Source organism: Pristiophorus japonicus, chromosome 22, assembly GCF_044704955.1.
Source record: "Pristiophorus japonicus isolate sPriJap1 chromosome 22, sPriJap1.hap1, whole genome shotgun sequence".
In the NCBI taxonomy this organism is placed as follows: domain Eukaryota; kingdom Metazoa; phylum Chordata; class Chondrichthyes; family Pristiophoridae; genus Pristiophorus; species Pristiophorus japonicus.
Window position 1 is genome coordinate 61,478,160 of NC_091998.1, and position 144,179 is coordinate 61,622,338.

At 50.4% G+C, this 144,179-nt stretch overlaps 2 protein-coding genes across 8 annotated transcripts in view; both read left to right on the forward strand.

Annotated features, from left to right (window-relative positions):
- The first annotated feature begins 3,719 nt into the window (after positions 1–3,719).
- LOC139235084 (actin filament-associated protein 1-like 2) lies at positions 3,720–113,602 on the forward strand. 7 transcript variants are annotated; one of them, XM_070866230.1, is made up of 19 exons: positions 3,728–4,728; positions 10,166–10,365; positions 28,297–28,432; positions 42,120–42,269; positions 43,829–43,912; positions 45,167–45,258; positions 70,394–70,499; positions 72,609–72,817; positions 75,096–75,275; positions 76,987–77,082; positions 78,085–78,169; positions 85,398–85,609; positions 87,461–87,603; positions 90,844–90,949; positions 93,892–94,012; positions 100,666–100,803; positions 107,192–107,379; positions 110,520–110,630; positions 113,228–113,602. In XM_070866230.1, coding segments are annotated over exons 4-19 (1,899 nt in total). In that variant the 5' UTR covers positions 3,728–4,728; positions 10,166–10,365; positions 28,297–28,432; positions 42,120–42,268; the 3' UTR covers positions 113,255–113,602. The 7 variants fall into 7 exon arrangements, with proteins under 7 accessions (XP_070722333.1, XP_070722330.1, XP_070722326.1 ...); XM_070866225.1 differs by lacking the exon at positions 28,297–28,432 and having other exon boundaries at positions 3,725–4,728; XM_070866231.1 differs by lacking the exon at positions 10,166–10,365.
- A 9,664-nt stretch (positions 113,603–123,266) lies between these two features.
- The window catches only part of LOC139235086 (FHF complex subunit HOOK interacting protein 2A-like), a 48,183-nt gene continuing 27,270 nt past the window's right edge, over positions 123,267–144,179 (forward strand). The window contains exons 1-7 of the mRNA XM_070866233.1: positions 123,267–123,415; positions 125,265–125,343; positions 129,562–129,731; positions 130,995–131,099; positions 132,191–132,313; positions 138,518–138,739; positions 140,505–140,701. Of these exons, the coding sequence (XP_070722334.1) occupies positions 123,371–123,415; positions 125,265–125,343; positions 129,562–129,731; positions 130,995–131,099; positions 132,191–132,313; positions 138,518–138,739; positions 140,505–140,701 (941 nt within the window). The 5' untranslated portion in view covers positions 123,267–123,370. The remainder of the gene's footprint in view (positions 123,416–125,264; positions 125,344–129,561; positions 129,732–130,994; positions 131,100–132,190; positions 132,314–138,517; positions 138,740–140,504; positions 140,702–144,179) is intronic.

Below are 144,179 nucleotides of genomic sequence, written 5' to 3' on the forward strand. Positions count from 1 at the left end.
TAGTTTAGGATTGATACAGAGCTTTGGGAAGAGAGTGGGGCAGTGGGATTAGTTTGGGATTGATACAGAGCTTTGGGAAGAGTGGGGCAGTGGGATTACTTTGGGATTGATACATGGCTATGGGGAGAGAGCGGGGCAGTGGGATTAGTTTGGGATTGATACAGGGCTATGGGGAGAGAGTGGGGCAGTGGGATTAGTTTGGGATTGATACAGAGCTTTGGGAAGAGAGTGGGGCAGTGGGATTAGTTTGGGGATTGATACAATACTATGGGGAGAGCGCGGGGCAGTGGGATTAGTTTGGGATTGATACAGGGCTATGGAGAGAGAGTGGGGCTGTGGGAATAGTTTGGGATTGATACAGGACTATGGGGAGAGCATGGGGCAGTGGGATTAGTTTGGGATTGATACAGGGCTATGGGGAGAGAGTGGGGCAGTGGGAATAGTTTGGGATTGATTCAGGACTATGGGAAGACAGCAGGGCAGTGGGATTAGTTTGGGATTGATACAAAGCTTTGGGAAGAGAGCAGGGCAGTGGGATTAGTTTGGGATTGATACAGGGCTGTGGGATTAGTTTGGGGATTTATACAGGGCTATGGGAAGAGAGCGGGGCAATGGGATTAGTTTGGGATTGATACAGAGCTTTGGGAAGAGAGCGGGGCAATGGGATTCGTTTGGGATTGATACAGAGCTTTGGGAAGAGAGCGGGGGAGTGGGATTTGTTTGGGATTGATACAGGGCTATGGGGAGAGAGCGGGGCAGTGGGATTAGTTTGGGGATTGATACAGGGCTATGGGAAGAGAGTGAGGCAATGGGATTAGTTTGGGATTTATACAGGACTATGGGAAGAGAGCGGGGCAATGGGATTAGTTTGGGATTGATACAGAGCTTTGGGAAGAGAGCGGGGGAGTGGGATTTGTTTGGGATTGATACAGGGCTATGGGGAGAGAGCGGGGCAGTGGGATTAGTTTGGGATTGATACAGGGCTATGGGGAGAGAGCGGGGCAATGGGATTCGTTTGGGATTGATACAGAGCTTTGGGAAGAGAGCGGGGGAGTGGGATTTGTTTGGGATTGATACAGGGCTATGGGGAGAGAGCGGGGCAGTGGGATTAGTTTGGGATTGATACAGGGCTATGGGGAGGGAGCAGGGCAGTGGGATTAGTTGGCTGATTTTCTACCTCAACTCCACCTTCCTGCACTATCCCTATATCCCTTAATTCCATTTTGTTCCCCAAAATTTATCCTCATCTCTGCCTTACATGGTCAACCCCTTATTTTGAGACTGTGACCCCATGTTCTAGATTCTCCAACCAGGGGAACATCTTAACCCTGTCAAGCCCCTTAAGAATTTTATATGTTTCAATGAGATCACCTCTCATTCTTCTGAACTCGAGGGAATACAGGCCGTCTACTCAATCACTCCTCATAAGGCAATCCCCCCATCCCAGGAACCAGTCTAGTGAACATTCGTACTCTTCAGAATATAATACAGATGTCTTCTTTGCAGTTTCCATAATTAGATACAGCACTTAAAGGGGGAGTCTGGTGTCAGATGTCCTGCTAGGTTTAAACTTGTGTAAACAATCAGTGTACAGTGAGCAGGTATATTGCGGCAACCAATAGCACAATTCCCGATCTGTTCTGTCCTGCTCGAATAAGAATTGAGGATCAATAACTAGCCCATGTTCCTCGTTTCAGCCAGTTGATCACAATCATACCATCTGCTTGTTCCATAAACTGCTTATTCCCTCCCTTGCTTCGTTTTATCAAATGATTTTCTCCAGCTCTCTCGCTCTCCTTCCAGTCACATTCGCACATCGTTCCCTGGCTGACGGATTAGGTGCAGATGTGCTGGTCCCTGGGTAATAGGTTGGAATGGCCCAGGTAATCTTGATCTCCATGAGTGTGGTCATCTAGTGGAGCCCCGTAACTCGCTGCAATCAGCTCATCTGTGAAGCCCACTATGGTTGAACAGTCTGCTAGCACGGCCTCGCGGTCTGGGCTCACGCACGAAGCATGGCTAATTGATGAAGTCCTGTGGAACGCTAATGCTTGTGGGACTGTGGGAAGAGTACACATATCCTGGGGAAAAGGGAAGAGGGAAGAGAATCATGTATCCTAACTCTATGTGACACTGTCATCGTCATCATAGGCAGTCCCTCGGAATCGAGGAAGACTTGCTTCCACTCTTAGAATGAGTCCTTAGGTGGCTGAACAGTCCAATACGAGAGCCACAGTCCCTGTCACAGGTGGGACAGACAGTTGTTGAGGGTAAGGGAGGGTGGGACAGGTTTGCTTCATGTTCTTTCCGCTGCCTGCGCTTGATTTCGGTGATGAGACTCGAGGTGCTCAGTGCCCTCCCGGATGCACTTCCTCCACTTAGGGCGGACTTTGGCCCGGGACTCCCAGGTGTCGGTGGGGATGTTGCACTTTATCAGGGAGGCTTTGAGGGTGTTCTTGTAACGTTTCCTCTGCCCACCTTTGGCTCGTTTGCCGAGTAGAGCGCTTGCTTTTGGAGTCTCGTGTCTGACATGTGGACAATGTGGCCCGCCCAGTGGAGCTGCACTACACTAACCACTCACCAGTTTAGAAGGTGACGAGTGATTAATCGAGATATTTAAAGTGATAAAAAGATTCAATAGGGTAGATAGAGAGAGAAACTATGTCCTTTGATGGTAGAATCTCGGAAAAGGGGACCAATTGGAAAATTAGAGCCAGGCCGTTCAGGAGTGATGTCAGGAAGCATTTCTTCATACAAAGGGTGGGAATCTGGAACTCTCTCCCCAAAAAGCTGCTGAGGCCGGGGGTCAATTGGAGCTTTCAAGCCTGAGATTGATAAATTTTTGTTGGGTATGGATATCAAGGACTATGGAGCAAAGGTGGGTAAATAGAGTTAAGACACAGATCAGCAGTGATCTAATAGGCTCAAGGGGCTGAATGGCCTCCTTCTGCTCCTATGCTTTGTGTTTATTTTATCCAATGCTATTGAGATGGATTTACAAGCGCATTAGGTTGTCTGAAGGGCCGTTTGGTTGCACAGGCTCTGTGACCCGTGCAGCGATGTGATTGTATTCAACTCACTCTGGTGCCCCGTTATCTACATGTGCTGCAAGGGTGGAACAAGATGTTCGATCTCCCAGAAGATGACGCGTGTTTACCACAGTTACATACGCAGGGAGGGAGGGCAGTAATTCTGTCCTCACAAGATACTGTGCAAACAGATTCTCCAGAATCAGCCCCGCGGAATCCGTGTAGTCAGCTCAATTCATTATGTTTGTAGCACATCTGAGTGTGACAGAACGCCTCTCTATCCTGGGCAGGGCTCCTCGGTAAATCCTGATAGAGTTTGCTGATTCCCAATCCTAGATATGTCCCATTGAATGAACATTTACAGAATCACACTTGTCTGCTCCCTGAAGTCCCTCATCATAGGCAGTCCCTTGAAATCGACTTGCTTCCACTCTAAAAATGAGTCCTTAGGTGACTGAACAGCCCAATACGGGAATTACAGTCCCTGTCTCAGGTGGGACAGACAGTGGTTGAGGGAAGGGGTGGGTGGGGAGCCTGGTTTGCCGCACGCTCTTTCCGCTGCCTGCGCTTGCCGATGAGACTCGAGGTGCTCAGTGCCCTCTCGGATGCACTTCCTCCGGTTAGGGTGGTCTTTGGCCAGGGATTCCCAGGTATCGTTGGGGATGTTGCATTTTATGATTTAAAAAGATTAGACTTGCATTTACATAGTGCCTTTCACAACCACTGTACGTTCCAAAGCGCTTTACAGCCAATGAAGTACAGTCGCTGTTGTAATGTGGGAAACGCAGCGGCCAATTTGCGCACAGCAAGCTCCCACAAACAACAATGTGATAACAACCAGATAATCTGTGTTTGTTATGTTGATTGAGGGTTAAATATTGCCAGGACGCCAGGGATAACTCCCCTGCTTTTTTTCGAAATAGTGCCATGGGATTATTTACATCCACCTGAGAGAGCAGACCGGGCCTCGGTTTAACATCTCATCCAAAAGACAGCACCTCCGACAGTGCAGCACTCCACTGGGAGTGCCAGCCTAGATTTTTGTGCTCGAGTCCCTGGAGTGGGATTTGAACCCACAACCTTCTGACTCAGAGGCCAAAGTGCTGCTCACTGAGCCACAACTGAGATTTAGTAAAGGTTCTGCGTTTTATTTTCCCGCATTAAATCCAATTTTACATTACCGTTGCCAGTTGTTTGGGGAAAGTGAGTTGGTTCTGGTTTATCATGAAGAATATTTGATGTGGTTTACCCTGTTTATGATCATTAAACATTTCTGTAAATATGAATGGAGGAAGGAGAGAGACAGACCTCAGGTGCAAATAAATCTTCGATGATATGTAGAAGCAAGGTGTTGGGACTGATTATCTTCGCTCGTCCGTCACTATTTGGTTTCACTGTCCTTTTACAGTACAATCTCCCACCCCAACCCCTCTCCACAGATCTTCTCCCTAGTTTGTTCAAGCCTCCCAGGGCAGCAGATGGTGCTGTGTTTGGGAGTTGTAAAACTCCGGCTGCCCGTTTCCTGCTCTGGAATCAGCGTTGTTGATGTGATGTCCAGTTTGGGTTGTGCTGAGTACAGTAACAGTTTGCAGACACACTCCGCTGTAAGACAAAGGATCTAGCAACAGGCAGCGATGGGACGTGCAGAAGGCAGCCGCTGCTTTTAGATGCAACCATCCCACAATGAACAAGCAAAAAGGTAACGCGACTTCTCTACCGCTCGCTCATTCTTTCAACCGGCACAGAACGTTTAAATCTTGAATGGAAACTTTACCAAAAGTTTTTTTTGGAAACATTCCATCACATTCATAAAACGCTGGGCTGGTGAGCGTTTCAATAACATACGGCCCCAGCACCGACAGAAAGCAGCAGCACTTTCAGTGCTGTTTTAGCAGTGTGGAGCAAATAGGTACGATTTTGACACGCAAATGGGACAGGGATAAATACCTGAAAATACCCTCAGGCTGACGGGCATGCTTTGTTCGGGCGGTAATGGTCAAGGCAGTTGACAGGACAAGTATTATTTTCAGTGAAGGAAAAAATCTTGGAACATAATGTGTGTTTGCAGTGCAATGGGTATTGAGGTGTGGGGTGTTTGTGGTGTAATGTGTTACAGGCAATGTTCCCGTTAAGCTGCATGGCCGCGCTGCATTCTGGAGGTCCCGCGCAGACCGGTCTTTTAACTTGGAAAAAAACACGCTTCCGCGGAAATTTGAATGGACTGCGCAGCCCTTTAAAGGGACCGCGCACCCCCCCCCAAAAAATTACAGGGAGCATTGGTTACAGAGTGTTTAGATATGTTTGTAGAGTAACGTGTTATACGAAAATAAGAATTATGAGCTGAAGTAGGCCATTCGGCCCCTCGAGCCTGCTCCACCATTCAATAAGATCATGGCTGATCTTTGACCTCAACTCCACTTTCCCGCCCGATCTCCATATCCCGTGATTTCCTTAGTATCCAAAAATCTATCGATCTCTGTCTCAAATATACTCAATGACTGAGCCGCCACAGCCCTCTAGGGAAGAGAATTCCAAAGATTCACCACTCTCTGAGTGAAAAAATGTCTCTGCATCTCAGTCCTAAATGGCCGACCCCTTATCCTGAGACTATAATCCCTCATTCTGGCCAGGGGAAACATCCTCCCAACATCTACCCTGTCAACCCCTTTAACAACCCAATATGTTTGAATAAGATCACCCCTCCTCCAAACTCCAGAGATTATTGGCCCAATTTACCAAATCTCTCCTCATATGACAACCTTCTCATCTCAGGAATCGATCTAGTGCACCAGTTCGAATTGCTTGCTGTACCTGCATGTTAACTTTCAGTGATTGGTGCACAAGGACACCCAGGGTCCTCTGAACACCAACATTTCCCAATCTCTCACCTTTTAAAAAATATTCTGCTTTTCCATTCTTCCGACCAAAGTAGATAACTTCACGCTTCTGCAGATTATATACCCTCTGCCACAATCTTGCCGAATCACTTAACTGGTCTATATCGCTGTGCAGCCATTTTGCGTCCTCCTCACAGCTTACTGTCCCACCTGGGTGTCTCGAGGTTTGTGGGTGTGGGGAGGGGTGGGGGGGATTGGTGTGGGGGGTTTGGGTGTGAGGGGAGACGGGGTTTGTGTGGGGGGGAGGGGATGGGTGTGGGTGTATGTGGAGATGGGGGGTTGGGTATGTGGTGGGGGAGTGGTGTTGGGGGGGTGTGTGGGGGTGAGAGTTGGTGTGGGGGGGGATGTGGGGGGGAGTTGGGGTGTGTGGGGGGGGAGTTGGTGTTGGGGGGTGTGGGGGGGAGTTGGTGTCGGGGGTGTGGGGGGGAGTTGGGGTGTGTGGGAGGGGAAGTTGGTGTTGGGGGGTGTGGGGGGGGAGTTGGTGTTGGGGGGTGTGGGGGGGAGTTGGTGTCGGGGGTGTGGGGGGGAGTTGGGGTGTGTGGGAGGGGAAGTTGGTGTTGGGGGGTGTGGGGGGGGAGTTGGTGTTGGGGGGTGTGGGGGGGAGTTGGTGTTGGGGGGTGTGGGGGGGGAGTTGGTGTTGGGGGGTGTGGGGGGGGAGTTGGTGTTGGGGGTGTGTGGGGGGGGAGTTGGTGTTGGGGGGGTGTCGGGGGGGGGGAGTTGGTGTTGGGGGGTGTGGGGGGGGAGTTGGTGTTGGGGGTGTGTGGGGGAGGCAGTTGGTGTTGGGGGGTGTGGGGGGGGAGTTGGTGTTGGGGGTGTGTGGGGGGGGGAGTTGGTGTTGGGGGGGTGTCGGGGGGGGGGGAGTTGGTGTTGGGGGGGTGCGGGGGAGGCAGTTGGTGTTGGGGGGTATGAGGTGGTATTGAGGGGGTGTGGGGGGGAGTTGGTGTCAGGGGGTGTGAGGGGGAGTTGGGGGGGTTTGGGGGGGGGAGTTGGGGGGTGTGGGGGGGGGGAGTTGGTGTCGGGGGGTGTGAGGGGGAGTTGGGGGGGAGTTGGTGTTGGAGGGTGTGAGGTGGTGTTGAGGGGGAGTTGGTGTTGGGGGGTGTGAGGTGGTGTTGAGGGGGAGTTGGAGTCGGGGGGTGTGAGGGGGAGTTGGGGGTGTGTGGGGGGAGTTGGGGTGTGTGGGGGAATTGGTGTAAGATGTGGTTGTGGGGGTTGTGGGGTCGGTGGGGGTTAGATGGTGTGGGGGGGGGGTTTGGGTGTGTGTGGAAGGGGGGGTATGGACCAGGTGCTCGGCCAGTATCTGAGTCACGGTTCGCCTCTCTCCGATCTCCCTGTTTCAGCCGCACTGCCAGGTGGAAGCCTGGTTTTGAGTCGGCTGTGATTCCTATTTCATTTTCTTTTATTTCTAGCAAACAAATGCTGCCGCTTCCTTTGAATATATTCATTAAATATATTCAAAAAGGAGTTAGATGGAGTCCTTACTACGAGGGGGATCAAGGGGTATGGCGAGAAAGCAGGAATGGGGTACTGAAGTTGCATGTTCAGCCATGAACTCATTGAATGGCGGTGCAGGCTAGAAGGGCCGAATGGCCTACTCCTGCACCTATTTTCTATGTCTCTATGTCTATGTCTCCCCAGGTAAATGAATCTTTTCAATATCACCCGGAGCTCACTGACTGACTCCCACTTCCTCCAGTTCTCTGTGAGTTGGGGCTGATATTGGAGAAGGTTGCAGATTGATAACCTCTCCACGCGTCCCTGCTCCCTCTGTCACTGGTCACGGCCCCCGAAAGGAGACCACTTTAGGCCATCATTTCAAGAGACGGAGACAGGACAGTCTTCTGACATTGTCACCAGAACATTTCTCTTGTACAATTGTGATGGGAGCAGACCCGTTGCCAGCTGGCATTTTGATGGTTTCAACACCGACACCTGAGTAAGAAAGGCTTTCTGTGTAAAGCGTGCAACACAATCTCTTGTGAACAGGGTTCTGCAAAATGATCAAACCAAACTCCTGAAATCTTCCCTTTCTTTCCACCTACATTATTTATATTTAACAGGCTGTCCTTTGTGCCAGCCGTGGCTCAGTGGGCAGCACTTTCGCCTCTGAGTCAGAAAGTTGTGGGTTCACATCCTACTCCAGGTACTTGAATGCATTAAAAATTCTCGGCTGACACTCTAGTGCAGTACTGAGGGCGTGCTGTATAGTCAGAGATGCTGTCCTTTGGCTGGGATGTTGGAGGCCCTGTCTGCTCTCAGGTGGATGTAAAAGATCCCACGGCACTATTTTGAAGAAGAGCAGTGGAGTTATCCCGGGTGTCCTGGCCAATATTTATCCCTCAATCAACATAACAATAACAGATAATCTGGTCATTAACACATTGCTGTTTGTGGGAGCCTGCTGTGCGCAAATTGGCTGCTGTGTTTCCCAAAATTAAAACAGTGACTGTGCTCCAAAGGTACTTCATTGGCTATAAAGCGCTTTGAGACATCCAGTGGTTGTGAAAGGCGCTATATAAATGTAAGTCTTTTTGTCTATTTGACATTGTCATAGTCTCAACAACTGTGATCATTTTGCCGTCCGGATCCTTACAGACCCCCATGCAGCCCATTGCTACCTACATGCTTCCATCTCCTGTTGGATGGGGTTCATTGACAACTTTAATTCCCTTTTCCTGGGATTTTCACCATATATCCAGTACGCCGTGGGATGTGAAGAATTATTTTAACCTCTGGTTCTAGTTGAGGATGGTTGTTGAAAATCTCTGGTAACTATCCTGCCTGCATTATTCCTGCATGTCACTATTTTACATCCATTCTGATGTTCAAGTCTAGGAGTTTATTTGTAAAGAAGATTACATTCCACAATTCCTGAAGAATTAAATTAAGGCGGGTGAAATTTATGACATTGGATTGATGGGAACACTGAGTGTCAGGTCACTGAAGAGGAAGCTGTTGAACCCCGTGAGAGCTTTCTGATGAAAATGACACCAAGGTTATGGAGAGATGAGGAAAACTGGAAATCTGAAATAAAACATTATGGTTTCTGCAACAGTAATAAACGTCAGTCAAAGAGGAGGTTGAAAGTTTAGGGGCGATTCTCATCACAGATTTGTTCTGATGATGCGTCACACCTCTAGAGTCCCACCAGATGTGTTACTAAGGTCCCATGGGTGATCTGTGTCCCACCAGATGTGTTACTGAGATCCCATGGGTGATCTGTGTCCCACCAGATGTGTTACTGAGGTCCCATGGGTGATCTGTGTCGCACCAGATGTGTTACTGAGGTCCCATGGGTGATCTGTGTCCCACCAGATGTGTTACTGAGGTCCCATGGGTGATCTGTGTCCCACCAGATGTGTTACTGAGGTCCCATGGGTGATCTGTGTCCCACCAGATGTGTTACTGAGGTCCCATGGGTGATCTGTGTCCCACCAGATGTGTTACTGAGGTCCCATGGGTGATCTGTGTCCCACCAGATGTGTTACTGAGGTCCCATGGGTGATCTGTGTCCCACCAGATGTGTTACTGAGGTCCCATGGGTGATCTGTGTCCCACCAGATGTGTTACTGAGGTCCCATGGGTGATCTGTGTCCCACCAGATGTGTTACTGAGGTCCCATGGGTGATCTGTGTCCCACCAGATGTGTTACTGAGGTCCCATGGGTGATCTGTGTCCCACCAGATGTGTTACTGAGGTCCCATGGGTGATCTGTGTCCCACCAGATGTGTTACTGAGGTCCCATGGGTGATCTGTGTCCCACCAGATGTGTTACTGAGGTCCCATGGGTGATCTGTGTCCCACCAGATGTATTACTGAGGTCTCATGGGTGATCTGTGTCCCACCAGATGTTACTGAGGTCCCATGGGTGATCTGTGTCCCACCAGATGTTACTGAGGTCCCATGGGTGATCTGTGTCCCACCAGATGTGTTACTGAGGTCCCATGGGTGATCTGTGTCCCACCAGATGTCACTGAGGTCCCATGCTGGGAGAAAGAGTGAGGATTCTCTGTTTCCATGATGGATAGTTGGTCCTCCTCACCTACTGACTCATGCCCCCCCACCCCGCCTCTCTGACGTTACTGGGTGAATATTTCACAGGTAGTCCGACCTCTACATGCCCAGATAAATAACAGAGGCGTTGAGTCTGGGCTCGCATTGCAGGGGGTTGGGGGCGGTGGGGGGTGAATTTCCCCGTCCGGTTTGGAACAAGATACATGATACCATTTTTATTGCATGCAGATTATTGAATGCAGAGACAGCTGCACGAGGCAACAGGCAAGTGAAAAGCCCAGTGCAATAGTAACAGAATCAGTTCAGCTACCGATTGGCGTGGATTGGATTGCCTGAACAGGAATTGTCTCGAGGTATTCTTAGAATGAGTCAGGAGTCTCCCATGTGCTGTGGAGGAGTGAAGAGTTCATGTCCCGAGTTTGGAACAGGTCAGTGTTTGGCTGTGATGAATGACGAGCAAATGTCTGGTCTTCAGTGAAGCGGTGTGTGGGAGAAAGTGTCTCTGAATGCAAACTGCTTCCCCTCGAGCAGACATCGGTGTTGCTTGAATCGCTTCCAGAGGTTGCAGCAGCACATCTGGCGGAGTGTCAGCTTCTAGTTACAGGTTCAGCTCCAACTCGCTTCCTGCTGCTGGGATTTGGGTGGGGGGGGCGGGGGGCTCCTACATTCCTTGGCCGCATCAGACCATCAAAGGGAGTGGGGGGGGGGGAGGAGGTGTGGTGGGGGAGTGGCAGTTGTCACCTTACCTCGATCAGATATAACGGTAAGTACTGCAGGGAATAGAATATGGCCAGGGTGATCTCCTGGACTAGTGTCAATCGCCTGCATGGGTCGGAGAGGAATTTTCCCAGATTTTTTTCTCCCTAAATTGGCCTGGGTTTTTATCTGTTTTTTGCCTCTCCCAGGAGGTCACATGACTCCGGTTGGGGTGGAGTGTAGAATGTTTCAGTATAAGGGGCGTTGCAGTTGTGTGAGGCGGACTGGTTGGGCTTGGTGCTCTTTGCCATTCCGCCATTGTTCATGGGTTTATATCTAACCTTCAGGGCTGCTGACCGAGGGCCGTGTGGCTCTTTGTTGGCCGGCGTGGACACGATGGGCCGAAATGGCCTCCTCCTGCGCTGTAAATGTCTATGTTTTTATTCGCCTGACCCCCGCCAAAATTGCCAGCCAGCCATGGGGGTGTGCGTGAGGGTAACACACGGTCGCCCAGACTCCACGGCGTTAAGCTTCAGTTGGGAAGCGAAGATAGCAAAAAAAACAAGGAAGCTAAGGAGAACATTTTAAAGGAGTCAAAAGTAGCGTGTACAATACAGCATCTGCCCCTCTGACCCCCCCCCCCTACCAGCTGATTGTCACGTCTGAAAAGATCTGCATCTCAGAATGTACATAATTGTGCAGCAATCGGAAATGCTCTCCACTCTCCCATTCCCCAGAGAACAGCCGAGCCTGTTGTTTATTGACGGGATAAGCAGGGCCTTGACTGACTGGCTGATTGTAATCTCTGGAATGGGACCCAGAGCCGGACACTGGCAGCGTATTCCTCTTAACGCTGCACCGGAGTTCCTGCGCCCTTGTGTTGAGGAAGGCAGTGACACATCTGGTGGGACGCTCAGGTGGAGTTGCAGGTCTGCAGGTACTGACAGCTCTGAGTATGGCGAGCCTGGGCAACGAGCAGAGAGGCCCCGCAGAGGTCTGGCTGTTCCTGTACAGGGGCTACCCGGAGTGCCCGGAGTGCGTCGCACTTTTTATGTGCAGCTGCAGCTCTGGTTACTGATTTGGCAATGCACGGTTCGTGAGCACAGAATCTTTCCACCACGTAAGAAAAACAGAAAGACTTGCATTTACATAGACCCCACCGGACGTCTCAAAGTGCTTTACAGCCAATGAAATACATTTGGCGTATAGTCATTGTTGTAATGTGGGAAACATGGCAGCCAATTTGCGCACAGCAAGCTCCCACAAACAGCAATGTGATAATGACCAGATAATCTGTTCTTTCTTATATTGATTGAGGGATAAATATTGGCCAGTACACTGGGGATAACTCCCGTGCGCCTCTTCGAAATAGTGCCATGGGATCTTTTACATCCACCTGAGAGAGTAGACAGGGCCTCGGTTTAACATCTCATCCGAAAGACAGCACCTCTGACAGTGCAGCGCTCCCTCAGCACTGCACTGGGAGTGTCAGCCTAGATTTATGTGCTCAAGTCCCTGGAGTGGGACCTGAACCCACAACCTTCTGACTCAGAGGCAAGTGTGCTACCCACTGAGCCACAGCTGACATGTATTACAATATAACATAAGAACATAAGAAATAGGAGCAGGAGTAGGACATACGGCCCCTCGAGCCTGCTCCGCCATTTAATAAGATCGTGGCTGATCTGATCATGGACTCAGCTCCACTTCCCTGCCCACTCCCTATAACCCTTTATTTCCTTATCGCTCAAAAATCTGTCTATCTCTGCCTTAAATATATTCAATGACCCAGCCTCCATACTTCTCTGGGGCAGAGAATTTCTAGATTTACAACTCTCTGAGAGAAGAAATTTCTCCTCATCCCAGTTTTAAATGGGCGGCTTATTCTAAAACTAGTTTTAGTTTCCCCTATGAGTGGAAATATCCTCTCTGCATCCACCTTGTCAAGCCCCCTCATTTTCTTATATGTTTCGATAAGACCACCTCTCATTATTCTGAACTCCACTGAGTATAGGCCCAAACTGTCTTCATAAGTCAACCCCCTCATCTCCGGAATCAACCTAGTGAACCTTCGCTGAACAGCCTCCAATGCAAGTATATCCCTCCTTAAATACGGAGACCAAAACTGTACGCAGTACTCCAGCTGTACAGTTGTAGCAGGATTTCTCTGCTTTGATACTCTATCCCCCTTGCAATAATTCCATTTGCCTTCCTGATTACTTGTGTACCTGCATACTAACTTTTTGTGTTTCATGCACAAGGACCCCCAGGTCCCTCTGTACTGAAGCACTTTGCAATTTTTCTCTATTTAAATTATAATTTGCTTTTCTATTTTTTTCTGCCAAAGTGGATAACCTCACATTTTCCCACATTATATTTCATCTGCCAAATTTTTGCCCACAACTTAGCCTGTCTATATCCCTTTGCAGATTTTTTGTGTCCTCCTCACAATTTGCTTTCCCGCCCACCTTTGTATCATCAGCAAACTTGGCTACATTACACTCAGTCCCTTCATCCAAGTCATTAATACAGATTGTAAATAGTTGAGTCCCCATCACTGATCCCTGCGGCACCCCACTAGTTACTGTTTGCCAACCGGAAAATAACCCATTTATCCCAACTCTCTGTTTTCTGTTTGTTAGCTAATCCTCTATCCATGCTAATATATTACCCCCATATATAATATATTATCGTGAACTTTTATCTTGTGCAGTAACCTTTTATGTGACACTTTATCGAATGCCTTCTGGAACTCCAAATATACCGCATCCATTTGCTCCCCCTTATCCACCCTGCTCATTACATCCTCAAAGAACTCCATCAAATTTGTCAAACATGATTTCCCTTTCATAAAACCATGCTGACTCTGCTTGATTGAATTATACTTTTCCAAATGTCCTGCTACTGCTTCCTTAATAATGGACTCAAAACATTTTCCCAACCACAGATGTTAGGCTAACTGGTCTATAGTTTCCTGCTTTCTGTCTCCCTCCTTTCTTAAATAGAGGCGTTACATTTGCGGTTTTCCAATCTGCTGGGACCTCCCCAGAATCCAGGGAATTTTGGTAGATTACAACCAATGCATCCACTATCTCTGCAGCCACTTCTTTTAAGACCCTAGGATGTAAGCCGTCAGGTCCAGGGGACTTGTCTGCCTTTAGTCCTATTATTTTACTGAGTACTTTTTTAGTGATAGTGAATGTATTATGTTCCTCCCTCCCTCTAGCCCCTTGATTATCCATTATTGGGATGTTTTTAATGTCTCTTACCGTGAAGACTGATACAAAATATTTGTTCAATGTCTCTGCCATTTCACTGTTCCCCAGTATGAATTCCCCAGTTTCATCCACCAGGGGACCAATATTTACTTTAGCCACTCTTTTCCTTTTTATGTACCTGTAGAAAATCTTACTATCTGTCTTTATATTTTGTGCTAGTTTACATTCATAATCTATCTTCCTTCTCTTTATTATTTTTTTAGTCGTTCTTTGCTGGCTTTTAAAAGTTTCCCAATCCTCTGGCCTCCCATTAGACTTGGCCACATTGTATGCCCTTGTTTTCAATTTGATACCATCCCTTATTTCCTTAGCTAGCCACGGATGGTTATCCCTTCTCTTACAATCTTTCCTTCTCATTGGGATATATTTTTATTGCGAGTTATGAAATATCTCCTTAAATGTCTGCCACTGCTCATCAACCGTCCCATTCTTTAATCTTTTTTCCCAGTCCACGTTATCCAACTCTGCCCTCATACCTTTGTAGTCTCCTTTATTTAAGATTAAGATACTAGTTTGAGATCCAACTTTCTCACCCTCCAACTGAATTTGAAATTCAACCATGTTATAGTCACTCATTCCTAGAGGACCCTTTACGAGGAGATCGTTTATTAATCCTGTCTCATTATAGCAGTGTATTCTGTTACAGCGGTAACGGTGTGTCACTTTAAGGCCACACTTTCTAACTTCTGTTAAGTAACCATGGGGTGAGGCCAATCAGAGTTTAATTGCTCTTCAGGCAGTAGATCCGAATCCAGGAGAAAATGCCCGGAGTAGTCTTTAAGCTCAGTGGGTAGAGCACGAGACTCTGCTCAGGGTCGTGAGTTTGAGCTCCACGTTGGAGATTCTACAATTGAACTGACTGTTCAGGTCAATTTGAGCTGACAGATACTCTTGAGTCAGGAAAGGTCCTTCAATTGCTTTCTTGCTCATACTTTTTGTAAATGTGATGACAGCAATGTGGGAGAGCTGGACATAATGTTGGTATTATTTTGCTTCTCCATAATACCTGAATGCAAGTGTGGTTTCTCCTCCTGCCGCATAGCCTTGTGTCGAGCTGCTGGAATCAGAGTTCACTGCAGGTCTATGGTAAAGTGTGAAGCCTCTTCCTGCTATTCTGGGGCAAGTATCAATGCTGCACAGAACCAAAGGCCGCTGTGTGACTAGAGCATGTGCACAGTTTTACATTGCAAACTCATTTGACAAGCACTGAAGATTCATCCTGGTTCTTATGGCCAATTTAGTTAAAATATTTCAATTTAATAAATACATTTAGCTTTTTGCCAACATCTGGGGTGGTGGGCATCACCTTCTGGTTCCTGCTCCCTGATAACCTCACCAGGCCGCTCCTCCCTGCTGATCTCACCAGGCCCCGCCTCCCTGCTGATCTCACCAGGCCCCGCCTCCCTGCTGATCTCAACAGGCCCCGCCTCCCTGCTAACCTCACCTGGCCCCTCCTCCCTGTTGATCTCAACAGGCCCCGCCTCCCTGCTGATCCCACCTGGCCCCCTCTCCCTGCTGACCTCCCCTGGCCCCGCCTCCCTGCTGACCTCCCCTGGCCCCGCCTCCTTGCTGACTTCCCCTGTCCCCACCTCCCTGCTGACCTCCCCTGGCCCCGCCTCCTTGCTGACTTCCCCTGGCCCCGCCTCCCTGTTGATCTCCCCTGGCCCCGCCTCCATGTTTACAGCACAGTTTCAGTGGTAATGTTACTGGACTTGCAATCCCGAGGCTTGGACTAATAATCCAGAATTTCAATTCAGTAAAAATGACCATGAAGCTATCAGATTGTCATAAAAACCCCCCACCTGGTTAACTAATGTCTTTTAGTGATGTAATTATGCCTCCCTTACCCGGTCTGGCTGATATCTGACTCCAAACCCACAGTAATGTAGTTGACATGAAGGATTTAGATAAGAAAATAAAGAGTAGCTGTTACCTGTGGCAGCAGGGTCAATAACCAGAAGGCACAGATTTAAGGTGATTGCTAAAAGAACCAGAGGCGACATGAGGAAACACCGTCTTACACAAGTGATTAGGATTTGGAATGCTCTGCCTGATTGGGCGGTGGATACAGATTCAATAGTGGTCTTCAAAGGTGAATTGGATAAATACTGAAAGGAGAAAAAATTTACAGGGATATGGGGAAAGAGCGGGGGAGTGGGACTAACAGGATTGCTCTTTGATAAAGCCAGTGCGGACTCGATGGGCTGAATGGCCTCCTTCTGTGCTGTACTGTTCTATGATTCTATTCTATCCCCTCCTGTACCTGCTGGCCCCACCTCCCTGCTTACATCGGCTGGCCCCGCCTCCCTGCTTCATCAACTAGCCCCGCCTCCCTGCTTACGTCAACTGGCACCGCCTCCCGGCTTGCATCGGCTGGCCCCACCTCCCTGTTTACATCAGCTGACTCCACCTCCTTGCTTACGTCAGCTGGCTCGCCTCCCTCCTTACATCGGCTGGCCCCCCCCCCCTCCCTCCTTACATCGTGGGATCTGTATCCCAGTGAGAGTCAGTGTGTGTGGGACCCGTACCCCAGTGAGAGTCAGTGTGTGTGAGAAGCGTACCCCAGTGAGAGTCAGTGTGTGTGGAACTGTGCCCCAGTGAGAGTCAGTGTGTGTGGGACCCGTACCCCAGTGAGAGTCAGTGTGTGTGGGACCCGTACCCCAGTGAGAGTCAGTGTGTGTGGGACGCGTACCCCAGTGAGAGTCAGTGTGTGTGGGACCCGTACCCCAGTGAGAGTCAGTGTGTGTGGGACTCGTATCCCAGTGAGAGTCAGTGTGTGTGGGACCCGTACCCCAGTGAGAGTCAGTGTGTGTGGGACCCGTACCCCAGTGAGAGTCAGTGTGTGTGGGACCCGTACCCCAGTGAGAGTCAGTGTGTATGGGACCCGTACCCCAGTGAGAGTCAGTGGCTTATGGAGCAATAGGGGTATGGTGAAATTTCCAATGAAGCAGAAGTGGTATTGGAAAATATGTTTTTTCTGTTGGAGCTCAATTTTCATCACTGGCTATCCCAGGAACCCAAACTGTAGGAAATCTTTGCCAATCCGGCACAGTGCCCTTTCAATTTGACAAATGCATATTGATCGTAACTGGTTCTGTCACTCTCCATTTAAGGCCAAGTCTGACTGGAGCTTTGTGAAAGTTTGTTTATGTGACTAATTCCTCAACTGTGCTGTCATTGGAGACTTCCTGAGCCAAGAAGACTTTCAAAAAAAGTAAATGGTTGGAATGCCAAGTGAAGAATCCGCAGAGAAACAAAACCAAATGTCTTTTCCAAATGTGTATGGTCAAGAGTGAGGAAACCGCCCAAAGATAGTTTCTGGATCGTGCAGCTTTTATTCTCATTTGATCTTGTCCGCTGGGACCGTCTTCTCATCAATCACAGACACAGTTTGATAAGATTACTGTCACCATCAGAGCCTTTCTAACCAGCAATCCCCATCCCAATTATCCAGCTTCCTGAAATATATTTAATAAATTACAGGATACCATATGTAAACTCTTATTAAGAAGCTTGGATCATAAGCCAAGGAGCATGTGAATGGAATGGCCATCCAGGCTGGTGGGGTCGTGAACCCCAGAATCACCCGGGCAACAGCAAGAGGCGGCAATGGGGGACATGTAGGTGTGTCAGCTGTGGCTCAGTGAGCAGCACCAGCACCTGTGAGTCAGAAGGTTGTGGGTTCAAGTCCCACTCCAGGGACTTGAGTGGAAAAAAATCTAGCTTGACACACCACTGCAGTGCTGAGGGAGTGCTGCACTGCCCGAGTGTCAGCTGTGGCTTAGTGGGTAGCAAACTCGCCGCTGGGTCAGAAGGTTGTTGGTTTGAGTCCCACTTCAAGGGCTTGAGTGCAAAAACCCAGGCTGACACATCAGTGCAGTGCTGAGGGAGTGCTACACTGTCGGAGGTGCTGCCCTTTGAGTGAGGCTTTAAACCGAGGTCTGCTCTCAAGTGGACGTAAAAGATCCCATGGCACTATATTGAAGAAGAGCAGAGGAGTTATCCCTGGTGTCGTGGGCCAATATTTATCCTTCAATCAACATAAGGAAAAAAACAGATTATCTGCTCATTATCACATTGCTATTTGTGGGAGCTTGCTGTGCGCAAATTGGCTGCCGCGTTTCCTACATTACAACAGTGACCACACTCCAAAAGTACTTCATTGGCTGTAAAGCGCTTTGAAACATTCGGTGGTCATGAAAGGCGCTATATAAATGCAAGTCTTCTCTTTCCCTTTTTCGGTTGAGACGCAAAAGCGAGGCCCTCGGGGGGATGTAAAAGATCCCATGGGTCGGTTCGAAGAGCAGGGGAGTTCTCCCGGTGTCGCGCCCAATAGTTATCTCTCAGCCAACATCACTAAAACAGTGACGACACTTCAAATGTATTTCATTGGCTGCAAAGTGCTTTGGGTAGTGCTGAGGTTTTGAAAGTCGCTGCAGAATGCAAGACTTTTTACTGGAGAGTGGGGACTGAGCTTTAGTCAATCGGTTGAAGGTAGGTTCTGCCCGGATCGAGGATGGGAGGGAGTGAGTGAAGGAGGGAGGGAAGGAGAGAGGGAATGACGGACAGAAGGAGGGATGGACGACATCTGGTGTTTCATCATCATAGGCAGTCCCTCGGAATCGAGGAAGACTTGCTTCCACTCTTAACATGAGTCCTTAGGTGGCTGAACAGTCCAATACGAGAGCCACAGTCCCTGTCACAGGTGGGACAGACAGTGGTTGAGGGAAGGGGAGGGTGGGACTGGTTTGCCACACGCTCCTTCCGCTGCCTGCGCTTGGTTTCCACATGCTCTCGGCGACGAGACTCGAGGTGCTCAGTGCCTTCCCGGATGCACTTCCTCCACTTAGGGTGGTCTTTGATAATGATAATGATAAGGAAAGGGATAGACAAGATAGAGGCAGAGAGGTTGTTTCCACTGGTCGGGGAGACTAGAACTAGGGGGCACAGCCTCAAAATACGGGGGAGCCAATTTAAAACCGAGTTGAGAAGGAATTTCTTCTCCCAGAGGGTTGTGAATCTGTGGAATTCTCTGCCCAAGGAAGCAGTTGAGGTTAGCTCATTGAATGTATTCAAGTCACAGATAGATAGATTTTTAACCAATAAGGGAATTAAGGGTTACGGGGAGCGGGCGGGTAAGTGGAGCTGAGTCCACGGCCAGATCAGCCATGATCTTATTGAATGGCGGAGCAGGCTCGAGGGGCTAGATGGCCTACTCCTGTTCCTAATTCTTATGTTCTTATGTTCTTTGGCCAGGGACTCCCAGGTGTCAGTGGGGATGTTGCACTTTATCAGGGAGGCTTTGAGGGTGTCCTTGTAACGTTTCCACTGCCCACCTTTGGCTCGTTTGCTGTGAAGGAATTCCGCATAGAGAACTTGCTTTGGGAGTCTCGTGTCTAGCATACGGACAATGTGGCCCGGCCAGCGGAGCTGATCGAGTGTGGTCAGTGCTTCAATGCTTGGCCTGGTCGAGGACGTTAACGTTGGTGCGTCTGTCGATGCCGTTGATAGCACTCTCAAATGTAAATGGCGCGGCATTGGGAGTGATGGCAGAGTGAAGGATGCCGTCAGATCAGCAGTTTATCGTGCCCTTAGATTTTGGCAGCGGTTTCAGTGCTCGGGTACGTGAGAGAGAAAAACAGAAGCTGAACCAGGAAACCCACAATAGGTCAATCGATGGGTCAACAACCGATTGGTGTAGCCCCCCGCCTCCCCCCTGCCCCCGCCCTTCAGTGACACGTCCAGCCCCCTCCCAAATGCCGATGCCTCTCAGTTTTGACAATTACACTGAAATAGTCGCCAGATGTGGAGGACTCAAACTGGCTTTCCGGGTGCTGACTCCAGCAGCTCACTCCCTGAGGCAGCTTTTCCAAAATGCTGTGATACGGGGATGGGATCGGATCCAACTGCTAAACGTTTCCAGGAGCCATTCACTCACACTCGTTCACTGGGTCCAAAATGCCAGGCCTGTTGATTATGTTCAGGAAACTCGTTTTCTTGTCTTAAAATGAGGCCCCAATCCACATTGTGTCGCTTTTCACCAAACTGGCATCCGGTGAATAATTACTGTCGTTCAGCAGACCCCGAGTACCCGTCGCCTCCTGCCCCTCCCCTCTCTCTCCTGCCCCTTCCTGATCCTCCCCTCCCCCTCATGCCCCTCCCCCTCCTCCTGCCCAATCCGTCGCTCCCTACCCCTCCCCCTCCTGCCCCTCCCCTCACCCCCCCCCGCCCTTCCCCCTCCTGCCCCTCCCCTTCTTACTCCTCCTCTTCCCCTCCTGCCCCTTCTTCCTTCTCCTCCCTGCCCCCCTCCCTCCTCCTGCTCCTCACTCCCTCCTCCCCCCTCCTCTGTCCTCCTCTCTCCTTCTCCTCCTCCTCTCTCCTGCTCCTCCATCTGTAATGTATGCCCCTGTGAGCATGCTCACAGGTTTGTAGAGCTGTTGCATTGTGAGTGGCTTAGCCAGTCACATGATGTTCTCAAGGCTCAATAAAACCCCAGCCAGTTGGGTTTGGGGGATCCACGATGGGGCAGGTGGTTGTGAGCCTGGTGGATGAACTGGTAATGTGTAATGTGTAGTGTGATTGTTAAACCTTTGTTAATAAACCAACCAGTTCTTAATAGCAATGCGTTGCTCTAAATTCTTAAGCAAAGGTCATCATCACAGGCAGTCCCTCGAATCGAGGATGACTAGCTTCCACGTCAAAAAGTTCACAGGTGTTTCAATGAAGGACCTAATATTCCAGATCCCGAACTACATCCTGAAGGGTGGAAGATGCCTGTGCATGGATTTTTTTAAGGTGGGGTGACTGTTGCACACCAGCCACCACACGGGTTTGACAGAGCTAGGCCTTGGTCCAGTGGCAAGGGTTAAACAGGACGACTGGAGACCAGGTCTGCTTAAGCAAAGAACCCATGAAGCAAATACATGACACCATCCTCCTCCTCCCTCCTCCTGCTCCTCCTGCACCTCGGAGGGGAATGAGAGGGTGTTTCCTGCTTCCTGTTGCAGCCACTGAGGGTGCCTGGCTGCCTGTGGGAGTGCCATTTTTTTAATAGTTTACATTTGTCAGGGTCTGGGACTGTGGCCCTGTGTCCGAGTGGGTGCATGCCCTCCTACCTGTCCTGGTATCACTGGGCGCTCGGGAGCTGCTGGCATCCAGCGGGACCCTGATGGTGACGCCAGGACATGTCCTGCCAGACTGGTCGAGTTCAGCAAACGCGGGGAACGTTTCTGGCCTTTGCCAGTTGGGGAAGTCAAAGAAAATTCATTCATCAAAATAGTTCAATAAATGTAAAGAATTTAACTGCTGGACTCTATTCTTGGCAGCTTCCAAAGAGTTCCCGATGTGTGATAAATAGTGAAGACATGATAAGGAGGTATGAGATCTGGTCCATATCCAACTCATTGACTGATGGGACAATTCGGCAGAGGTGGGCCTGTTGATGTGACCCCTGTTTTTTTCATTTTAATCAAATAAAGGATTTGGAGGGAGACTGCTGCAGGAACTGTTCATTCCCAACATGTTTAATGTGTTGCCACACTTAACAACTCCATCTGTTCCTGGTGCAATACTCCAACATTCTGCCAATCTTGACACTAATGTTGGAAGTGGTTGTAACAGGCCCGTGCCAACTTGGACGGAGCCAGATGTGTGAAGAAGCACTGAGAATGATTCTACATTTCCACCGCCGCTACACACACAACCCTTCACGGACAAAATAATTATTCAATTAGCAGCATGGACCTGCCTCAGCATGGACTCCCACTCCCCCACCCCCACCAGCACAGACCCCACCCCCACCAGCACAGACCCCACCTCCACCAGCACAGACCCCACCACGCCCAGCACAGACCCCACCCCCCCCAGCACAGACCCTACCCCCACCAGCACAGACCCCACCACGCCCAGCAGAGACCCCACCCCCACCAGCACAGACCCCACCCCCACCAGCACAGACCCCACCCCCACCAGCACAGACCCCACCACCCCAGCACAGATGCCCGCGGCACAGACACCCCCCAGAACAAACCCCCACCCCCCCAGCAGACCCCACCACGCCCAGCACAGACCCCACTCCCCAGCACAGACCCCACCCCCCCAGCACAGACCCCACCCCCCCAGCACAGATCCCACCACGCCCAGCACAGACCCCACTCCCCAGCACAGACCCCACTCCCAGCACAGACCCCACCCCCCTAGCACAGACCCCACCCCCCCAGCACAGATTCCACCCCCCCAGCACAGACCCCACCCCCCAGCACAGACCCCACCCCCCCAGCACAGACCCCACCCCCCAGCACAGACCCCCACCCCCAACACAGACCCCACCACCCCCAGCAAAGACCCCCAGCACAGACCCCATCCCCACCAGCACAGACACGCCCCCCAGCACAGACCCCACCCCCCAGCACAGAAACCCACCCCCAGCACAGACCCCACCCCCCAGCACAGACCCCCACCCCCCCCAGCACAGACCTCACCACCCCCAGCAAAGACCCCCACCCCCCCAGCACAGACCCCACCCCCCCAGCACAGACCCCACCCCCACCAGCACAGACATGCCCCCCTCCCCCCCCCCAGACCCATCCTTTCCTGAGAAGAGGATGGAGCAGGGGATGGAGGAGAATGAAGGACCCAGACGTCGGCTCTGATTTGCTGGCCGAGGTCGGCTGATGCTCAGTGTCTGGGCTGTCGTGGGATGGTGTTCAGAGACCCCTTCGCCCAGCAACACGCCCAGCGCCTGGCGCTGCCCGTGTCGGTGACACTGAAACAACAAAGTGCGCCGCGCGAGCATTGGATTCCCGATGCAGAAATATTCCCACATGGAACGTGCGAGTGGAAGAGGTTGCAGTGCGGAGCTTGCCTTGGAATGCCAGAACGCCTGGTCCTGATGTGAGACATGTCGTGGCCTGTTGTCTCGGGCGGGGCGCGGAAGCAACGAATGTGGACAAGACAGCAGCAAGAGCATCATCGAAGGAGGCCATTCGACCCGGTGTGGCTGTGCTGGCTGACTGCTGCGATGAAAGGCATCCACTCTAATCTCTTTCTCTGTATCCTTTGATCTTTCTTCCAATATTTCTCCAATTCTCCCTTTGCTGTGGCCCCAGCAGCTGTCGCTAGCTGCTCCCTTGTGCTGTTTGTGCATTTAACAAGAACAGGAAATGCTCCGAGGGCAGGAAGCCCCTGAAGGAAGCTGTGGGGTGAAGTTTCAAGAGGGGACCTATTGCTGAGTGTGGGCCCCACCCAAAACCTGAAGCATTATCTCTCTCTCAGATGCTGATTACATCCAACGGTTTTTTGCATGGAATTCGGCCTGTGACGTTCCCGCTTTTATGTCACTTATCTCTTTGTTGATGTGTTTGGAAAGTGCAGAAGGTCAGTGGAAAAGGGGCAGGATTTGGAAACATAGAAACATAGAAAATAGGTGCAGGAGTAGGCCATTAGTCCCTTCGAGCCTGCACCACCATTCAATATGATCATGGCTGATCATTCACCTCAGTACCCCTTTCCTACTTTCTCTCCATACCCTTTGATCCCTTTAGCCGTAAGGGCCACATCTAACTCCCTCTTGAATTGGAGGGGCATTTTCACAGACATGTGATGCTGCGATGAGCAGATGGCGAGGTCGCCCGCCCAATGCCAGTGGAGGCCTTCTTAATATGCAGGCGGGCCCCTCCCCGTAACATCAGGAAAGCAGGAGAGATCTTGGGCCTCCCTTCCCTGTGTTCACACCCCTACCCTTTCCTCCGCATCAAGGAGCTTCCACGGAACAGCTTACTGGGCCGCAGGGTGGGGGGCAGTCTCTGAGCTGAGTGGGTGGGCCTGGTCTGGGACGGGTTCTGGGAAGGCAGGCTCTGGGCTGGGGGGCCGCGGGGCAGTGGGGGGGGCTCTGGGCTGGGGAGGGGGGGGTGCGCGTGGGGCGGTGCGGGGGCTCTGGGCCGTCGGGTGGGCCTGGTCTGGGACAGGCTGCAGGTGGGCATGGGACTCTAGGAAGGCAGGCTATGGGCTGGGCGGGCACAGGGCATGGGGGGGCTCTGGGCTGGGCGGGCGTGGGGTATGGGGGGGGGGCTCTGGGCTGGGCGGGCGCGGGGCGCTGGGGGGCTCTGGGCTGGGCGGGCGTGGGGCGGGTGTGATCTGCGACGGGTGGACAGGATTGCACCTTTACAAATTTGCTCCGTCTCCTGCCCGCAATGGTTGGGAAGTCAGCCGATGGGATTTAAATTAATTTAACTGACACCAAATCTCGCCGGCCACAAACTGCCCACTGTCATAATTGGGGCCGATGGTTGGGGCCTGTTATAATTGGGGCTGATGTTTGGGGCCTGTTATCAGTAAGCGAGAGACATATGAGCGTGAGCAGACTTTCAGGCTGAGCTGGGTAACCGTACAGGAACTGCACAACCAACGATGGCTATTGTGAAGGTTGTGGGTTCAGGCCCCACGCCAGAGACTTGAGCACATAAATCTCGGCTGACTCTCCCAGTGCAGTGCTGAGGGAGCGCCGCACTGTCGGAGGTGCCGTCTTTCAGATGAGATGTTAAACCGAGGCCCCGTCTGCTCTCTCAGGTGGACATAAAAGATCCCACGGCATTATTGTGAAGAAGAGCAGGGGAGTTATCCCCGGTGTCCTGGGGCCAATATTTATCCCTCAATCAACAAAACAAAAACAGATTATCTGGTCATTATCACATTGCTGTTTGTGGGAGCTTGCTGTGCGCAAGTTGGCTGCCGCGTTTCCCACATTGCAACAGTGACTACACTCCAAAAGTACCTCATTGGCTGTAAAGCGCTTTGAGACACCTGATGGTCGTGAAAGGTGCTATATAAATGCAGGTCTTTCCTTCTTTCATTGAGCTTGGTGTCGTGCGAGTATTTACAGGGAGTGTAAAAGCAACTTGTGGAGTTTTTCAAGCACTTGTCCTGCCTGTAAATTGACTGCTGGGAATCAGACTAAACCGTTGAGAACCACTAAATCAGTTTGATGCAGATGCTCTCAGGGCTGGAACATGTCCAGATCAATGTGACATTACAGTAGTCAGTCACTCTCAGGCTGCGCTTCCCACCCAGTACTGCTGGCACCAGCTGCGGGTGAGCAGGGAAACATTGCTAGCTTTATGGTCCCTTTCCTCATGTCCACAGGGGCCTGTGTTGGGTGTCCCATCTTACTGGGCTGGCAATGGCCAGACCTCCTCCCATGGCCCGGGGAGTGAGAGCTGCACCCGGAGCGATACTGAGTCGTACACACGGCGCGAGGGTCATGGGCAGACCTGGCCGCGGAGAAGTTACCACCTCCGACCGGAACAATCGCCAATTTTGACCCCGTAGAATGTTCCGGTGCAGACCCAGGTCATTCGACCTATCGGGTCGGTGCTGGCGTGGGTCGTGAACCACCCGTCTAATCCCACTCTCCTCACGGCTCTGCACCCTTTCACCCTGACCTCGTCCAAGCAACTACCTGATTTCCCAACATTGATGCATTCCACTGTTACTGATGTCCATCACTGACAGATTGACCGACACAATGGAAATTGGGAGATCCCAAACTCGGAGGTGCAGAGATTCAATCGAGGTATCCTAGAACTTACAGAATGAGAGAAATAAGATCCTTGCGTGAGCCCAACATTGTCGAGTGGCATTTAATTCACACAAGTTTAAGGTACGGCACATAGGAAGGAACAATGGCCGACACACAGACTCCAGAACTGGTGTTGAAATGGTTGTGGTTGAGGTTGAAGGACTCAAGAACATAAGAAATAGGAGCAGGAGTCGGCCATTCGGCCCCTCGAGCCTGCTCCGCCATTCAATAAGATCATGGCTAATCCTGGACTCAGCTCCACCTCCCTGCCCGCTCCCCATAACTCTTCACTCCCTTATTGCTCAAAAATCTGACTATCTTCACCTTAAACATATTCAATGACCCAGCCTTCACAGCTCTGTGGGGCAGAGAATTCCACAGATTTACAACCCTCTGAGAGAAGAAATTTCTCCTCATCTCAGTTTTAAATGGGTGGCCCCTTATTCTAAGACTATGTCCCCTAGTTTTAGTTTCCCCTATGAGAGGAAATATCCTCTCTGGAGACTTGATGGTCAATGTGTCCAACCAATGCAGAGCAGCATCAATAAATCCAGCACAACATTGGATTACAGAGCCAAAACAGTCGAGTACAAGTCAGAGGAAGCCGTGATCAAACTGTACAGAGCGCTGGTCAGACCACACCTTGAGTATCGGGCCCAGTTCTGGTCAGACCACACCTTGAGTATCAGGCCCAGTTCTGGTCAGACCGCACCTTGAGTATTGGGCCCAGTTCTGGTCAGACCACACCTTGAGTATCAGGCCCAGTTCTGGTCAGACCGCACCTTGAGTATCAGGCCCAGTTCTGGTCAGACCGCACCTTGAGTATCAGGCCCAGTTCTGGTCAGACCACACCTTGAGTATCAGGCCCAGTTCTGGTCAGACCGCACCTTGAGTATTGGGCCCAGTTCTGGTCAGACCACACCTTGAGTATCGGGCCCAGTTCTGGTCAGACCGCACCTTGAGTATCGGGCCCAGTTCTGGTCAGACCGCACCTTGAGTATCGGGCCCAGTTCTGGTCAGACCACACCTTGAGTATCGGGCCCAGTTCTGGTCAGACCGCACCTTGAGTATTGGGCCCAGTTCTGGTCAGACCACACCTTGAGTATCGGGCCCAGTTCTGGTCAGACCGCACCTTGAGTATCAGGCCCAGTTCTGGTCAGACCGCACCTTGAGTATTGGGCCCAGTTCTGGTCAGACCACACCTTGAGTATCGGGCCCAGTTCTGGTCAGACCACACCTTGAGTATCAGGCCCAGTTCTGGTCAGACCGCACCTTGAGTATTGGGCCCAGTTCTGGTCAGACCACACCTTGAGTATCAGGCCCAGTTCTGGTCAGACCGCACCTTGAGTATCAGGCCCAGTTCTGGTCAGACCGCACCTTGAGTATCAGGCCCAGTTCTGGTCAGACCGCACCTTGAGTATTGGGCCCAGTTCTGGTCAGACCACACCTTGAGTATCGGGCCCAGTTCTGGTCAGACCGCACCTTGAGTATCGGGCCCAGTTCTGGTCAGACCGCACCTTGAGTATCGGGCCCAGTTCTGGTCAGACCACACCTTGAGTATCGGGCCCAGTTCTGGTCAGACCACACCTTGAGTATCGGGCCCAGTTCTGGTCAGACCACACCTTGAGTATCGGGCCCAGTTCTGGTCAGACCACACCTTGAGTATCAGGCCCAGTTCTGGTCAGACCGCACCTTGAGTATTGGGCCCAGTTCTGGTCAGACCACACCTTGAGTATTGGGCCCAGTTCTGGTCAGACCACACCTTGAGTATTGGGCCCAGTTCTGGTCAGACCACACCTTGAGTATTGGGCCCAGTTCTGGTCAGACCGCACCTTGAGTATTGGGCCCAGTTCTGGTCACCAATAAATATTCAAGCACCATAGGCAATGAAGAGAGTCAGGGCTCAGAGTGATGAGGAGAGATGGAGACATTTGGGCATGGCAGCTGGGAAAGGCAGTGCCTGAGGGTGGCCGTATAGAGCGATATCCGATAGTAAGCGGTGTGGAAAAGATACATTCATAATATTTGTTTAAAATAAATAGTGTGAGCGGGACCAGGGGACACAGATTGAAACTAGTAAAAGGTAACTTTAGGACTGATAGCAGGAAATTGTTCTGCACACGGAGCGCGATTGACACGCAAAATGGCAGCAGTGGGGGAGGTGATAAAGAAAGAAAGACTTGGATTTATATAGCGCCTTTCATGACCACCGGACGTCTCAAAGCACTTTACAGCCAATGAAGCGCTTTTGGAGTGTAGTCACTGTTGTAATGTGGGAAACGCGGCAGCCAATTTGCACACAGCAAGCTCCCACAAACAGCAACGTGATAATGACCAGATAATCTGTTTTTTTTGTGATGTTGATTGAGGGATAAATATTAGCCAGGCCATCAGGGATAACGCCCCTGCTCTTCTTCGAAATAGTGCCGTGGGATATTTTACGTCCACCTGAGAGAGCAGGCGAGGCCTCGGTTTAACGCTTCATCCGAAAGACGACACCTCCGACAGTGCGGCACTCCCTCAGCACTGCACTGGGAGTGTCGGCTGAGATTTTTTTTTGTCCCAAGTCCCTGGAGTGGGACTTGAACCCACAACCTTCTGACTCAGAGACAATTGGATGCAGCACTGGGAGCAGTGTAGGGTTGTTCTGGATGGTTGAATTAAGATGGGCCGAATGGCCTTCCTCCTCTATGAGTATCTTATGCAGATTGTGAACTGGAATTCTAGAGCTTGTTTTCCTCAATGTTTTCTTGACTTCTTTATGTGATTGTCATTAATATCTGCCCCCTCGTCACCATCTCTCCTCCCAGTGAAACAACCTGACCTGATCTACCTTTATCAGAACCCTTCATGATCTTTCCGTCCTCTCAACCTTCTCGTCTCCAGTGGAAAAGCCCTGACTGAAGATTCTCTCCTCGTGACCCCGTGACCCCTGGTGACATCCCAGTGAGTAGATGCTGCACCTTTTCCACTGCGTGGGGATCCTTCCAGTTATCGGCTGCACCGGAATACTTCAACTGTGGCCTAACTGAGGTCTTTGTATAAGTTCAACATCGGGTCCCCGCGTTTGCGTTTGATGCTCTCGACACAAAACCCTGAACTCCTATACGTACGAATGTTTTCAGGACTCTGCACCATATCACCATAGGCAGTTCCCCGGAATCGAGGAAGACTTGCTTCGACTCTTAAACTGAGTCCTTCGGTGGCTGAACAGTCCAATACGAGAGCCACAGTCCCTGTCACAGGTGGGACAGATAGTCGTTGAGGGAAGGGGTGGGTGGGACAGGTTTGCCGCGCGCTCTTTCCGCTGTCTGCGCTTGATTTCCGCACGCTCTCGGCGACGAGACTCGAGGTGCTCAGCGCCTTCCCGGATGCACTTCCTCCACTTAGGGCGGTCTTTGGCCAGGGGCTCCCAGGTGTCGGTGGGGATGTTGCACTTGATCAGGGAGGCTTTGAGGGTGTCTCTGTAACGTTTCCGCTGCCCACCTTTGGCTCGTTTGCCGTGAAGAAATATCTCGCAATGCCGCTGCTTCCCGGAGTGCCGTTCTGTGTTTCTGGAAGGGTGTTTTGGTCATGTATTGAGTGGGTGTTTGGAGAACGTACGATCCATTAAAAGTTGGTCCAGGGTGACACAGCAGTGATCGCACTGGACTCAAAGCTCAGCCTGATTCACCCCTCACCCAATATCCTGCTGTACCAACAGGAGTCACTCGGCAGCGAGCCCACTTCAAAACCCTGAACCACGTTATTTTTACTGACGTCTTCTCCCCTCCCCCCACCTTCCCCTTCAACCAAATGGTGCTGAGGCCAAGCTGACTGGGTCTGTCTTGATTTGGGATCGGAGACGAGCAGAGCTTCTTTTGTGGTTGGCCAATTTCCTGCTCAGTGCCACCGACTCCGGGGTCCCCTGGTGGTGTAGCCCCTTGTTATGTATCGTATTAAATGGAGAAGCAGGCTCGAGGGGCCGTCTGGCCTACTCCTGCTCCTATTTCTTATGTTCTGATGTTCTTATGTATTTGCTTCATGGGTTTGTTGCTTAAGAATTCACAGCAACACATTGCTGTTTCGAACTAGTTGGTTTATTAGCAAAGGTTTAACAATCACACTACACATTACCAGTTCATCCACCAGACTCACAACCACCTGCCTCAGCGTGGATCCCCCGAACCCAACTGGCTGGGGTTTTATTGAGTCTTGTGAACATCACGTGACTGGCTAAGCCACTCCGAACTCAACAGCTCTACAAACCTGTGCGCATACACACAGGTGCTTACGAAAGGATATACTTGCTTTGGAGGCAGTTTAGAGAATGTTCACTCAGTTGATTCCGGAGATGAGGGGGTTGACTTATGAGGAAAGGTTGAGTAGGTTGGGCCTCTACTCATTGGAATTCAGAAGAATGAGATGTGATCTTATCGAAACGTGTAAGATTATGAGGGGCTTGACAAGGTGGATGCAGAGAGGATGTTTCCACTGATGGGGGAGACTAGAACTAGAGGGCATGACCTTAGAATAAGGGGCCGCCCATTTAAAACTGAGATGAGGAGGAATTTCTTCTCTCAGAGGGTTGTAAATCTGTGGAATTCACTGCCTCAGAGAGCTGTGGAAGCTGGGACATTGAATAAATTTAAGACAGAAATAGACAGTCACTTAAACAATAAGGGGTTATGGGGAGCAGGCGGGGAAGTGGAGCTGAGTCCATGATCAGATCAGCCATGATCTTATTGAATGGCGGAGCAGGCTCGAGGGGCCGTATGGCCTAAACCTGTTCCCATTTCTTATGTTATGTTCTTTTACATTACACCCCTCAACCTCCCCCCCCCTCCCCGCCCCCCGCCCCCCACCGATGGGAGACCCTGGCGGTAAGGCCCCTCCACACACACACACCCCACCCCCAGGGCACTATCTCTGAGGTGGGTACCTTCCATGGTGAGATACCTTCCCACCCCTAAACTCCCCGGGGGAACTGCCAAACACTGCCTCTCTTTAACGAGCATTGATTGTCGCAGGGTCAATAACATGTTTAAAGTGGATTATGAAAAAGAGGCTCTGTGCAAACCATAACCTAAGCTGTTATTGACTGTAAAGGACCTCTTGGCTTTAAATCTATATTTAGTTTCAAGTTGACAGTGCGATCATTGAGTCGCTGCAACAGCTGGGCTGGAAGTTGCTTATTTACCATTTATGTCTTCTAAAGAAGGATTTCACATCAAATATGAAAAGAAGTCACAGCCTTCATTGTTTATTCCAAAGCCCTGCTCTTTGGCTCTGTGTGTTGTTTTAATATTTGTCTTATAACATCCAGCAGTATTATCAATTTGTAGTAAACACAGTTCCAATGTACTGTGCAACATGTCGACAAACTGGCTCTCCAAAAACTCAACTGCACAAGGCTTGGATAGCGGAGACACAGAGCAGGAAGGCCCAGAGTTCAGTCACAGTCTCTGTCAGTTGGTGTAATATTTGCTTCGTGGGTTCTTTGCTTAAGAATTCATAGCAACACATTGCTATTAAGAACTAGTTGGTTTATTAGCACAATCACACTACACATTACCAGTTCATCCACCAGGCTCACAACCACCTGCCCCATCGTGGATCCCCCGAACCCAACTGGCTGGGTCTTGTGTACATCACGCGACTGGTCACAGGTTTGTAGAGCTGATGCATTGCGAGTGTCTCAGCCAGTCATGCATTACAGTGATGTTTGGTGAGGGTGAGCAGCACCTGTGCGAGCATCTCCAATAAGAAGCTGCAATTGGCCCAGTAGGTCAGAGAGCTCCCCATCCCTGGCATCGAGTGGGCAACAAGGAGGTCGATGCAGTGAGGCGCCCTCAGTGGATGAACTCTCTTGCCAACGTTCGATGTCCGAGCTCGCCCATCAATACTGGGAGCTTGAGTGTAAAGTGTGGGTGACCAGCGCCTCTGCGAACATGTCCAATAAGAAGCCAAGGTCTTCAGAAGACGTGGGCAGAAACCTGACCGAAAGAAGGGAAAAGAGAAACAGAAACAGGATATTGAGTTCCAAGAGGCTGTAAGGAAAGGATGGAGTTTTTATTCATCTCTAGTTGCCCTGAGACCATTAAGACTTAATGACATAGTGTGGGGCTGGAGTCAAGTGTGTACCCAGACCCAGTAAGGGTGGTGTAATGTATGCACCGGTGAGCATATTCACAGGTTTGTGGAGCTGTTGCATTGTGAGTGGCTTAGCCAGTCACGTGATGTTCATAAGACTCAATAAAACCCCAGCCACTTGGGTCTAGGTCATCCACGATGAAGTCTGCAGTTGTGAGCCTGGTGGATGAACTGGTAATGTGTCGTGTGATTGCTAATCCTTTGTTAATAAACCAACTAGTTCTTAATAGCAATGTGTTGCTATGAATCTTTAAGCCAAGAACCCGTGAAGCAAATACATAACAAAAGGCAGGTTTGATTCCCTGAGGGACATTAGTGAACTAGTTGGGTTTTTACAGACAATTCAACAATTTTATAATCATTTGTTCTGGTGCCAGCCAAGAAATTTCTGATTTATTGAATTCAATTCCACAACTTGTATTTATATAGCACCTATCATGGCCACCGGACGTCCTAAAGTCCCCTTACAGCCAATGAAGTACAGTCACTGTTGTAACGTGGGAAATGCAGCAGCCAATTTGCACGCAAGCAAACTCCCACAAACAGCAATGTGATAATGACCAGATAATCTGTTTTTGTTATGTCGGTTGAGGGAAAAATATTGGCCAGGACACAGGGATAACTCCCTTGCTCATCTTCCAAATTGCACCATGGGATCTTTTTCATCCACTGGAGAGGGCAGATGGGACTTCGGTTTAACGTCTCATCTGAAAGTCGGCACCCCTGACTGTGCAGCACTCACTCAGCACTGCACTGGAGTGACAGCCTAGATTTATGTGCTCAGTTTCCTGGAGTGGAACTTGAACCCACAACCTTCTGACTCAGAGGCGAGCGTGCTGCCCACTGAGCCACAGGCTGACACTACCAGGGTGGGATTTGAACTCCGAGACTCTGGGTTATTAGTCAAAGACAGTGACTAGCAGGCAACTCTAAATATGCTGAGTGGGAGCAGGCAGCTTATTTACAACTCGGGACGGAAGTGAGCGAGTTACCCTTGGGGCGCTCTGTGTCCACGCCTGAGCTACTGAGAAACCACGTGGTGGGTGTACAGTATGGGACGGAATGGCCAAAACTGGATCCGAATAAGGAACTGGTAAAGCTGCACCAATGGTCCATGGGCAAACGTAGCCGGACGTGGTCCGGAGGCGCACAGACCAGAGGTGCCAGTCACGATCCCTGGTCACTGCCAAGGTAGCTGTTACCACATTCACACGCGGCAGCACTGGGCTCCAGGGAGGAACGGTCAGCCTGGATCCTTAGACCTGTGCACAGTCCAGTGCCCCCTGCTGGAAGGGGCAGGGTCTGACGGGCTGTGGCCGCTCCATGGTCCAGGAAGGGCGCGGAGGCCTGCTATCATCTGGCAAAAAGAAATGTTGTCTCGGTTAGGCTCGGGGGCCGAAATTCATCCGTGCCCCAATCGAGGGCGGTACCGAGGAGAGGCAGAACTTCCTGCCCCCAACAGCGAAATTGGGGTTACCCCCCCCACCCCCCGAGAGAAAGCGGAGCGCTATCTCGCTTGCTGCACTTCCTCTCGGGGCCGGTACTGTGGCGCTAACTGCGGGGAGTTACCAGCGCTCTGTGGAGCGTGGCGGAGCGCTGGCGGGAGCACAGGGCCCCGCTCCTTCCGTTAAAGGGGAAGGGCATGCATCGAGCTCGGCAACGGGACGAGGGGCCACCGCTTCGCCACCGGGCAGCAGCCCCGGCACAGAAGCGGAGCGCCGGGGCTGCAACAGGGCGGCGCGGAGCCCGCGAATTCCGCGAGGCAAGGCCGCGCGTCCGGGGTAAGTCGGACGCGGGGGGGAAAGAAAATGGCGGCGCGCAACTCTCCTTTAGTTTCGGCCCCGGGAGCGGAGGGCAGCCCGGTTCCCGAACCGCGAGGACATCGTCCGCGGCGCCCCCACGGGACGCAGCCCGTCGTCATCGCCGGCGCGGCAGCCGGGGGCGTTACCGGCGGGAGCGGGACACTGCCGCATTGCGCCTCCGGTAACTCCCGCGGAATCTCGCTGGAGGCGGCGGGGGCCCAGCTCCCCGGGCGAGGAATCGTTTGGCGCTAACGGGAGACACAAACGATGTGAATTTCCCCCCTCCCCCAGTGCCTCAGGGACAGAATGAGGCAACAATAATGTTTACAGATGCTCTGTGACAGCAATCCCGAAATGTGCAAACGATTATGGATGGTCTGCTGGAGAGGCCTACTTGCTGTTATACCCGACTCTCTCCCAACATGGTTTGTTGTAAGCGTGGAAGACGTGAAACACTGCACTGGTGGAGTTAGAAGAACACAGGCTGAAATGAGGACCATAAATTAGCTGGAACATTCTTTGTTTACAAGCCAGTTAAGTATGGAGGAATGCTCGGAGGTTGGGTTTGTTTAAATATGTATATAACACGGACAAGGTAGGTAGGGAGAGAAAACAACAAGTGTGCTATTATCTGAGTGGGCTTCTCAAATATTTCAAAGAAAAAATGTGAAGTATTCCTTCTGCTGCTCATTAAAATGGATTAAGAGTGTTTGAGAGAACAGTATAACACACAATAAATTCAACAAAACCCCAATAACAAAGACTGAAGTAAGTCACTAATATAGCACTCACCCTCTCAAACTGGAGAGAGATCTTTGCTTGGATTTTATTCCTCTCTTGCCCATGTTGCTCCCCTGAGAAGCGGTAATGTGTGAAGCTCGCTATGTAAAAAAAGACTTTCATTTATATAGTGACTTTCACAATCTCGGGATGTCCCGCTTTATAGCCAGTACTTGCATCAAGTCCCGTTCACCCATCACCTCTGTGCTCGCTGACCTACATTGGCTCCCGGTCCGGCAACACCTCGCTTTAAAAAGTTCATATTTTTGTTTTCAAATCCCTCCGCCGCCTCGCCCCTCCCTATCTCTGGAGCATCCTTCGGCCCCACAACCTCCGAGATGTCTGCGCTCCTCCAATTCTGGCCTCTTGAGCATCCCCGATTATAATCGCTCCACCATCGGTGGCCGTGCCTTCAGCTGCCTGGGCCCCAAGTTCTGGAACTCCCTCCCTAAACCTCTCCACCTCTCCACCTCTCTACCTCTCTTCCCCCCTTTAAGACGCTCCTTAAAACCTAGCTCTTGACTGAGCTTTTGGTCACCTGCCCTAATATCTCCTTATGTGGCTCGGTGTCAAATTTTATCTGACAACGCTCCTGTGAAGCACTTTGGGACGTTTTAGTATGTTAACGGCACTACATAAATCCAAGTTGTTATTGAAGTGTAGCGACTGTTGTACCGTAGGGAATGTACTAAGTGCGTTACTGTACTGTCGTGCGCCGATCATGTTAGAGGTGCTGTTTGTACAGGTACGTGACACAGAATCGGTTACTGTGCTCTTTTACTCACCGTCTGTTGTCCTACTTGTTGTTATTTTCTAGCTCTACTTGTTGACCTGATCCTAAACTGTCACCTGAGATGAAATAACTCTCCTCTGCATTACTGAAGCGCCTGTTTTCCTCCATAACTAACACCCAGTAACAAAGTTGTGCAACGCATGGCTCAAAACTTGCAACTTTTGACAATTGCATGTCATTGGGTATTCGCTAATTACAGAGAAAAATGCTCTCCTGACTTTGATTTGAGGATTTGTTGTCATGTAAGGCTGCCCACCATACTTTGCCTCACTCTGGAGTTACAATAAATGGGACTAAGGTCACAACAGCTCAAGTACAATACTAGACCTTGTGGAGTACTTCATAAGAGTATTAACGACATAACATTTGTCAGTTGGGAATGTATCCCGAAGACGAGTTTTTGGCTAATTTGGCCCTGGGTGGTTCTTTTCGATCAACTGGGTGTTTGACGTGTGGAACCCAACAGCTTGTGGCAGAGTCCCCAGACATACTGTGGGACAAAATCCACCACCCGTATAATGAGTGCAGGTTGGCAAGAGTAATCCTGTTGGGGTTTAACCCGCTAAACCTGCCGTTGCTTGTTCAGTTAGGACCTGACCCATGAGGGGATTGGCTTGCAAGGTTCTCTGCAATCAAGTAGGAGGAATCCTTGCCCCTCCCTCCAGGGCCAATCATGGTGCCTGTGATATATTCTTACCACACCACTGCACACAAGATGGCTCTGAACAGAAAGTGTCATCATGTGACTTTGTTTCTTTGTTATTGGAGCAGTAGTCCACTAGGGGGAGCACTTTTACAGTTGCCTGCAGCTCCAGCATCAGAGTTTACATTCTGTAACATAGTCATACAATCATAGAATGGTTACAGCACAGAAGGAGGCCATTTGGCCCATCGAGCCCGTGCCGGCTCTCTGCAAGAGGACTTTCAGTTAGTCCCACTGCCCCCGTCATTTCCCCGTAGCCCTGCAAATATTTTCCCTTCAGCAGTAGCGGGACATTTGGAAAAGCAAAAATCGGTCAGGCAGAGTCAGCATGGATTTATGAAGGGGAAGCCATGTTTGATAAATTTGCTGGAGTTCTTTGAGGGTGCAAAGAAGAAGATGGGTAAAGGGGACCCAGTGGATGTGGTGTATTTGGACTTCCAGAAGGCATTTGAAAAGGTGTCACATAAAAGGTTACTGCACAACATAAAAGTTCATGGGGTTGGGGGTAATATATTAGCATGGATAGAGAATTGACTAACTAATAGAAAACAGAGAGTCGGAATAAATGGGTCATTCTCGGGTTGGCAATCAGTAACTATTGGGGTGCCACAGGGATCAGTGCTAGGACCTCAACTATTTACAATCTATATTAATGACTTGGAAGAAGTGTGTTGACGATACAAAGATGGCAAGAAAAGCAATGTGTGAGGAGGACACAAAAAATCTGCAAAAGGACATAGACAAGCTAAGTGAGTGGGCAAAAATCTGGCAGATGGAGTATAATGTTGGAAAGTGTGAGGTCTTGCACTTTGGCAGACAGAATCAAAGAGCAAGTTATTATTTAAATGGAGAAAGGTTGCAAAGTGCCACAGTACAGCAGGACCTGCGGATATTTGTGCATGAAACACAAAAGGTTAGTATGCAGGTACAGCAAGTGATCAGGAAGGCCAATGGAATCTTGGCCTTTATTGCAAAGGGGATGGAGTATAAAAACAGGGAAGTCTTGCTACAGCTATACAGGGTATTGGTGAGGCCACACCTGGAATACTGCGTGCAGTTTTGGTTTCCATATTTACGAAAGGATATACTTGCTTTGGAGGCAGTTCAGAGAAGGTTCACTAGGTTGATTCCGGAGTTGAGAGGGTTCACTTATGAGGAAAGGTTGAGTAGGTTGGGCCTCTACTCATTGGAATTCAGAAGAATGAGAGGTGATCTTTTCGAAACGTATAAGATTATGAGGGGGCTTGACAAGGTGGAAGCAGAGAGGATGTTTCCACTGATGGGGGAGACTAGAACTAGAGGGCATGATCTTAGAATAAGGGGCCGCCCATCTAAAACTGAGATGAGGAGAAATTTCTTTTCTCAGAGGGTTGTGGATCTGTGGAATTCACTGTCTCAGAGAGCTGTGGAAGCTGGGACATTGAATAAATTTAAGGTGGAGATAGACAGTTTCTTAACCGATAAGGGAAAAAGGGTTTTGGGGAGCATTTGGGGAAGTGGAGCTGAGTCCATGATCAGATCAGCCATGATCTTATCAAATGGCGGAGCAGGCTCGAGGGGCCGTATGGCCGAATCCTGCTCCTGTTTCTTATGTTCTGATGTTCTTATCCAATTCGCATTTGAAAGCCACGATTGAATCTGCCTCCACCATCCCCTCAGGCAGTGCATTCCAGATCCTAACCACTGTCAACCCGATTCCAATGTCCCAGCACCAGGATATCATCTTAGAGTCAGCTTGTGACCAAACGAGAACTCCGAGGTTGGTGATCAGACCACTGACCACGGGTAGGATTAAGTCCTTGGTTACATGGACAGCAGTTAGCGGGAATGACTCCAGATAATACGCTGAGTAACACTACTCATTGTAACACAAAAGCAAAACACTGCGGATGCTGGAATCTGGAATAAAAACAGAAAATGCTGGAAATCTCAGCAGGTCGGGCAGCATCTGTTAAGGAGGAAGCAGAGTTAACGTTTCGGGTCGATGACCCTTTGTCACTACTCATTGTTACTTGTGTAAGTGCATCGCTATTGTCCTTCTGAGCACTGCAGGAATACGCCCTTCACATTATGGCTCCACCACTTGGAGATGCACAAATTCATAAGATCATAAGAAATGGGAGCAGGAGTAGGCTATACGGCCCCTCGAGCCTGCTCCGCCATTTAATACAATCATGGCTGATCCGAGCATGGACTCAGGTCCACTTCCCCGCCCGCTCCCCTTCAACTGAACTACTGCTAGTCCCTGTAACCCAAACAAGGTAAGCCTTGAGCGTTTGACATGTGAGAGCGTTTGCATTCCTGCCCCCCAGGTAACTCCTAGCGTGAGTTGCAGTCTGAGGCTTGATGGCCCGCGAGCAGATATTGGACAGACCACGTCGTGTCCCAAGCTTACTTAACATCAGCTGCTTAATCCAGATCATTGTAAGGGGCTTTGTGAAGGAGGCTTTCCCACCATGACGCTGACACTGGTCAACCTGGACAAGGTTCTCTTCCCCCCTCTCCCTGCTTTCCCTATAAATACAGCAGCTACTTTGGCCCCTGGATCTTGCCGGGTCCCAAGGCAGTCTTTTTGAAGCACTACTGGGAGCTACAAACCAGGGAGCCCAAACTACGTCACACAGCGACCAACTAATCTGGAATTTTAAAAAATTGATCATAAATAAAACCTGGCAGACCAAAAGACCGTCTTCGACTTGGTTATGTCCAGTTAAATGGCCTGAAGCTGCTCAGTAATTTGGCCCGTGTCTTACTCCACGTACCCTCAGTGACCCCGGTCACCTGCAGTTGGCCGATTTGCCCCCTGTCGCTCCCTCCCGCCCTCGGTGGTGAATGACCAGCTCCCTCTGACTGGAGCTCGACCCATTACAGTGCTGTTACAACCCATGACATGTCATTTGTGTGGGAGGGCAAAGGATGAATTGGGTTCGGAATCACCTGGTTGGCTTTCTCCTGCTGCAGAAGCCTTTGGCCCAGGCCAGGAGCTGACCTGCGACCCCGTGTAAGGGTGGTGAGGTGGTCCATTTCTCCTCGAGCTGCAGTAGGCGATTGATCACTTCACACACCTCAATTATTTTCGCTTGTTCTCTCTCTTTCATTCTCCCTGCTTTTTCCTCTCACTATTCCTTTTTCTTTCTTTCCTTTGTCTCTTGCTGTTCTTTGTTTGTCTTGTCTTTGATTAACATTCTTGCCGTTTTTTGTCGGGTATCCATCAGAAGCGGTGCAATAATGAAAGGTCGGGGGTGGGGGGGCGCGAATTGGAGAGCTCTTCCACAGAACTGGCACAAGCACGATGGGCCAAATGTCCTCCTTCTGTGCTGTAAGATTCATTAATGCTTGTTGAAATGTAGCTGTCAACTGATGATATAATGCAGCCGTGGCTCAGTGGGCAGCACTCTTGCCTCTGAGTCAGAAGGTCATGAGTTCAAGTCCCACTCCAGGAACTTGAGCACATGAGTCAAGGCTGTCACTCCCAGTGCAGTGCTGAGGGAGCGCCGCACTGTCAGAGGTGCCATCTTTTGGATGAGACGTTAAACCGAGGCCCCGTCTGCCCTCTCAGGTGGATGTAAAAGATCCCATGGCACTATTTTGAAGAAGAGCAGGGGAGTTAGTTATCCCCGGTGTCCTGGGCCAATATTTATCCCTCAATCAACATAACAGAAACTGATCTGGGTCGTTATCACATTGTTGTTTGTGGGAGCTTGCTGTGCGCAAATTGGCTGCTGCGTTTCCCACATTACAACAGTGGCTACACTCCAAAAGTACTTCAGTAGCTGTAAAGCGCTTTGGGACGTCCGGTGGTCGTGAAAGGCGCTATACAAATGCAAATCTTTCTTTCTGTTTATTTCATGTTTGCTTTGCTGAAGATATTGAAGAAGAGATATAGTTGGGTGATGTTTCTAATCCAAATTAGTCCAAAGTTTAGAAACATAGAAAATAGATGCAGGAGTAGGCCGTTCGGCCCTTCGAACCACCACCATTCAATATGATCATGGCTGATCATGCAACTTCAGTACCCCATTCCTGCTTTCTCTCCATCCCCCTTGATCCCTTTAGCCGTAAGGACCACATCTAACTCCCTTTTGAATATATCCAACGAACTGGCCTCAACAACTTTTCTGTGGTAGAGAATTCCACAGGTTCACAATTCTCTGAGTGAAGAAGTTTCTCCTCATCTCGGTCCTAAATGGCTTACCCCTTATCCTTAGACAGTGACCCCTGGTTCTGGACTTCCCCAACATCGGGAACATTCTCCCTGCATCTAACCTGTCCAATCCCGTCAGAATTTTATACGTTTCTATGAGATCCCCTCTCATTCTTCTAAATTCCAGTGAATATAAGCCGAGTCGATGGAGCAGTTAAAACTCTGCAGGATGCATCAAACCACGAAGTCGGATTATTCTGTGGCACAGTTACCACCACAGCTCGCAGAACCCCCCCCCCCCCCACCCCCCTCCTTCACAAGGAGATGCAGAAATGATTGTGAGTTAACAATGAAATGCTTTGTGATAGGCACTGAGATACTCTGGTGTTTATAAACTGCTTCATTCAGCCGCGGTGCAAGCTCTGAACCAGACAACATTAACGTTCTTTCATGGAGCAGGGAGCGTAAGGACCATTCATTCTGGGAACACAACCACTTGTTCAGTCAACTGCATGAATGAGACAAGATTTGTACTGTGGTGTGCCACAATATAAGTATCTTTTACAGCCGATCAGAGAGACAGTGCCCTTGTTTGTATTTCACGTCCAATGGAAATCAACCTAAACAACAACAACAACAACAACAACACTGACATTTTTTCCAGTTTTTTTTCCCTTTTATTTTCCTCCCAAGATGCTCCCGATCTGCAAGTGCCACATGCTTCCCGTGGCATGCCTGCTCCCAGGTCTCCAGAGATGCCAGTCTGATCAGCGTGCCAGAGCACAGGACGGCTGGGCACCGACTGTTGGAACCTTCCTTCCTTCTCTTCAGCTCTCTCCCCCACACCCCCCCCCCCGCCCTCCCCCCCCACCCGTAACAACAACAACTCACATTTATACAGCACCCTTAATGTTGTAAAACATCCCACGGCAATTCACAGGAGCCATTATCCAATCGAATGTCATACCGAGCCACGTCATGAGACATTAGGACAGGTGACCAAAAGCTTGTCCAAACACTTAAAGGAGGAGAGAGAGAGGTGTGGGGAGGTGTGATGTAGGCACCTGTGAATATGCTCACAGGTCTGTAGAGCTGTTGTTGATAGGGGTTGCTCCTCAAACTCTGGCTGCACTTCAGTCCCACGCTCCTGATCTTTGGGCACCCTGTGCGGAGGGGAGCAGGCAGGTCGGAAGGCCTCCTCGTAGGACTGCTCCTGGGCCTGGCCAAGGGGACCATCAGCCGGTCCAGGCAACGGGCGGTCGAGGGGGTCGTTCAGCCCGATTGCCTGCCTCTCTTCCGCGGTTACATCCGAGCCAGGGTGTCCCTGGAGATGGAGCACGCGGTGTTCACCGGTACGCTCGCGGCCTTCCGCGAGAGGTGGGCGCCGGAGGGTCTGGAGTGCATCATCACCCCCGGCAAACAAATTTTTAAAATTTGATTTTAATGTCGAAAGTTTAATTTGTTTAAGCTGTCGGCTTTAGTGCCCCCCCACCTTTAATCAGGGGGCACTTAATTACTGATACAACTCAAAATAGTTGTAGAGCTGTTGAATTGGGAGTGGCTTAGCCGGTCACGTGATGTTCACAAGACTCAATAAAACCCCAGCCAGTTGGGTTCGGGGGATCCACGATGGGACAGGTGGTTGTGAGCCTGGTGGATGAACTGGTAATGTGTAGTGTGATTGTTAAACCTTTGCTAATAAACCAACTAGTTCGTGATAGCAATGTGCTGCTGTGAATTCTTACGAACCCATGAAGCAAATACATTGCAGGAGGAAATTCCAGAGTTTCGGGTTTAGGCCACTGTCGGCACGACCGCCAATGGTGGGATAATTAAAATTGGGTTTGCGCAAGAGGCCAGATTTGGAGGAAGCGCAGAGGTCTTGGAGGGTTGTAGGGCTGGAGGAGGACCAAGGTTAACTGTGATGCTCCCACTGTTGACACTCATTGTCGTTGGTCACCCATGAAGAACGGCACTTGCGTAAGGGACGGGGGACAGGAACCAAGTCCCGTGGGGCTGCAAAGAATCGATGTCTTCAGGAACGGAGGAGATGAGAATGGGCCATTCAGCCCATCAGATCTGAGTCCCTCTCGTGCCTGGATTGTCCCATCACGATCTAACTGCACTTTGAATAATCCAAATTGTTTGAATGTATGTCTTATGTCTCTGGAGCCATTGAAGGAGATTGGACGAGTGGGCTGGGGTAATCCCTGCTTCCCGCCGGGTGATGACCACACTGGGATGAACTGCTTAATGTCTCTCTCTGTCTTTCTCCTCAGATCTGGATCGGTTATTCTCTGAGCTGCAGTCGTTTCTCGTGGTGTTGGATGCCGAGAGTTTGAGTTGCGCTGCAGAGTCGAAGAAGGAGTCTGTTGCGGAATTGCTCCAGGAGCTGAACGGAAGCCCGTGCACAGAACATTCCGGGTTCAGTACGTACCGCTCACCCCGTGTTCCCCCCCCTCGTCATAACATTCCTTACCACTGATCCCAGCCTCTCCCAGGATCAGAAGTCTCTTTCTCAAAGCGCCTGTGTCTATCTTCCTCCCACTCACAGAGGACGGAGATCGTCATATCTTCTTTACAAACACAAACAAGCTGGCTCCATTACACAGGAACTTGTCGGGTGACCTTGTCACCTGATGCTTTTATTGTATTTACAGCAGCAGTTGCATTACCACAGTAGTCCAGTAGGTGAAGCAGTAGGTGGAGCTATATCACAGAGATCACAGGCTGTCCAATCGCCTTGTTGCTCAGCCTCAGGGAAGAACAAAGAGCATATTAACCATCTCTCACCTGACTTCCATCCACCTCCCATTATGACTCTCTTCTAAGAAACCTCGTTGAAAGCAAACTTTATAACTGCAAACATATTTCAATGCAACCCACAGCTCGATCCATTCAATGAAAAAATAATCCGTGACGCACGCACACTGAAACCCTGATCTCGCTATGTTGCTGTAGGAAGCTGGGGGCAGCCAGTTGTAATGTATTTGCTTCATGGGTTCTTTGCTTAAGAATTCAAAGCAACACACTGCTATTAAGAACTAGTTGGTTTATTAGCAAAGGTTTAACAATCACACTACACATTACCGGTTCATCCACCAGGCTCACAACCACCTGCCCCATCGTGGATTCCCCGAACCCAACTGGCTGGGGTTTTATTGAGTCTTGTGAACATCATGTGACTGGCTAAGCCACTCCCACTCAACAGCACTACAACTATTTTAAGTAAAATTATAAATCGTGCCGAACCGACAAATTCACAAATTAAACTTTGGCCGCTAAACAAATCAAATTAAAATTTGGTTGCCGGGGGTGATGATGCACTCCAGTCCCTCCGGCGCCCACCTCTCGCGGAAGGCCTCGAGCGTACCGGTGGACACCGTGTGCTCCATCTCCAGGGACACCCTGGCTCGGATGTAACCGCGGAAGAGAGGCAGGCAGTCGGGATGAACGACCCCCTCGACCGCCCGCTGCCTGGACCAGTTGATGGCCCCCTTGGCCAGGCCCAGGAGCAGTCCCACGAGGAGGCCCTCCGACCTGCCCGCTCCCCTCCGCACAGGGTGCCCAAAGCTCAGGAGTGTGGGACTGAAGTGCAGCCAGAATTTGAGGAGCAGCCCCTTCAAATAATGGAGAAGGGGCTGCAACCTCGCACACTCCACATAAACATGGAACACGGACTCTTCCAGACGGCCTGGGAGTCCGTGAACCGACTTAAAAACCGACCCTCCAACAGCTCTACAAACCTGTGAACATACTCACCGGTGTATACATTACAGCCAGTGATTACAATTACACAGAGGGGAAAGGGCGAGAGGACGTTTACCGATCGAACCAGTGGCAGTGACTCGAACGTCGCTGTAGTAATTCCCCAATTGAGGAAGCGGGAACTTTGTGGGGGGGGGGGGGGTGAAAGTTTAAAAGAACAACATTTGTATATGGCAAACCAATTATGGTCGGTGATTAATGAGATTCTCCTGTGCTTCAGTGCCAGCTGAGGATGCAGATTACATGTTTATGAGTTGCGTTACCCTGACAGAGAATCGCTCGGAGACACAGCACCTCGTGAATGGTAGGTGGCATCCCCTTTTCATTGCTGATTTCCTGGTGACCGTGAGATTGAGTCACAGTGTGACAAACCTACTGAAAGCCAATACGTGTCGGCAGAACTGAGCGGCTTCCTGATATCTCGCTATCAGCCGTGGCTCAGTGGGCAGCACTCTCGTCAGAAGGTTGTGGGTTCAAGTCTCACTCCAGGAACTTGAGCACAAAAATCCAGGCTGACACTCCAGTGCAGTACTGAGGGAAGCGCTGCACTGTCGGAGGTGCTGTCTTCCGGATGAGACGTAAAATCGAGGCCCCGTTTGCCCTCTCGAGTGGATGTAAAAGATCCCACGGCACTATTTGAAGAGCAGGGGAGTCCCACCCCGCTTACCCCTGCCCCCTCCCCCCCCCCCATTCCTGGCCAATATTTATTCCTCAATTCCTCAACCTACAGCTAAACTGATTGACTGGTCATTATCACATTGCTGTTTGTGCGAGCTTGCTGTGCGCATATTGGCTGCTGTGTTTCCTACATTGGCTGTAAAGTGCTCTATAAAGAGGTTGTGACGGGCGCTATAGATGTGCCAGTTTTTTGGAGCTGATAGTCGGAGGATGGTGCCAGCGAGAGCGAGTTGTTTCTCGGCACTTGTTGGCCTATGGGTAACAAGCCTTGCCTGCAGAGCTCAGGAGCTCCTGTATAGTCAGTGCCCCCCTGCAGATGATCAGGGCTGGGAATGGGTGGCTGACTCTGCAAGTTCTCCCTGGACAGTGGCCCGGGGTCTGGTCAGCTTCTCACTCGGGGGTGGGAACAGGGACAACTGACTGATGTGTGGGGAATACGCACGTACTCTTGGCCTGATAAGAAACAGGAGCAGGAGTCGGCCATACGGCCCCTCGAGCCTGCTCCGCCATTCAATAAGATCATGGCTGACCTTCGACCTCAACTCCACTTTCCCGTCTGATCCCCATATCCCCTCGAGTCCAACCTTTAAGTGGACACGAGTTTTAATTTTCGCATCGAGCCAAATGTGCTTTTGGCTTTTTATTAAATGTAAAGTATCGTTTGAATATTAACGAGCCAGAGGGAGAGCCAGTGCTGTCAGTTGGTAGTCAGGGAGAAGGTACGTGCTCAATGACAGAGCGGTCAGTGCTGGACATTCCCAACATCACCGAGTTATAGCAGTTAGGAATTGCACGCGGTGTTAATATACCGTCGACGTATTTCAGTGTGGATCATGACAAACTTCCTGAATAGTCCAATAATTCTGCTATTGTCCCACAGCAAATGAGCTGCGGAATGTTCTGGAGATCATCGAGGACCCGGAAGACATTTCATCCTGCCCCCCACTATCAGATGATTTTCAAATGAAACTGGTAAGGCCCAAGTTTATTTTATGATTAACATTACGGCTGGTAATCACAAGTAGATCCCCATCTCTGAATGGGCATGTGGCTTTGGAGAAGGTGCAGAGGATGGTGATTGGGCTCATTCCCAGTTTAAAGCATCTTCATTGGCAAGATAGGCTAAAAGAGCGGGGACTCTACACTTTAGAGAAATGTCGACGGAGGGGGTTCTGATTGGGGTTTAGAAGATAATGAAGGGAATAGATGGTGTTCCAGCTGACAGTTTATTTCAATTAAACTGGTTAGGCAGGATCAGGGGGCACAAGTTTAAGTTGTATAAGGCGAGCTCCGGCTTAGACGTCAGGAGGTGGTTCTTTTCCCAGAGAATAGTGGATCTCTGGAACAAGCTACCGTTTCATGTGGTCGATGCAGACTCACTGAATTCCTTCAAGCAAAAGCTGGATTTGTCTCTGGCTGCGGTGGAGATCACCTCTGACAGAAGGGTAGGCACTGCAGGGAATTTAAGGTACCAGAGTGATCTCCTCGACTAGTTTCCATCGCCTTGGTGGGTCGGAGAGGAATTTCCCAGATTTTTTTTTCCTGGGTTGTTTATCTGTTTTTTTGTCTCTTCCTGGAGATCACATGGTTTGGGGTGGGGCGGAGTGTATATGTTGTGATCCACAAGGTATCGCAATTTGTGGGACAGGCTCGATGCAATTATGTTCATGACTGATCCAATCATGGACTCAGGTCCACTTCCCCGCCCGCTCCCCATAACCCCTTATCGTTTAAGAAATTGTCTATTTCTGTCTTAAATTTATTCAATGTCCCAGCTTCCACAGCTCTCTGAGACAGCGAATTCCACAGATCCACAACCCACTGAGAGAAGAGATTTCTCCTCATCTCTGTTTTAAATGGGCGGCCCCTTGTTCTAAGACCATGCCCTCTAATCCTAGTCTCCCCCATCAGTGGAAACAACCTCTCTGCATCCACCTTGTTAAGCCCCCTCATAATCTTATACGTTTCGAATTCCAATCTTCTGAATTCCAATGAGTAGAGGCCCAACCTACTCAACCTTTCCTCATAAGTCAACCCCCTCATCTCCGGAATCAACCTAGTGAACCTTCTCTGAACTTCCTCCAAAGCAAGTATATCCTTTTGTAAATATGGAAACCAAAACTGCACGCAGTATTCCAGGTGTGGCCTTACCAATACCTTATATAGCTGTAGCAAGACTTCCCTGCTTTTATACTTTGCAATAAAGGCCAAGATTCCATTGGCCTTCCTGATCACTTGCTGTACCTGCAAACTATCCTTTTGCATTTCATGCACAAGTACCCCCAGGTCCCGCTGTTCTGCAACACTTTGCAATCTTTCTCCAGTTAAATAATAACTTGCTCTTTGATTTTTTTCTGCTGAAGTGCATGACCTCACACTTTCCAACATTATACTCCATCTGCCAAATTTTTGCCCGCTCACTTAGCCTGTCTATGTCCTTTTGCAGATTTTTTGTGTCCTCCTCACACATTGCTTTTCCTCCCATCTTTGTTTCGTCAGCAAACTTGTCTACGTTACACTCAGTCCCTTCTTCCAAGTCGTTAATATAGATTGTAAATAGTTGGGGTCCCAGCACTGATCCCTGCGGCACTCCACTAGTTACTGGTTGCCAACCAGAGAATGAACCATTTATTCCGACTCTCTGTTTTCTGTTAGTTAGTCAATCCTCTATCCATGCTAATATATTACCCCCAACCCCGTGAACTTTTATCTTGTGCAGTAACCTTTTATGTGGCACCTTGTCAAATGCCTTCTGGAATTCCAATGTAGGGCTGGAGTAGATTACAGAGATAGGGAGGGGCGAGGCCATGGAGGGATTGGAAAACAAGGATGAGAATTTTAATCGAGACGTTGCCTAACTGGGAATCAGTGTAGGTCAGTGAGCGCAGGGGTGATGGGTGATTGGGACTTGGTGCAAATTAGGACACGGGCAGCGAGATTTGAATGTCCTCAAGTTTACGGAGGGCAGAATGTGGGAGGCCGGCCAGGTGTGTGTTGGAATGTTTAAGTCTAGAGGTAAGAGATAGATAGATTTCTAGAAACAAAAGGCATCAAGGGGTATGGGGAAAAAGCAGGAATATGTTTTTGAGATAGAGGATCAGCCATGATCATATTGAATGGCGGTGCAGGCTCGAAGGGCCGAATAGCCTACTCCTGCACCTATTTTCCCATTTTCTATGTTTCTATGGATGAAGTTGGTTAGAATGTGAAACTCGCTGCCACAGGGAGTGGTTGATCGAGTAATATTGATGCATTTAAGGGGAAGCTGGATAAACACATGAGGATATACAGATGGTGAGAAAGTATCGTGACTGGTTGATGAATTGACACAAGGCCCAAGGTGGCTGGTTAAATGATCGTTCCTGTACCGAGCGTGCAGCTCGACACACACTGAGGCTCAGACCCTCTCCCAGGCACCATCACCACTGCAGGAGGAAAACCTTCCCAAAATCAACCGAGAGGGAAGGAAAAAAACAATTATAATTAGCACTAATGGTTTGTTTGCAGCTTGTGTATCGCCTCAAAGATGTGACTCTCTCTGCTAAAAATCACCCTGTTTATTTTAGTAAAGCATCACAAACTTTAACAATCTTGTAACCACAGAAAAAATGCTGTCAATGAAACGACAAATGACAAAAAGTGATCCAGAAATCTGTCACCACAGAATGCTAAAATAAAGAAAATGCAGCTATCCCCCTTGTCCAAACCCACAGCCAGCATCACACCTCCCTTCATCTCCCCTCCCTCTTTCCCCGTCCCCTCCCCTCCCTCTTTCTCCCTCCCTCCCTCTTTCTCCCCTCCCTTCCCACATCGTGCTGTGTGTAAGGAGTGCTTGTTTCTGGAACAGTTTGATTATTTTCCCGGCCTGGCTTGATGTTGGACAGCTGCTGCAGCCTGGCAGGGTTCCAGCCTATATTCCGTGACCGTCCGCACTCCCACAGACCCTTTAATGAGTGGCAGTAATGAGACTACATCAGAGAAACGCCTGTGAAGATTAGGGCCCATTCTCCCAATTAGCCGAGTGGCCCTTGCAATTCCGCTCGAACCCACTCCGCAGCTCATGGTGCTGTTCTCCAACATGGCGTGTAAATTAGCGCACAAACCTTCTGTGCCAAAATATAGCAAATTTAGAGGCTGGAACTGCTTCCATATCAGCAGAGCTTTGGTGGCAGAACAGGAATTGAGTGAAGCCCATCCCGAAGCTGATGAAATGAGTCAGTGCCACATCAGTGTGAGCACCAGACTTGGCTCCAACACTCCCTGCTGGGCAGCCTATCCACATTGACGATTAAACTGGTGCGCGGCCGAGGAATCTCTTGAGATGACCGATGGGATGAGGCCTCCTGCACCGTTTTCCCGTTCCGTCCAGCCCCTGCTCCTTACCCTGCTCTCGTGGGCAAGTATCCCAATCGCTCAAAGACTCCTTGCCCCACTGCCCCCCCTCCCCCAGGGCACAGCTAGCAAGGGGGCAAACCTCCATCGGGACCTCTGCCAAGGAGACCGAACGATGCTCCCACTCCACTCGGAGCAGGTAAACCTCCACAAAACCTCAGCCCAGCATTCGTAAGCCAATCCTTGACAGCACCCACCAAACCCGCGACCTCTACCACCTAGAAGGACAAGGGCAGCAGGCGCAGGGGAACATCACGTTCCCCTGCAAGTCATGCACCATCCTAACTCGGAAATATATCGGCCATTCCTTCATCGTCGCTGGGTCAAAATCCTGGAACTCGCTCCCTAACAGCATTGTGGGAACACCTTCACCACACGGACTGCAGCGGTTCAAGAAGGCAGATTTCATGGGCAATTAGGGATGGGCAATAAATGGTTGGCCTTGCATTGATGCCCACATCCTGTCAGCAAGTAAAAAAAAGTTCTCCCCTGTACTTCAGTTTGATTTCTACTGAATTATGAATCTGGCATTGATCTAAAGCAAAACAAAGCACACTATGTCGGTATGAGGGGTGAGATAGCTAAGGTAGATTGGGAAACTACATTAAAAGCTATGATGGTAGATAAGCAACAGCTAGCATTTAAAGAATTAATACATAATTTAACAACTATACATTCCTTTAAGGCACAAAAACCCCACGGGGAAAGTGGTCCAACCGTGGCTAACAAGAGAAGTTAAAGACAGTATTAGATCAAAGGAAGAGGCTTATATTGTTGCCAAAAATAGCAGCGAGCCTGAGGATTGGGAGGATTTTAGAATTCAGCAAAGGAGGACCAATAAAGTGGTAAAGAAAGGAAAAATAGAATATGAGCGTAAATTAGAGAGAGACATAAAACCAAACTTTAAAAGCTTCTATAGGCATGTAAAAAGGAAAAGATTAGCGAAAGTAAATGTGGGTCGCTTACAGGCTGAGACAGGAGAAATTATAATGGGGAATAAGGAAATGGCAGAGAAACTAAACCAATACTTTAGGGGCGAAATTGCCCTGCGCCCCGTTTGAAAGTGGGAACAGGGCATTTAGAAAATAAAAATAGGATTGGGCAGAGTCAACACTGAAATCATGTTTGACAAATCTGTTAAGAGTTTTTTGAGGTTGTAACTAGCAGAATAGATAAGGGGGAACTAGTGGATGTGGTGTATTTGGATTTTCAGAATGCATTCAATAAGGTGCCACACAATAGGTTATTAAACAAAATTAGGGTTCATGGGATTGGGGGTAATATACTAGCATGGATTGAGGATTGGTTAACGGACAGCAAACAGAGAGTAGGAATGAACGGGTCATTCTCGGGTTGGCAGGCTGTAACTCGTGGGGTACCGCAAGGATCGGTGCTGGGGCCCCAGCTATTCACAATCTATATCAATGATTTGGATGAGGGGACCGAGTGTAATGTATCCAAGTTTGCTGATGATACAAAGCTAGGTGGGAATGTATGTTGTGAGGAGGCTTCAAGGGGATGGTAGACAGGCTAAGTGAGTGGGCAAGAATATGGCAAATGGAATATAATGTGGAGAAATGTGAAATTATCCACTTTGGTAGGAAAAATAGAAAAACAGAGTATTTTTTAAATGATGAGAGATTGGGAAATGTTGGTGTTCAGAGGGACATGGGGGTCCTTGTACACCAATCACTGAAAGTTAACCTGCAGGTACAGCAAGCAATTAGGAAAGCAAATGGTATGTTGGCCTTTATTACAAGAGGATTTGAGTATAAGAGTAAAGACGTCTTACTGCAATTATATCTGGCCCTGGTGAGACCACACCTGGAGTATTGTGTACAGTTCTGGTCTCCTTACCTAAGGAAGGATATACTTGCCATAGAGGGAGTGAAACGAAGGTTCACCAGACTGATTCCTGGGATGGGGGGATTGTCCTATGAGGAGAGATTGGGTAGACTAGGCCGATATTCTCTAGAGTTTAGAAGAATGAGAGGTGATCTCATTGAAACATACAAAATTCTTACAGGGCTTGACAGGGTAGATGCAGGGAGGATGTTTCCCCCGGGCTGGGGAGTCTAGAATCAGGGGTCACAGTCTCAGAATAAGGGGTCGGCCATTTAGGACTGAGATGAGGAGAAACTTCTTCACTCAGAGGGTGGTGAATCTTTGTAATTCTCTGCCCCTGAGGGCTGTGGAGGTTCAGTCGTTGAGATCGATAGATTTTTGGATATTAAGGGAATCGAGGGATATAGGGATAGTGCAGGAAAGTGGAGTTGAGGTAGATGATCAGCCGTGATCTCACTGAATGGCAGAGGGGCTGAATGGCCGACTCCTCCTAATTCTTATGTTTTTATGTTCTTTATATAAGCCTTTTTCTGTTCCATATTAATCTCTATGGGGGTTAAATTCCATTGCGCCCCTTTTAGGGGAGTGTGGGGTAACATCCGGGAGGCGGGACATTTTGCGGCAGGCATGGAAGTGGAAAGACTTGCATTTCTATAGCGCCTTTCACGACCACCGGACGTCCCAAAGTGCTTTACAGCCAATGAAGTACTTTTGGAGTGTGGTCACTGTTGTAATGTGGGAAACGCAGCAGCCAATATGCGCACAGCAAGCTCCCACAAACAGCAATGTGACAATGAGCAGATAGTCTGTTTTTGTTACATTGGTTGAGGGATAAATATTGGCCCCAGGACACCGGGGATAACTCACCTGCTCTTCTTCGCAATAGTGCCATGAGATCTTTTATGTCCACCTGAGTGAGCAAACGGGGCCTCGGTTTAACGCCTCATCCAAAAGACGGCACCTCCGACAGTGTAGCACTCCCTCAGCACTGGGAGCGTCAGCCTAGATTTTTGTGCTCGAGTCCCTGGAGTGGGACTGGAACCCGCAACCTTCTGACTCCGAGCCGAGCGTGCTGCCCACTGAGCCGCAGCTGACACTGCTGAAAATAACGTGCCGCACTTCCTTACTGGGCCGGACGGGGCCGGACGGGGTCGGGAGCAGGGCGCATTGCTGAGCACTGGGCTGCGTGGCACTGCCACGTAGTAGGGGCTCTTCCTTTCATTAAAGGGACGGGCCCAAGCTGTAAACGCCACAGGGCTGAAACAGGTCTTCCTGGACCCAACAGCGCGGCACTCAAGCACAGTGTCAGGCTGACCGGTCGTGGCATGACCGATAGTGCAGGCAAGATCAGCCATCGCTGTATATGCTCACCGCTCTCTGACCAATAGCATCCCGGCAGGGTGATTCGGAACATCTGCGCGCTCCGGACATTGCCTGCAACATCTGGAGTCGGGAGTGAGCACAGGGGTCCCAGGATTCTCCTCGATCGATCGGGATACTTGAAAGGAGCGTGCTGATGTCACGCTCCAGCTGGGACTGTGGAATGTATTTGCTTCGTGGGTTCTTTGGTTAAGAATTACTATTAAGAACTAGTTGGTTTATTAGCAAAGGTTTAACAATCACACTACACATTACCAGTTCATCCACCATCATCATAGGCAGTGCCTCGAATCGAGGATGACTTGCTTCCACGTCAAAAAGCTTACAGGGGTTCCAATGAAGGACCTAACATTCCAGATCCCGAACTACATCCTCAAGGGTGGAAGATGCCTGTGCGTGAAATTTTTTAACGTGGGGTGACCGTTGCACACCAGCCACCACACGGGCTTGACCGAGCGAGGTCTTAGTCCAGTGGCAAGGGTTAACCAAGACGATGAGACCAGCTCCGCTGCACGGACCTAGTGCGCACACACATATCGCAGTGTGGGCTGGCCCGTGCTGCCCCTGGGCCCTCACCTCTTCTGGGCCCCGAACTCGTGCCTCTCCTGGGCCCCGAACTCTCACCTCTCCTGGGCCCAGAACTCGCGCCTCTCCTGGGCCCCGAACTCTCGCCTCTCCTGGGCCCCGATCACGTCCCTCTACAATCTCTCGCCGCTGCAGTTCATCCACCCGGCTCACAACTGCACACCTCATCCCCCGAACCCAACTGGCCAGAGTTTTATTGAGTCTTGTGCACATCACATGACTGGCTAAGCCACTCCCAACTCAACAGCTCTACAAACCTCTGAGCATGCTCTCCAGTACACACATTACAGGACCGAGCGCTCACTTCACTATCTGCTTTACTCCCAGACGTATATCGAATTGTCAAATGTCATTGCCAGCTCTTGCACATTAAGGCAAATTTAATCTTCAAAAGGACTGAGCCTCTTGGGAGAGAAGGAAACGTCCTGTTTATAGGCGCAGGCTCATTCTCCCACGCGCTCTAATTGATGCTGTCCTGATACCGTCAGTGGCAGGAAATCAGTAATAATTCATGTCTGGCAAATTGTAGCAAGACAAGGAACACCCACATGCACAGGGGAAATATCAAAGGCCGTTTGTGCTATCAGAAGCTGATCATACAGGAACTGGTGTTGACAGAGTCAGTCAGCAGCATTCCACAGCCCGGCTGCTTTGTGGTCAGGAGCAGATTGCGACGATTATTGGAGTGGAGCCTCAGAGTGAGGCCTCACATGGTGGAATGTCCAGGCCTCCTGCCTGGTGGGAACGCGGCGATACCGAGCTGAAACTTGGTGTGCTGCAACTTCCCAGACCATCGCCGCTGTCGCAGTGGCCACGGACATTTGGCTGGGGTTGGTGCTCCGCGTGGCCTACATCCCCCGGCCCTGTGGGATTGGAAACAGGGACCCTGGACCCATTACCCTCTCTGACATTAGCTGGGCGCTAACCCTGGCTCCTTCCCCCGCCAGCATGGCTAAACAGAGAGAAAAACAAAATGAAGTCCGTCTTTCTGCCTTGCTTTGCTCTCTCTCTCTCTCTCTGTGGTTCAGTGGGCAGCGCCCTCGCTTCCGGGTCAGAAGCTCGTGGGTTCAAGTCCTACTCCAGAGGCTTGAGCGCAAAATTAAGGCTGACACTCCCAGTGCAGTTCTGAGGGAGCGCTGCACTGTTGGAGGGGCAGTACTGAGGGAGCACCGCACTGTCAGAGGGGCAGTACTGAGGGAATGCTGCACTGTCGGAAGGGCAGTACTGAGGGAGCACCGCACTGTCGGAGGGGCAGTACTGAGGGAGCGCTGCACTGTCGGAGGGGCAGTACTGAGGGAGCGCTGCACTGTCGGAGGGGCAGTACTGAGGGAGTGCCGCACTGTCGGAGGGGCAGTACTGAGGGAACGCCGCACTGTCGGAAGGGCAGTACTGAGGGAGCACCGCACTGTCGGAGGGGCAGTACTGAGGGAACGCCGCACTGTCGGAGGGGCAGTACTGAGGGAACGCCGCACTGTCGGAAGGGCAGTACTGAGGGAGCACCGCACTGTCGGAGGGGCAGTACTGAGGGAACGCCGCACTGTCGGAAGGGCAGTACTGAGGGAGCACCGCACTGTCGGAGGGGCAGTACTGAGGGAACGCCGCACTGTCGGAGGGGCAGTACTGAGGGAGCACCGCACTGTCAGAGGGGCAGTACTGAGGGAGTGCCGCACTGTCGGAGGGCCAGTACTGAGGGAGCGCTGCACTGTCGGAGGGGCAGTACTGAGAGGGTGCTGCACTGTCGGAGGGGCAGTACTGAGGGAGCACCGCACTGTCGGAGGGGCAGTAGAAACATAGAAATTTACAGCGCAGAAGGAGGCCCATCGTGTCCGCGCCGGCCAACAAAGAGCCGCATGGCCCTTGGTCAGCAGCCCTAAAGGTTACACATAAACCCATGAACAAAGACGGAAAGGCAAAGAGCACCCAGCCCAAACAGTCCGCCTCACACAACTGCGACACCCCTTATACTGAAACATTCTACACTCCACCCCAACTGGAGCCATGTGATCTCCTGGGAGAGGCAAAAACCAGATAAAAACCCAGGCCAATTTAGAGAGAAAAAATCTGGAAAAATTCCTCTCCGACCCATCCAGGCGATCGAAACTAGTCCAGGAGATCACCCTGGCCGTGTTCGATTCCCTGCAGTACTTACCATTATATCTGCGCCGTCCAATAGAAGGTCATCCAGTCTAATCCCAATTACCAGCTCTCGGTCTGTCATCCTGCAGGTTACTGCACTTTAAGTGCCCATCCAACCATCTCTCAAAAGTGGTGAGGGTTTCTGCATCCACCACTCTTCCAGGCAGCAAGTTCCAGATCTCCACAACCGTCTGCGTAAAGAAGCCTCCCCCTCAAATCCCCTCTAAACCTTCCACCAACAACCTTAAAACTATGCCCCCTCGTAATAGACTCCTCCACCAATGGAAATAGATCATTACTATCCACTATATCCAGGCCCCTCAATATTTTGTACACCTCAATGAGGTCTCCTCTCAATCTCCTCTGTTCCAATGAGAACAAACCTATCCAATCTGTCCTCATAACCAAGATTATCCATTCCAGGCAGCATCTGCTCTGCACCCTCTCTAGTGAAATCACGTCCTTCCTATAATACGGCGACAAGAACTGCACGCAATACTCCAGCTGTGGCCTAACCAAAGCATTTATACAATTTAAGCATAACCTCCCTGCTCTTATATTCTATGCCTCAGCCAATAAAGGCAAGCATTCCGTATGCCTTCTTAACCACCTTCTCCACCTGGCCTGCTACTTTCAGGGATCTATGAACAAGCACTCCAAGGTCCCTTTGTTCATCTACACTATTAAGTGGCCTACCGCTTAATGTGTATACCCTTTCCTTATTAGCCCTCCCTTAGTGCATCACCTCGCACTTTTCTGAATTAAATTCCACTTGCCACTGCTCTGCCCACCTGACCAGTAGATTGATATCCTCCTGCAGCCCATGACTTTCCTCTTCATTATCAACCACACGGCCAATTTTAGTGTCATCTGCAAACTTCTTAATCATACTCCCTATATTCAAATCTAAATCGTTGATATATACCACAAAAATCAAGGGACCCAGTACTGAGCCCTGCGGAACCCCACTGGAAACATCCTTCCAGTCACAAACATCCATCAATCATTACCCTTTGCTTCCTACCTCCAAGCCAATTTTGGATCCAACTTGCCACTTTGCCCTGTATCCCATGGGCTTTAACCTTCGTGACCAGTCTACCATGTGAGACCTTATCAAAAGCCTTGCTAAAGTCCATATACACTACATCGTACACACTACCCTCATCGACCCTCTTAGTTACCTCCTCAAAAAATTCAATCAGGTTAGTCAAACACAATCTTCCTTTAACAAATCCGTGCTGACTGTCCCTAATTAATCCTTGCCTTTCCAAATGTAGATTTATCCTGTCTCAGGATTTTTTCCAATAATTTTCCCACCACTGAGGTTAGGCTGACTGGCCTGTAATTACTCAGCCTATCCCTTTCTCCCTTCTTAAACAAGAGTACTACAAACAAACCAAAGGTGTGCAGCGGAAACACTACAAGTACACCCTCAAAGCCTCCCTGATAAAGTTCAACATCCCCACTTGCACCTGGGAGTCCCAGGCCCAAGACCGCCCCTAAATGGAGGAAGTGCATCTGAGAGGGCGCTGAGCACCTCGAGTCTCAACGTCGAGAGCATGCAGAAATCAAACGCAGACAGCAGAAAGACCGTGCGACAAACCAGTCCCACCCACCCCTTCCCTCAACGACTATCTGTCCCACCTGTGACAGAGTCTGTGGCTCTCGTATTGGACTGTTCAGCCACCAAAGAAGTCACTTCAGGAGTGGAAGCAAGTCTTCCTCGATTCCAAGGGACTACTTATGATGATGACTACATTAGCAGTCCTCCAATCCTCTGGCACCATGCCCAGATCCAATGATGATCAAGGCCTCTGCTATTTCCTCTTTTACTTCGCTCAACAGCCTGGGATGCATTTCATACAGGCCTGGGGACTTATCTACTTTCAAGCTGCTCAACCCCTTAATACTTCCTCTCTCACTATATTTATTTCATCCAGAATATCACACTCCTCCTCGATAGCAGTATCTGCATTGCCTCTTTCCTTTGTGAAAACAGATGCAAAGTATTCGTTAAGAACCCTAACAACATCTTCTGCCTCCACATAAAGATTACCCTCTAATAGGCCCTACCCTTTCTTTAGTTACCCTCTTATTCTTAATATATTTATAGAACATCTTAGAGTTTTCCTTAATTTTACTGGCCAAGAATTTCTTGTGCTCTCTCTTAGCATTCCTAATATCCTTTTTAATTTTGCCTCTTAACTTTCTGTATTCCTCTAAAGATTCGATAGTATTTAGCCGTTGGTACATGACATAAGTGTCCTTTTTTTCTTAATCCTCCTCTGTACTGAGGGAGTGCTGCACTGTTGGAGGGACAGTACTGAGGGAGTGCTGCACTACCGGAGGGACAGTACTGAGGGAGTGCTGCACTGTTGGAGGGACAGTACTGAGGGAGTGCTGCACTGTTGGAGGGGCAGTACTGAGGGAGTGCTGCACTGTTGGAGGGGCAGTACTGAGGGAGCGCTGCACTGTTGGAGGGTCAGTACTGAGGGAGCGCTGCACTGCTGGAGGGACAGTACAGAGGGAGCGCTGCACTGTCGGAGGGTCAGTACTGAGGGAGCGCTGCACTGTTGGAGGGTCAGTACTGAGGGAGCGATGCACTGTTGGAGGGACAGTACTGAGGGAGCGCTGCACTGTCGGAGGGTCAGTACTGAGGGAGCGCTGCACTATCGGAGGATCAGTACTGAGGGAGCGCTGCACTATCGGAGGATCAGTACTGAGGGAGCGATGCACTGTTGGAGGGACAGTACTGAGGGAGCGCTGCACTGTCGGAGGGTCAGTACTGAGGGAGCGATGCACTGTTGGAGGGACAGTACTGAGGGAGCGCTGCACTGTCGGAGGGTCAGTACTGAGGGAGCGCTGCACTGTTGGAGGGACAGTACTGAGGGAGCGCTGCACTGTCGGAGGGTCAGTACTGAGGGAGCGCTGCACTATCGGAGGATCAGTACTGAGGGAGCGATGCACTATCGGAGGATCAGTACTGAGGGAGCGATGCACTGTTGGAGGGACAGTACTGAGGGAGCGCTGCACTATCGGAGGATCAGTACTGAGGGAGCGATGCACTATCGGAGGATCAGTACTGAGGGAGCGCTGCACTGTCGGAGGATCAGTACTGAGGGAGCGATGCACTATCGGAGGATCAGTACTGAGGGAGCGCTGCACTATCGGAGGATCAGTACTGAGGGAGCGATGCACTGTTGGAGGGTCAGTACTGAGGGAGCGATGCACTGTTGGAGGGTCAGTACTGAGGGAGCGCTGCACTATCGGAGGGTCAGTACTGAGGGAGCGATGCACTGTTGGAGGGTCAGTACTGAGGGAGCGCTGCACTATCGGAGGGTCAGTACTGAGGGAGCGATGCACTGTTGGAGGGTCAGTACTGAGGGAGCGCTGCACTATCGGAGGATCAGTACTGAGGGAGCGATGCACTGTCGGAGGATCAGTACTGAGGGAGCGATGCACTGTTGGAGGGACAGTACTGAGGGAGCGCTGCACTATCGGAGGATCAGTACTGAGGGAGCGCTGCACTGTTGGAGGGACAGTACTGAGGGAGCGCTGCACTGTCGGAGGGTCAGTACTGAGGGAGCGCTGCACTATCGGAGGATCAGTACTGAGGGAGCGATGCACTATCGGAGGGTCAGTACTGAGGGAGCGATGCACTATCGGAGGGTCAGTACTGAGGGAGCGATGCACTGTTGGAGATGCCGTCCTTCAAATGAGGCGTTAAACATCTGCCCTCTCGGGTCAGTGTAAAAAAGCTGATGGCACGATTGGAAGGAGAGCAAGGGCGTACTCCTGGGCCAATATTCATACCTCAATCAGCATCACTGAAACATATAATCTGGTCATTTAGCCATTTATGTTTGTGGGAGCTTGCTGTGCGCAAATTGGGTGCTGCATCTCCTACACTACAAGAGTGAGTACAATATAAAAAGTACTTCATTGGCTGTGAGGTGCTTTGGGACTTTTTCTCTTTCTCCTCTAACCGAGCCAGTTCCTTCCTGCTGACTGCTTCATTGTCTTCTGTGCCCATAGCTGACAGTGAGAAGGATAAATCTTTTTTTCATTCAGTCCCAGGGGCAGCATCAAGCACTCTGTTTTCCCTACTAGTGATTCTCTCCACGTAACTCACTCTCTATAATTATTCCCTTTGATGTTTGGTATTTCCCCTGTAATGGTTTGATATCTGCAGCGCGGCCAGCTATTGCATTGTCCGAGCAACAGCGTGCTTGATGCAGCAAGCAATTCAGAAAGCAAATGGTATGTTGGCCTTTATTATAAGAGGATTTGAGTATCAGAGTAAAGATGTCTTCCTGCAATTGTATCATCTCATCAGAGGCAGTCCCTCGAACGAGGGTGACTTGCTTCCACAAGTTCACAGGTGTTTCGATGAAGGACCCGATGTTCCAGACCTGAACTCCAATTGAAGGAGTGGAAGATGCCTGTGCGTGGATTTTTTTACCGTGTGGTGACCGTTGCACACCAGCCACCACACGGACTTGACAGAGATAGGCCTTGGTCCAGTGGCAAGGGTTGAACCAGGAGATCTGCTGTACTGCACAGACCGAGTGCGCATACATATCGCAGTGTGGGCTGGTCCGTGCTGCCCCTGGGTCCTCACCTCTTCTGCAATTATACAGGGCCCTGGTGAGACCACACCTGGAGTATTGTGTACAGTTCTGGTCTCCTTACTTAAGGAAGTGTTAGATCTCTTAATTTCCAATGAAATACGAACTCCGATGGTAGTTTTAACTTTTTAATCTTGGCAGAGTGCAACAAGCTGCTGGCTGATTGCCAGTTCCTTTGTCTTACTGGGACCACATGGTCAAAATGGCTGTATTTATACCAGGTTCAATTTACAGAAAAGAACTCGCCTTCTTTGACCTTATTGGCTCAATTACTAGTCTTTTAACCTTTTAATTGGCTCGCTACCCAAGGTCCTAAAATGTCAAGTTGATTGAAGAGTTAATGCAACATGCTACCACTCACGCAGCATCTCTGACTTGTTGTCTGTGAATTTTCACAGTCTGTCTAACCTATCAATCCCCCCTTTGATTCTTTCACAAACTGAATCATAAAACATCAGGTATCACTGGTTAAACATTCTACAAAATAATTTCATACATGTTAATAGAGTTTCCTTCTGAAATTTGTTGATGTGTTTCGCCACATGTCCGGACTAGTCGCTTCCACACAAATGTACACCAACCCGAGTTCCATCGTGGCCACAATGTAAGTCTGGTTTTAGTAGGTTAATTAACCTTATTCCAATTTAATCCAAATCAATATCTAAGTTCAACCAGTAAACAACCTTCCCTTAAGCATAACATACTCCTGTGCCACGTACAGACGGTCTGCTGGGACCTGCAAGGTGTCTCACCTGCGGGACAGCAGCTACAGCCGCCTGGTCGCAACAACATTTAATCAACATAAACAAACAATATAAAAGTAAAACAATTACAACAAATAGAATTAAACCTTCCACCAATGAAGTTCCTATTGAACCTAGCCATTCAGTGGCTCCACTAAGTGAATGATGGGGGTTGCTTAAGTTTTTCTACCTCCTTTTGGATATGCTCCTCTAAGTGGGTAATTTCTTCGGAGCTATCTGGGATATATGTGCAACACTCAGTTCCGAGTAGGGCGCAAGTACCTCCCTTTTCAGCCAGGACGTAATCAAGGGCCAGTCTATTCTGTCGGGCTACTGTGCGGATTGCTACCATTCCTGCATTGATCATTGGCTACTCATTCCACAACGGATGCCATGTTAATGGATTCCCTTGCCAGTTTGGCGGTCCCATACCCGGGGATCAGAATGGCAAAGAACCTCTCTGTTTCTGTGATAGCTCTCTTAGGACGGTGTAAATGTTCCGACAGTGACTTTATATGATACATATAAGGCACAATGTAGGCTAAATAGCAGGATCCCGTCCAATTCTGGGGCAGCCAAGGGTAGGCCTTGTGGCCACACACCCAATAGGTGCCATTATAGGCAATGAATGTTAGCTGTTTCTTTATCAGCAACACTCCGGGGCCTGTCCAGGCTTTTCCATCTGTTTTATTCAGAATCCCCGTTACGTTAAAAACTCCCACATCGGCCCAGTTTGGACGGTTCCGTGGCTTGATTATATTATAATTCCGGGAGCAGTTACTATACCCCATATTTTGGCCTCCTTTGATGTTTCTAATCAGACAGACCGATTCCCCCGGTCTTCCTATTCCCGTTGTATTAGTGATAACAAAAAATGGGGGCCGTGGAATTATTGTAGCACGGTTGGTATCCCCCTTCAAAGGTAGTCAGATTGTAACCTGCTGACTTCCATTTACGTGCCCAGTTTTCCGTATTCTGAAACACATTGCCTGTTTTGTTTTGATTAATTATCCACTCAGCCATTTCCGAGATATTCAAGGGAACTGGCCTCAAGGGAATCCCTCCCTTTGAGTGAATAGGAATATGCGCACACACCCAACAACTAGAAATGTTACCTTGTTTGGCATAAATGTATGTCATATATAAAAAGGTATTTACATGCAATTCCCTTGCTACCCTACTATTTCCCTTTGGTGCAGAAGGTCGGCTAGTAAGAAGTAGGCCTATGCCTAGAATACTTACAATCAATAATACAGTAAATTTATACATTTTCGCAAAAAGTAATTGTCCTTATTAGATTTCAGCTTTAGTTACGGGTGCTCGTTTAACGTGTGAAGCGTGGATCCAGGCTTTCTTTCCTTGGACTTTAACAGCTGCCTGGGTGGTCAATAACACTTGATAAGGTCCCTCCCACTTGGCACCCAAAGGTTCTTTATGCAACTTTTTCACATACACCCAGACTCCCGGGATGATGTCGTGTCCTCCTTCGGGTGGATTACCCCAAGCTGCCGATACCTGTCGGGAAACAGAACTAATAGCATTGGTTAAGTTCTGACAGTATGATAACAAAGTGTCACTCATTAAGTGAACATCAGCTTTCTGTAAATCAATAGTTCCTGGCAGCGACATGGGTCTTCCTGTTATAATTTCAAATGGGCTTCGACCTGTAGTTCTGTTCGGGGTTGCCCTAATGCTACATAGCACTATTGGTAGTGCCAGGGGCCATGGTGTTCTTTCTTGGTGATATTTGGCAAGCTGTTGTTTCAGAGTTCAATTCATTCACTCTACTTGTCCTGATGATTGTGGATGATAAGGACAGTGTAAATCCCACGTAATGTTCAGTAACCTACAGACTTCTTGGCAGACAGCACCTGTGAAGTGTGTTCCCTGATCTGAGTCAATGCTACTCGGGACTCCCCATCGGGGAATGTAATCCTTACACAAGACCTTTGCAGTGTGATTGGCTGTGGATCTTTTAGTTGGGACAGCTTCTACCCATCTAGAGAATCTGTCGACCATGACAAGAATGTTAGTGTATCCTTGGCATGAAGGAAGAGATATATAATCAACCTGCAGATGCTGGAATGGTCCGACAGGGGCAGGGGGCCTCAGTTGGGGCATTACTGTGATGGGTCCAGAATTATTGTTCTGGCAGACCACACAGCGGTCTGTTACCAGCTGGGCATGTTTTTTAAATCCCCGACCCCACCAGCTTTTCTGGAACCGTGCCGTCATCTGTTGTGAGGCCAAGTGTCCCCACAAGTGGATCTGTTGGGCTAAAAAAGGCATAAGTGCTTGTGGCGCGACTGGCTTGTCGGTAACTCTTTGTCTCCAGACACCATCTTCGCATAGCTTAATTCCTGCCTCAATCCATGTCTATTTTTCCTCTCGGGAGCACTCGCCTTGCATTGTTTGAAGGTCTCGTGTCAGAGTCTTGAGTGCTTTCAATCTGCACATCTGTGTTGGTTCTTCTGGAGGAACGCCCTGTGAGGCGGCATCTTTAGCTGCCTGGTCGGCTAGGGCATTTCCCTGTGCTTCTGTGGTATTTTCCTTGGTATGGGCCTTACACTTCAGGATGGACACTTCCTGAGGTAATTGTATGGCCTCCAGTAAGTCTCGGACTTCTTTTCCATTTCGGATAGGTGTACCAGCAGCAGTGAGGAATCCTCTTTTCCGCCATAACATACCAAAGTCGTGAGCGACTCCAAAAGCATAACGCGAATCTGTGTAGACATTAGCTGTCTGTCCTTCTGCTATTCGACATGCTTCTGACAGGGCCCGTAACTCGGCCTGTTGTGCTGACGTTCCTGAGGGTAAACATCCTTTTGCCACTACCTCATATAAGGTTGTAACTGCCCATCCTGCTTTTCTGGTACCATTGTCAACAAAGGAGGAACCATCTGTAAACAGGATGAGGTCTGGGTTGTGCAGAGGCTCCTCTGCTGCTAAGGCTGCTTCTTCTGTTTCTTTTAAAATCTCCACGCAGTCATGCTCTTCACATTCTCCCCCCTCTTGCTCCCTCAATTCTGACATCGGGAGCATAGTTGCGGGATTAACCGGGCTGGCCCGGACGATATGGAGATTAGGAGCTTCCAAAACTGCTGTCCAGTGGGTCCATCTTGCTGCTGTCACCTGAGACATTCTATTCATAGACACCAAAGTGTGTACGGTGTGGGGACACTTGACAATCAGCTTTTGGTCGAGGACTAGACCCGCAGTGGTCATTACCGCTCGACATGTAGCTTCCATGGCCCTTAGGCAACTTCCCCATCCGAGGGCTACCGCATCCAGTTTTGCCGAATAATAGCCAATAGGTCTTTGCCGATCCCCATGTTCTTGTGTCAGTATAGCTGTCATATATCCTTCTTTCTCATGAACAAACAGGGTAAATGGCTTACCACTGTCGGGGATTCCCAGAGCCGGTGCCGAACACAAAGCCTTTTTCAAACTCATGAAGGCCTCTTGCTGTTCTTTAGTGAGGGTGATGGCTTCTTTAGAGGCACGTTTCCCCTTTAAAATATCATTCAATGGCTGAGCAAGCTGTGTGAAGGAGTCAATCCAATTTCTGTTAAAGTTACACAATCCCAAAAAAGACCTTAGTTCCTGAATAGTGGTGGGTTTTTTAGCAGCCCGAATGGCTGCAGTTCTATCCTGGGTAAGTTCTCTCTTTCCTTGTGAAACCTTTTGTCCCAGGTATACAACCTCTTCTTGGGATATTTGTGCTTTGTCGATGCTGGCTTTATGTCCTTTCAGCCGAAGGTGGTCCAGCAAAGCTCGTAAATCTTGTTCATGCTGTTCTTCCGTGTTTGAAGCTAGCAGGATATCGTCTACATATTGGATGACTGTGGATGACAGGGGAGGTAATTCTCGCAAATGGCTTTGTAAAGCCATGTGGAATACCGTAGGGCTGTTTTGGAAACCCTGCGGTAACCGAGTCCAAGTATACCGTTGTCCTTGGACAGTGAAAGCAAACCACTGTCGAACCTCCGGTGCCAGAGGCACCGACCAAAATCCGTTGGCCATATTTATAACCGAGAAATATTTATGTTCCGGTTTGAGGGCATTAAAAATGGTGGAGGGATCTGCGACCAAAGGAGATTTTTGATCAATACACTGGTTAGCTTTCCTATAATCGACAGTCAAACGCCAAGTCTCATTAGATTCCTGTACCGGCCACACGGGGCTATTGGAGGAGCTATGCGTTTTTATAAGCACCCCTTGTTTCTCCAATTGCTGAATAACCGGTAAGATTCCCGCGATGGCAGTTGGACTGATGGGATACTGTTTAGTGCATGGAGGCTTGGTCCCGGTAAATGACGCAGGCTCCATCTGGAGTAGGCCACAATCGTTCTTATCTTTAGCCCATATCGGGTGTTCCTTCAATTCTTCTTTCTTCAAAGTTCTAATTGACCATGTCACCCGACCATCCTCGAAATGCAACAATGAATCTACTTGGATTAGAACGTCCATTCCCAAAAGGGGTTGATCTACTGGGCCTATCCAGACCGGCGTGGTTAGTTCATGTGGACCCAGCCCTATAAATACCGGTGTTGTCCTTTTAATTTCCATTTTATGGCCCCCAACTCCATAGGCTGCACGTGCCCTACCATCCAACGGCAAAATGTATAGCGGTAAGCATGTTAATTCCGCCCCTGTGTCTAAAAGACAGGGCACATCCTTATCGCCCACCCTCACAGTTATATATAGCCCATCTCCCCTCTGTTGTATTAGTGAAAGGAGGGGGGCCAGGGTGGGCTCTAATCGTTTTTTGCTATCCCAAGTAACTCCTGTTGTTGTATTGTCAGTCGCTTAAATGCTTCTATGAGGTCGTTATCTTGTGACAAGCCTGGCTTGTTGGCTGAATTGTATCCCTGGCTGCGTCCTCTTCCCCAGCCACGACCTTTCTGTTTTGCCCTGCACGTCTTGGCCCAGTGACCTTCTTTCCCACAATAATGAAATTTTCCGGGTAATTTTCCGAATAACTGTTTATTGGAATCCTGGGATTTCCATTCCACAGCCTGTACAGCTCGGACTTTAGCTCCCATATCCCGATCTAATTGGTTACATCGATCCACCAATGCTGCAAAGGTAGTTCCTCTACCTTCCCAGTCCGGTAACACTACCTTAAGCATGTTGGACAGTTCTGGCTTTAGACCTGCCACGAAAGCTGCTTTCAGGGGTCCAAACACTTGTTCATCCATTTCCTCATCCGTATTATTCATACCCGAATGTTCTAGCCATGTGCCTCTAAACCGCTCGTCATACTCCAGGACCTCCTCTCTTCCTTTCTGTTGGCAGGCTGCAATTTTTCCCCAGTCTGTCTTAGCTGGACTGAAGGCTTGCAGCCAGTGTTTAATCGCCTCCCATCCTGCGTCTAATTCTTGCTCATTCTGCCCCAAAGCTTCATCTACCTTGTCGTGCAATTTTCTTCCCTGTGTTTTTGGCACCATTATGGTCAAAATTTGCACTCCGTCCCAGGGATGAAGTTGATATATATTTCTTAAGCGGTCCAATTGGTCCCACGTTTTTACTCCCCCTTTCTTTGGATTGGGCAATTCCTTGGACCATTTATTAATTTTCTCTGGGCCTGCCGGATCATGAACTAAGTATTCTGCATACACCCTTCTCTTTGTTTTTTTGGTTCCGCCCTCATCCGCAGTCTCTTCTGATTTGACTACAACTCGTCTTTTTTTAAACGGGGCAAAGCGCACCCCTAATTCTTCATCATCCTCCGACCCTGTATTGTCGGAGGATTCAGAAACCGTATCTATTCCTCGGTCGTGTCTTCGGGTTTGCGCTTTTAATTTATCCAAACATGGGTACCCTGGGAATTGATCAATACATTTCCCTTTTCCTATTACTGTCTCTTGATCTAATGATTTTTTCCATTCTTTAATTTCACCTTTAAGATCTTTAACTTCCGCTTCCAGCTTTTCAAGTTCAAGCTTTTTCTGTCGCAGCTGCGCACAAACTGCTTGCAATTGGTCCTTTGTACTGGTCAGTTCTCGATCATGTTGGGAACGCATTATAATTTAATTCCGATTTCGGATCTGGCCCATAACCGCTAGGGACCATCTAGTTCGCTCTTTATTTTTCATACGGGTCGTTTTTCCCCAGACCCTTTTAATCTCGTCCAAGGACCATTGTCCTTTGGAGGTTCCGTACTTTTGTTCGATCTTAATACAGGTTTTAGATAAGTTGAATTGTTGCTCGATGTATTCTTTCAACTGTTCGAGAATTAAATCTAGCGAAACTTCAGGTGGTGCCTGCCCACCTTTAACAGTTATAGGCAATTCTTTGCTCTTATCTCCTGCTGCCATAATACTGAGTTCTTTACTGGGGTCTCGAGTCTTAGGCTTTCTAGCCGATCAATAGGTCGGTGATTAATTAGCTAACACACCGCCAAAGTTTAGACGTCTATGGGACCTCGAGCCGACTACCAACCGGAGGGTTCGCAAACCGGAGGCTTTCGGAATCGCGTAGAAGGAGAGGCAAATTTATACTTTTGACCGAGGACTTTTTAAAAAGAGGTGTCCTTACCTCAATATGTAGGTCCGATGTCCAAAATTCAGTTTCTTTCCTCAGCGATCCTGTTCGTGACGCCAAAATTGTTAGATCTCTTAATTTCCAATGAAATACAAACGCCGATGGTAGTTTTAACTTTTTAATCTTGGCAGAGAGCAACAAGCTGCTGGCGCTGGCTGATTGCCAGTTCCTTTGTCTTACTGGGACCACATGGTCAAAATGGCTGTATTTATACTGGGTTTAATTTACAGAAAAGAACTCGCCTTCTTTGACCTTATTGGCTCAATTACTAGTCTTTTAACCTTTTAATTGGCTCGCTACCCAAGGTCCTAAAATGTCAAGTTGATTGATGAGTTAATGCAACATGCTACCACTCACGTAGCATCTCTGACTTGTTGTCTGTGAATTTTCACAGTCTGTCTAAATGCAGCCTGTTTGAATTCTCTATCAGAAGGATATACGTGCCATAGAGGGAGTGCAACAAAGGTTCACCAGACTGATTCCTGGGATGGGGGGATTGACCTATGAGGAGAGATTGAGTAGACTAGGCCTATATTCTCTAGAGTTTAGAAGAATGAGAGGTGATCTCATTGAAACATACAAAATTCTTACAGGGTTTGACAGGGTACATGCAGGGAGGATGTTTCCTCTGGCTGAGGAATCTAGAACCAGGGGTCACATATTTAGAATAAGTGGTCGGCCATTTAGGACTGAGATGAGGAGAAACTTCTTCACTCAGAGGGTGGAAATTTTTGGAATTCTCTACCCCAAAGGGCTGTGGAGGCTCAGTCTTTGAATATATTCAAGACTGGGATCGATAGATTTTTGGATATTAAGGGAATTGAGGGATATGGGGATAGTGCAGGGAAGTGGAGTTGAGGTAGAAGATCAACCATGATCTCATTGAATGGCTGAGGTTGATTTCGTAGCTTTGTTCCAAACAGAACAACCTCACTGTCCCTGGGTGACGGATTCACTTCCTCCTCTCTCCATCATTGCGGCAACACTGGCCTTTCCTAGCAAGTTGGAAATCAAATTTATATTGCAGGGTTCGAACAATTGTTAAAAGCGAGAAGGTTTGGCCAGGGGGCGGTGGGAAGGTTTTCGGGGAGGGGTGTCACAAGTGCGGTAGTTTTGACGAGTAAGTTAGCAGCAAACGTTATGGAATATGTTTAAAGATAAATTTGAGGAGGGGGAATGGATTGGGGTGAGGAGGCAGGGAGATGGGAGTGTGCTAAATGGGGCCAATGCCCTTCCTGTTAATAATTTGGATGTTTTTATGGGACTAGCAAACTCACGTTACGTCTGAGGGCAATTTTGGGTTGTCTCACAATCCATGGGGAACTTGGTGGCAGATTAGGACTAAAACAAGTCTGCTGACCTTTAGTCTCGTGTTGTCCAGGATCCAGAGGGCAGTTCCCCCTTCCCTTTCTATCTCAGTCTCAGCCGAGCGAGGGAGGAAGATTGGGAAACATTAATCAGGGATTAAATTAGCTGGCACTTGTAATGTATGCACCTGTGAGTATGCCCACAGGTTTGTAGAGCTGTTGAATTTGAAGGGGCTGCTCCTCAAAATTCTGGTTGCGCTTCAGTCCCACACTCCTGATCTTTGGGCATCCTGTGCGGAGGGGAGCGGGCAGGTCGGAAGGCCTCCTTGTAGGACTGCTCCTGGGCAGGGCCAAGGGTGCCATCAGCCGGTCCAGGCAGCGGACGGTCGAGGGGTCGTTCGGCTCGACTGCCTGCCTCTCTTCCGCGGTTACATCCGGGCCAGGGTGTCCCTGGAGATGGAGCACGCGGTGTCCACCGGTACACTCGCGGCCTTCCGCGAGACGTGGGCACCGGAGGGACTGGAGTGCATCATCACCCCGGCAACCAAATTTTAATTAGAACCGTTAATGTCTAAAGGTTCTAATTTGTTTAATTTGCCGGTTTTAGTGCCCCCCACTTTTAGCCAGGGGGCACTTGTATAATTTGTGTTTCTGGTGCCCTCAGAAAAAAACAAGGGGGCACTTGATTTAATGATTATGTTTTACAGATTACAACAAAATAGTTGTAGAGCTGTTACATTGTGAGTGGGTTAGCCAGTCACGTGATGTTCACAAGACTGAATAACACCCCAGTCAGTTGGGTCTAGGTCCTCCACGATGAGGTATGCAGTTGTGAGCCTAGTGGATGAATTGGTAATGTATAGTGTGATTGTTAAACCTTTGTTAATAAACCAACTAGTTCTTAATAGCAATGTGTTGCTATGAATTCTCAAGCAAAGAACCCATGAAGCAAATACATTACAGTGCTCTACTTTGAAAATTGGGGAAATGTGTGAGACACTGTGAGTGATGCAGTCGGATTTATCACTGGTGAAAGTCATGTTGCAGAATGCGCTGCGACTTAAAATGAGTTTATTCCAGGATCACACACCAGTGGAGGGAGGGGGCCTGAGATGGGAGGCCACTGACCCCAACACATGGTGACGGATTTTCCGCTCCTTTGCGCTCGGTGTTTCACCCCGGAGCTCTGGGCGGTCAGTCTCCAGCGCCCCGCGGCGATCCTCGAGTCCGGTTTAGCGGGGGCGCAGAGCAGCACCGCCCGGAATAGCTGTGCCCGGTGTGCGCCCCCCCCCCCCCCGGTTGCGACACTGGCACGAGTTTTGACTCCTGCCCGACCCATACGCCCCGCAGCGCGCCCCGCAGTGACCGCCCGGGAAATCAGGGCGGGCCAACCATCCCGACAGCGGGGAGGTGAGTAATGTAGTCTGATGGTAAGTGTGATCATCTTTTTTCTTTTAATTATGTTTGCAATTTATGTTGGGCAATGTATTGGGAATGTTTTTGTGGAGTTTTTTTTCAGGTTTTTTTCTTCTCCCCCAGGCATCTCTGGGAGCGCTCCCAGCTCGGCTCTTTAGCTCGGGAGTTTTCCATCCTAACGCCTCGAGAGAGAGAGGGGTACAACACCTCCCTTAGCGCTGCGTCCCCTGACTCAGGGCCCAGCTGCCCAGTGTTACTGACTGAGGCGCAAACTGTTCCCAGCGCTGTAAGGGGATAAAAAAACGGTCACTAGAGTGGAGACAGACCGACGGTCATGAATGGAGATACTTAAGGTAGTGAATTGATCTGACACGTAACATGGTCCAGATTAAGAGGGCTTATCAATATTAGGAGATTCTGAGGAATCAGGAGTTCTTTTGTCTTACGGTATGGATTGTAATATTGACTGATTCAGTAAAACTCGTTTATGTATGTAAAGCACGCTCATACACTCGCTTACATTGGGTTAAGAAGAGGGAAGCAGCGAAGCCTGATGGGTGATGAACCATCCGTTGGATTAACCTTACAACACTCATTCAGGACAGAACAAGGGCTCAAATGTTTAGGAACATAGTGACTGTTAGTTTTGGCGAGAGTTCTTGGGAGAGGGATAAGGAGGTACCACCCTGGAAAACAACGTTAATCAACACGTCATGAGGAACTGAGGCAAAGGTACGCCATTGAATAACACAATGCGGGAGGGTGACGTGTGATGGGAGATGGACAGGTGGGGGAAAACCACTTAGATCGGGGAAGTGTTCATCAGAACCTTCCCGAGCATGTTCGAATAAAAACCGGTTAACCGAGGTTTCGTCTGATTGATTCCGTGGTCGCTAAACGAGCGGGCGGGTGTCGATTCCTTATATCAGGAAGTCTAGCTTGAGGAAGAGAAGTCTTTTTACCCCAACAGGCGCAAACTTTACCACCCCGAAATCATCAAAGCCAGAAACCCAGCCTAAGGGGTCTTTGTCCCTCGCAGCACTGACAGCCGATGCAGCAAGGCTTACCCCTGCTCCGAGCTCACCCACACTTCAAAGGTGGTCCTTTAACTCCGTCTTTCTCCTCACAGGCACAGGTGGCCACTTCCCCCGCCCCTGCCCACCTTGACGAGCTTCACCCGGACGACTCCTACGAGGAGGCAGAACCGCTCAGCCCCATTGCTCAGTGCTCCACAGGTACGTGTGGCAAAGGAGGGTCACTTCGTCAGATGTGAAGGGGGAGTCAGTACCCAGTAATTCAGGGTCAATCGCAGAGTACCACTCATGAATTGCCCAACTGGTTTGACAGGGTTTCCGGGAATGTGTCAGTATCTACACGGGGTCCCGGGACTGTGACAGTATTTACAGGGGATCCCCGGGAGTGTGTCAGTATTTACAGGGGATCCCCGGGAGTGTGTCAGTATTTACAGCGGGTCCCCGGGAGTGTGTCAGTATTTACAGGGGGTCCCCGGGAGTGTGTCAGTATTTACAGCGGGTCCCCGGGAGTGTGTCAGTATTTGCAAGCGGCCCCCAGGAGTATATCAGTATTTACAAGCGGTCCCCGGGAGTGTACCTGTATTTACAGGGGGTTCCTGGGAGTGTGTCAATATTTACAGGGGGTCCCCAAGAATGTGTCAGTATCTACAGGGGGTCTCCAGAAGTGTGTCAGTATTTACAGGGGTCCCCGAGAGTGTGTCAGTATTTACAGGATGTCCCCGGGAGTGTGTCAGTATTTACAGTGGCTCCCCGGGAATGTGTCAGTATTTACAGTGGCTCCCCGGGAGTGTGTCGGTATTTACAGCGGGTCCCCGGGAGTGTGTCAGTATTTACAGGGATTCCCCGGGAGTGTGTCAGTATTTACAGGGGGTCCCCGGGAGTGTGTCAGTATTTACAGCGGGTCCCCGGGATTGTGTCAGTATTTACAAGCGGCCCCCAGGAGTATATCAGTATTTACAAGCGGTCCCCGGGAGTGTGTCAGTATTTACAGGATGTCCCCGGGAGTGTGTCAGTATTTACAGTGGCTCCCCGGGAGTGTGTCAGTATTTACAGTGGCTCCCCGGGAGTGTGTCGGTATTTACAGGGGGTCCCCGGGATTGTGTCAGTATTTACAGAGGGGGGGTCCCCGGAACTGTGTCGGTATTTATAGGGGGTCCCCGGGAGCATTTCGGTACTTACAGGGGATCCCCAGGAGTGTATCAGTATCTACAGGGGGTCCCCGGGAATGTTTCAGTATCTACAGGGGGTTCCCGGGAGTGTGTCAGTATTTACAGCGGGGGGGGCCCTGGGAGTATGTCAGTATTTACAGGGGGTCCCCGGAAGTGTGTCAGTATTTACAAGCGGTCTCCGGGAGTGTGTCGGTATTTACAGGGAGTACCCGGGAGTGTGTCAGTATTTACAGGGGGTCCCCGGGAGTGTGTCAGTATTTACAGGGGGTCCCCGGGAGTGTGTCAGTATCTACAGGGGATTCCCTGGGAGTGTGTCATTATTTACAGGGGGTTCCCAAGAGTGTGTCAATATTTACAGGGGATCCCGGGACTGTGTCAGTATTTACAGGGGGTCCCGGGGAGTGTGTCAGTATCTACAGGGGGTCCCTGGGAGTGCGTCAGTATTTACAGGGGGGGGCCCCGGGAGTGTGTCAGTATTTACAGGGGGTCCTTGGGAGTGTGTCAGTATTTACAATGGGGGGGCCCGGGAGTGTGTCAGTATTTACAGGGGGTCCCTGGGAGTGTGTTGGTATTTACACGGGTCCGCGAGAGTGTGTCAGTATTTACAAACGGTCTCCGGGAGTGTTGGTATTTACAGGGGGTCCCCGGGAGTGTGTCAGTATTTATAGGGGGTCCCCGGGAGTGTGTCGTTATTTACAGTGGGTCCCCGGGAGTGTGTCGGTATTTACAGTGGGTCCCCGGGAGTGTGTCGTTATTTACAGGGGGTCCCCGGGAGTGTGTCGGTATTTATAGGGGGTCCCCGGGAGTGTGTCGTTATTTACAGGGGGTCCCCGGGAGTGTGTCAGTATTTACAGGGGGTCCCCGGGAGTGTGTCGGTATTTATAGGGGGTCCCTGGGAGTGTGTTGGTATTTACAGGGGGTCCCCGGGAGTGGTGGTAATGGCTCAAACTTCACAGGGTGGGGCCAATACTGAGTCCCTGGGTGGTCAGTCAGTGTTTACAGGGGCTCAGTATTGTCCCCACCCTGTGAAGTTTGAGCTGTGATGTTTTACCTGGATGTTACAACGTGCCCACAGCGGAGCTTAAATCCCGGTTGCTCTGTGTTGTGATGCTGAAGGCATGTGAATGGAATATGATTGCAGATTGTGTGGATTCAGACAGCAGTCACTATGAATCTTACGGAGAAGAGGAGGTGTCTGGGAATAACCGTACGGGCTCCATTCGGTGGGCCCCCACAGAGTCTCCCACACGGCCACACAGCGATTCCCGAATCTGCGGCTTTCTGTGGCGGAAGAAGTGGTTGGGACAATGGACTAAGCAACTCTTTCTCATAAAAGACCAAGTTCTGATGGTAAGTTCCTGCACACCCATCCTGCTCATTCCTTCAAATCCAGGGTCCTAGCCAGCAACTTCCGACACTCAATCCCATCCTTTCCTGAACCTCCAATACCATTCAACCCTGCTCTCCCTCTCCCCTGACTCTCCCGACTCCAGCCTTCCTCTCGCCAACTCTCACCGCTCCCCGACTCCCACCCCCTCCCCGGCTCTCTCCCTTCCCTCGATCTGACTCTTCCCCTGCCCGACTCTCCCCCCCTCTGCCAACTCTTCCCCTCCCCCGACCCTCTCCTCCGACTCTTTACCTCCCCCACCCCCAGCTCTTCCCCTCCCCTGGCTCTCCCCCTTCCCCCGACTCTCCCCCTTCTCCCGACTCTCCCCCTCCCCCGACTCTCCCCCCTCCCCCGACTCTCCCCCCTCCCCCGACCACCTCCCCCAGCTCTTCCCCTCCCCTGGCTCTCCCCCCTCCCCCGACTCTCCCCCTCCCCCGACTCTCCCCCCTCCCCCGACTCTTCCCCTCCCCCGACCACCTCCCCCAGCTCATCCCCTCCCCCGACTCTGCCCCCTCCCCTGACTTTCCCCCGACTCTCCCCCCTCCCCTGACTTTCCCCCGACTCTCCCCCCTCCCCCGACTCTCCCCCCTCCCCCGACTCTCCCCCGACTCTCCCCCCTCCCCCGACTCTCCCCCCTCCCCCGACTCTCCCCCCTCTCCTGACTTTCCCCCGACTCTCCCCCCTCCCCTGACTTTCCCCTGACTCTCCCCCCTCCCCCGACTCTCCCCCCTCCCCTGACTTTCCCCTTGCCGACTCTCCCCCGACTCTCCCCCCTCCCCCGACTCTCCCCCCTCCCCCGACTCTCCCCCCTCGACTCTCCCCCCTCCCCCAACTCTCCCCCCTCCCCTGACTTTCCCCCGACTCTCCCCCTCCCCCGACTCTCCCCCCTCCCCTGACTTTCCCCCGACTCTCCCCTGACTCTCGCCCCTCCCCCGACTCTCCCCCCTCCCCTGACTTTCCCCTTCCCGACTCTCCCCCGACTCTCCCCCCTCCCCCGACTCTCTCCCCTCGACTCCCCCCCCCCCCTCCCCCGACTCTCTTCGTACACTGAGTTTGTGCCGACAGCTCGCTCAGACACTTTGAAATGTTCATTGCAAGAATTTCCTGATTCTGGCTTTTAGTCTTCAGACATATCACCCACAATTGTCCAAAAGATTCCCTGAATTCCTGTCAGAGTTCCTCAGAAGGAAGCACGAGCACGTAGAGGCCTCCCGTGAAATTGTGACAGAGGACAATGAGTGTCTGACTAAGGAACTTGTGGAGCCAGTAGCCCGAGATTCCAGCCACACAGAATGCAGTGATGAGGACTCCAATAGTTCTCCTCACAGACCTGCAGTGCTGGCCGTTATTCATGATGGGCTCTCTTCCCTGGGATGGGTCACTGGTGGATGGGATGATTCAACAACAACAACTTGCATTTATATAGCGCCTTTAACGCAGTAAAACGTCCTGAGGAGCTTCACAGGAGTGTTATAAGACAAAACAAATAAATTTGATAATTGATAGATTGATTTCCTGGGATGAGAAGGGCTGTCCCATGAGGAGCAATTGAGTAGATTGTGCCTATATCCTGTGGAGTTTAGAAGAATGAGAGCTGATCTAATTGAAACGTATAACATTCTTACAGGGCTTGACAGGGTAGATGCAGGGAGGATGTTTCCCCCGGGCTGGGGAGTCTAGAACCAGGGGTCACAGTCCCAGAATAATGGTCGGCCATTTAGGACTGAGATGAGGAGAAACTTTTTCACTCAGAGGGTGGTGAATCTTTGGAATTTTCTGCCCCAGAGGGCTGTGGAGGCTCAGTCTTTGTGTATATTCAAGGCAGAGATCGCTAGATTTTTGGATTCTAGGGATTCAAGGGATATGGGGATAGGTGGGAAAGTGGAGTTAAGGTCGAAGATCAGCCATGAACTCATTGAATGGCGGAGCAGGCTCGAAGGGCCGAATGGCCGACTCCTGCTCCCATTTCTTACGTTCTTGCGTAGCTCTGGGATAGAAATCAAAGAAAGGAACAAGTGAAAATGGGGGCAAAGATTACAGACCACTGGTTCCCATCATAGCGTCAGGCAGTTATACACAGGCAGGTGTGAGAGAGCTATGCAGTGTACCCGTGAGCTTAACTTGATCCTCCCCGGGGTGGGAGAGGCAAGGGTTCAGAGGTGTGCAGATACGGACATTGTGTGGGACTGTCCCGTGTCGCCCCTTCAGTGCTTAACCCAGTCTGATTCTCCTCTGCTGCAGTGCTATAAATGCATGAAGGACCAGTATCCCCTGATGGAGCTCAGTCTGCCTGGATCGCGAGTTGTCTACAAGTTCAAACGCAGTAAGAAGATACAGCACGAGCTTAAGATTACGACAGCGAATAATGAGACTGTGGTGTTGGGACTTCAGAGCCGTGAGCAGACGGAGGATTGGCGGAAGGTTTGGAGGTGTTAGCACCAGAAATTCAACTCGGTTAGGCCTCTGACTAACCTGTATAGTAACCCTGGTTATAAATGCCTAACCTATACAGCAACCCTTGTTATGAATGACTAACTAGTACAGTACCCTTGTTATGATTGACTAACCAGTACAGTAACCATGGTTATGGGTGACTAACTAGTACAGTAACCCTTGTTATGAATGACTAACTAGTACAGTAACCGTGGTTATGGGTGACTAACTTGTACAGTAACCATGGTTATGGCTGACTAACTAGTACAGTAACCTTTGTTATGGGGGACTAACTAGTACAGTAACCGTGGTTATGAATGACTAACTAGTACAGTAACCGTGGTTATGGGTGACAAATTGAGTAAAATTAAAGTCAATGGGAATCGGGGGGGGAAATCTTGTGGTTGTTGGAAGACAATCATCTCAGCCCCAGGATATTGCTGCAGGAGTTCCTCAGGGCAGTGTCCTAGGCCCAACCATCTTCAGCTGCTTCATCAATGACTTCCATCATAAGGTCAGAAGTGGGGATGTTCGCTGATGACTGCCCAGTGTTCAGTTCCATTCGCAACTCCTCAGATAATGGAGCAGTCCATGCCCGCATGCAGCAAGACCTGGACAACATTCAGGCTTGTGGCAAGTAACATTCGCACCACACAAGTGCCAGGCAATGACTATCCACAACAAGAGACAGTCTAACTACCTCCCCTTGACATTTAGCGGAATTACCATCGCCGAATCCCCTACCATCAACATCCTGAGGGTCACCATTGATCAGAAACTTAACTGGACCAGCCACATAAATACTGTGGCAACAAGAGCAGGTCAGAGGCTGGGTATTCTGGGGCGAGTGACTCACCTCCTGACTCCCCAAAGCTTTTCCACCATCTACAAGGCACAAGTCAGGAGTGTGATGGAACACTCTCCACTTTCCTGGATGAATGCAGCTCCAACCAAACTCAAAAAGCTCAACACCATCCAGGACACTTGATCGGCTCCCCATCCACCACCTTCAACATTCACTCCCTCCACCACCGGCACACCGTGGCTGCAGTGTGCACCATCTACAAGATGCACTGCAGCAACTCGCCAAGGCTTCTTCGGCAGCACCTCCTAAACCCGCGACCTCTACCACCTAGAAGGACAAGGGCAGCAAGCGCATGGGAACACCACCACCTCCACGTTCCCCTCCCAGTCACACACCATCCCGACTTGGAAATATATCGGCCGTTCCTTCATCGTCGCTGGGTCACAATCCTGGAACTCCCTCCCTAACAGCACTGTGGGAGCACCTTCACCACATGGACTGCAGCGGTTCAAGAAGGCGGCTCACCATCACCTTCTCAAGGGGCAGTTAGGGATGGGCAGTAAATGCCGGCCTTGCCAGCGACGCCCACATCCCAGGAGCAAATAAAAAAAGGGTGTTGGACAAGGCTGTGAGGCCAAGGATAGATCCTTGGAGGACACCAGAGGTAACGATGCGAGGCTCCCAATGCAGCGCGTCCCGTGGGAGTGGCTTCTGGACTAAGGTACCAGGGGGCTACTGCTGCTTGTGGGGGCCGAGTCAGTCGGTGGGGAGGGTGGGGGAAACAAGGACGCGATGCACGTGACAACGAATTGGTCTGAAATGAAACGGGGGTTCGCCTCTGTGAGTGGTGCAGCGGTTTTACCGTCTTTCCCGTTTTGACCGCACTGCGTTTAGGTTGTGGAGGAGGTGAGCAGCCGCACGAATTACAGATCTACACCGTGGAATTCACCGAGGGTGCCGGCGACCGCCAGCAAATGCGCCTCAAACAAGGTGAGCCGATCAGTGCACTGCTCACTGCTCCGCCAGGGTGTGAGGAGGTATCTTGTGGACATTCCGAAAATGCCCTCGCCACATATAAAAAGTACTTGGATGCGCACTTGAAGTGCCGTAACCTACAGGGCTACGGACCAAGGGCTGGAAAGTGGGATTAGGCTGGACGGCTCTTTGTCGGCCGGCACGGACACGACGGGCCGAAATGGCCTTCTTCCGCGCTGTAAGTTTCTCTGATTCTATAAACGCCGGCATGGGCTTGTTGAGCCGAATGGTCCGTTTCTGCGCTGCGAGCTGCTGGTCCGTCAGCCTCTGAAAGGAGGAGATATGGGTCATCGCTTTGAGCAGGGACCCTGCGTCACAACTGGGAAGGGAAAGTAGGAGAAATCCCACTACAGGACTAACCAAAACCGAGCGGTCAGGAGGATAAGGGTCAAAGGTTACAGTTCAGGTTGGTTCAATACCGTGAGTTTAAATCCCTCCACGGCAGCTGTGGATTTAAAAAATCAGTTCATTAAATCATCATCATCGGCAGTCCCTCGAAGCGAGGATGACTTGCTTCCACATGAGTTCACAGATGTTTCAATGAAGGACTCCACGTTCCAGGTCCTGAACTCCAGTTGAAAGGGTGGAAGATGCCTGTGCGTGGATTTTTTTAACGTGGGGTGACCGTTGCACATCAGCCACCACACGGGGCTTGACAGAGCTAGATCTTGGTCCAGTGGCAAGGGTTGAACCAGGACGGCTGGAGACCTGCTCTGCTGCACGGACCTAGTGCGCACACATGTCGCACAGTGTGGGCTGGGCCCGTGCTGCCCCTGGGCCCTCGGCTCTTCTGGGCCCCGTACCCTCATTCGCCGCACCTTCGCCCGCAATGTTCCAGGGGGCGCTCCAGCTCTATTTATAGCCCCGACCTGCGATGGTGTTCTCACACAGGTCGGGCCACCCCACATCGTGGGCTGTGTATAAAGGTTTCCAATAACGTGCTGTGCTTTCATGCAGTCAGTGTTGAGGGCCAGTCGAGGCCCAGAGTCGGAGCGATCCACGGGTGAAATGGTCGTCGACAGCACAGCCACCCGAGACACAGGTGAGGCCCCACACTGCAGATCACTCACTGCAATTTCTAACCTCTCAAGATTTGTTATTGTCTGCCTAACCAATCTCTTCAATAGCATTCAGGAACCAAACATGGCACTTGAGAACATAAGAACATAAGAAATAGGAGCAGTAGGCCATACGGCCCCTCGAGACTGCTCCGCCATTCAATACGATCATGGCTGATCCGATCATGGACTCAGGTCCTCTTCCTTGCCCGCTCCCCATAACCCCTTATTCACTTATTGTTTAAGAAACTGTCTATCTCTGTCTTAAATTTATTCAATGTCCCGGCTTCCACAGCTCTCTGAGGCAGCGAATTCCACAGATTTACAACCCTCTGAGAGAAGAAATTCCTCCTCATCTCAGTTTTAAATGGGCGGCCCCTTATTCTAAGATTATGCCCCCTAGTTCTAGTCTCCCCCATCAGTGAAAACATCCTCTCTGCAGCCACCTTGTCAAGCCCCCTCATAATCTTACTCTAAGCTGAGCTCAGTTGCGACACTCTGCCCTCTAAATTGACAAATTAAGTGAATGGGCAAAACCGTGGCTGTATTGTATCTGCTTCGAGCAGAATTTCGAGACACAGGACTTTCAGTAGACTCAGTGCAGCAGCTCCTCGGCCTCCTCCCTGATACAGGCAACGAGGAGCTGGGTCAGCAGTGCTTTAGGGAGTTTGGCATCTTCATTGTAAGTGTTACGTATGCAATAAAGGTCCCATCCTTGTCGCCAAATGTGATGTATGCAATAAAGGTTCAAACTGAGTACTGTTTAACGAAGCAAGGTACAGCCTTGGCTCTGCTTTATTTAGGCCCAAAATGCCTGACTCTCAAAATGGCTGGCCTTTTATACCTGAGCAGCACCAAGTGCGTGCTGCTCAGTGGCCTCCAACAATGACGCCATCTGGTGGCTACAAACAGAATATACATACATGACAGTAAGCAAGGGAAAAGCTTTCGCGACTGGCTCGCAGCTTCCTTTCCCCAGATGTGCTGCACAACTGCAGAGTGTTGTTAAAGCCTTGGTGTACTGGGCCACACTGACAAACTCCAGTACGGATGGCCATAGGACATCCTCCATCTTCACTGCAGTTGTGATCAAACACATCACTCTTTCACATCGTGTGACTCATTGTTCATCTCTGGCTGCTGATTGGGTGGTGCCAGGGTCCCTGAATCAATGGGGTGCAGCACACTGTTGGATGAGGAATTGCACTATCGCTGTTCCTCCCTCTGGCTCAAGGTTCCCTTGCTGGGCCATGACATGTATTACCTGGGCAATTAACACCTCCTCCTGATTGCTGATCTTGTCCAGAAGTACTGGTTTTATTGCAGTCTCAATCTGAGCCTTCTTCCTCTGCAAGTGCGATGAGACCGATATGATGAGGTGCTTTACATAGAAACATAGAAAACAGGTGCAGGAGTAGGCCCTTCGAGCCTGCACTGCCATTCAACAAGATCATGGCTGATCATGCAACTTCAGTACCCCATTCCTGCTTTCTCTCCATGCCCCTTGATCCCTTTAGCTGTAAGGGCCACATCTAACTCCCTTTTGAATATATCCAACGAACTGGCCTCAACAACTTTCTATGGTGGAGAATTCCACAGGTTCACAATTCTCTGAGTGAAGAAGTTTCTCCTCATCTCGGTCCTAAATGGCTTACCCCTTATCCTTAGACTGTGACCCCTGGTTCTGGACTTCCCCAACATCAGGAACATTCTTCCTGCATCTAACCTGTCCAATCCCGTCAGAATTTTAAATGTTTCTATGAGATCCTCTCTCATTCTTCTAAATTCCAGTGAATATAAGCCTAGTCAATCCAGTCTTTCTTCATATGTCAGTCCTGCCATCCCAGGAATCAGTCTGGTGAACCTTCGCTGCACTCCCTCAATAGCAAGAATGTCCTTCCTCAGATTAGGAGACCAAAACTGAAGACAATATTCAAGGTGTGACCTTACTAAGGCCCTGTACAACTGCAGTAAGACCTCCCTACTCCTATACTCAAATCCTCTCGCTATGAAGGCCAACATGCCATTTGCCTTCTTCACCGCCTGCTGTACCTGCATGCCAACTTTCAATGACTGATGTACCATGACACCCAGGTCTCGTTGCACCTCCCCTTTTCCTAATCTGTCACCAGTGAGTGTTCCTACTCTCATTTGTTGGTCAGCGTTCTTGTAATGTATTTGCTTCATGGGTTCTTCGCTTAAGAATTCATAGCAACTCATTGCTATTAAGAACTAATACAGAAGAAAAATGCTGCGGTTCTGGAATCTGAAATGAAAACAGAAAATGCTGGAAATCTCAGCGGGTCAGGCAGCATCTGTGGAGAGAAAAACAGAGTTAACATTTCAGGTCGATGACCCTTCGTCAGAAGCTGAAACATTAACTGTTTCTCTCCACAGATGCTGCCTGTCCCGCTGAGATTCCCAGCATTTTCTACTTTTAAGAACTAGTTGGTTTATTAACAAAAGGTTCAACAATCACACTACACATTACCAGTTCATCCACTAGGCTCACAACTGCATACCTCATCGTGGATGACCTGGACCCAACTGGCTGGGGTTTTATGGAGTTTTGTGAACACCACGTGACTGGCTGAGCCACTCACAATGCAACAGCTCTACAAACCTGTGAGCATACTTACAGGGGCATACATTACAGTTCTCAAACGGAGATCGGAGAAATTCGACTACTTTGTCTGCATAGACAGCAAAGGATCTCAGTCTGGTTCTTCACAGCAATATCATCAGTAGACGCCAGTGAAACTCAAATCTTCTGGTGGAGCTTGTTAATAAGCAGGGTGTCCATTTGTGTTGCTACCTGAGACACTTTACCTCTGCCACAACATCCATCCCATGCTGAAATGCACAGTTTGTGCCACTTTGCTGTCATGTTGTCATGGTTTTCATTGTGAGGCCAGGTTGCATAACCCCTCAGGTGTGACGTGGCCCTGGGTCATGTGCCCATACAAGTCCTGCCAGCTCTTTGTGGCAGTTTAAGGTGGGTGGTCGGGGATTAAGACCCAGACCTGAGATACTGACCATACGGACAAAGCAACATTCGCAACCCTCGGCAGCCATATTGGATTGAGCAGCTGTTTGTTCCTCATAAAGAACCCACCACACCCACAGACACTCAAAATACTTGTGACAAAAGATGTAGAAATGGGAGTGTAGGAAGATAGAAGCAGCAATAGGCCATTCGGCCCCTCGAGCCTGCTCCACCATTCAATAAGATCATGGCTGATCTGATCATGGACTCAGCTCCAGTTCCCTGCCTGCTCCCCATAATCCTTCACTCTCTTATCGTTCAAAAATCTGTCTATCTCCACCTTAAATACATTCAATGACCCAGCCTCCACAGCTCTCTGGGGCAGAGAATTCCACAGATTTACGACCCTCTGAGAGAAGAAATTCCTCCTCATCTCAGTTCTAAATGGGCAACCCCTTATTCTGAAACTATGCCCCCTAGTTCTAGTCTCCCCCACGAGGGGAAACATCCTCTCTGCGTCTACCCTGTCAAGCCCGCTCAGAATTTTATATGTTTCAATAAGATCACCTCTCATTCTTCTAAACTCCGAGTATAGGCCCAACCTACTCAACCTTTCTTCATAAGTCAACCCTCTCATCTCAGGAATCAACCTAATGAACCTTCTCTGATCAGCCTCCAATGCAAGTATATCCTTCCTTAAATACGGAGGCCAAAACTGTACGTAGTACTCTCGGTGAGGCCTCACCAATACCCTGTACAGTTGTAGCAGGACTTCTCTGCTTTTATACTCTATCCCCCACAATAAAGGCCAACATTCCATTTCCCTTCCTGAATACTTGCTGTACCTGCATACTAACTTTTTGTGTTTCATGCACCAAGACCCCCAGGTCCCTCTGTACCACAGCATTTTGTAAACTCTCTCCATTTAAATAATAATTTGCTTTTTTATTTTTCCTGTCAAAGTGGATAATCTCACACTTTCCAACATTATACTCCATCTGCCAAATTTTTGCCCACTCACTTAGCCTGTCTATATCCCTTTACAGATTCCTTGTTTCCTCCTCACAATTTGCTTTCCCACCCATCTTTGTATCAGCAAACTTGGCTACATTACACTCGGTCCCTTCATCCAAGTTATTAATATAGATTGTAAATAGTTGAGGCCCCAGCACCGATCCCTGTGGCACCCCACTAGTTACCTTTTGCCAACCAGAAAATAACCCATTTATCCCAACTCTTTGTTTTCTGTTCGTTAGCCAGTCTGCTATCCGTGCTGTGAGCTTTTATCTTGTGCAGTAACCTTTTATGTGGTACCTTATTGAATGCCTTCTGGAAATTCAAATACACCACATCCACTGGTTCCCCTTTATCCACCCTGCTCGTTACATCCTCAAAGAACTCCAGTAAATTTGTCAAACATGATTTCCCTTTCATAAAACCACGCGGACTCTGCTTGATTGAATTATGCTTTTCCAAATGTACTGCTGCTGCCTCCTTAATAATGGCCTCCAGCATTTTCCCAACGACAGATGTTGGGTTAACCAGTCTATAGTTTCCTGCTTTTTGTCTGCCTCCTTTTTTAAATAAGGGCATTACATTTGCAGTTTTCCAATCTGCTGGGACCTCTCCAGAATCCAGGGAATTTTGGTAGATTACAACCAATGCATCCACTATCTCTGCAGCCACTTCTTTTAAGATCCTGGGATGCAAGCCATCAGGTCCAGGGGACTTGTCCGCCTTTAGTCCCATTATTTTACCGAGTACTTTTTCTTTAGTGATAGTGATTGTTTTAAATTCCTCCCTCCCTATAGCCCCTTCATTATCTATTATTGGGATGTTTTTAGTGTCTTCTGCCGTGAAACTGACATTTCTAGCAGAATTTCCCCCAAATGGGGATCTTCATGTGTCAGGGATTGAAGCTGCTAATGATGTCGTCAGGAAGTTGTTGTGACATCAGAGCGGTTTGTTGTGACATCAGAGCGGTTTGTTGTGACATCAGAGCGGTTCATTATGACATCAGAGCGGCAAAAAAGCTCTCTTGCAGGAAGATAAGAACAGTTGGAACAGAAAGAGGCCATTCAGCCCCTCGGGTCTGCTCCGCCATTCAATTAGATCATGGCTGATCAGTACCTCAACTCTAGTTACCCACCTTTTGCTCCATATGCTTTCATAACCTTACCTAATAAAAATCTACTTGTGAGTACATTGTCCAATAATCCTGTGTACAGTGTCCAATCAACGAATCATGTTGTACCATTATATAGCACCTATTCAGATAGAAGTCTGTACATCTCCACTCAGCAGCAACAACAACAACTTATATTAATATAGCGTCTTTAAAGTAATAAAATGTCCCAAGGCACTTTATAACACAAAGTTTGACATCGAGCTAGATAGCGAGACATTAGGACAGGTGACTAAAAGCTTGATCAACGAGGTAGGTTTTAAGGAGCATCTTAAAGGAGGAATGAGAGGCGGAGAGGTTTAGGGAGGGAGTTCCAGAGCTTAGGGCCCAGGTAGCTGAAGGCACGGCCACCAATAGTGGAGCAATTAAAATCAGGGATACTCTAGGAGCCAGAATTAGAGGAGCGCAGACATCTCCGGAAGGGGAGAGTGGGGCTGGAGGAGATTACAGAGATAGGAAGGGGCAAGGCCATGGAGGGATTTGAAAACAAGAATAAGAATTTTTAAATCGAGGCGTTGCTTAACCGGGAGCCAATGTAGGTCAGCGAGCACAGGGGAGAACAGGATTTGGTGCAAGTTAGGACAGCTGAGTTTTGGATGAACTCAAATTTACGTTGGAGGTTAGCCATGAGTGCGTTGGAATAGTCAAAGGCATGAATAAAGATTTCAGCAACAGATGAGCTGAGGCAGGGGCAGAGTTGGGCAATGTTACGGAGGTGGAAATAGGCGGTCTTAGTTATGGCGTGGATATGTGGCCAAAAGCTAAGTTCTAGGCCAAATATGACACCATGTTGCGAAAAGTCTGGTTCAGCCTCAGACAGATGCTACAGAGAGGGATGGAGTCAATGGCTCGAAACGGGAACAGAGTTTGTGGCGGGGACCGAAGACAATGGCTTCTGTCTTCCCGGTATGTAGTTGGAGGAAATTTCTGCTCATCCAGTGCTGTACGTCTGACAAACAGCCTGACAATTTAGCCCCAGTGGAGGGGTCGAGAGAAGTGGTGGTGAGGTAGAGCTGGGTGTTATCAGCGTACATTTGGAAGCTGTGTTTTTAGATGATGGCTCCAGGAGGCAGCATGTAGATGAGAAATAGCGGGCCAGGGATAGATCCTTGAGGTAACGATGCGGGGGCGGGAAGAGAAGCCATTGCAGGTGATTCTCGGGCTACGATTAGATCGATAGGAATGGAACCAGGCGAGTGCAGTCCCACCCATACCCAGCTGGAGAGGCGTTGATAGAGTGGATGCAGAGAGAATGTTTCCGCTTGTGGGGAAGAGCCTAACTAGGGACCATCAATATAAGATCGTCACCAAGAAATCCAATAGGGGAATTCAGAAGAAACTTCTTTACCCAGAGAGTGGTGAGAATGTGGACTCGCTACGACAGGGAGTGGCTGAAACAAATAGAATAGCTGCATTTAAGGGGAGGATAGACAAGCATTGGAGGGGGAAGGGAATAGAGGGTTATGCTGATAGATTTCGATGAGGAAAGACGGGAGAAGGCTCGAGTGGAGCATAAACGCCTGCACGGACTGGTTGGGCCGAATGGCCTGTTTCTGTGCTGAAAACCCGTGTAGGGAGACTGAGAACGGACTGACCTGGAATTCACGTACAAGGTAAGGGCGGGTTTGTAATTGGTCCCTCGATTAGTTCCTCGACCAATGACATTGCTGCATGGGCTGCCGCATTTCCTTTCTGTAATCTTCACTTCCGATTTCATGTAACTCTAATATTTTCCAAAGTTTGAACAGAGGGGCCCGGATTTCTGAGGTAGTTCAGCACTGATGACAGGTTGCCATGGATATATAGCCTGACGAAGGATCATCAACCCGAAACGTTAACTCAGCTTTCTCTCTCCACAGATGCTGCCTGACCCACTGAGATCTGCAGCATTTTTCTGTTTTTATTCCAGATTCCAGCATCCGCAGTATTTTGTTTTTGTGTACCATGGATATATGTTGGGAGGGGTGGGGAGGGGAGGGGGGGTGGGGGCAGTAATTAGGAATGTGACTGCTAGCTGACGTTGCTCTGTCTGATCTGCCAGGTTATCTCAAGGTGCTCCTGAACAGTCACTGGCAGACCCTATGGTGCCATGTGGAGGACCGAGTGCTGATGATGTACCAAGGTATCAGTGGGGCTGGGAGCTTGCATTACTCTGTCAATCTACAAGGATGCGAGGTTAGAAGCCAGGCAGACGCAGGCCACAAGTATAAGCTGACTGTCTCGCACCAGCGCAAGGATTTGGCAGTGCTGCAGGTAAGATGTTCCTGGGTTTAAATGTCCGGGTTGTGAGATGCGAATATGTAGATGCCTTACATAGAAACATAGAAAGTAGGTGCAGGAGTAGGCCATTCGGCCCTTCGAGCCTGCACCACCATTCAATACGATCATGGCTGATCATGCAACTTCAGTACCCCATTCCTGCTTTCTCTCCATACCCCTTGATCCCTTTAGCCGTAAGGGCCACATCTAACTCCCTTTTGAATATATCTAACGAACTGGCCTCAACAACTCTCTGCGGTAGAGAATTCCACAGGTTCACAATTCTCTGAGTGAAGAAGTCTCTCCTCATCTCGGCCCTAAATGGCTTACCCCTTATCCTTAGACTGTGACCCCTGGTTCTGGAGGGATTCCTCCCCTCCTCATCTCTCCTGAAGGTGCTGATGTTTCTGGGCCTCAGTTCCAGTGGTGCAGGCAACAGCCTGATCCTCGGAACTGCAAGGCCATGAATGCCCTCATCTGATCTTCAGTCCAGGTACTAAATGAGTACTTTGCATCAGTCTTCACCAAGGAAGAAGATGCTGCCATAGACATAGTGAAGAAGGAGGTAGAGGAGATACTGGATGGGATAAGAATTGATAAAGACGAGGGTACTAGAAAGGCTGGCTGTACCTAAAGTAGATAAGTCACCAAGAGCGGATGGGATGCATCCTAGGACGCTGAGGGAAGAAATCGCGGAGGTACTGGCCATAATCTTCCAATCCTCCTTAGAAACAGGGGCGGTGCCAATATTACACTTATTGTTCAAAAATGGGTGTAAAAATAAACCCAGCAACTATCGGCCAGTCAGTTTAACCTCGGTAGCTGGGAAGCTTTAAGAAACAATAATCAGGGACAAAATGAACAGTCACTTTCACAAGCGTGGATTAATTAAGGAAAGCCAGCACGGATTTGTTAAAGGCAAATCGTGTTTAACCAACTTGATCAAGTTTTTTTGATGAGGTAACAGAGAGGGTTGATGAGGGCAATGCGGTTGACGTGGTGTACATGGTTTTCCAAAAGGCGTTCGGCAAAGTGCCACACAATAGGCTTTCAGCAAAGTTGAAGTCCATGGAATAAAAGGGACAGTGGCAGCTTGGATACAAAATTGGAAAAGTGACAGGAAACAGGGAGTAGTGGTGAACGGTTGTTTTTCGGACTGGAGGAAGGTATATGGTGGTGTTCCCCGGGGGTCGGTTCTGGGACCACTGGGTTTCTCGATATATATTAATGACTTGGATGTGGGTGTACAGAGCACAGTTTCAAAATTTGCAGGTGACACAAAACTTGGAAGTACAGTGAACAGTCAGGAGGGTAGTGATAAACTTCAGGAAGACATAGACAGGCCGGTGGGCGGACATGTGGCAGATGAAATTTAGCGCAAAAAAGTGCAAAGTGATATATTTTGATAGAAAGAATGAGGAGAGGCAAAATAAACTAAAGGGTACAATCCTAAAGTGGGTGCATGAACAGAGAGACCTGGGGGTATATGGGCACAAATCGCTGAAGGTGGCAGGGCAGGTTGAGAAAGCGGTTAAAGAGCTTATGGGATCCTGGGCTTCATGAATAGAGGCATAGAGTACAAAAATGATGAACCTGTATAAAACACTGGTTCAGCCTCAAATGGAGTATTGTGTCCAATTCTGGGCCCCGCACTTTGGGAAGGGTGTGAAGGCCTTCAAGAGGGTGCAGAGAAGATTTACGAGAATGATTCCAAGGATGAGAGACTTCAGTTACGTAGATAGACCGGAGAAGCTGGAGTTGTTCTCCGTACAGCAGAGAAGGTTGAGAGGGGCCGGGGTGAGTGTGTTGGACTGGATGGTGAAGCTCACACAGTGTTTCCAACAGACCAGCTCGCCTGAGGACAGGGATCGGTGGCTCGGCCTCCTGCTGGCAGGATGTGCAACAGACACAGAATCAGCTCATCTGTACGAAGACACTGTCCTGCAGACTGGAACACAGACCGCTCCAAGGGATGGAAGCCAAGTCAGGTAAGACCAGCCTCGCCAATCCCCGCACTGGCCGCTGCTCATTCCCAGCGCTGACGGTTTCATTATGAATGATAGTGTGACTCTGTGAATGAAACATGGAATTTGGCCAACAATTCTTCTCTCTTTAGTGGACGCATCATAACACGGAGTCAGTTTCCACATGTACACTGACGATACCCAGCTCTACCTCACCAACACTTCTCTCGATCCCTCCATGGCCTCTAAATTGTCAGACTGCTTGTCCGACATTCAGTTCTGGACGAGCAGAAATGTTCTCCAATTGAATATCGGGAAGGCCGAAGCCATTGTTTTCGGACCCCGCCTCAGCCACTGACTCCATCCCTCTCCCCAACTTCTCTCTGAGGCTGAACCAGACTGTTTGCAACCAAAATGAGCTTTCAACCACATATCCGCAACATAACTAAGACCGCCTATTTCCACCTCCGTAACATCACCCATCTCCTCCCTTGCCTTAGCTCATCCACTGCTGAAGCCCTCATCCATGCCTTTGTTACCTCTAGACTTGACTATTCCAACGCACTCCTGGCCGGCCTCCCACATTCTACCCTACATAAACTAGAGGTGATCGAAAACTCGGCTGCCCGTGTCCTAACTCGCCCCAAGTCTCGCTCACCCATCACCCCCTGTGCTCGCTGACCTACATTGGCTTCCGGTTAAGCAACCCCTCAAATTCACAATTCTCATCCTTATTTTCAAATCGCTCCCTATTTCTGTAATCTCCTCCAATCCCACAACCCCCTGAGATGTCTGCGCTTCTCTAATTTTGCCCTCCTGAGCATCCCTGATTATAATCGCTCCACCATTAGTGGCCGTGCCTTCTGTTGCCTACGCCCCAAGCTCTGGAACTCCCTGCCTAAACCTCTCCGCCTCTCTACCGCTTTCCTTCTTCAAGACACTACTTAAAACCTCCCTCTGTGACCAAGCTGTGCTCATTTCTACTTATGCGGCTCGGTGTCAAATTTATATCACATAATACTCCTGTGAAGCACCTTGGGACGTTTCTCTATGTTAAAGGCGCTTTACAAATATAAGTTGTTGTTGTTGGATAGAGACGAAAATCCTCTGTCTTTCTGACTCCCTCGGTCACCATGAATAATGTGCATTAGAACAGCAGTGAAAAATCAGTAAATGGTTAACTAAAATTACATTAATTATGGTTAGGTTAGACAAAGCATTAAAATATTAACTGCAGGTCTGAAAATTCAGGTTTATTATTCAGACGTCTATATTTTTTCATTTCTGGGTGTAGTATTTTTAATCAGTGTCTGCTGTGGCTCAGTGGGCAGCACACTCACCTCTGAGTCAGAAAGTTGTGGGTTCAAGTCCCACCCAAGGGACTTGAGCACATAAATCTAGGTTGACACTTCAGTGCAATGCTGAGGGAGTGCCGCACTGTCGAAGGTGCCATCTTTCGGATGAGACGTCAAACCAAGGCCCTGTCTGCTCTCTCAGGTGGACCTAAAAGATTCTATGGCACTATTTCGAAGAAGAGCAATGGGAGTTATCCCCGGTGTCCTGGCCAATATTTATTCCCCAACTAACACCAATAAACAGATTATCTGGCCTGATACTTGCGGCTGAACATTTCCCTGCCGCGAGAGACCGCCCTGGGATTCTCATCCTCTGATTTGCCCTCAGCCCCGGAGAGGGTCTGTGCAGTCTCCAATGCGATAGAGAGCGGGTACATAGAAGCAGACATTTACAGCGCAGAAGGAGGCCATTTCGGCCCATCGTGTCCACGCCGGCCGACAAAGAGCCGCACGGCCCTCGGTCAGCAGCCCTGAAGGTAACATATAAACCTATGAACAATGACGGAGAGGCAAAGAGCAGTCCGCCTCACACAACTGTGACACCCCTTACACTGAAACATTCTGCACTCCACCCCAACCAGAGCCATGTACATTGGTTTTAAATTTACAAAAAGAGAAGACTCAGGCAATTGTTAGCTAAATTCCATGTTTCATTCACAGAGTAATGTTATCATTCATAATTAAAGTAAACGCAAAGATAGGCGGCATTGTAAGCATAAAATTACAGAGATATTACTAGATTATGTGAATGGGCAAAATTGTGGCAATTAGATCTCAATGTAGGGAAGTGGGAGGTCATCCGCTTTGGACCTAAAAATTATAGATCAGAATACTTTCTCAATGGTGAAAAGCTGGAAACAGGGAATGTCCAAAGAGACTCGGGGTCCATGTACATAGATAATGTCCTGGACAGGTGCAGAAAATAATCAAAAAGGCTAATGGAATGCTGGCCTTTATGTCTAGAGGACTAGAATTACAAGGGGGTAGAAGTTATGCTGCAGCTGTACAAAGCCCTGGTTGGACCTCACCTGGAGCACTGTGTTCACTTCCTTAGGAAGAATATTGGAGGGAGTGCAGCGTAGGTTTACCAGAATGAAACCCGGACTCCAAGGGTTAAATTACAAGGAGAGATTACACAAACTCGGGTTGTATTCTCTGGAATTTGAAGGCCAGTGGGTGATTTAATCAAAGTTTTTAAGATATTAAGGGAAACTGACATGGTAGACAGAGAAACTATTTCCGCTGGTTGGGGCGTGTAGGACTAAGGGGCAAAGCCTAAAAATTAGGGCCAGACCTTTCAGGAGTGAAGTGGGGGAACACTTCGACATGCAATGGCTGGTAGAAGTTTGGAACTCTTCTGCAAACGGCAATTGATGTTCATTATGAATCTGAGATCGATAGATTTCCGTTAACCAGGGGTATTAAGGGATATGGGGCAAAGGCGGGTAATGTGGAGTTAGGTCACAGATCAGCCAAGATCCCATTGAATGGCGGAACAGGCTCGAGGGGCTGAATGGCCTCCTCCCGATCCTCGGTTCCAAAGCAGAAGGAAGACCCGTATCTGAATGTTGGATATTTGCACCTTCCAATTCTGCAACAAACCGTTCCTGGGATCAGAAGGTGGATGGGTGATTTATTTCTACCTGCTCGCCAGTGCTATCCTGTTACTGGTCACAAGGAACCAGCTGAGAGTCACTGAGGGAGGGTGGGGGGGGGGGGGGTTAATACACGCTTGGGGTTAGAGGTGACCCCGCCCCCCCCGCCCTCCGCGGTGCTCCTGAACCGCCATCTTGCTGATGGGTGATTGAGCGAAAGGGAAGCAGTTTGGGACGGTGAGGAGGTGCTGTGCTAACGAACGGGCTGACATCTGCCTGTTTCCCTCGCGATGATATTTTTTGATTGTTTCCAGTGGTTTGCTGCTGCGAAGAATCACCACGCCCAACACGTACATGGATGATCCTTTTGGCCACGTGTCCAGTCAGACGCCCCCAGAGGATCGAGGCTCGCGGCACACGGTACGTCAGAAAATGATGACATTCGAGCTTTATAGAACCATAAGAAGATAAGAAATAGGAGCAGGAGTCAGCCATACGGCCCCTCGAGCCTGCTCCGCCATTCAATAAGATCATGGCTGATCTGATCATGGACTCAGCTCCACTTCCCCGCCCGCTCCCCATAACACCCTTATCGTTTAAGAAACTGTCTATTTCTGTCTTAAATTTATTCAATGTCCCAGCTTCCACAGCTCTCTGAGGCAGTGAATTCCACAGATTTACAACCCTCTGAGAGAAGAAATTTCTTCTCATCTCAGTTTTAAATGGCAGCCCCTTATTCTAAGGTCATGCCCTCTAGTTCTAGTCTCCCCCATCAGTGGAAACATCCTCTCTGCATCACCTTGTCAAGCCCCCTCATAATCTTATACGTTTCGATAAGACCGCCTCTCATTCTTCTGAATTCCAATGAGTAGAGGTCCAACCTACTCAACCCTTCCTCATAAGTCGTGCATTTTTTGGGATGGCGGGGAAGTTCTTCCTGTCTTGGTGCTCTTGGTTCCCACCCTGTGGAAGAGCACAGATGGTGGCCTGCTTGGAATTCTGGGCCGGCATTGGGTTAGTGGGAACTCTGCGACCCAAGTCCATGTCCAGGTGCCCCTCTCTCTGCTGTTGACCGTGCTATGGAGAAACAGGGGGGTGCAGTGCTTCTGTTACCGGATTAACAATACAGAGAACGCGAGTTCAGATCCCACCAGGGCAGTTTGAGAATTAGAATTTTTAGAAATGTGGAAATAAAAAGATGGTCTCAGTAAAAGTGGGCACAGAGCTGTCGGATTGTCGTAAAAACCCAAATGGTTCACTAATGTCCTTTAGGGAAGGAAACCTGCCGCCCTTACCCGGTCTGGCATTGACGTGACTGCAGTCTAACACTGGTGCATTGACCTTTAACAGTCCTCTGAAGCCACTCCGTTGTATCAACTTAAAAAACTCCAGTGCAGTGCTGAGGGAGCGCCACACTGTCGGAGGTGCCGTCTTTCGGATGAGACGTTAAACTGAGGCCTCGTCTGCTCTGTCAGGTGGACGCCAAAATTCCCACGGCACTATTTTGAGGAAGAGCAGGGGAGTTATCCCCGGTGTCCTGGGGCCAATATTTATCCCCCAATCAACATAACCAAAAACAGATTACCAGGTCATTGTCACATTGCTGTTTGTGGGAGCTTGCTGTGCGCAAGTAGGCCGGCGCGTTTCCCACAATGCAACAGTGACTACCCTCCAAAAAGTGCTTCATTGACGTCCGGGGGTCGCGAAAGGCGCTATATAAATGCAAGCCTTTCTTTCTTTATGGGCAATAAATGCCGGCCTTGCCAGCGACGCCCTCATCCCAAGAATGAATTTAAAAGAAACACCAGTTTTTTTTTTTACATTTTAGCCCTCCTCCTGCGGTGGGGAGGCTCAGAACTTGCTGTCCGGTGGGGAAATCACAGGCAGAGGCCCACTGCCTACACTATGGGGGGCAGCATACTGGAGCTCCCAAGTTTGACCCCACTGCAATGCCCACTCAGTAAGTCTGAGACCCGTGAAACTCACAATTGGACCAGGTATGTGATCCAATCCTGTATAGACACAACGACACAAGTCAGCACAGGTGGACAAACAGTTGCAACATCTAGTCTCAACTACTTTAGTTGTGCACTTTAAACAAATGCCCCCTGCAAGGGGGGGTCACACTCCAAAATACATTTTTTCCCAGTGCCCCCTTTTTTTGTTTTTTTTTGAGGGCACCAACACACAAATTATACAAGTGCCCCCTGGCTAAAAGGGGGAGAGGCACTTTAACCAGCAAATTAAACTTTAAATTTAAATGATCAAATTAAAATTTGGTTGCCGGGCGTGATGATGCACTCCAGTCCCTCCGGCGCCCACCTCTCGCGGAAGGCCGCGAGCGTACCGGTGGACACCGCGTGCTCCATCTCCAGGGACACTCTGGCGCGGATGTAAGCACGGAAGAGAGGCAGGCAGTCGGGCTGAACGACCCCCTCGACCGCCCGCTGCCTGGACCGGCTGATGGCCCCCTTGGCCATGCCCAGGAGCAGTCCTACGAGGAGGCCCTCTGACCTGCCCGCTCCCCTCCGCACAGGGTGCCGAAAGATCAGGAGCGTGGGACTGAAGTGCCAACAGAATTTGAGGAGCAGCCCCTTCAAATAATGGAAGAGGGGCTGCAACCTCACACATACAGTAAAAACATGGAACACGGACTCTTCTAGACCGCAGAAATTGCAGGCGGCCTGGGAGCCCGTGAACCGACTTAAAAACTTATTGCATGGGACTGCTCCGTGCACCACCCTCCAGGCCAAGTCCCCAACCATCTAGTCTCACCCTCCCATTTGAAAGTGTCCTTCTTTCTACTTGGAATCTCTTCCTCACACCTGCCGAAGGTCATAGTGATGAGCTACTAACTGTGTGGTTCCAAGTGGTGGTGATGGAAATGCCCCTTTGCAAGGGAAGTAATGTTTGAACCTTTGTTAGTTGAATCGAAATCTGGTCTGAAGCATAGATTCTTGCTGCATCTTCTTCCAAAGCATGTGCAATGCCTCACCTCTTTCAAAGAGCCAGCACAGGCATGATGGGCCGAATGGCTGCCTTCTGTGCTGTAAATTTCTATACTATTTCGATTGGAGTTTTACAGTGCTGAGGGGGCCATTCTGCGATTAAATAGAAACAGCCAGCCAGAGACAATGGGTGGGTGGAGTTGCATTGAAGAAAGAAAGACGACTTGCATTTATATAGCACCTTTCATGACCACTGGAGGTCTCAAACCGCTTTACGGCCAATGAGGTACTTTTGGAGGGTGGTCACTGCTTTTACGTCCGCTTGAGAGGGCAGACGGGGCCTCGGTTGAACGTCTCCTCCGTTACAGCGCAAGAGATCAGAAACGTGTGGCATTCTCTCCGTTTTGTTTCCAGCAGAGGGTCGATTTGCTGAGCCACGACGTGGTAAACAGAGAGTGCACAACATTCCCAGAGACTGACCCCCAAGGCAATGCAAACAACAACAACACAGCCAGATACAACACCTTGCCAGCTGGTAAGTGTTGGCCGGGGAATCCGTGTGCAAGAGCTGCTTTCTTCTTCGGTTCTTCCTTCACCCGTCCCAGTGACACTGTCCCATGTCCTGCTCAGGTCAATCTTAAACTGCCCATTAGGAGGGCCATTAAATTCCATTTGCCACGTTCACACGGGAAGTGATACAGGAAATAGCTCTCATGCGCTGCTAGCTCCTGTTTAAGAACATAAGAAATAGGAGTAGGCCGTTCGGCCCCTTGAGCCTGCTCCACCATTCAATAAGATCATGGCTGATCTTCACCTCAACTCCACTTTCCCGCCCGATCTCCATATACCTTGATTCCCCTGGACTCCAAAACTCTATCTATCTCAGCCTTGAATATATTCAGAGACTCAGCATCCACTGCCCTCTGGGGCAGAGAATTCCAAAGGTTCACAACCCACTGTGTGAAAAAATTGCTCCTCATCTCGGTCTTAAATGGCCGATCCCTTATCCTGAGACTGTGCCCCCTAGTTCTAGATGCTCCAGCCAGGGGAAACAACCTCTCAGCATCTACCCTGTCAATCCCCTTCAGAATGTTGCATGTTTCAATGAGATCACCTCTCATTCTTCTAAACTCTCGAGAGTGTAGGCCCATTCTACACGATCTCTCATCATAGGACAACTCTCTCTTCCCAAGAATCAATCTTGCAAATCTCCGAAGCAGTTTGACTTCATTTCTGTCCCTGCTCCAAACACAGTTTGTTGGAGGCTGAAGGTTCACAATTCTATCGGCAATCGGGATCAAATCAGGACCATGGGTTTAGTTATAGGAGAGCACCAGCCAACAGTGCCAGATCCGTGGGTGTATGGTCGGTGTCGCCGGTCGCTGGACATTGACGAGGACCACTGATGATGGGATGGAGAATCTAGCAGTGCCATTGCTTAAATGCAGAAGGGCCTTTAGTCTACCTTGGGACGTGGCTGAGATTGGATGCTGGGCACCGTTGAATTGCAAGCACCAAGCCACAAGCAGCGTGACATACTGGTGTATCCAGCTGGTGTTTGAACATGGCGGCTTCAGAGTCACTGCGCCCATGGGGTGGACAGGGGAGGGAATGCTAGGGGAGGTTTCATCCCCGGACAAGGGAGAGCTCCTAGGTCCCACTTAGGGTTGCCAACCCTCCAGGAATGAAAGATTATTCTCCAGGACACTGTTGCGAGCAAAACTGGGAGAAAAAAGTTCTATGCACACGTATGTTTACTAGTTATAAGAATATGGGACCTGGGACAAAAGTTTGTTTGACAGACAGGAATCATCCAATTGGGGAATGAAAAGTCTATTCACTTTTTATTGGCATAGGAAACATAGAAAATAGGTGCCGGAGTAGGTCATTCGGCCCTTCGAGCCTGCACCACCATTCAATATGATCATGGCTGATCATGCACTTCAGTACCCCATTCCTGCTTTCTCTCCATACCCCTTGATCCCTTTAGCCGTAAGGGCCACATCTAACTCCCTTTTGAATATATCTAACGAACTGGCTTCAGCAACTTTTTATGGTAGAGAATTGCAGAGGTTCACATTTCTCTGAGTGAAGAAGTTTCTCACATCTTGGTCCTAGATGTCTTACCCCTTATCCCTAGACTGTGACCCCTGGCTCTGGACCTCCCCAATATTGGGAACATTCTTTCTGTACCTAACTTGTCCAATCCCGTCAGAATTTTCTAAATTCCAGTGAATATAAGCCTAGTCGATCCAGTCTTTCTTCATCACTGACGACTACGTGTGTGAGAAGTGTATCTGCCTCCAGCTACTGACGGACTGCATTGCAAAATTGGAGCTGAGGGTGGATTCACTCTGGAGCATCCATGATGCTGAGAATGACATGAGTAGCACGTGTAGCGAGTTGGTCTTACCGCAGGAGAAGGGTCCACAGCCAGCTAGGGAATGGAAGACCAGCAGGAAGAGTAGTGCAAGGAAGGTAGTGCAGGGGTCCCCTGTGGTCATCCCCCTGCAAAACAGATACACACACTGCTTTGAGTGCTGTTGAGGGGGATGACTCATCAGGGGAGGGCAGCAGCAGCCAAGTTCATGGCACCGTGGCTGGCTCTGTTGCACAGGAGGGCAGGAAAAAGAGTGGGAGAGCGATAGTGATAGGGGATTCAATCATAAGGGGAATAGATAGGCGTTTCTGCGGCCGCAACCGAGACTCCAGAATGGTATGTTGCCTCCCTGGTGCAAGGGTCAAGGATGTTTCCGAGCGGGTGCAGGACATTCTAAAAAGGGAAGGAGAACAGCCAGTTGTCGTGGTGCACATTGGTACCAACGACATAGGTAAAAAAAGGGATGAGGTCCTATGAGACGAATTTAAGGAGCTAGGAGCTAAATTAAAAAGTCGGACCTCAAAAGTAGTAATCTCGGGATTGCTACCAGTGCCACGTACTAGTCAGAGTAGAAATCACAGGATAGCTCAGATGAATACGTGGCTTGAGCAGTGGTGCAGCAGGGAGGGATTCAAATTCCTGGGGCATTGGAACAGGTTCTGGGGGAGGTGGGACCAGTACAAAACAGACGGTCTGCACCTGGGGGAGTGTTTGCTAGTGCTGTTGGGGAGGAGTTAAACTAATATGGCAGGGGGGGGATGGGAGCCAATGCAGGGAGACAGAGGGAAACAAAAAGGGGACAAAAACAAAAGACAGAAAGGAGATGAGTAAAAGTGGAGGGCAGAGAAACCTAAGGCAAGAAACAAAAAGGGCCAGTGAATATAAAGGGGCTGCAGGAGGGGTCAAAACTAAAAATCATGGTTTAAAAACTAGGATGAAAACACTCTACCTAAATGCACGCAGCATTCGAAATAAAGTAAATGAGTTGACGGCACAAATCATTACAAATGGGTATGATTTGGTGGCCATTACAGAAACATGGTTGCAGGGTGGCCAAGACTGGGAATTAAACATACAGGGGTATCTGACGATTCAGAAAGATAGACAAGAAGGGAAAGGAGGTGGGGTAGCTCTGTTAATAAAGGATGATATCAGGGCAGTTGTGAGGGATGATATTGGCTCCAATGAACAAAATGTTGAATCATTGTGGGTGGAGATTAGAGATAGTAAGGGGAAAAAGTCACTGGTGGGCGTAGTTTATAGGCCCCCAAATAATAACTTCACGGTGGGGCGGGCAATAATCAAGGAAATAATGGAGGCATGTGAAAAAGGAACGGCAGTAGTCATGGGGGATTTTAACCTACATATCGATTGGTCAAATCAAATCGCACGGGGGTAGCCTGAAGGTGGAATTCATAGAATGCATACAGGATTGTTTCTTAGAACAGTATGTTACAGAACCTACAAGGGAGCAAGCTAAGTTAGATCTGGTCCTGTGTAATGAAACAGGAAAAATAAACGATCTCCAAGTAAAAGATCCTCTCGGAATGAGTGATCACAGTATGGTTAAATTTGTAATACAGATTGAGGGTGAGGAAGTTGTGTAAGAAACGAGCGTAGTATGCTTAAACAAAGGGGACTACAGTGGGATGAGGGCAGAGTTGGCTAAAGTAGACTGGAAATAAAGACTAAACGGTGGCACAATTGAGGAACAGTGGAGAACATTTAAGGAGCTCTTTCATAGTGCGCAACAAAAATATATTTCAGTGAAAAAGAAGGGCGGCAAGAGAAGGGATAACCAGCCGTGGATAACCAAGGAAATAAAGGAGAGTATCAAATCAAAGACCAATGCGTATAAGGTGGCCAAGGTTAGTGGGAAACTAGAGGATTGGGAAAATTTTAAGCAACAGCAAAGTATGACTAAGAAAGCAATAAAGAAAGGGAAGATAGATTACGAAGGTAAACTTGCGCAAAACATAAAAACAGATAGTAAAAGCTTTTACAGATATATAAAACAGAAAAGAGTGACTAAAGTAAATGTTGGTCCCTTAGAAGATGAGAAGGGGGATTTAATAATGGGAAATATGGAAATGGCTGAGACCTTAAACAATTATTTTGCTTCGGTCTTCACAGTGGAAGACACAAAGACCATGCCAAAAATTGCAGGCCACAGGAATGTGGGAAGGGAGGACCTTGAGACAATCACTATCACTAGGGGGGTAGTGCTGGACAGGCTAATGGGACTCAAGGTAGACAAGTCCACTGGTCCTGATGAAATGCATCCCAGAGTATTAAAAGAGATGGCGGAAGTTATAGCAGATGCATTCGTTATAATCTACCAAAATTCTCTGGACTCTGGGGAGGTACCAGTGGATTGGAAAGCAGCTAATGTAACACCTCTGTTTAAAAAAGGGGGCAGACAAAAGGCAGGTAACTATAGGCCAGTTAGTTTAACATCTGTAGTGGGGAAAATGCTTGAAACTATCATTAAGGAAGAAACAGCGGGACATCTAGATAGGAATAGTGAAATCAAGCAGACGCAGCATGGATTCATGAAGGGGAAATCATGTTTAACTAACTTACTGGAATTCTTTGAGGATATAACGAGCATGGTGGATAGAGGTGTACCGATGGATGTGGTGTATTTAGATTTCCAAAAGGCATTCGATAAGGTGCCACACAAAAGGTTACTGCAGAAGATAAAGGTACGCGGAGTCAGAGGAAATGTATTAGCATGGATAGAGAATTGGCTGGCTAACAGAAAGCAGAGAGTCGGGATAAATGGATCCTTTTCGGGTTGGAAATCGGTGGTTAGTGGTGTGCCACAGGGATCAGTGCTGGGACCACAACTGTTTACAATATACATAGATGACCTAGAAGAGGGGACAGAATGTAGTGCAACAAAATTTGCAGATGACACTAAGATTAGTGGGAAAGCGGGTTGTGTAGAGGACTCAGAGAGGCTGCAAGGAGATTTGGATAGGTTAAGCAAATGGGCTAGGGTTTGGCAGATGGAATACAATGTCGGAAAGTGTGAGGTCATCCACCTTGGGAAAAAAAATTGTAAAAGGGAATATTATTTGAATGGGGAGAAATTACAACATGCTGAGGTGCAGAGGGACCTGGGGGTCCTTGTGCATGAAACTCTTTTTGAGTTTACCTGAAAAAAACATAAACATTAAACCGTGCCACCCGCCCTGGATGACACAGCAGACATTTTCAAGGCCCCTTTTTTTTTCCTTTTTTGTGTTTTTTTTTGTTTTTCTTTTTTTTGTGTTTTTTTTTCCTTGTGCTTGAATCCCAAAAGGTTAGTTTGCAGGTATAGCAGGTAATCAGGAAGGTGAATGGAATGTTGGCCTTCATTGCGAGAGGGATGGAGTACAAAAGCAGGGAGGTCCTGCTGCAACTGTATAGGGTATTGGTAAGGCCGCACCTGGAGTACTGCGTGCAGTTTTGGTCACCTTACTTAAGGAAGGATATACTAGCTTTGGAAGGGGTACAGAGACGATTCACTAGGCTGATTCCGGAAATGAGGGGGTTACCTTATGATGATAGATTGAGTAGACTGGGTCTTTACTCGTTGGAGTTCAGAAGGATGAGGGGTGATCTTATAGAAACATTTAAAATAATGAAAGGGATGGACAAGATAGAGGCAGAGAGGTTGTTTCCACTGGTCGGGGAGACTAGAACTAGAGGGCACAGCCTCAAAATACGGAGGAGCCAATTTAAAACCGAGTTGAGAAGGAATTTCTTCTCCCAGAGGGTTGTGAATCTGTGGAATTCTCTGCCCAAGGAAGCAGTTGAGGATGGCTCATTGAATGTGTTCAAGTCACAGATAGATAGATTTTTAACCAATAAGGGAATTAAAGGTTACGGGGAGAGGGCGGGTAAGTGGAGCTGAGTCCATGGCCAGATCAGCCATGATCTTATTGAATGGCGGAGCAGGCTCGAGGGGCTAGATGGCCTACTCCTGTTCCTAATTCTTATGTTCTTATATGTCAGTCCTGCCATCCCGGGAATCAGTCTGGTGAACCTTCGCTGCACTCCCTCAATAGCAAGAATGTCCTTCCTCAGATTAGGAGACCAAAACTTTACACAATATTGAAAGTGGCCTCACCAAGGCTCTGTACAATTGTAGTAAGACTTCCCTGCTCCTGTACTCAATTCCTCTCGCTATGAAGGCCAACATGCCATTTGCTTTCTTAACCGCCTGCTGTACCTGCATGCCAACCTTCAATGACTGATGTACCATGACACCCAGGTCTCGTTGCACCTCCCCTTTTCCTAATCTGTCACCATTCAGATAATATTCTGCCTTCCTGTTTTTGTCACCAAAGTGGATAACCTCACGTTTATCTACATTATACTGCATCTGCCATGCATTTGCCCACTCACCTAACCTGTCCAAGTCACCCTGCAGCCTCTTAGCATCCTCCTCACAGCTCACACTGCCACCCAGCATAGTGTCATCTGCAAAGGCGGTGCATCATAGGGATGGACAGGTCAGGCGACCAATAGCAAGAGTGTAGGGGCAGGGCAGCTGAGGGCAGGTGGTCATGTGATCAAACCTCCAGGAATATGTCCAAGCAGAATATGGCGACCCCAATCTCACTACATGTCTGTGTTGCTGTAGACAATGCAGACGTTTCAAACTCTGTTGACCAAACCAGGCGAAGGCAGAAACTGAACACACTTGTAGTTTGCAAGTGATATAATCAGCCTGAAAGGGATGATTGAGGGATGAATTATTGAGGAAACACTGCAACCCCATGAAGCACTTTTGATTTATGCATTGTTTTCCCAAACAGCGTTCCCTGAAACCAGATTTTTAAAATCTTGGAGTGACTTTGAAATCAAAACGCATGGAGCGGAAAAGGAACCTGTTAGGAACCAATCGACACAGACGGACAAAAAGGATTTCAAAGAAGCAATGGATTCCTTGTCTGGTACGCAGAGGGTGAAATACCCCATTACTGTGCTGTCTTGCTCTGATTGTCAGAGGAGGGGCAGTACTGAGGGATCGGCATTGTCAGAGGGGCAGTACTGAGGGAGTGTCCCACTGTCGGAGGGGCAGTACTGAGGGATCTGCACTGTTGGAGGGGCAGAACTGAGGGTGCTGCACTGTCGGAGGGGCAGTACTGAGGGAATGTCCCACTGTCGGAGGGGCAGTACTGAGGGAGCTGCACTGTTGGAGAGGCAGTACTGAGGGATCTGTACTGTCGGAGGGGCAGAACTGAGGGTGCTGCACTGTCGGAGGGGCAGTACTGAGAGAGTGTCGCACTGTCGGAGGGGCAGTACTGAGGGTGCTGCACTGTCGGAGGGGCAGTACTGAGGGAATGTCCCACTGTCGGAGGGGCAGTACTGAGGGAGCTGCACTGTTGGAGAGGCAGTACTGAGGGATCTGTACTGTCGGAGGGGCAGAACTGAGGGTGCTGCACTGTCGGAGGGGCAGTACTGAGAGAGTGTCGCACTGTCGGAGGGGCAGTACTGAGGGAGCTGCACTGTCGGAGGGGCAGTACTGAGGGAGTGTTGCACTGTCGGAGGGGCAATACTGAGGGAGCTGCGCTGTCGGAGCGGCAGTACTGAGGGAGTGTCCCACTGTCGGAGGGGCAGTACTGAGGGAGCTGCACTGTTGGAGGGGCAGTACTGAGGGATCTGCACTGTTGGAGGGGCACAACTGAGGGTGCTGCACTGTCGGAGGGGCAGTACTGAGGGAGTGTCGCACTGTCGGAGGGGCAGTACTGAGGGAGCTGCACTGTCGGAGGGACAGTACTGAGGGAGTGTTGCATTGTCGGAGGGGCAGAACTGAGGGAGGGCTGCACTGTTGGAGGGACAGTACTGAGGGAGTGCTGCACTGTTGGAGGGACAGTACTGAGGGAGCGCTGCACTGTTGGAGGGTCAGTACTGAGGGAGCTGCACAGTTGGAGGGGCAGTACGTACATTTATTGATCTTGTACTCAAAGTGAGCGCAGGTTAGAGATAGTGGTACAACACCAATGGCACGACACTGAAAAGTGTAGAGGAACAAAGCGACCTAAAGGTAGCAGGCCAGGTAGATAAGGTGGTTAAGGAGGCATATGGAATATTTGCCTTTATTAGTCGAGGCATAGAATACAAGAGCAAGGAGGTGATGCTTGAACTGTGTAAAACACTGGTTAGGCCGCAGCTGGAATATTGCGTGCAGTTCTGGTCACCACATTACAGGATTGCACTGGAATGGGTGCAGTGGAGATTTACAAGAATGCTGCTGGACTGGAGAATTTTGGCTATGAGGAAAGATTGGAGATGCTGGGTCTGTTTTCTTTGAAACAGAGGAGGCTGAGGGGAGACCTGATTGAGGTGTATAAAGTTATGAGGGGCCTGGATAGATGGATAGTAAGGACCTGTTTCCCTAAGCAGAGGGGTCAACAACCAAGGGGCATAGATTTAAAGTAATTGAGGGGAAGTTTAGAGGGAATTTGAGGGGAAGTTTCTTCACCCAGAGGGTAGTGGGGGTCTGGAACTCACTGCCTGAAAGGGTGGTAGAGGCAGAAACCCTCACCACATTTAAAAAGTACTTGGATGTGCAGTTGAAGTGCCGTAACCTGCAGGGCTATGGACCGAGAGCTGGAAAGTGGGATTAGGCCGGATAGATCTTTGTCGGCCGGCACGGACACGATGGGCCGAATGGCCTCCTTCCGTGCTGTAAATTTCGATGATTCTGTGCCAATTTTCTGATCTGTGCTCTCCTCAGTGCAGCCCCTCACTGGAAGTGTTGTATCCCAACAACCGTAAGAACTGCTTGCATTTATATAGCACCTTTAACATAGTAAGCAGGTGCTTTACAGAGTATTCGCAGATAAAATTGGATACCGAGCCACGTAAGGAGATATCGGGAAGGTTGGCCAAAGAGGTAGGTTTTAACAAGTGTCTTAAAGGAGGAAAGAGAGGCAGTGAGGCATAGAGGTTTAGGGAGGGAGTTCCAGAGCTTGGGGCCCAGGCAGCTGAAGGCACGGCCACCGATGGTGGGGCGATTATAATTAGGGATACGCGAGAGGTCAGGATTAGAGGAGCGCAGACATCTCGGGGGGTTGTGGGGCTGGAGGCGATTACAGAGATAGGGAGGGGCGAGGCCATGGAGGGATTTGAAAACAAGGATGAGAATTTTTAAATCGAGATGTTGCTTAACCGGGAGCCAATGTAGGTCAGCGAGCACAGGGGGTGATGGGTGAGCGGGAGTTGGTGCGAGTTAGGACACAGGCAGCAGAGTTTTGGATGAGCTCAAGTTTAAGAACATAAGAACGTAAGCAATAGAAGCAGGGGTCAGCCCTTTGGCCCCTTGAGCCTGCTCTGCCATTCAATAAGATCATGGCTGATCTGATCATGGACTCAGCTCCACTTCCCTGCCCGCTCCCCATAACCCTTTTCTCCCTTATCGCTCAAAAATCTGTCTATCTCTGCCTTAAATATATTCAATGACCCAGCCTCCACAGCTCTCTGGGGCAGAGAATTCCACAGATTTAAAACCCTCAGAGAAGAAGTTTCTCTTCCCTTTCGGGAGGGTAGAATGTGGGAGGCCAGGAGTACGTTGGAATAGTCAAGTCTGGAGGTAACAAAGGCATGGATGAGGGCTTCAGCAGCAGATGAGCTGAGGCAGGGGTGGAGTTGAGCAATGTTGCAGAGGTGGAAGTAGGCGGTCTTAGTGAGGGTGCGGATATGTGGTCGGAAGCTCACCTTGGGGTCAAATATGACACCAAGGTTGCGAACAGTCTGGTTCAACCTCGGACAGTTGCTCGAGAGAGAGCGAGATGGAGTCAGTGGCGAGGGAACGGAGTTTGTGGCGGGGACCGAAGACTCCAATCTTCCCAATATTTAGTTGGAGGAAATTTCTGCTCATCCAGAACTGGATGTCGGACCAGGAGTGTGGCAATTGAGGGACCTTGGAAGGGCTGAGAGAGGTGGTAGTGAGGTAGAACTGGGTGACGTCAGCGTACATGTGGAACTTGGGCGGCTGGATTTTTGGTTGTCTGTAGCCTCAGTTAGCACTCAGTTAAAGCGTAATAGCTTAGCGACCGGGGGCTGCTGACAAACACCCGATCATGACGTCCGCCCTGGTGCAACGCCCACGCTTGTGTCCAGCTCGCGAAATTAGGTGCAGCCGCCGATAACAACGTCTGGAAAAACAGTCGTTAACTGGCGGCTACTTAAAGGGACGAGGAAGCGCTTCTCTCTGAGGTCACAGTCAGTGCAACGTTTATACACAGCACGGTGCGTGAGCCTCCCAGTTTGCAGCGGCAGACAGGCGTAACAGTAGAGCTTGAAAACAAATGATTGTGAAAACTGGGTGCGTTACTGTGCTGCACCTTTAAGACTCGGCTTTTCCCAGGATCTGAATCGGAGTTCGGCGCATGCGCAATGGCTCCGCAAAATTCAATGACGGAACTTTCGCGGCACCTCCCCCCGCCCAATTCAAGTGTGTAACGGCTGATTTAGCGCCTGCCAGCGCCCCGCTCAATTCCGACAAATTTCTGGGCGGGAGCCGCAAGCTTTTTCAAAGCGCTAAAGTTACCGCTCCGACTGGGTTACCGCTCTGACTGGGTTACCGCCCCGACTTACCGCCCCGACTGGGTTACCGCCCCGACTGGGTTACCGCCCCGACTGGGTTACCGCTCCGACTGGGTTACCGCTCTGACTGGGTTACCGCCCCGACTTACCGCCCCGACTGGGTTACCGATCCGACTGGGTTACCGCCCCGACTGGGTTACCGCCCCGACTTACCGCCCCGACTTACCGCCCCGACTGGGTTACCGCCCCGACTGGGTTACCGCCCCGACTTACCGCCCCGACTTACCGCCCCGACTGGGTTACCGCCCCGACTGGGTTACCGATCCGACTGGGTTACCGCCCCGACTGGGTTACCGCTCCGACTGGGTTACCGCTCTGACTGGGTTACCGCCCCGACTTACCGCCCCGACTGGGTTACCGATCCGACTGGGTTACCGCCCCGACTGGGTTACCGCCCCGACTGGGTTACCGCCCCGACTTACCGCTCCGACTGGGTTACCGCTCCGACTTACCGCCCCGACTGGGTTACCGCCCCGACTGGGTTACCGCCCCGACTTACCGCTCCGACTGGGTTACCGATCCGACTGGGTTACCGCCCCGACTGGGTTACCGCCCCGACTGGGTTACCGCTCCGACTTACCGCCCCGACTGGGTTACCGCCCCGACTGGGTTACCGCTCCGACTTACCGCTCTGACTGGGTTACCGCCCCGACTTACCGCCCCGACTGGGTTACCGCCCCGACTGGGTTACCGCCCCGACTGGGTTACCGCCCCGACTTACCGATCCGACTGGGTTACCGCCCCGACTGGGTTACCGCCCCGACTTACCGCTCCGACTTACCGCCCCAACTGGGTTATCGCCCCGACTGGGTTACCGCCCCGACTTACCGCTCCGACTTACCGCCCCGACTGGGTTACCGCCCCGACTTACCGCCCCGACTGGGTTACCGCCCCGACTTACCGCTCCGACTTACCGCCCCGACTGGGTTACCGCTCTGACTGGGTTACCGCCCCGACTGGGTTACCGCCCCGACTTACCGCCGCGACTGGGTTACCGCTCTGACTGGGTTACCGCCCCGACTGGGTTACCTCCCCGACTTACCGCCCCGACTGGGTTACCGCCCCGACTGGGTTACCGCCCCGACTTACCGCTCCGACTGGGTTACCGCTCCGACTGGGTTACCGCCCCGACTGGGTTACCGCTCCGACTTACCGCCCCGACTGGGTTACCGCCCCGACTTACCGCCCCAACTGGGTTACCGCTCCGACTGGGTTACCCCGACTGGGTTACCGCTCCGACTGGGTTACCGCTCCGACTGGGTTACCCCGACTGGGTTACCGCTCCGACTGGGTTACCGCTCCGACTGGGTTACCTCCCCGACTGGGTTACCGCTCCGACTGGGTTACCCCGACTGGGTTACCGCTCCGACTGGGTTACCGCTCCGACTGGGTTACCGCCCCGACTGGGTTACCCCGACTGGGTTACCGCCCCGACTGGGTTACCGCCCCGACTGGGTTACCCCGACTGGGTTACCGCCCCGACTGGGTTACCGCTCCGACTGGGTTACCGCCCCGACTGGGTTACCCCGACTGGGTTACCGCCCCGACTTACCGCCCCGACTGGGTTACCCCGACTGGGTTACCGCCCCGACTGGGTTACCGCCCCGACTGGGTTACCGCCCCGACTGGGTTACCCCGACTGGGTTACCGCCCCGACTGGGTTACCGCTCCGACTGGGTTACCGCCCCGACTGGGTTACCGCCCCGACTTACCGCCCCGACTGGGTTACCCCGACTGGGTTACCGCCCCGACTGGGTTACCGCCCCGACTGGGTTACCGCTCCGACTGAGGCGTGAATGAATTTCCACCCCTCGGTGTTTTTGGAAGGTGTCACCGAGAGGAGGCATGTAGAGGAGAAATAGGTTTCCCCTCAGTGTGGCCCCGTGCTGGGAAATGTTGTACCGCAGTCTCTGACCTGCGCTCCCATTCAGCTCTCTGACACCTTGCTCTCGCGGCTACTCCAATGTTTGAGCCTCGAGGGTGCGTGTCAACAGGCGGCTTTATGAAGTCTGATTTGCGTTTAAACCCATCACAGAAAAGCTGCTGCTCCCGGCACAGGTTAAACAGGTGGCACCTTTTCCATCTCAGTATCCCGGAAAACATAGAAACATAGAAAATAGGTGCAGGAGCAGGCCATTCGGCCCTTCGAGCCTGCACACCACTCAATAAGATCATGGCTGATCATTCCCTCAATACCCCATTCCTGCTTTCTCTCCATACCCCTTGATCCCTTTAGCCGTAAGGGCCACATCTAATTCCCTCTTGAATATATCTAACGAACTGGCTTCAACAACTTTCTGTGGTAGAGAATTCCACAGGTTAACCACTCTCTGAGTGAAGAAGTTTCTCCTCATCTCGGTCCTAAATGGCTTACCCCTTATCCTTAGACTGTGACCCCTGGTTCTGGACTTCCGCAACATCGGGAACATTCTTCCTGCATCTAACCTGTCCAGTCCCGTCAGAATTTTATATGTTCCTATGAGATCCCCTCTCATTCTTCTAAACTCCAGTGAATGCAGGCCCAGTTGATCCAGTCTCTCCTCATGTGTCAGTCCTGCCATCCCGGGAATCAGTCGGGAAAGCATATACGGGGACTCCCGTTTAAAATGGTTGCTCCATTTAGTGTTGGCTTGCCTGCTCTGCCATTGCCTGCCCCTGTCGGGGCCGAGGGAGCTTGTTGTGTGTGTGTGCGTTGTGTGTAACCCGTGCTGTGTTTGTTCGTTGGTTCAGAGAGGAAGGGGTTACCCAGGTTGGAGGAGAAAATCCGTCGCCTGGAGCAGGCGGTGTACCGAGCGAAAGAGAGGGTGAAGTCGGGCTCCGAGCTCAACCTGCTCTCCCTCAGCAAGACCTTCAAACGAGCATCGTGTGGACAGACACTGGCGTTGTTCTCCTCACACTCAGACACCGCAAGCTCCGAGGTTGGTATCTGTTGCTTTGAAGCTGTGGGCGGGGCCGCCTGTCCTTTCAATGCCACACACTGCCAATGTCACTGCCTGCGGCAGCAACAGAAGGACAAGTAAGACTTGCATTTATATAGCGCCTTTCACAATTTCAGGGTGCCCCAAAGCACTCTAGAGCCAATGAAGTACTTTACACTGTTGTAATGTAGGAAACATGGCAGCCAATTGGCACACAGCAAGCTTCCACAACCAGCAGTAAGATACATGTGTTAGTTGAGGGATAAATATCGGTCGGGAGAACTCCCCTGCTCTTCAAATAGTGCCATGTTATCTTTTACATCCACCCGAGAAGGCAGACAGGGTCTCGGTTTAACGACTCATCCAAAAGACAGCCCCTCCGACAATGCAGCATTCCCTCAGTACTGCCCTTCCTACAGTGCAGCGCTCCCTCAGTACTGTCCCTCTGACAGTGCAGTACTCCGTTAGTACTGCCCCTCCAACAGTGCGGCGCTCCCTCAGTACTGTCCCTCTGACAGTGCAGCACTCCCTCAGTACTGCCCCTCCGACAGTGCGGCGCTCCCTCAGTACTGCCCCTCCGACAGTGCGGCGCTCCCTCAGTACTGCCTCTCCGACAGTGCGGCGCTCCCTCAGTACTGCCCCTCCGACAGTGCGGCGCTCCCTCAGTACTGCCCCTCTGACAGTGCGGCGCTCCCTCAGTACCGCCCCTCCGACAGTGCGGCGCTCCCTCAGTACTGCCCCTCCGACAGTGCGGCGCTCCCTCAGTACTGCCCCACCGACAGTGCGGCGCTCCCTCAGTATTGCCCCTCTGACAGTGCGGCGCTCCCTCAGTGCTGCCCCTCCGACAGTGCAGCGCTCCCTCAGTACTGCCCCTCCGACAGTGCGGCACTCCCTCAGTACTGCCCCTCTGACAGTGCGGCACTCCCTCAGTACTGCCCCTCCGACAGTGCGGCACTCCCTCAGTACTACCCTTCCTACAGTGCGGCGCTCCCTCAGTACTACCCTTCCTATAGTGCGGCGCTCCCTCAGTAATACCCTTCCTATAGTGCAGCACTCCCTCAGTACTGCCCCTCCAACAGTGCGGCGTTCTCTTGGTACTGCCCCTCCGACAGTGCAGCGCTCCCTCAGTACTGCACCTCCGACAGTGCAGCGCTCCCTCAGTACTGCCCTTCCTACAGTGCAGCGCTCCCTCAGTACTGCACCTGCGACAGTGCAGCGCTCCCTCAGTACTGCCCCTCCAACAGTGCAGCGCTCCCTCAGTACTGCCCCTCCGACAGTGCAGCACTCCCTCAGTACTGCCCCTCCGACAGTGCAGCACTCCCTCAGCACTGCCCCTCCGACAGTGCAGCACTCCCTCAGCACTGCCCCTCCGACAGTGCAGCACTCCCTCAGCACTGCCCCTCCGACAGTGCAGCACTCCCTCAGCACTGCCCCTCCGACAGTGCAGCACTCCCTCAGCACTGCACTGGGAGTGTCAGCCTATTTATTGTGCCCAAGTCTCTGGAGTGGGAGGCGAACCCACAGCCTGCTGACTCCGAGGCGAGGGTGCGACACACTGAGCCGCGGCTGACACAATGTGCGAGGACCAGCTCGAGCTTTTCCTCGTCCAAGTATCAGTTGGGGCTGGGACTGAAACTCGGGACAGTGCAGTTGAGACTCCAGCATCAATCTGTTTTGTCGCTCGCAAGCAAGTGCGTGCCATACTGTAACTGGTGACACGGGATGAGATTGCGGTTCAGCAGCACCATTTTCACACCCACATCGGGGATTGGGTGGTCAGTCGTGACATCATTCCAAAGGGCTTGCAGCTGTAAACAGTCCGAGGCCTCGGACAGCTGCAGAAATCGATGGGCTGGCCAGTGGTTGCTACGGAGAGCAGGGCGGGGTGGGACAGTTGGCGCAGGAATTCCAAAACTTTCCCTTGTTTCGTTTCAGGAATGTGTGACCTTGCTTTGCCTTGTGCACTAGTCCCGTCCAACCCAAGCGTCTCCAACTGCGAGTCAAAGCAGAGGCTTTAACTTTATATTTACACAATGCTTTAAAGAAACAGAATGAGATACTTGTGGTATGTCATGGTTTGGAATGTATGCCACTTAAGAAATTCACCCATCTCAACTCTTCTATCACACATCGCCTTTCCCCGACTTAGTGACAATCTCGACCTGCTCCCAGTACAAAATTCCACCAAAATCCCAGATCGCTGCCGAGACTGTTTTAAGCCTTTCCCGTCGAATCAGATTTGGAATATTCCGGATCACTGGCCCAGATTTGTCACATCTTCATTGTCCTATGTAACAATCAGCTCATCTCTGGGTCAGAAGGTTGTGGGTTCAAGTCCCACTCCAGAGACTTGAGCACCAAAAATCTCGGCTGGCGCTCCAGGGCAGTGCTGAGGGAGCGCCGCACTGTTGGAGGTGCCGTCTTTTGGATGAGACGTTAAACCGAGGCCCCGTCTGCTCTCTCAAGTGGACGTAAAAGATCCCATGGCACTATTGGAAGAAGAGCAGGGGAGTTATCCCCGGTGTCCTGGCCAATAATGATCCCTCAACCAATATCACTAAAAACAGATTATCTGGTCATTATCGCATTGCTGTTTGTGGGAGCTTGCTGTGCGCAAATTGGCTGTTGCTTTTGCTACATTACAACAGTGACTGCACTTCAAAAGTACTTCATTGGCTGTAAAAGTGCTTTTGGACATCCGGTGGTTGTGAACATAAGAAATAGGAGCAGGAGTCGGCCATACGGCCCCTCGAGCCTGCTCCGCCATTTAATAAGATCATGGCTGATCTGATCATTGACTCAGCTCCACTTCCCTGCCGCTATATAAATGCAAATCTTTTTATATTTCAGGTCTGAACTCCACTTGATGGAAGGGAGCTCAGATCTGAAAGAATAGGTCACTAATTGAGACATAGAAAACTGTCCTCAAAAAAAAGTAGCATTGGCTTTCTATTTCCAATATCTATTTTCGCCTTACCTTTCAATGGACCAGATTCAGAAGCACGTTGGATGGGACGTGATCAATTCGGGGTCTGATAGGCCCCAAGTTGACAGTTGCTGCCGCTCTGCTCAACTCACATTGACTTGCTCCAACCTGCGAGCAAATCGAAGGAACTGACTATTTCCAATTCCATTGGCAGGGACCAATTGTGAGCCCAATCCTAAGACGCACAGCCTCAGCCAAAAGCAGCCTGAAAAGGACTCCATCTGTTATCGTGGTTGAAAAGGGCAGAGTGCTTCAGAAAACGAAGGTACGCATTACTAGCCTCTTCAAAGCATTTATTAGTTTATCAGCTCTTCAGGGGAGTGTAAGCGCAGAATCATAACTGTTATGTTTAGAATAACTCCACAAGACAGAGTACTGTAAGCTTAAACTGATGTGACCTTAGTCTCTTCAATAAAACTCCAGAGTGCCAAAGCAGCATGGCAGACAAGCTTTTATACTCGCTTGCATGAGGTGTGCAGGTGACCCTTGGGCTTCCAACAGGTGGGTCCTTTAGTGGCTAGTCTTACACAGTTAGAATGTTTACATACATAACAATTAACAGGAAATGCTGGAAGCATTCAGCGGGTCAGGCAGCATCTGTGGAAAGAGAAACAGAGTTAACGTTTCAGGTCGATGACCCTTCGTCAGAACTGGATCAGAGCAGAATTATTCAGGGGTTGTCGCCCGCCCCACACTCCTTTTCCTGTTCCTGCGATTTGTGATAACATTTTAATGTTCAGTGTAGCAGTGTCAGAGGGGCAGTACGGAGGGAGCGCCGCACTGTCGGAGGGGCAGTACTGAGGGAGCGCTGCACTGTCGGAGAGGCAGTACTGAGGGAGCACTGCACTGTCAGAGGGGCAGTACGGAGGAAGCACCGCACTGTCGGAGAGGCAGTACTGAGGGAGCGCTGCACTGTCAGAGGGGCAGTACTGAGGGAGCACTGCACTGTCGGAGGGGCAGTACTGAGGGAGCGCTGCACTGTCGGAGGGGCAGTACGGAGGGAGCGCCGCACTGTTGGAGAGGCAGTACTGAGGGAGCGCTGCAGTGTTGGAGGGAGGCAGTACTGAGGGAGTGCTGCACTGTCAGAGGGACAATACTGAGGGAGCACTGCACTGTCGGAAGGGCAGTACTGAGGGAGCGCCGCACTGTCGGAGAGGCAGTACTGAGGGAGCACTGCACTGTCGGAGGGGCACTACTGAGGGAGTGCTGCACTGTCGGAGGGGCAGCACTTAGGGAGCGCCGCACTGTTGGAGAGGCAGTAATGAGGGAGTGCTGCACTGTCGGAGGGGCAGTACTGAGGGAGCGCTGCACTGTCGGAGGGGCAGTACTGAGGGAGTGTTGCACTGTCGGAGGGGCAGCACTGAGGGAGCGCCGCACTGTCGGAGAGGCAGTACTGAGGGAGCGCCGCACTGTCGGAGGGGCAGTACTGAGGCAGCGCTGCACTGTCGGAGGGGCAGTACTGAGGGAGCGCTGCACGGTTGGAGGGGCAGTACTGAGGGTCGCTGCACTGTCGGAGGGAGGCAGTACTGAGGGAGCGCTGCACTGTCGGAGGGGCAGTACTGAGGGAGCGCTGCACTGGCGGAGGGGCAGCACTGAGGGAGCGCCGCACTGTCGGAGAGGCAGTACTGAGGGAGCACTGCACTGTCGGAGGGGCACTACTGAGGGAGCGCTGCACTGTCGGAGGGGCAGTACTGAGGGAGTGTTGCACTGTCGGAGGGGCAGCACTGAGGGAGCGCCGCACTGTCGGAGAGGCAGTACTGAGGGAGCGCCGCACTGTCGGAGGGGCACTACTGAGGGAGCGCTGCACTGTCGGAGGGGCAGTACTGAGGGAGTGTTGCACTGTCGGAGGGGCAGCACTGAGGGAGCGCCGCACTGTCGGAGAGGCAGTACTGAGGGAGCGCCGCACTGTCGGAGGGGCACTACTGAGGGAGCGCTGCACTGTCGGAGGGGCAGTACTGAGGGAGTGTTGCACTGTCGGAGGGGCAGCACTGAGGGAGCGCCGCACTGTCGGAGAGGCAGTACTGAGGGAGCGCCGCACTGTCGGAGGGGCACTACTGAGGGAGCGCAGCACTGTTGGAGGGGCACTACTGAGGGAGCGCAGCACTGTCGGAGGGGCACTACTGAGGGAGCGCAGCACTGTCGGAGGGGCACTACTGAGGGAGCGCAGCACTGTCGGAGGGGCACTACTGAGGGAGCGCAGCACTGTCGGAGGGGCACTACTGAGGGAGCGCAGCACTGTCGGAGGGGCACTACTGAGGGAGCGCAGCACCGTTGGAGGGGGACAGTACTGAGGGAGCGCTGCACTGCCAGAGGGGCAGCACTGAGGGTGCGCTGCACTGTAGATGGGGCAGTACTGAGGGAGCGCCACACTGTAGATGGGGCAGTACTGAGGGAGCGCTGCACTGTCGGAGTGGCAGTACTGAGGGAGTGCCGTACTGTCGGAGAGGCAGTACTGATGGAGCGCAGCACTGTCGGAGGGGCAGTACTGAGGGAGCGCTGCCGTGATAGAGGTACTCTCTCAGAGATGTTTGAACTGAGGTCCCGTCTGCCCTCTCGGGTGATGTGCGTTCTCCCTGGTCTCCTGGCCAATATTTATCCCACAACCAACATCACTAAGTGATCATTTATCTCATTGCTGTTTGTGGGATACCCTGCACTGTCGACCGTGGCCCTTCACCTGAGTTTCTCCATTGAGGATAGAGGAGAGTTATTGACTGTTGTTGACACGAGATATTTCTTGTCGGTAAGTTTGAGGAGGTACTGTGTTCCTTCTCAGTCAGACTGAGCAGGAGAGCGGGGACACATCTGGCCCTGGTCCAGCTGCTGCCCTGACTAACGTGCTTCTGTTGTTTTCTTTTGCAGGAATGGGAAATGAAGGCCTCGGTGTAACGAAATGTTCACGGAAATGTGTTTCTCCAGCAAAGATGTGTCTCTGTAAAAGTTGCCCTGTTTTGTGGGACTCGGCACTGTAAATATCGGAATCAGCATGTGGATCATGCAAAACAAACTGGATTGACTCTTGCTCTCTAACTCTTAAAGGAGGGTAACTCCCGCATCGCACCTGGTTTCCGTGGCAGTCTGCATGACCCGTAACAAGATGCTAGAATCAGACTGCAATCTCCTGACTGAATCTCCCAACGCCTGTTTCAGCATCACTTTTGTTCCAGATTGTCTGTCTACTTTTAATGCAAGTTAATCTTATAAAGGCCAAAAACGATGGCAAGTTTATTATCTAAATCAGTTTTTTTTTCTTGCTCCCTGGGCCCTACTCCATCTCCCACCTGCCGAGATAGGTCACTCTCTGACCCAGCCGAAACGAGACAGTTGCAATCGCAGATGTCACCAACCCTCTGGTCGATTCTGGTGCCTGTTTGCCAAACAGACGGTGACAAATTGATCATTTATTCGGTGTACTATTTATGACTTTCTAAAGCGCTCAGCACAGGTTGGTGATGCCGACTCCGGTAAGGGTCAACTCTCTCTCCCACCTCCAACGTCCTCTGCTATCATTAATCTAAGCTTGTCTGCAGTAACAGAGGCAAGACTGGGATTCCCCAGAAGGGGGAGCTGGTGACCAGGCCCGATATAAACATGTCAAACACTTACTTCCTTAACAGCTGTTGTGTGTTAACTCAACAGTACAAACTGGCAGGCAGTGCAGTCTTTAAAAATCTATTGATCAGTACTTAGCTGATTGCAGCCATGATAACAGTCGGGCCATTTACAGTCGACCTTTGGACCAGGGAGGGAGAACCCAGCCAGGCTTCCCACTCCTGGCTGTTAGCGAACAACCAGTAATGAGGAAAGTGGCAGCTGTGGCTCAGTGGGCAGCACCCTCGTCTCAGAGTCAGAAGGTTGTGGGTTCAAATCCCACTCCAGGAACCTGAGCACAAAAATCGAGGCTGACACTCCAGTGCAGTGCTGAGGGGGCACTGCACTGTCGGAGGTGCCGTCTTTTGGATGAGCCGTTAAACCGAGGCCACGTCTGCTCTCTCAGGTGATCGTAAAAGATCCCATTGGCAGTACTTCGAAGAAGAGCAGGGGAATTATCCAACAAATTTAGCCCTCGATCAACATCACTAAAATAGCTGGTTATTATCACATTACATAGTCGACGTATTTACTGAGGTGTACGAAAGCATAGGCCTCACACTAAACATTCTTAAGACAAAGGTCCTCACCGCACAGCACTGCCCGCCCAGTCATCAAGATCCACGGGGCGGCCCTGAACACCGTGGACCACTTCCCATATCTCGGGAGCCTCCTATCGACGACAAGATCCGGGTCGCCTGAGGAAAAGAGTGTTTGAAGACCAGACCCTCAAAACTGTCACCAAGCTCATGGTCTACAGGGCTGTAGTAATACCCGCCCTCCTGTATGGCTCAGAAACATGGACCCATGTACAGTAGATACCTCAAGTTGCTGGAAAAATATCACCAACGATGTCTCTGCAAGATCCTACAAATCCCCTGGGAGGACAGGCACACCAACGTAAGTGTCCTCATTCAGGCCAGTATTGAAGCACTGACCACAGTTGATCAGCTCCGCTGGGCGGGCCACATTGTCCGCATGCCCGACACGAGACGCCCAAAGCAAGCGCTCTACTCGGAGCTCCTTCACGGCAAACGAGCCAAAGGTGGGCACCGGAAACATTACAGGGACACCCTCAAAGCCTCCCTGATAAAGTGCGACATCCCCACTGACACCTGGGAGTCCCTGGCCAAAGACCGCCCTAAGTGGAGGAAGTGCATCCGGGAGGGCGCTGAGCACATCGAGTCTCATCGCCGAGAGCATGCAGAAATCAAGTGCAGTCAGTGGAAGGAGCGTGCGGCAAACCAGTACCATCCTCCCTTACCCTCAACAACTATCTGTCCCAACTGTGGCTCTCGGATTGGACTGTTCAGCCACCTAAGAACTCACTTCAGGAGTGGAAGCAAGTCTTCCTCGATTCCGAGGGACTGCCGATGATGATGATGCTGTTTGTGGGAGCTTGTGGCTGCTGCATTTCCCACATTACAACAGTGACTACACTTCATTGTCTGTGAAATGCAAGTCTTTCTTTCAAGGTGTAATTGTGGCCATCGGGTGAGCTCAGGGTTGGTTTAGTGTCGCTGACACTCTGATCTCAATAACGCTTACTGCTTTGACCGACACACGGAGATGGGAGACTAGGGTGAGGTGCTAAAGAGTGTGCTGCTTACAGAACTGTACCCAGCAGAACTCTCTGCCTCAGGGACACCAAGGGAGAAAAGGAACTGAATTAAAAACTTTCTAAAACACGTATTAATCACATTGGAGCAAAATAGCATTGTGTATAAATGTCACTGAGCAGCACCAAGAGTCACACACAAAATATCAGATTTGTACACCCGATTTTACTGAATCTTCACTCTGTATTTCATGTGTTTATGAATTGTAAATGTCAAGTTTTCTTTGTTAAAATGATTCGTACCTTATGGTCAGTTGGAGATATTTATGGCATTGTATGGGAAAGAAACAGTGAATTCAATTGGTTGGATTGGTGTCCCGCGTTCAGTCCTGAAGGAGCGCCGCACTGTCGGAGGGGCAGTACTGAGGGAGCGCCGCACTGTCGGAGGGGCGGTACTGAGGGAGCGCCGCACTGTCGGAGGGGAAGTACTGAGGGAGCGCCGCACTGTCGGAGCGGAAGTACTGAGGGAGCGCCGCACTGTCGGAGGGGAAGTAATGAGGGGATTGCTGCACTGTCGGAGGGGCGGTGATGCTTGTCGAAGGTTCCACCTTTCGGATGAGACATTAAAAAGATACCAAGTCACTTTTTCGAAGAAGATCAGGGAAGTTCTCCCCTGTGTTTTGGGCCAATATTTATCCCGCAACCAACATTACTACAAACAGATCAGCTGCTTGTGGGAGCTTGTTGTGCGCAAATTGTTTGCTGCGTTTCGTAAATTACAACAGTGACTGCACGTCAAAAGTACTTCATTAGCCGTAAAGCGCTTTGGGACGTCCTGAGCTTGTGAATGGCACCGTAGAAAAGCATGTCTTCTTTAGTTAATAAGTTAGTTTCCCATTTGTCTTGACAGCTGCAATTGTCCCCAACAGCCACAGCCTTTTGGGAGCGACAATTCAAGATTTCTCACTGGCCTTTCTGTGAAAAAGTACTTCCTGATTAGATACAAACAAAATACACTTAGTTCAAACTTGTCAGCAATCACTGGAACCACTCTTTCCTAATCTGAACCCTTTACTTTATATCAACATCTACCCCGACTTGTTTGTTTAATCAAGGACACGTGACCACTTATTTTGGAGCCCAGATGGGCTACCACCATCTATTCTCTGTGGTCAGAGTGCCCGATAACGTTGGAAGTTGAAGCACCCTTCAACACACAACATACTTTTCTGAGCTCTGGCTCCGTGAGCAGCACTCTCGCCCTTGAGGCAAAAGGTCGTGGGTTCTCTCGTCTGACACTCCAGTGCAGAGGGAGTGCCGCACTGTCGGAGGTGCCGTCTTTCAGATGAGACGTTAAACTGAGGCCCCCTCTTCCCACTGAGGTGGACGTAAACGATCCCATGACACTATTTCGAAGAAGAGCAGTGGAGTTATCCCGGGTTTCCTGCCTAACATTTATCCCACAATCAACATAACAAAAAAACAGATCATCCGGTCATTATCACATTGCTGTTTGCGGGAGTTTGCCGTGCGCAAATTGGCTGCCACGTTTCCTACACTCCTACACATCAAAAAGTACTTCACTGGTGCTCTATAAATGCAAGTCTTTCTTTATAATTAAAACGTGTCCAAAATATGTTTAGAACATAAGAAATAGGAGCAGGAGTAGGCCATACGGCCCCTCGAGCCTGCTCCGCCATTTAATACGATCATGGCTGATCTGATCATGGACTCAGCTCCACTTCCCCGCCCGCACCCCATAACCTCTTATCGGTTAAGAAACTGTCTATCTCTGTCTTAAATTTATTCAATGTCCCTGCTTCCACAGTTCTGAGGCAGCAAATTCCACAGATTTACAACCCTCAGAAAAGAAATTTCTCCTCATCTCAGTTTTAAATGGGCAGCCCCTTATTCTAAGATTACGTCCTCTAGTTCTAGTCTCCCCCATCAGTGGAAATATCCTCTCTGCATCTGTCAAGCCCCCTCATAATCTTATACGTTTCGATAAGATCACCTCTCATTCTGCTGAATTCCAATGAGTAGAGGCCCAACCTCCTCAACCTTTCCTCATAAGTCAACCCCCTCATCCCTGGAATCAACCTAGTGAACCTTCTCTGAACTGCCTCCAAAGCAAGTATATCCTTTCGTAAATATGGAAACCAAAACTGCACACAGTATTCCACGTGTAGCCTTACCAATACCCTGTATAACTGTAGCAAGACTTCCCTGCTTTTATACTCCATCCCCTTTGCAATAAAGGCCAAGATTCCATTGGCCTTCCTGATCACTTGCTGTACCTGCATGCTATCCTTTTGTGTTTCATGCACAAGTACCCCCAGGTCCCGCTGTACTGCAGCACTTTGCAATCTTTCTCCATTTAAATAATAAGTTGCTCTTTTGATTTTTTTTCTGTCAAAGTGCATAGCCTCACACTTTCCTTTAATATTGTGGCTGATCACTTTGAAACATCGCCAAAGCGTGATTAGTTTTGAAGTGTAATCTTATTGTGTGGCAACACCTCACCAGCAACAGCACACAAGACAGGTTGTTTAACCTGTTTTTGGTGGCGGTGGTTGAGAGGGGAATGTTGGCCAGGATACCAGGAACTTTCGTGGCTCATCAAACAATGTCACGGGATTTCCAACATCCAGCTTAACCACCACACACAAGGGAGACAATACCTCGGGATGACAAGAGTTTGCAGAACATCACTTGTCCAGTCATCTTATAATAGCTGAAGCAGTAATTGCAGTGGGTGAGCTGAGGTTGTTGAGAGCAGCCTCAAAACACCACCACAAATCAACAGCAACAACTTGAATTTATATAGCGCCTTTAACATAATAAAATGTCCCAAGGCGCTTCACAGGAGTATTATAAGACAAAAAAAATCGACACCAATTCACAGGAGTAGAAATTAGCGCAAGTGACCAAAAGTTTGGTCAAACAGGTAGGCTTTAAGCATTGTCTTAAAGGAGGAATGAGAGGTTTAGGCCGGGAGGTCCAGAGCTTGGGGCCCAGGCAACAGAAGGCACGGCCACCAATGGTTGAGCGATTATAATCAGGGATACTTAAGAGGGCAGAATCAGAGGAGCACAGACATCTCGGGGAAGTTTTGGGGCCGGAGGAGAATACAGAGATAGGGAGGGGCGAGACCATGGAGGGATTGGAAAATAAGGGTGAGAATTTTGAAATCGAGGCGTTGCTTAACCAGGAGCCAATGTAGGTCAGCGAGCACAGGGGTGATGGGTGAGCGGGACTTGGTGCGAGTTAGGACATGGCAGCCGAGTTTTGGATCACCTCTAGTTTACGTTGGGTAGAATGTAGGAGGCCATCCAGGAGTGCGTTAGAATAGTCAAGTCTAGAGGTAAGAAAGACATGGATGAGCGTTTCCCAGCGGATGAGCTGAGGCAAGGGCGGAGACGGGCATGTTACGGAGGTGGAAATAGGCGGTCTTAGTTATGCTGCGGATATGTGGTCGAAAGCTCGTTTCAGGGTCAAATATGACACCAAAGTTGCGAACAGTCTGGTTCAGCCTCAGACAGATGTTAGGGAAAGGGATGGAGTCAGTGGCTAGGGAACAGAGTTTGTGGCGGGGACCGAAAACAATGGCTTCAGTCTTCCCAATATTTAATTGGAGAAAATTTCTGCTCATCCAGAACTGGATCTTGGACAAGTAGTCTGACAGTTTAGAGATCTTGGAAGGGTCGAGAGAAGTGGTGGTGAGGTAGAGATGGGTGTCATCAGCGTACATGTGGAAACTGACGCTGTGTTTTCGGATGATGTCGCCAAGGGGCAGCATATAGATGAGAAATAGGAGGGGGCCAAGGACAGATCCTTGGGGGACACCAGAGGTAACGATACGGGGGCGGAAAGAGAAGCCATTGCAGGCGATTCTCTGGCTACGATTAGATAAGAATAGGACCAGGCGAGTGCAGTCCCACCCAGCTGGACGACGGTGGAGAGATGTTGGAGAGTGATAGAGTGGTCAACCGTGTCAAAGGCTGCACGCAGGTCGAGAAAGACGAGGAATGATAGTTTACCTTTGTCACAGTCACAAAGGATGTCATTTGTAACTTTGATGAGAGCCGTTTAGATACTGTGGCGGGGACGGGAATGGGATTGGAGGGATTCAAACATGGAATTGTGGGAAAGATGGGCATGGATTTTGGAGGCGACTACACGTTCAAGAACTTTGGAGACGAAAGAGAGATTGGAGATGGGGTGGTAGTTCGCAAGGAGAAGGGTCAAGGGCTGTTTTTTTCAGAGGGGTGATGACGGCAGATTTGAGGGAGAGGGGGAACAGTAACCGAAGAGAGAGAACTGTTAACATGGGAGGAAATCCAGTAACAGTGCAGAACTTTCACACTAAAATATTGTCAAATCATTGCCTCCTTTTACAGCAGCGCATTGGGGTTCTCACCTTGCACAACTTAGCGACAGCTTTTCAATATACATGAAATTCTAATAAATAACGGTACAATGAATCATTTAAATAGAGCAAGTCTGCTGGGAAATTGTGGGGGAGAGGAGCTAATTGGGTGGTCCCAATAGTCTCTTTCTGTGCTGTAAAATTCTATAATTCTATGAAGACAAGACTAGGAGGTAAACAATATGGACAATCTGGATTCAACCATCACATTTCTTGGCAAACTAATTCCACATTGATCAGGATTCAGTTGTCATTGAGGAGGAAAATAACTCTGCTGGGAACAAACGAACTGGCTGACTCTGAAATGCCAATGTGGGCATCAGAGATTGATGGGTTTAACTGAATGTTCAGCCCATCCAGTCCTCATAGCGTGTAGACCGAGTCCCGGCCTACATTATTCCCATGGGCATCACTCCAGGACCCGCACCCCAAACACCACACCCACATACATACCCCTCCCACCCACCGAACCCGTGCCCCACCCCCAGACCCGCACCCCAAACACCGCACCCACATACATACCCCTCCCACCCACCGAACCTGTGCCCCACCCCCCGAACCTGTACCCCACCCCCAGACCCACACACCAAACACCGCACCCACACACCTCCCCCCCGATCCTGCACCCCACCCCCAGACCCACACCCCAAACACCGCACCCACATACATACCCCTCACACCCCCCGAACCTGTACCCCACCCCCAGACCCGCACCCCAAACACCGCACCAAACAGATATACCTCCCCCCGAACCTGTACCCCACCCCCAGACCCACACCCCAAACACCGCACCCACATACATACCCCTCCCACCCACCGAACCTGTGCCCCACCCCCAGACCCGCACCCCAAACACCGCACACACAGATATACCTCCCCTCCGATCCTGCACCCCACCCCAGACCCGCACCCCAAACACCGCACCAAACAGATATACCTCCCCCACGAACCTGTACCCCACCCCCAAACCCACACCCCAAACACCGCACCCACATACATACCCCTCCCACCCACCGAACCTGTGCCCCACCCCCAGACCCGCACCCCAAACACCGCACACACAGATATACCTCCCCTCCGATCCTGCACCCCACCCCAGACCCGCACCCCAAACACCGCACACACAGATATACCTCCCCCCCGATCCTGCACCCCACCCCAGACCCGCACCCCAAACACCGCACACACAGATATACCTCCCCCCCGATCCTGCACCCCACCCCAGACCCGCACCCCAAACACCGCACACACACATACACCTCCCCCCCGAACCTGCACCCCACCCCAGACCCGCACCCCAAACACCGCACACACAGTTATACCTCCCCCCGATCCTGTACCCCACCCCAGACCTGCACCCCAAACACCGCACACACACATACACCTCCCCCCCGAACCTGCACCCCACCCCAGACCCGCACCCTAAACACCGCACACACAGATATACCTCCCCCCCGATCCTGCACCCCACCCCAGACCCGCACCCCAAACACCGCACACACACATACACCTCCCCCCCGAACCTGCACCCCACCCCAGACCCACACCCCAAACACCGCACACACAGATATACCTCCCCCCCGAACCTGCACCCCACCCTCAGACCCACACCCCAAACACCGCACCCACATACATACCCCACCCCCAGACCCACACCCCAAACACCGCACACATACACCTCCTCCCCGAACCTGCACACCACCCCCAGACCCACACACCAAACACCGCACCCACACACCTCCCCCCCGATCCTGCACCCCACCCCCAGACCCACATCCCAAACACCGCACACACATACATACCTCTCCCACCCACAGAATTTTTACCCCACCCCCAGACCCACACCCCAAACACCGCACCCACACACATACACCTCCCCCCGAACCTGCACCCCACCCCCAGACCCACACCCCAAACACCGCACCTACATACATAGAAAATAGGTGCAGGAGTAGGCCATTCGGCCCTTCGAGCCACCATTCAATGAGTTCATGGCTGAACATGCAACTTCAGTACCCCATTCCTGCTTTCTCGCCATACCCCTTGATCCCCCGAGTAGTAAGGACTTCATCTAACTCCTTTTTGAATATATTTAGTGAATTGGCCTCAACAACTTTCTGTGGTAGAGAATTCCACAGGTTCACCACTCTCTGGGTGAAGAAGTTTCTCCTCATCTCGGTCCTAAATGGCTTACCCCTTATCCTTAGACTGTGACCCCTGGTTCTGGACTTCCCTAACATTAATAAGAACATAAGAATTAGGAACAGGAGTAGGCCATCTAGCCCCTCGAGCCTGCTCCGCCACGCAACAAGATCTCGGCTGATCTGGCCGTGGACTCAGCTCCACTTACATACCCCTCCCACCCACCGAACCTGTACCCCACCCCCAGACCCACACCCCAAACACCGCACCCACACACATACCCCCCCAGACCCCAAATATCACACCCACACCCCACCCCCAAACCAGACCTGCACCCCCACACATACCCCCCGGACCCACACCCCAAACACCGCACCCACACACATACCCCTCCTCCCCACCCTGAACCCGCACCCCACCCCCTCCAGACCCCAAATATCACACCCACACCCCCTCAACCCCTCACCCACACACAACACCCCCCCCCCTAAACCAGACCTGCACCCCCACACATACCCCCCGGACCCACACCCCAAACACCGCACCCACACACATACCCCTCCTCCCCACCCTGAACCCGCGCCCCACCCCCCCCAGACCCCAAATATCACACCCACACCCCCTCAACCCCTCACCCACACACAACACCCCCCCCCCTAAACCAGGCCTGCACCCCCACACATACCCCCCGGACCCACACCCCAAACACCGCACCCACACACATACCCCTCCTCCCCACCCTGAACCCGCACCCCACCCCCTCCAGACCCCAAATATCACACCCACACCCCCTCACCCACACACAACACCCCCCCCCCCCTAAACCAGACCTGCACCCCCACACATACCCCCCGGACCCACACCCCAAACACCGCACCCACACACATACCCCTCCTCCCCACCCTGAACCCGCACCCCACCCCCCCCAGACCCCAAATATCACACCCACACCCCCTCAACCCCTCACCCACACACAACACCCCCCCCCCCTAAACCAGGCCTGCACCCCCACACATACCCCCCCACGGACCCACACAAACACTACACCCACACACAACCCACTGCCCTCACCCCCCACCCCCACACATACCCTCCCCCCTCCCCCTCCTGTCACCGAGCCCCGGCCGCCGCCTCCCCGTTGCCCGGGTGACGGCGGGTTGAGGGGTCAGGGTTGAGGGGTCGGGGCCCGGTCTCTGCCGCTTCCCCAGAGCCGGCAGCGAGCGGAGCGGGAGCGGGAGCGGCCCGGCCCGGCGGGCGGGCGGGAAGGAGCCGCGCCGGCCCCGACATGTTCAGCAAACTGACGGCCCTGCTGCAGCAGGCCGTGGACCCGGTGAGAGGCGGGGCCCGAGGCCGGGGCCTGAGAGCCGGGACCGGGGAGACGGCTCCCGGGGCTCCGGCGGAGTGTTGGCGGCTCTGACGGGAGGACAGGCCGGGAGGGGGGAGCCGGGCTGTCCTGTCCTGGGGGAGGAACCGCTCTTAAAGCGGAGTGAAACTCTCTGTACAGCAATACACACAGTGTCCAATAAACAGGGGGCTGGGGTACACTGCTGTCGTCTGGGGGGGGGGGGGCGGCAGTGCTGTGTGGGGTAGTGACTGTGTGTGTGGGGCAGTGGGTGGGGGTAGTGACTGTGTGTGTGTGTGTGGGGCAGTGGGTGGGGGTAGTGACTGTGTGTGTGTGGGGCAGAGGGTGGGGGTAGTGACTGTGTGTGTGTGGGGCAGAGGGTGGGGGTAGTGACTGTGTGTGTGGGGCAGTGGGTGGGGGTAGTGACTGTGTGTGTGGGGCAGTGGGTGGGGGTAGTGACTGTGTGTGTGGGGCAGTGGGTGAGGGTAGTGGGTGGGGGTAGTGACTGTGTGTGTGGGGCAGTGGGTGGGGGTAGTGACTGTGTGTGTGGGGCAGTGGGTGGGGGTAGTGACTGTGTGTGTGGGGCAGTGGGTGAGGGTAGTGGGTGGGGGTAGTGACTGTGTGTGGGGCAGTGGGTGGGGGTAGTGACTGTGTGTGTGTGTGGCAGTGGGTGGGGGTAGTGACTGTGTGTGTGGGGCAGTGGGTGGGGGTAGTGACTGTGTGTGTGTGGCAGTGTGTGGGGGTAGTGACTGTGTGTGTGGGGCAGTGGGAGGGAGTAGTGACTGTGTGTGGGGCAATGGGTGGGGGTAGTGACTGTGTGTGTGTGTGTAGCATTGGGTGGGGGTAGTGACTGTGTGTGTGTGGGGCAGTGGGTGGGGGTGGTGACTGTGTGGGACAGTGGGAGGGGGTAGTGACTGTGTGTGGGGCAGTGGGAGGGGGTAGTGACTGTGTGTGGGGCAATGGGTGGGGGTAGTGACTGTGTGTGTGTGTGTGGCAGTGGGTGGGGGTAGTGACTGTGTGTGTGTGGGGCAGTGGGTGGGGGTAGTGACTGTAGGCTGGGTGTGTGGCAGTGGGAGGGCAGCACTGTGCTTGATGCCACCCAGACCTTCAGTTCTGTTCCCACGACGATCGCTGGACCACGGCTGGGTTTGAATGATTGGGCTCAGCCTCCAAACTGGAATATTCCTGATTGGTGTGGCCCAGCCTCTCGCTGCCTTAAACAGCTGTGCTATTGACCACTCCCATGGTCAGTCCGACTCAAGCTGAAGAGGGGTCGACAGCTCTTGGGTGAAGGGCGGCGGTTCCCTGGTGTAATGAGTATGCTCACAGGTTTGTAGAGCTGTTGCATTGTGAGTGGCTTAGTCAGTTATATGCTGTTCACAAGACTCAATAAAACCCCAACCAGTTGGGTCTAGGTCATCCACGATGAGGTATGCAGTTGTGAGCCTGGTGGATAAACTGATAATGTGTAGTGTGATTGTTCAGCCTTTGTTAATAAACCAACTAGTTCTTAATAGCAATGTGTTGCTCTGAATTCTGAAATAAGAACAATGAAGTAAATGCATTACACCTGGGAATAATCTCATTGGGAGGGGGTGAAGTGGATGTTTCAGTCATCACACCCGTGCTCTCCCTGAACCCATGCCGGCTTCCTGCCCTCAAAAGCCTCTGAAAATCCTGTCCGTATAACTGGGCATTCAGCTTTTTCTTGTCCGCCTTCCTCCTTAACCGCTGTGTGCTCAGTCTTGTGAAATAGTTGAGCCGTGTTTTTTCATACAAGGAGTTGCTCAGCAATAAAATAATTCCACTTGTGACGAGGTTGTTTTATTTGTTAAAGGAGGAGGAGCCAATCCAGCTGCTGGAGTCCTTCGTAGGTCACTGGAAAGGAATCACCAACTACTACATTGTGACCACAGGTATGGCCCCACGGTTACATTCAACTCTGCTTCAACTGCCCACCAGCCACTGCAGCAGAATGTCAGACTTTAAAAAGAAGGTGTTTGATGAGTGAGGTGAAATGACATATGGTTCCAGTGCACTGTTATCCAAAGCATTGGAATTACGGCGGATTATTTACAACACTCATTCACTTTATTAATTTTGAAACTCTGGGATGCACTGTTTGTGGATAGCCCAGTATATGACGGCCTTACAAACTGCTGGAGTTACCAACATACAAACGATGATGGGCGGGTAAGGACCATCTGGTCCATCGAGGTGTCCCACACAATTGCGATACCTTGTCTATCACAAGATATACACTCCACCCGAAACCATGTGATCTCCTGGGAGAGGCAAATAAACAGATTAAAAAACCCCAGGCCTATTTGGGGGGAAAAAATCTGGGAAGTTCCTCTCCGACCCATCTAGGCGATCGAAACTAGTCCAGGAGATCACGCTGGCCTTGATTGCCCTGCAGTACCTACCAGGGAGGTGTATGGAAAGGCCTCATATGTAGTCCCCTCCCTCCCTATCTGAATCCCTTACTCCCTCCCTCGCTCTCTTGTTCCCCTCTCTCACTCTCTGGATCGTACCACTCAAAGCAAATCATAGAATGGTTACAGCACAGAAGGAGGCCATTCGGCCCGTTGAGCCCGTGCCGACTGTTTGCAAGAGCTCTTCAGCTAGTCCCACTCCCAGGCCCTTTCCCCGTAGCCCTGCAATTATTTTCCTTCAGGTACTTATCCAATTTCAAAATAAGTGAAAAGTGGAGTCCATTGAGAAGCTCTGGAACATCAGGCAGGGGATTTGAATTTCTGGATAGAAAGGGAGGGTGTGACTGTCAGGGAGCCGGGTAGCAGGGATTTAGGAGAGGTTGAGAAGGAGGATCCCACAGACACTGGTCCTGTCCAACAGGTACGATGTACCCGCTACCTGTGAGGACAAGGAGAAAAACTGCGAGGAGGACAGCCACAATGCAGACCACGGCACCACGGCTCACAAAGCTGTCCGGGAGGGGGAGCAGAATAGAAATATGATAATGATGGGCGATTCTATAATTAGGGGGATAGATAGTGTCCTCCAAAGCCAAGAACGGGAGTCCCGAAAGGTGTGTTGCCTACCCGGTGCCAGGCTAAGGGGTATCTCATGGGGGCTGGAGAGGAATTTGGAAAAGGAGGGGTAAATCCAGTTGTCATGGTCCAATTCGGAACATACAACAGAGATAGGAACAGGGAGGAGATCCTGCTGAGGGGGTATCTGGAGTTAGGAACTAAATTAAAAAGCAGGACCTCGCGGGTAATAATCTCTGGATTGTTGCCCAAGCCACATGCAAATTGGCATAGAGACAGACAAATCAGGAAAATTAACAGGTGGCTAAAGGGTTGGTGTGGCAAAGACAGGTTCCTTTTCATGGGACACTGGCACCAGTTCTGGGACTGGAAGGAGCTGTACCGATGGGACGGGCTCCACCTGAACTGGGATGGGACCAGTGTCCTAGCGGAAAGGGTAAATAGGGAGGTGGCAAAAACTTTAAACTAGTAAGACGGGGTGAGGAATGTACAAGAAATGAAAGGAGCCTAAATATAAATGAAACAGGAAAGGACTAATCTAAGAGATGACATAAATGGCCAGGAAATAAACATCTAGAACAGGAGTCTAAAAAGATGCTTAAAAGTAAAGTGAGAGGAATCGCTATTAAAAATGAATTAAACTGTTTAGCAATGCACACAGTGTCCGGAATGAAACAGGGGAACTGGAGGCAATAATATGTTGCGAGGAACCAGATATCGTAGGGATTACTGAGACATGGCTACAGAAAAATCAGGACTGGGAATTAAATATTGCCGGTTATAACACATTCAAAAAAGATAGAAAGGGAAAAATGGGAGGTGGAGCAGCTGTACTTATTAGAGATAACATTATGGCAGTAGAAAAAAGTAATGTAGCTATCAGTAAGACAGAAATAGAATCCATGTAGATAGAGATAAGAGATTTTAAAAAATTAATCACGCTAATGGTGGTGTGGAAGGGAGGTAGAGGAAGAAATTAGGGAAATGAGTAAAAAGTATAGAATAATAATCATGAGGGATTTCAACTACCCTGAAATTAATTAGTCAGAAGAGGTAGGTAATGGTGATGAGGGAATGGAGTTTCTGCAATATGTCTTTTCTAACCCAATATGTAAGAAGCCCAACAAGGGATAATTCTTTACTCGATCTGATAATGGGAAATGAACCAGAGCAGATAAGAGAAGTTAAAGTAGGGGAACATCTAGGCAATAGTGACCATAATATAATATGCTTTAAGATAATAATAATTGGGAAGGATATAAACATGACAAGGACCAGGATAACAGATTGGAGAAAAGCTGATTTTGAGCGGCTGAGAATAGAACTTGGGAAAATAAAATGGACAACAATATTGGCAAACAATGATGTAGAACAGCAATGGGAAACATTTAAAACAATGTTCAATAGAGTCTAGGAAAATATATTCCACGAAAAATCAAGAACAAGCTAAACACTAATGAGACACCATGGATGAATAAAGCCATAAGGGGAAAATTGAGGGTAAGTAAAGAGGCAGACAGGGTATTGGTGAGGCCACACTTGGAGTACTGCGTACAGTTTTTGTCTCTGTATTTAAGGAAGGATATACTTGCATTGGAGGCTGTTCAGAGAAGGTTCACTAGGTTGATTCTGGAGATGAGGAGGTTGACTTATGAAGAAAGGTTGAGTAGGTTGGGCCTATACACATTGTTCAGAAGGATGAGAGGTGATCTTATCGAAACAAATAAGATAATGAGGGAGCTCGACAAGGTGGATGCAGAGAGGATATTTCCACTTATCGGGAAACTAAAACTAGGGGGCATAGTCTCAGAATAAGGGACGCCCATTTAAAACAGATGAGAAGGAATTTCTTCAATCAGTGGGTTGTAAATCTGTGGAATTCTCTGCCCCAGAGAGCTATGGAGGCTGGGTCATTGAATATATTTAAGGCGGAGAGAGACAGATTTTTGAGCTATAAGGAATAAAGGGTTATGGAGAACGGGCAGGGAAGTGGAGCTGAGTCCATGATCAGATTAGCCTCCTCATCATCATCATCATCATAGGCAGTCCCTCGGAATCGAGGAAGACTTGCTTCCACTCTTAACATGAGTCCTTAGGTGGCTGAACAGTCCAATACGAGAACCACAGACCCTGTCACAGGTGGGACAGATAGGCGTTGAGGGAAGGGGTGGGTGGGGAGTCTGGTTTGCCGCATGCTCCTTCCGCTGCCTGTGCTTGATTTCTGCATGCTTTCGGCGACGAGACTCGAGGTGCTCAGCGCCCTCTCGGATGCACTTCCTCCACTTAGGGCGGTCTTTGGCCAGGGACTCCCAGGTGTCAGTGGGGATGTTGCACTTTATCAGGGAGGCTTTGAGGGTGTCCTTGTAACGTTTCCTCTGCCCACCTTTGGCTCATTTGCCGTGAAGGAGTTCCGAGTAGAGCGCTTGCTTTGGGAGTCTCATGTCTGGCATACGGACAATGCGGCCCGCCCAGCAGAGCTGATCAAGTGTGCCAGATTAGCCATCATCATAGGCAGTCCACTCCCAAAGTGAGTTATTTGGTGGCTGAACAATCAAATATGAGAGCCACAGACCCTGTTACAAGTGGGACAGACATTTGTCGAGAGAAGAGGGGGGGGGATGGGGCTGGTCTGCCGTGCGCTCCTTCCGCTGTCTGCGCTTGACCTCGTCACGATCAGATTCGCCATGATCTTATTAAGTGGCGGAGCAGGCTCGAGTGGTTAGGATCTTTGAAAGCAGTTGGGTTTCTGGCATTGCTGTTCCATTAAATGCTAAAGGGCCATGCTCCAGCGAAATTGATTCCTGTTTCAGAGCTTTATGTGCAATAATCCGGAAGCAGTGGCTAATTTCTCTGGGTTTGGGTCAGTCTGGCGTGTTGTTGGTTTCAGTGCTGTGTCAGTCCGTACTGTGTGACAAAGTCATGGTGAAATTAGGCATTTTGACTATGGCTGGCGGTTATTGAAGTTCTTTATAAAGCTTCGGCATTGGATTGAGGGGGCAGTCGCTGATAGATGGTAAATGCTGAGTTAAGTGGGGCAGGCAGGGGACTAACCTGGACTCTCCCAGGACTGCCGTTTGCTGGAAATGTTGTTTGGCCACGGTGTTTAAAGATGCTGCTTTCCAGATGAAAACCTACCAGTGAAACAGACCGACATCCCATGGCGCCTGAGGCAGATGGTGGACATCCTTGTTTATGAGGAGAAGCAGAGTGAAAGCGGAGAGACGGGACCGTGCATGGAGTATCTCTTACAGCACAAGATACTGGAGACCCTCTGCACGCTGGCCAAGGCTGGGGTAAGGGAGACGGGGAACGCAAACTGGCAGTGTCTCTGGCTGTGTTTATCCTGTGGTGTCAGTGCCAAGTGGCTGCAGTTTAAACGTCCTGAGCCCGAGCAGGCACTGGAGACTGCTGCTTCCATTGGCCCTGCTTGGCTGTGGAGTCGGGGCAAGGGCGTTAAACTACCACTCTCAGCCGTGGCACAGTGGGTAGCACGCTCGCCTCTCAGACAGAAGGTCGTGGGTTCAAGTCCCAGCGCAAATTCTCGGCTGACATTCCCAGTGCAGTGCTGAGGGAGCGCTGCATTGTCGGAGGTGCCGTTTTTCGGATGAGACGTTAAACCCGAGGCCCCGTCTGTCGTCTTGGTGAACATAAAAAAAACACACGGCCACTATTCGAAGAAGACCAAGGGAGTTGCCCCCGGGTCCTGGTCAATGTTTATCCCTCAATCAACATCACAAAAAACAGATTATCTGGTCATTATCACATTGCTGTTTGTGGGAGCTTGCTGTGCACAAATTGGCTGATGCGTTTCCTACATTACAACAGTGATTGCACTTCAAAAGTACTTCATTGGCTGTGAAATGCTTTGGGACGTCTTGAAAGGCGCTATATAAATGCAAGACTTTCTCACGGGATGCTTTTGCTTTGGAATTATCTGGCACGCTGCAAACCTGGGGATTTCAGTTCTAGTTAATGCATTTGTGTAACGTTCCATTAATGGGCTAATTTGACACAGTCATTGTGCAGGGAGGGAGGAGTGTAGGACATGGAGGGAAGGGAGTGGGAGGGAGGAGTGTGGGGGGCTGGGAGGGAAGGGAGCTGTGGTGGAGGGGGCGGGGTGGGGGTGGCAGATGAGAAGGTGTGGGGACAGGGTGTGATGTGGGGTGGGGAATGGGCGGGAGGGAGGGAGGAGGGTAGGGAGTGAGGAGGAAGGTGGTGGGGTTGAGGGGGCATGGGAGGGTGGTGGGACAGGATGAGATTACGGGTGGGAGGGGGCAAGGTGAGAGGTGGGATGGGCTGTGAGGCAGGGTGAGGTGAGAGGATAGGATGAGAGTTGGGGTGGGGAGGGGGCAGTGTTAGTGGGCGGGACAGTGAGGTGAAAGGGCGAGGTGGGGTAGAGGGGCCGGGATGTGGGGTGGGGTGTGAACCAGTGTGGGACGCTGTGGGGGTGGGGGTGTGCTGGTGCTGGGGGTGGGGGGGGGTGTGTGTGGGCTGGGGCTGGGGGTGGGGGAGATGTAACAGTGACTGAAGTCTCTCTCCGCTCTCTGTATTCGCAGTATCCCCCTGGCATGAAGCAGCAGGTTCTGCTCCTGCTCACCAAGCTGTTGGGGCAGATTCAGCAGCCATTATTACCCCACATCAATGTGCACCGGCCTGTGCAGGTAGGTCCGTGCTGCCTCGCAATCCCGCCACTGCTCTATACTGGCTGCTGTGTAATATCTACTGCATTTTTCCTGCATCCTTCCCCAGAGCCGTGACTTGTGCAGCTGTCTGGTTGCCACGGTCCATGAGCTTACACAGTGAGTGCGAGTGAGCTATTGGACTGGGGGAGGCCCACAGCCTGCGATCTCAGGCAGCAATCCTGCTCCGTCCTCTCTCCACTGTTTGTGGTCATTTTGGTCACGTGACCGGCTAACCCAGGCAGAGCCTTGGGCTGTCTCTCCCGCTGTTCGGCTCCGAATACCACACCGCGCTGGGCTGCCGTCAGCAAAATCCCGCGGATGCACCAATAACAAATGAAAATGATGGAAACACTCAGCCCATCACCCCACCTCCACACAACCCACCCCACCCCCACCCACCTCCACACAACCCCACCGCCCCCCCACCCTACCTCCACACAACCCACCCCACCCCCACCCACCTCCACACAACCCCACCGCCCCCCCGCCCCACCTCCACACACCGCACACACATCCCCACAACCCCCCCTCCCACCAGTCCTACCCCTTTCCCCACACACCTTCCCCAACACCCGCCCATTCCAGCACCTCCCCAACACCTTCCCTACACCTATCCATCCCCCTCCCCACACCTCCCCCACCCCCAGCACCAACCCACACCCCCCCCCCCCAACCCCAGCCCACCCCGACACCCCCAGCCCTAGCCCACCCCCACACCTCCGCCAGCACCAGCCCACACACCCACACACACCACCCCCAGCAACAGCCCCCACCTCCACACCTCCCCTACCCCCAGCACCAGCCCGCACCCCCCCACCCCCACCCCCGGCACCAGGACACCCCCACATCTCCCCCCACATCTCCCCCAGCACCAGCCCACCCTTCGTTAAGGTGGTCCATCCTATACTTTTACCGTGTTCCACGAGTTCCCCTTTTACAGTGTTGGTCTTTAATTGTATTAATTTTTGTGTAAGAATGATTTCAGTGCGGTTTTAAATGGAGGATACTCGCCGCCACCTGTGCAGCTTCCCGCCCGAGGCTGATGTCCGCGTGTTTTCTCTCTCTTGTAGAAGTTAATTCGTTTGTGTGGCGAGGGCCAGAGATCCACAACAGAAAAGGAGGAAGTTCAGTTTCTCACCACAGTCTGTGCGAAACTAAATCAGGATCCCTACCTGATGAATTTCTTCATTGAGGTAGGTACAGTCCCACCCACCCAGCACATCCTGTGCTGCAGTCACCTCTAGGTGTTCTAAGCTCGAATTAGGAGACAGAATTTGTATCTAGTCTGGCACTGCAAGGGTAACAGAGACAGATATCAGGAGAGCTGACTTCAAGGCAGTTGGCTCACAGGTTTACATAAGAACATAAGAAATCGGAGCAGGAGTAGGCCATTTGGCCCTTCGAGCCTGCTCTGCCAGACAATAAGATCATGGCTGATCTGATCATGGACTGAGCTCCACTTCCCTGCCCGCTCCCCATAACCCTTCTCCCTTATTGCTCAGAAATCTGTCTATCTCCGCCTTAAATATATTCAACGACCCAGCCTCCACAGCTCTCTGTGGCAGAGAATTCTACAGATTTACAACCCTCTGAGAGAAGAAATTTCTCCTTGTTGTGTCCTTAGATGCTCTGATAATGACTCCACGAGGCAAAAGTATTGTACTTGAACTGTAGTGACCTTAGTCCATTTAATGTAACTCCAGAGTGAGGATACCACATGATGGACTCCCTTTTATACCTGGGTACCTGTGGTGTACAGGTGAGCCCTGGGCCTCCACCAGTTGCACCCTCTGGTGGTGTCAGCATAGTGTATACAGTGTGAACCTTATTGATGGTACCTCCAGCAAACAAGTCTCTAACTTATGCAACTATACAGTGACTACACAGAGAATATATCTATAGTATACATATATAACACTCCTCATCTCAGTTTTAAATGGGTGGTCCCTTCTTCTGAGACTATGTCCCCTAGTCTTAGTTTTCCTTATGAGACATCCTCTCTGCATCCACCTTGTCAAGCCCCCTCATTATCTTATATGTTTCAATAAGATCACCTCTCATTCTACTGAATTCCAATGTGTATAGGCCCAACCTACTCAACCTGTCTTCATAAGTCAAACCCCTCATCTCCGGAATCAACCTAGTGAACTTTCTCTGAACTACTGCAGCACTTTGCAATTTTTCTACATTTTAAATTATAATTTGCTTTTCTATTTTTTCTGCCAAAGTGGATAACCTCCGATTTTCCTCCGTTATACTCTATCTGCCAAATTTTTGCCCACTCACTTAGCCTGTCCATATCCCTTTGCAGGTTTTTTATGTCCTCCTCACAATTTGCTTTCCCACCCATCTTTGTATCATCAGCAAACTTGGTTACATTACACTCGGTCCCTTCATCCAAGTTAAGGGAAGATCGTGTTTGACTAACTGAATTTTTTGAGGCGGTAACCAAGAGGGTTGATGAGGGTAATGCGTACGATGTAGTATATATGGACTTTAGCAAGGCTTTTGATAAGGTCCCACATGGTAGACTGATCATGAAGGTTAAAGCCCATGGGATACAGGGCAAAGTGGCTTTGTTGGATCCAGAATTTGCTTGGAGATAGGAAGCAAAGGGTAATGATTGGTGGATGTTTTTGTGACTGGAAGGATGTTTCCAGTGGGGTTCCGCAGGGCTCAGTACTGGGTCCCTTGCTTTTTGTGGTATATATCAAATATTTAGATTTGAATATAGGGAGTGTGATTAAGAAGTTTTCAGACGACACTAAAATTGGCTGTGTGGTTGATAATGAAGAGGAAAGTCATGGGCTGCAGGAGGATATCAATCTACTGGTCACTTGACAGAGCAGTGGCAAATGGAATTTAATTCAGAGAAGTGCGAGGTGATGCACTTTGGGAGGGCTAATAAGGAAAGGGTATAAATATTAAGCGGTAGGCTACTTAATAGTGTATATGAACAAAGGGACCTTGGAGTGCTTGTCCACAGATCCCTGAAAGTAGCAGGCCAGGTGGTTAAGAAGGCATACAGAATGCTTGCCTTTATTGGCCGAGGCACAGAATATAAGAGCAGGGAGGTTATGCTTAAATTGTATAATACTTTGGTTAGGCCACAGCTGGAGTATTGCATGCAGTTCTGGTCGCCGTATTATAGGAAGGATGTGATTACACTAGAGTGGGTGCAGAGGAGATTTACCAGGATGCTGCCTGGAATGGAGAATCTTAGTTATGAGGACAGATTGGATAAGCTGGGTTTGTTCTCTTTGGAACAGAGGAGATTGAGAGGAGACCTTATTGAGTTTCCCAATCCTCGGGCCTCCCACTAGTCTTGGCCAAATTGTAAGCCCTTGTTTTCAATTTGATACCATCCCTTATTTCCTTATCTAGCCACAGATGGTATCCCTTCTCTTACAGTCTTTCCTTCTCATTGGGATATATTTTTGTTGCGAGTTATGATATATCTCCTTAAATGTCTGCCACTGTTCATCAACCGTCTCATACTTTAATCTATTTTCCCGTCCACTTTGTCATCTCCTTTATTTAAGTTTAGGAAAGTTGAGATCCAACTTTCTCACCCTCCAACTGAATTTGAAATTCAACCATGTTATGGTCACTCATTCCTGGAGCATCCTTTACGAGGAGATCGTTTATTAATCCTTGTCTCATTACACAGTACCAGATCTAAGATAACCTGCTCCCTGGTTGGCTCCGCAATGTACTTTTCAAGGAAACTATCCCGGATACACTCTATGAACTCTTAGACATAGACATAGAAACATAGAAAATAGGTGCAGGAATAGGCCATTCGGCCCTTCGAGCCTGCACCACCATTCAATAAGATCATGGCTGATTATTTCCTTTCCTGCTTTCTCTCCATACCCCTTGATCCCTTTAGCCATAAGGGCCATATCTAACTCCCTCTTGAACTGTATCAACAGCTCTCTGCAGCAGGGAATTCCACAAGTTAACAACTCTCTGAGTGCAGAAGTTTCTCCTCATCTCAGTCCTAAATGGCCAACCCTTATCCTAAGACTAAGTCCCCTGGTTCTGGACTTCCCCAACATCAGGAATATTCTTCCCGCATCTAACCTGTCCAGTCCCATCAGAATCTTATACATTTCTATGAGATCCCCTCTCATCCTTCTAAACTCCAGTGTATAAAGTCCCAGTTGATCCAGTCTCTCCTCATATGTCAGTCCAGCCATCCCTGGAATCAGTCTGGTGAACCTTCGCTGCACTCCCTCAATAGCAAGTATGTCCTTCCTCAGATTTGAACTGAACACAATATTCCAGGTGAGGCCTCACCAAGGCCCTGTACAACTGCAGTAAGACCTCCCTGCTCCTATACTCAATTCCTCTCGCTATGAAGGCCAACATGCCATTTGCCTTCTTCACCACCTGCTGTACCTGCATGCCAACTTTCAATGACCGATGAACCATGACACCCAGGTCTCGTTGTACTTCCCCTTTTCCTAATCTGCCGCCATTCAGATAATATTCTGCCTTCATGTTTTTGCCCCCAAAAGTGGATAACCTCACATGTATCCACATTATACTGCATCTGCCATACATTTGCCGACTCACCTAACCTGTCCAAGTCACCCTGCAGCCTCTTAGAGTCCTTCTCACAGCTCACACTGCCACCCAGTATAGGGCCCAAGTTTCCACAAGAAAAAAAACGGGCGCCCCTCCGACCTGGGCGCCCGTTTTTCGCGCCACAAAGTGCGCCTAAAAAAATCCTCGGTATTCTCCACCTACTTGCAGATCCTCTGGCCCTCGGCGCAGCCAGCACGAGCTGTGGGGGGGCGGAGCCAGGTCCCTACGCTGAAAACAGTGCCGGGACCTATGCACATGCGCGCTACAGTGGGCACGCAAGTGCAGTAGCTCCAGGCGCCGAACTGTGTGGGAGGGGCCCGAAGCACGCAGCCCCTAGCCCTGGCCCAATGGCCTCACTGGGGCTGCGTGAATAAGGCTCCTCCCATGGCCAGCTCCTGCTTCCTCCCGACCCGACCCTACACCTGCTCCCCCCTGCCTCCCGATCAGACCCGACACCCGCGCCCCCCCCCGACTGACCCGACCGACCCGCGCTCCTGTTCCCGCTCCCCGCCCCCCCGAATGGACCCAACCCGACCCGCGCTCCCGCCCCCCGACCTGACCCCCCCCCCCCCCCCCCCCCCACTGGACCCGACCCAACTCCCGCTCCCGGACTGGATCCGACCTGACCTCTCCCCCTCTCTCTCTCCCTACCCCCCTCTCTCTCTCTCTCTCTCTCCTTCCCCCCCTCTCTCTCTCTCCCCTCTCCCTCTCTCCCTCCCCCCCTCTCTCCCTCTCTCTCTCCCTCCCCCCCTCTCTCCCTCTCTCCCTCCCCCCTCTCTCCCTCTCTCTCTCCCCCCCCCCCCCCCCCCCGACTCGAACCGAACCTCCCCGACCCGACCCAACCCACCCAACGCCACCTACCTATAAATCTGGTGCTGGGGACAGGCCCTGCCCGAAGTCTCGGACCGGCCCGTTCAGCCTTCGGTCCCGAAAGGCCTGCCTGAAGCACTTTCACACAGGTAGGAAGATGGTTTATTTAATCTTTTCTTTGCTTATAAATGTTTATTCAGGTTGGATTTATTTGTATAATATTTGTATAAGTATAAATAAGGATTTATTATAGAATTTAATGACTTCCCTTCCTCCCCCCCCACCCCCCCACCTCGTTCTGGACGCCTAATTTGTAACCTGCGCCTGATTTTTTAATGTGTAGAACAGGTTTTTTTCAGTTCTACAAAAATCTTCACTTGCTCCATTCTACTTTAGTTTGGAGTACGTTTTCACTGTGGAAACTTTCAAATCAGGCATCAGTGGCCGGACACGCCCCCTTTTGAAGAAAAAATTCTGTTCCAAAGTAGAACTGTTCTACCTGACTAGAACTGCAGAAAAAAAAATGTGGAGAATTGCGATTTCTAAGATAGTCCATTCTCCCAGTTGCTCCTAAAAATCAGGCGCAAATCATGTGGAAACTTGGGCCCTTAGTGTCATCTGCAAACTTGGAGATATTACACTCAAATCCTTCATCTAAATCATTAATGTATATTGTAAATAGCTGGGGTCCCAGCACTGAGCCCTGCGGTACCCCACTAGTCACTGCCTGCCATTCTGAAAAGGACCCGTTTACCCCGACTCTCTGCTTCCTGTCTGCCAACCAGTTCTCTATCCACGTCAGTACATTACCCCCAATACCATGTGCTTTGGTTTTTAACACCAATCTCTTGTGTGGGACCTTATCAAAAGCCTTTTGAAAGTCCAACTGCACCACATCCACTGGTTCTCCCTTGTCCACTCTGCTAGTTACATCCTCACAAAATTCTAGAAGATTCGTCAAGCATGATTTCTTGCTCAAGGTTTGGTGAGTTAGCAACACTGGATGCCATATGTGGTTTAGCAGCGAACCTGACTGAAGACGTAACACAAAGTGACTTTGCTTTCAGTCCACAAGTCTGCTCCCTTTCACAGGAGTCCTGCAGCATTGAGGGACACCAGTTCATTCAAACCGCCCCCCCCCTTACCCACTTGCACTTTTCTCCTGTTACACATGCAGTGGGCAAATTTATCTAAGGAGGAATTGGCAGCTCACGCTCAAGTCCTCCTGCTCCATTGTGGCAAAAGGTTCTTTGTGAATGTTGAATGCCTTCTGTTAGGTTAGGCGCTATTCACGAACTATTTGGACGACCCAGTCACTATACTGAGGTGTAGTGGTTGGTAGGACTGGAAGGCAGGAGCGAGGAGTGGCCAGCAGCTCATCCAACGGCCCAGCTCTTCCTACCCTCCTCTCCTCTCTCCTGCTTTCCTCTCTCCTGCCTTCCTCTTTCCTGCCCTCCTCTCCCCTCCCCTCGTGTTTCCTCCCCTCCCCTCCCTTCCCCCCCTCCCTTCCCTTCCCCTCCCTTCCCCCCCTCCCTTCCCTTCCCCTCCCCTTCCCTTCCCCTCCCCTTCTTCGCCTTCCCCTCCCCTTCCTAGCCTCCCCCTCCCTTTCCCTTCCCCTCCCCTCCCTTTCCCTTCCCCTCCCCTCCCTTTCCCTTCCCCTCCCCTCCCCTCCCCTGCCCTCCCCTCCCCTCTCCTCCCCTCCCTTCTCCTCCCCTCTCCTCTCCTCCCCTCTTCTCCCCTCCCCTCCCCTCCCCTCCCCTCCCCTCTCCTCTCCTCCCCTCCCCTCCACTGCCGTCCCCTCCCCTCCTCTCCCCTGCCCTCCTGATGGATAGCTCGTGTTGGTAATGAAGAGAGGGAAAGCATGATATTTGTCCTCTGGCTAGCTGTGTTAACGCCGCTCTCCTGCCTGCCTCTAACGAGGAAGCGCTTTGTCCCAGTGCTGTTCCAGATCTGCAATCTGACAAAACTTTCTTAAATGGGTTCTGTGTTTTCAGAAAAAGAATTCTACTGATTCTAGAAAATCATTGTCTTGTTCCTCTGAGAGGACGGAAGTTCAGCGACCGGACGCTGTCTGTACAGAAACACCAACATCGAGCTCGAGTCCGGGAGTCAGCCCACTACACTCTGACCAATCCCCTGGGGCATGTGCAGGCCCCGCACGCCTCAATCCTGAGGGGTGCCTGCTTCATGCCGTACTGACTCTGACCGCAAGCCAGGTATATCCGGCATTAATATATTGAGCAAGCTGGCTGCGGGGAGGGGCAATGGAGCATCGGAGGACGGGGGAGACGTGCGGAATTTGGGGATGGGGGACAGGGGATCGGGAAGGCGGGGGATTGCGGGGGACGGGGATTGGTAGCACAGGGGGCAGGGGACAGAGCTTTGAGGGCGGGATGTTGGGAGGGCGAGGGATTGGCGGGGGGGAGACAGGGTTCAGGAATGGGATCAGAAGCACAGGGATCGGGATTGACGTGGCGGGGAGGGGGGGGATGTTGGGAGCACAAGAGGAGGGGGAATCAGGAGCGGGAATTGGGAGTCCCGAGGGGGATGGGGGATCTGGAGTGTGGGAATTCTGGATTGGAGTGTGGAGGATTGGGGGGGGGGGGGGAGGCGGGGGATCAGGAGCGTAGGGATACAGGATCTTGGCGCGGGGGCGGGAAGTCGATATCTAATCGGGAGGACTGGGGACCGGGAAGGCAGGGGGGGAGCGGGGTTTGAATGGGGGGGGGGCGGGGTTATGATAATGAGCTTGTCTACTGACCCCGTGAGGGAAACGATGGAGCGACAGAGAAATGTTTGCGTGGCGCAAGTAATGGCCTGAGTCACTCACGGTAGAATTTTACGGAAATAACGGCATGCATCGCACAATTTACAGTGGAAGCTGTCTCTGTAATCGTGTCACACCGTTATTACTCCTCCCCTGCCAGCATTGGTGCTGCAGCACCCCCTTTGGTGAGGATGGAGGTAATGACAGTGTGACATGTTACATAAGAAATAGGAGCAGGAGTAGGCCATACGGTTCCTCGAGCCTGCTCCACCACTTAATACGATCATGGCTGATCTGATCATGGACTCAGCTCCACTTTCCTGCCCGCTCCCCATAACCCCTTATCGATTAAGAAACTGTCTATTTCTGTCTTAAATTTATTCAATGTCCCAGCTTCCACAGCTCTCTGAGGCAGCGAATTCCACAGATCCACACCCTCTGAGAGAAGAAATTTCTCCTATCTCAGTTTTAAATGGGCGGCCCCTTATTCTAAGATCATGCTCCCTAGTTCTAGTCTCCCCCATCAGTGGAAACATCCTCTCTGCATCCACCTTGTCAAGCCCCCTCATAATCTTATACGTTTCGATAAGATCACCTCTCATTCTTCTGAATTCCAATGAGTAGAGGCCCAATCTCCTCAACCTTTCCTCATAAGTCAATCCCCTCATCCCCGGAATCAACCGAGTGAACCTTCTCTGAACTGCCTCCAAAGCAAGTGTATCCTTTCGTAAATATGGAAACCAAAACTGCACGCAGTACTCCAGGTGTGGCCTCACCAATACCCTGTATAGCTGTAGCAAGACTTCCCTGCTTTTATACTCCATCCCCTTTGCAATAAAGGCCAAGATTCCATTGGCCTTCCTGATCACTTGCTGTACCTGCATACTAACCTTTTGTGTTTCATGCACAAGTACCCCCAGGTCCCGCTGTACTGCAGCACTTTGCAATCTTTCTTCATTTAAATAATAACTTGCTCTTTGATTTTTTTCTGCCAAAGTGCATGACCTCACACTTTCCAACATTATATTCCATCTGCCAAATTTTTGCCCACTCACTTAGCCTGTCTATGTCCTTTTGCAGATGTTGACGTAGCAGTAGTCATTATCAATGTGGGAGAGGGATTTGTCATGAAAAAAGCTGGCATGAGATGCTTGCATATGTAAGATTTTAAATATGCTACGGGTTCTCATCCTATTTATATTCTCTGTATTTAGAAAAAGCGATTTGCGTTGAAGGCTTGCGAAGGCTTGCTCCTGTTGGTCGCATTACCAGAGGAAGTGGCAGCAAGGTATATGGTTGAAAGCACAGCATTGTGTCGCACACTGACCGACAGACTGTCTGATCTCTGCAGCCAGATACCGGACTCCGTTGACCCTGGACAAGTGGAGTTACTGGGACGAGTTAACTGGCGGTACGCAAAACTATTTCAGTTCAAGAAAGGGAAAGAACACAAATACCTGCATTTGTTTAGCTTCTTATTGGAATATCATAATGTCTCAAAGTGCTTCACACACTGAATTACTTCTGGCTGTGTAGGCAAATTCTTTATATTCCCTCATCATCATCATAGGCAGTCCCTCGGAATCGAGGAAGACTTGCTTCCACTCTTAGCACGAGTGCTTAGGTGGCTGGCTGTACAGTCCTGGGTAGGAAGAATGTTCCCGACATTGGGGAAGTCCAGAACCAGGGGTCACAGTCTAAGGATAAGGGGTAAGCCATTTAGGACCGAGATGAGGAGAAACTTCTTCACTCAGGGAATTGTGAACGTGTGGAATTCTCTACCAAGAAAGTTCGTTAGATATATTCAAAAGGGAGTTAGATGTGGCCCTTACGGCTAAAGGGATCAAGGGGTATGGCGAGAAAGCAGGAATGGGATACTGAAGTTGCATAATCATATTGAATGGTGGTGCAGGTTCGAAGGGCCGAATGGCCTACTCCTGCACCTACCTTCTATGTTTCTAATACGAGAACCACAGTCTCTGTCACAGGTGGGACAGACAGTGGTTGAAGGAAAGGGTGGGCGGGGAGTCTGGAGTTTAGAAGGATGAGAGGTAATCTCATTGAAACATATAAAATTCTTACAGGGCTTGACAGAGTAGATGCAGGGAGGATGTTTCCTCTGGCTGGGGAGTCTAGAACCAGGAGTCACAGTCTCGGAGTAAGAGGTCGGCCATTTAGGACTGACTTGAGGAGAAACTTCTCTGCTCCTATTTCTTAAGTTCTTATGTTCAAACGCACAACCACTCTGGACCAGCCATGTCCCACAAGCAGCAATGGGTTAAATAACCGGTCCGGTTAAGGAAGGAATGTTGGCCAGGGTACCAGGAGAACTCGCTGCTCCGTGTGGTGCCATCACATCTTAAACCACCTCAACCACTGAGAGGCGGGAGTCGAGAGAGGCAGCGGCCTATAAAAGACTCAGCAGTCCGGGGAGCGTCGAGAGAGGCGGGAGTCGAGAGAGGCAGCGGCCTATAAAAGGCTCAGCAGTCCGGGGAGCGTCGAGAGAGGCGGGAGTCGAGAGAGGCAGCGGCCTATAAAAGGCTCAGCAGTCCGGGGAGCGTCGAGAGAGGCGGGAGTCGAGAGAGGCAGCGGCCTATAAAAGGCTCAGCAGTCCGGGGAGCGTCGAGAGAGGCGGGAGTCGAGAGAGGCAGCGGCCTATAAAAGGCTCAGCAGTCCGGGGAGCGTCGAGAGAGGCGGGAGTCGAGAGAGGCATACCGGTGCAGCTCCAGCTGGGAGAGAAGGCAAAAAAGAAGTAGAAAGAAATCAAAAGGTGACGTCACAGCCAACGTGGTAAGTGATTGGCTGCTGATTGGTGAGTAGTTTTTCTTCTTCTTTATTAGTCAGTAACTTTTAACATTGTTGTCGGCAATTTAAGTGTATCTAAGGGTTAAGTCATGGCAGGACAGCTCGGTCACGTGATATGCTCCTCCTGTACCATGTGGGAACACAGGGACAACACCAGTGTCCCTGACGACTACATGTGTGGGAAGTGTGTCCACCTCCGGCTACTGACGGTCCGCGTTGCGGAGTTGGAGCTGAAGGTGGATTCACTCTGGAGCATCCACGATGCTGAGAATGACGTGAGTATCACGTGAAGCGAGTTGGTCTTACTGCAGGAGAAGGGTCCACAGCCAGCGAGGGAATGGAAGACCAGCAGGAAGAGTAGTGCAAGGAAGGTAGTGAAGGGGTCCCCTGTGGTCATCCCCCTGCAAAACAGATACACCGCTTTGAGTACTGTTGAGGGGGATGACTCATCAGGGGAGGGCAGCAGCAGCCAAGTTCATGGCACCGTGGCTGGCTCTGTTGCACAGGAGGGCAGGAAAAAGAGTGGAAGAGCGATAGTGATAGGGGATTCAATTGTAAGGGGAATAGATAGGCGTTTCTGCGGCCGCAACCGAGACTCCAGGATGGTATGTTGCCTCCCTGGTGCAAGGGTCAAGGATGTCTCGGAGCGGGTGGAGGACATTCTAAAAAGGGAGGGAGAACAGCCAGTTGTCGTGGTGCACGTTGGTACCAATGACATAGGTAAAAAAAGGGATGAGTTCCTACGAAATGAATTTAAGGAGCTAGGAGCTAAATTAAAAAGTAGGACCTCAAAAGTAGTAATCTCGGGATTGCTACCAGTGCCACGTGCTAGTCAGAGTAGGAATCGCAGGATAGCTCAGATGAATACGTGGCTTGAGCAATGGTGCAGCAGGGAGGGATTCAAATTCCTGGGGCATTGGAACCGGTTCTGGGGGAGGTGGGACCAGTACAATCCGGACGGTCTGCACCTGGGCAGAATCGGAACCAATGTCCTAGGGGAGTGTTTGCTAGTGCTGTTGGGGAGGAGTTAAACTAATATGGCAGGGGGATGGGAACCAATGCAGGGAGATAGAGGGAAACAAAAAGGAGGCAAAAACAAAAGACAGAAAGGAGATGAGGAAAAGTGGAGGGCAGAGAAACCCAAGGCAAAGAACAAAAAGGGCCATTGTACAGCAAAATTCTAAAAGGACAGAGGGTGTTAAAAAAACAAGCCTAAAGGCTTTGTGTCTTAATGCAAGGAGTATCCGCAATAAGGTGGATGAATTAACTGTGCAAATAGATGTTAACAAATATGATGTGATTGGGATTACGGAGACGTGGCTCCAGGATGAGCAGGGCTGGGAACTCAACATCCAGGGGTATTCAACATTCAGGAAGGATAGAATAAAAGGAAAAGGAGGTGGGGTAGCATTGCTGGTTAAGGAGGAGATTAAGGCAATAGTTAGGAAGGACATTAGCTTGGATGATGTGGAATCTATATGGGTAGAGCTGCAGAACACCAAAGGGCAAAAAACGTTAGTGGGAGTTGTGTACAGACCTCCAAACAGTAGTAGTGATGTTGGGGAGGGCATCAAACAGGAAATTAGGGGTGCGTGCAATAAAGGTGCAGCAGTTATAATGGGTGACTTTAATATGCACATAGATTGGGCTAACCAAACTGGAAGCAATACGGTGGAGGAGGATTTTCTGGAGTGCATAAGGGATGGTTTTTTAGACCAATATGTCGAGGAACCAACTAGGGGGGAGGCCATCTTAGACTGGGTGTTATGTAATGAGAAAGGATTAATTAGCAATCTCGTTGTGCGAGGCCCCTTGGGGAAGAGTGACCATAATATGGTGGAATTCTGCATTAGGATGGAGAATGAAACAGTTAATTCAGAGACCATGGTCCAGAACTTAAAGAAGGGTAACTTTGAAGGTATGAGGCGTGAATTGGCTGAGATGGATTGGCGAATGATACTTAAGGGGTTGACTGTGGATGGGCAATGGCAGACATTTAGAGACCGCATGGATGAACTACAACAATTGTACATTCCTGTCTGGCGTAAAAATAAAAAAGGGAAGGTGGATCAACCGTGGCTATC

Bases quoted from the DNA above. Each gene is read 5' to 3' on its own strand.
- LOC139235084 (XM_070866225.1), top strand. From the start codon at position 10,302: ATGAGTCAGGAGTCTCCCATGTGCTGTGGAGGAGTGAAGAGTTCATGT. The intron at 10,366-42,119 runs GTCAGTGTTTGG...CTTTCTCCTCAG, and splicing joins ATGTCCCGAGTTTGGAACAG to ATCTGGATCGGTTATTCTCT. The intron at 72,818-75,095 runs GTAAGTTCCTGC...CCTCTGCTGCAG, and splicing joins TAAAAGACCAAGTTCTGATG to TGCTATAAATGCATGAAGGA.